The sequence below is a fragment of the Zalophus californianus genome, chromosome 2, assembly GCF_009762305.2.
Source record: "Zalophus californianus isolate mZalCal1 chromosome 2, mZalCal1.pri.v2, whole genome shotgun sequence".
NCBI classification, from domain to species: Eukaryota; Metazoa; Chordata; class Mammalia; order Carnivora; family Otariidae; genus Zalophus; species Zalophus californianus.
In genome coordinates this window covers 172,525,293-172,669,471 of record NC_045596.1, presented here as the reverse complement: position 1 = coordinate 172,669,471, position 144,179 = coordinate 172,525,293, and the positions used below count along the sequence as shown (strand labels likewise).

Below are 144,179 nucleotides of genomic sequence, written 5' to 3'. Positions count from 1 at the left end.
TGTCACCCAGGCACAAATAACCATCATTTCTTGTTTGGAACATTGCAATATTCTGCTAACAGGGACTCTGCTTTCATGCTTGCCTCCTGATAGTCTACTTGCAATAAAAGTATCCAGAGTATTCTTAGAAGGTAAGTCAGGTCATGGCACTCCTCTGCCAAAACCCATGATGATGACTCGTATTTCTTTGGAGTAAAAGCCATAATCCTTGCAAAGGCAAAGTGCACCCTGATCTGTCCTCTCTGACTGCATCCCCCACTTCTTTCCTCCTCTTCCTCATTCTGCTCCAGCCATTCTAACTTCCTTGTTCCTCCAACATGCCAGGCTTCTGGCTTTTGCTTTAACTCTGAATGCTCTTCCTCCAGTTCCTTCTTAGCTAATTTCCTCTCCTCCTTCATGGCTTTGTGCATAGCTCACCTTCTCATTGAGGCCTATGCTAATCACATGATACAAGCTGCTGCCCCTTAGGCAACACTCTTCATCCTATGCTACTTGCTTCTCCATAGTCCTTATCACATTCTAACCAACGTTGTACTTTATACTTATTATGCTTCTTAGTTATTGTTGATCTCTCTCAGCTAGAATGTAAGCTCCATGAGAGCAGGCATCTTTGCCTTTTTCTTTCCCACTGATGAATTCCAAAAGTCAAGAGCAGTACTTGCACATAGCAGACACTCAGTGAGTATTTAGTGAATGAATGAATGGAGATAAATGCACTTAGTGACATAACCAATAAACCTTGTAATCACATCATTACATGGGTCATATGATCTTGGAATGCTGTCTATAACCAATCAGTGATAGTTCTTGTCCAAAATATAACTAAACATAATGAAGCCCAGTGACCTGAGGGAGTCTGGCAGGAAATTCTGTTTGCTACTACCAGTCTGTATTAGGAAATGTCCAATCCAGCCCATCTGGTTGCCTCCAGACTGCAATTCAGAATGCAAATCTTAGAAACAACAAAGATGTGTAGAAGCAAATAATCAGTATGTTAAGAAAAGGCAGTTAGGGGGCACCTGGGTGGCTCAGTCGGCTAAGCATCTGCCTTTGGCTCAGGTCATGATCCCAGGGTCCTGGGATCAAGCCCTGCATCGGGCTCCCTGCTCAGCGGGGAGTCTACTTCTCCCTCTCTCTCTCTGCCTGCCGCTCCCCCTGCTAGTTCTCTCCCTCTCCCTCTCTCTGTCTGATAAATAAATAAAATCTTTTTAAAATAAGGCAGTTAATTGTCTTAAGTAAATAGAAGCTATGAGACAACAAGTCAGTAATGGATTCAGACAGAGGCAGAGGGAAGTCATGAACCAAGAATGGTAGTCTGGGAGTTGTGTCTTACACTGGAATCACTGTGATATCCTAAAGAACTTTCCAGTTCCCCATGAAACCTGATGTTGACATTGGTGGGACTCTTTGCTTACTTCTCCATCCTTATAATAAGTCCCCATCAACTCAGGCAACCTGAGTGTGTCTTTGTTTCTTACAGCCTAGAATTGCTAATTAGTACACAAAAGCAGCAAGTCCTTGTTAGCTTCCTTATACCCTCCTAGCTCCGTATAAAATTCTGAAGCAACTCTCAACACCAAGAGGTAGGGTAATGGGGTAAATGAATGTGAGCTTTGGAGCCGGCCTGGCTGGGTCTGAATCCCAGCTCTGCTACTGCCCACTTGTAGGAGCTTTGAGAACTTAATCCATCTATTCCTTATTTTCTTTATTTCTAAAAATGGAACTATGTTAGTATGTACCTTTAAATTAGTTGTGAGGATTAAAATTAGAACTCACATGTAACATGCTTAGAACAGACAAACTGTAGGAGACTCAATCATAAGAAACAAACTGAAGGTTGCTACAGGGGGGGAGGATGGGGTAACTGGATGATGGACATTAAGGAGGGCACGTGATGTAATGAGCACTGGGTGTTATATAAGACTGATGAATCACTGACCTCTACATCTGAAACTAATAATACACTATATATTAATTAATTGAATTTAAATTAAAACAAGAAAAAGAAATAGGCTATCAAGCAAGAAAAAACGTGGCAAAGTCTTAAATGCATATTGTTAAGTGAAAGAGGTCAATTTGAAAAGACACCATACCATTTGATGCTAACTATATGGTATTCTGGAAAAGCCAAATTGACAGAGACCATAAAATGATCAGTCATTGTCAGGATTTGGGGGATCAGAAGAATGAATGGGTGGGGCACAAGGAATTTTCAGGGCAGTGAAACTGTTCTATAAGATACTGTAATAGACAATGCATGACATTATACTTTTATTAAGACCTGTAGAATTGAATAACATGACGAGTAGCCCTAATGTAAACTATGGACTTTAGTTAGTAATTATGTATCAATATTGGTTCATTAATTATAACAAATGTACTACACAGATGCATGATATTAATAAGGGAATGGGGGTGGTAGATGAGAACTGTCTGTACTTTCTGCTCAATTTTTCTGTAAACCTAAAACTGATCTAAAAATAAAGTTTGGTTATTAAAATTTTTAAAAAAGAACAGTATCTGGAACATGCTTCTTGCCAATAAGTGTTAGTTACTATTATTATCTAGGGTAGGACTATCCAATAGAAACATAATGGGAGGACACCTGGGTGGCTCAGTCGGTTAAGTGTCTGCCTTTTGCTCAGGTCATGATCCCAGGGTCCTGGGATCGAGTCCCACATCGGGCTCCTTGCTCAGCAGGGAACCTGCTGCTCCCTCTCTCTCCCTCTGCTTGTGCTCTCTCTGTCAAATAAATAAAATCTTAAAAAAAAAAAAAGAAACATAATGGGAGCTGTGTATATAATTTAAAATTTTTAGTAGCCATATTTAAAAACAGTAAATGAGGGGCGCCTGGGTGGCTCAGTCATTAAGCATCTGCCTTCGGCTCAGGTCATGACCCCAGGGGCCTGGGATCGAGCCCCACATCCGGCTCCCTGCTCAGCGGGAAGCTGGCTTCTCCCTCTCCCACTCCCCCTGCTTTTGTTCCCTCTCTCACTATCTCTCTCTCTGTCAAATAAATAAATAAAATCTTTAAAAAAAATAAAATAAAAAATAAAAAAATAAAAACAGTAAATGGGAATGGGCAATTTTAATAATATATTTACCCCAATTTCTAAAATATTTCAACATATAACCAATATAAAAATTATTAAACAAGAGATTTTATATTCTTGGTTTTGTACCAAGTCATCAAAATCCAATGAGTATTTTATAATTATAGTACATATCAATCCAGGCTAGACATGGTAGTAAATACTCAAGAGCCACTAGTGGCTATAACAGAGGAAACTTATGGGGAAATGCCTCTTTTCTGGCTTTCTAGAACCTAGATCTTCATTACAATGACTTCTTAAAATGCTTGCTGTTTTCTTTAAAACTATAGTAGGGATGCATGGGTGGCTCAGTCGGTTAAGGGACCAACTCTTGATTTAGGCTCAGGTCATAATCTCAGGGTCGTGAGATGGAGCCCCTCGTTGGGCTCAGCACTCAGTGGGGAGTCTGCTTTTCCCTCTCCCTCTGCTCTTCCCCCACGCATTCTCTCTCTTTCTGTTTCTCTCTCTCAAATAAATAAATGAATAAAAATCTTTAAAAACCAAACCAATCAACCAACCAAGGTAAAGGCCCCAAGATTCAGCACCCCCCCCCATGCAGTGTCAAACCAGAAAATTGATTGAGAACTTGAGTTTATAAAATCCTATACCTAATCTCTCCAAGTGGACCAAGTTAACCCATCCTTTCCCTAAGACATGATCCATTCTTCTTGCAGTGGGCACATTGATGCTGGCATTCTGCCATCATTCATTCTCCTCAAACATTTCCTTCCATTCATTTGATTCATGTTCTAATTCATATATTGATTTGTACTTTCAGGTTCTTTCTCTTGCTTTTCTCATCATCATCATTTTCTGGAAATGAGACATGGAGTCAGATGACAGCAAGGTAGGGGAGAGGTCAGGCAGGAGAGCTAAAGGAATGGTTTTCTACGATACCCAAGTTGGGAGTTAGGTGAAACATTGGCATTGTGAGTTGATGTGTGGAGTGGCAATGAGTGAAAAGAGGGATGTAAAACTCTTCCACTTCTGTCCCTCTTCACTGCCACTCCTTCATCTGGTCCCCACCCCTCTATGCTGCACTACAGCAACAGCCTCCTGCGTAGAATGTATGAAACAACAGGGCTAACTTTCTACCTCTTCATTTAGCTCGGTATCTCTAGTAACTAGAATTATACTGACACATAGTAAGCACTTGCCAAATATTTAGGGAAGGAAGGAAGGAAGGAAGGGTAGGAGAGGGGAGGGAGAGAGGGAAAAAAAGGAAAGGAAGAGGGATGTTTCCTCCTTGGTTTTCCTTTAATCCATTCTCCATTTCTTTTTTGGAAATGCTCACACACAATACTGCAGCCCACAAGACCACGCCTGATCTTGCCCCCTGTTCATATTGTCTGCCTTGTTGACTCACTCTTCCCCCCTCACTACATTCTAACCAAAGTGCCTCTTTGTAATTCCTTGGACTAGCTGAGATTATCACTGCTTTGGAGCTATTGTTTTGCCATTTTCTCTGTCTGGAATGCTCTTTAATGGCATCGCCTTACCCTCAAAGTTGCATGTTAAATATTACTGATTAAAATAGGCTTCCTTTGATCCCTACCCCATTGTTCCTTATGTTAGATGTCCTCGTTTTATAATTACATATTTATGCATTTGCTTACCTACTTATTAGTCTACATGCCTCATTCCCATGCCCACCCAGTAGTGAGCTCCATGAAGGGCAGGCACCATGCCTATTTCATTCACGTCTCTACATCCAACCCCCAGTAGGGTGCCTGGTACATATTAAATGTCAACTCATAAATATATGACATAGTTCCTTGACATACAAATTGCTTCTCTGGACTAAGTTACTTCATCATTTCCTTTAACTTTTAACCTGAACCGTTATGAAAATGGGAGATGTTTGCTAAAGAGATGGCACCTGGATGTCCTATTTGCCTAGGAAAAGCACCGTTGTTGGAATACCTCCGGCAAGAGTGATGGTTCAGCAAGGCATAGTCTGACTCTGGTGTGATGTTTCACTAGCTGTGGAGAAAATTTCCAGTGGCATGATTCACACCCCAAAACAGGGCACCTTGAAGACCAAAGTGGCATTGTTTTGAAAGAATCCTATTTTTAAAGATAACAGGGAATCTTCTTAAACAAGAAACCACCAAATCTGAGAAAAAGGCACCACATAGATATTCTGACAAGATTGGGCACATTCAGGGTGGTACAGCTGTAGACCACATGAGTATTCTAACCAGGAAGTAATGAAGATAAGGGATATTATCACCTTTTTGTTCAGTTACTAAATATTTGTCCCTTAGGAACATAACAACAATGACAACAATAGCAATAACTCACTTTTCATGAGGATTTACAATATTCCAGTCACTCTGCTAAATCCTTTATGTGCATAATCTCATTTAACAGTCATAACAACCTTATAGAATTGGGATTATAATTATATCCACTTTACACACAAAGAAAAATGATGCATAGATTGGTTTGATATCTTGCCCATGAATACCTTGAAGTTGCAAGACTACTATTTGAATACAAGTCTGACAATTCCAGTGTTGATGGCTCTGTGCCTTTAGTCAAGCATCGTGAAGTCTGTAATGACAGATGGAAGATGGCAGCTAGTATTCTTACAGATGGTGAGAAAGCCCCCTTCAACCATAAGACTCATGCTGATCTTGAGAGCAGTGATATAACTACTTGGGTGGTACATAATGGATGTTGAGAGCATGTGGTGGTCCTTCCCTAGAATGAGAAAGATTTTCTACCAGAAAGCAACTGAATTTGGAGGAGCAGGAGCATGAGAGGATAAAGAAGCACAGTTAAACAGCTCACAGAGGGACCTCTGATCAAAAGGTCTAAGCTGTTGTTTCTAGCAGATCTCAGTCTAGCAATTCTGACCCATGTTCTCCTACTCAAACTCTAACAGCCTTGCTCAGAATGCCCTCTTTCTGTCAAGCTGTCTCTCTTTTCCCAACCTGGTGATACTCTTATAAAGGACCTACTGGACAGTTGAAATGTTACCAAAGAAGATCAGAAATCAGTTGTACTACAGTAAAGCATCAGAGAGTCCTTAAAATTGTCCAAGTATGGAAGCAAGAGACTAACTTCTGGCCTGAATTATTCTTTCAAACTCATTTTTCTCTACTTTATAACATGATTATGATGATGATGATGATGAAAGTAATAATTTCTCATTGTGTATAATTAAATAAAACAGAATAATAAAATTGAAAATGTTCTCCCCTCCTATACACACAACTCTGCTCCTCAGAAGTACCATGTTAACAGTTTGAGGAATATCTCTTTAAAACCATCATTTCTGTCCATTATACCCATGAGACAGTAGATTTAATTCTTCTTTTTTCAAGTGGAGGAATAGAGTCCTCAGAAAGGAACCCAATTCTCTAAAGGGTTCTCAGTATAGCTGAGAGGGAGGAAGACTCCACATCTAATTCCAGGTTACCCTTACTGGCTGTGTGGGTGTGTGTAATACATATACACATTTAACATCTAACTCTGGGCTAGACTATGACATGGAGACCATAGGGCCAAGCTGCCTTCTAGTAGATGTGGGGAGGACATATATCTCACACAGCTGAAATATTCGGTACTGGACACTGGCTACATAGAGCTGCTTATTAAGGCAAGGGATTTGTATATAAGCCACAATAGGAGTTCTTAAGAAACAACATCGCTTTAAATGGTGTGTGTCATAGAGGAAAGTGTGCTAGAATAGGTCTCTGACTACCACAGTGTTCAGTAAATAGGCAGAGCTATAAACTGGGGCATCCAAGGATAAGAGAGAGAGAAATCTAGATGTGTGGGCACATGATTAACCCTGGAGAAGACTGTCTGAAGATAGAAAGGTCCATTCTCTCTGGCAGAAGGCGGTGACCCAATCCTGGGAGAACAGCAATACTAGATCTGCTGTTGAGAGGGGCTTGAGCACCAGAACTGAGACTCAGTGGGTCTATGTCTCAAAAGCACATCAAAAGCCCAGTTTGTGAGCTTGGAGCACAAGGTCAGGGGCAACCCAGGAGCAACTTGGAAATTCACCTCCCAATGTGGGCATAAGGATCATAAGTTTCACCTATTTTAAGGTCAGAATTAGTCCTAGAGACAGGCATGGGGCTGTTTGGGGGTCCTGTGCCCACAGCACAGGAAAGGAGCATTGTGGGGCTGGAAGCCAGACTGCGCTAAATACCTCAAAGTTCCAAGGTTATGTAATTAAGCATCTTAGATCTTCTAAAGATGTTTACTGGTTAAAAATTATGTATAGAAACTAAGTATTGAGGATACATCAATAATGTATCAAGGTTAATTTGAATGGATGTGGCAGGGAAGGCAAGAACTAAGAAGAGAAAACATCTTTATTCAGGATGCTAAAAATAACAGGTTTGTGTGCCATGTTGAACATTCCTGTTGAATACAGCCAAGTAATTATATATCCCAAATCTAGCTTACATTTACCATACCAATATAGTAAGACTAAAAAAGATAAAGAAGTTAAGCCTCTGTTTAGCACACCCTTCCTTAAGAAAAATACTTTGTTACTTTTAAATCACTACAAATGGAATACGTTCAAAAAGTAAATGTCCCAGCAAAATGCAGAGCACTTCTCATTACTTTGATATCATTGCTTTGGAAAAGTTCTTTTTTATCGTGGCATTTCCCCTTTTTCTGCCTCCGCTCTTCAGGCAAATGATCAGTTCTCTTCATTGTCTACGGAGAAGGACATGACAGACAGAAAGCACAAATGGCCTGAGAGGCTGTGTTCTGTGTTCCCAAGGCCCCAAGCCCTTGAGGAATTTGGATTTGCTTATAGACAAGACCCCAATGTCCACTCCCACTCTAGATAAGGAAAAGATTTCCCCAAAGCTAAGGAGAGGATAAAGAGGTGGGGGGGGAGAGAAAGAGGTGAAGAAAGAGAGACGGTAAGACCCAAGAAATCAGTGTGCTCTTGGGAGAAGAACATGCACATGCTCCCCAGCCAAGGCCTAGGGAGGTGAACAGATCACAGAAAGAGAGAGAATGGCTACACGGTGCTGGGTCTAGGGGGTAACAGATTCACAAAGACTCCTGGATATCCAGCACAGCCCAGAAGCAGCAAAAGAGCTACCAGAGCCGTAGGATCATGGAGACCAAAGATGTCCCAGAAGCCACCTGCACAAATCAGTGGTTTAGGACCAGTTGGGCTCCTGCCAGTCCATATCTCAGTACTACAGGAGGTGCCCTGACCCTTGATAAAACCCTGAAGGAGTGGGAAATCCTCCAAATTTACTAAGATTACATTTCTACCATCCCAGCCTTCTGCATTCCAGGCTCTGCATGGAGCCAAGATGGATTAACAGGGATCAAGTTTACCCTCCTACCTGAAACCACTCCCTGCACCCCAAAAAACAAGACACATTATATGAAACATGGTTTTTAAGACACTGAACATCAGATAATGAAGGACAGTGATCTCTGAGAATCTCTAAGAAGTGGAAAACAGAAAAGATGATCCCTCTGGTTATCCCAGCTTGCTGCCTTGAGAAAGTTTCCAGGCTGCAGTGCCAGGAGGGAGACCCAGGAAGAGCCCAGCAGACTCCCCGAATTGAAGAGACTAAGGCAGCTAGAGTTTGTCAGTGTAGAATATTACATCCAGCAAAAACTATCCTTCAAAAATGAAGGTGAAATAAAGATTTTCTCAGACCTAGAAAAGCTGAAAAAATGTATCACCAAAGGAAAATGATACCAACTGGACATGTGGATCAACACAAAGGAATGAGGAGCACAGGAAACAGAAAGACCATGAATAAACATATGAGTCCTTTTCCTTCTTAATTAATCTCTTTAAAATACAATTGCCTCTTCAAGTGAAATAATAGCCATGTATTTGGGACTTTATAGCATTTATATAAGTAAAATGCAACAATAGCATAAAGGGTGGGAAGAGAGAAATAAAATTCTTCTATTCTATGTGAAGTGGTGGTAAAATATCACTTGAACACAGACTGTGTTAAGGTGAATACTATAAACCTTAGAGAAGTGACTATTAAGGCAAAACCAAGGGTTATAGCTAGTAAGGCAACAAAGGAGACAAATGGAATTATAAGAATTCCTCCTGAGCTCCACCCAGAGATCTCTGTTTTGGTCACATCTCTGTCTCTGGCTAGTGGCAGGAACCCAATCAGCTTTTCTCTGAATCCCAGTTTCCGGCTCTGTAAAGTGAGGGGTTTGGCCTAGAGTCTATTCTCCACACTAGAGGTTCTACAAGTCTCCACTGAGCCCTAACACTCTAGAGCCTCTGATCTCTCTGCCAGAACATCACCTGAGATCTTCAAGATGAATGCTTGTTGGAGGCATGAGAGAAGCTAAGAGAAACCCCCATTGGAACTTCCCTCTGAAAGGAAGATTGGACTGGGAGCCAAGAGACATGGACTCAGGTCTTCTCTTTTGCTGACCAGTCTAATAAGGACAGCCTCTAGATTTCAGTACTCCGATCTGTGAAGTCAGGTGACTGATGCATCCTTGGGTCTTTGTCCCTTCCAACATTTCCATTTCTGATTCTAAGTAGCATCCTCAGTTTTTCCCAGGTCCTCGAGTCAGTAGCCAGTGGGGATAAATTAAAATCTGTCTCATGAATTCTGATCACAGTTTTGAAATTATATTATCCTGTAGGTGATTGTGGTTAAAGACATTTTGGCCAAGTCCCACTTGTAAATGGAGCCAACTAGCTCCTTGGCATGGAGAAAAATGAAGTTACCAAAGCAATGCTTCCTTCTTTACATCACTATGACGACTCACAAACAATGCTGAGTATTGAGGGACGTCTTCAAAACCCAGCTCTCCTGCTTAATTACTCTGCATGATATATGTGTATAATTAATGCCTTCTCTGTACCTGAGTGGATTAAAAATAGGAAGGAAAGAGGGAGGTTTTATCCCAAAACCATAAGTCTGTGACCACTTGAGAAACACTAATGTGGATCTGTTCACCATATTCAAGACTTGATCTGAGTTCTATCTCTGACAAATAGAAACATAGAATTTGTGAGTTTGATGGTCCCTAAGAAATCACAAATGTATTGCTGACATGTAAAGAAGAAATCACAATATTCAGCAGTGTTTGGGTTACCATGGAAGACTGGCCATATGACCAATCATAAGATGCCTGTTATGGATTGAATTGTGTCCCCCCCAAAAGATGTTGATATCCTAACCCTCAGTACCTGCGAGTGTGACTTTACTTGGAAATAAGGTTTTTGCATAGGATCAAGTTAAGACAGAATCATTAGGGTGGGCCCTAATCCAATATAATTGATGTCCTTATTTTGTTTTACTTTTTTAAAGATATTTTATTTATTTATTTGAGAGAGAGAGTGAGCAAGCAGGGGGAGGAGGCAAGGGACAAGGACAAACAGACCCGGTGCCAGGCACAGAGCCTAATGCGGGGCTCGGTCCCAGGACCCCAAGATCATGACCTGAGTTGAAGCCAGGAGTCAGACACTTAACTGACTGAGCCACCCCAGTGCCCCAACGTCCTTATTTTTTTTAAAAAAAATGGAGGTCATGTAGACACAGACATACACACAGGGACACCATGTGAAGATGACAGCAGAGATGGGGGTCATGGGTCTATAAGCCAAAGAACATGAAAGATTGCCAGAAAAGCTGCTAGAAACTAAGAGAAATGCATGGAACAGGTTTCCCCATGTTCCGTGAAGGAACCAACACCGCCAACCCTTTGATTTTGGACTTCTAGCTGCATTTATTGTGAAACAATGAATTTCTGTGTTTAAGCTACTCAGTGTCTGGTACTTTGTTGCAGCAGTCCTGGCAGACTAATGCAATACCCAAATGTTTTGAGAAAGTGGTAATAAGAGACATAGAACAAAATCTGGAAGAACAACAACAAAATCTGAAGCAAGAAACAAGAAGCAAGAAAGCACTAGGGAGAAGAAAAACAATAAAGATGTGAAAAAGAATAAACAAATAATGAATAAAAGCAAGCCTCCCATATTTCTTTCTTTCTTACAATAACCCCTTTCCAACAATAGATTCTCCTAACGGGAAATGCAAGTGTGTGGGTATTTGCTTCTGTGTACCTTTTGGCAACAGCAAAAATGGTAAGGCCAGTCTCAGTCTAATACTTAAAGTGTATATCGTTCTTTTTTTCTTTTTAAGATTTTATTTATTCACTTGAGAGAGAGAGAGCATGAGAAGGGCGGAGGGACAGAAGGAGAGGGAGAAGCAGACACCCGCTGAGCAGGGAGCCCGATGTGGCTAAATCCTGGGACTCTGGAATCATGACCTGAGCCGAAGGCAGGTGCTTAACCAACTGAGCCACCCAGGCGCCCCATGTGTACAGGGTTCTTATTAGGGATAAGTAGAAAAATGGTGAATGAAGAGATGGGAATGAAAAAGAAAGGGAGAAAAAGCAGATGGCAGAAGAGGGAAAACATTTAAATTAAAACTTGACAAAATCAAGAAGACAAGAGAAAGCACACCCCAGATCTGGAAGCACATGCTGGTGAGAACTTCGGGAAAGGATCTGAGGCACTTTTAAAAGAGGGCAGATGGAGGGTGGGAAAGGAGGCAGGAGTCAACTTCTCAAAATGTAAATTCCTAAAGGCTTTGAACATGTGTTTATAGAGAGAAATACTCACACTCACATACACGCAGAGCCGCCTCTTGCACATGTCACGGAGCAATACATATTTGCCTGCAATCTAAGTAAATTGCTCAAACAGGAGACCCTGAAAAAGGCACAGAGAACAAAAAAAAGGATCGGTGTCCATTAACAGAGACATTCTTGTATTTTTAATCATTTAAGATGTCTGAGATTTAATTAATTTTTTATTTGAATTCTTGGTAAATACAATGCAAATGCCAGCATTTCTCTCACCCGCAAAGGTGAATACTCTAGTATATTCTGGGAAAGGTGGACTGGTTTCATTTCTTCTCTAAGCTAGTTCCACCCTGCAGCTGCTTTTCCAGAGCTCTCTGCTCTTTCACGGGTCTCCATGACCAAACGACTGTTTACCTCCGCTCGTCCTCAGCTCTGCTCACTGACAGGAGCTCCTGGTGGGCCGCCTCCTCATGTGCACTGGCCAGTGATGACTGTGAGCAGGCTCTACTTCTTACAGCCTCCTCTTCCCACTCCCCAGAATTCCACCTCAGGCCTCAAGGCTGTTGAGATTTTACTAAACTGAAGGTAACTGAAAAGGATTACAGCAGCCCCCCCTCACCCCATCCTCATTGGTTTTGCTTTCCCCCATTTCAGTCATCCTCAGTCAACCGGAGTCCAAGCAGATGACTCTCCTTCCGACAGATGGTCAGAAGGTCAACCGTAGCCTCAAGCCTGTCATTCACCTCACTTCATCTCATTGCATAGGCATTTTTGTCAGCTCACCTCATCCCAAGAACAAGGGTGAGTGCAGGACAATAAGATGTTCTGAAGGAGACCACATTCACGTAATTTATTACAGTATATTGTTGTAATTGTTCTAAGATTATTCATCTCTTACTGTGCCTGGTTCATAGATGAAATTTTGTCCTATGTATGTATAGGAAAAAACAGTATATTTGGTACTAACCACATTTTCAGGTATCCACAGGGGGTCTTGGAACATATTCCCCATGAATAAGGGGGAACTACCATACTATACCAAAAGGAAGATATTTTTAAACTGTGTACTTTAGAGAAAGAGCTTAAAAAAAAAAAGATAAGCATTTGACATGCAGTCTCCTTGAAGACACAACTCAATTCCTAGCCTTGCAACCCTGTCCATAAATGCACTCTCTTCTCACCGTCTCCTTTTTTCAAAACACAACAGTTAAAATCTCCTACAACAACCGTAGTAAAAAACAATATCATTAAGCAGAGAGGTGCCAATCCCCTTTATTCTCCTGTGCCTCTCAGACTGCACAGAATTTAAGAAAGACAAAAGAAATGATGCCTAGTCAGTGATATATTTAGCATGCAAGAAATCAGAACTCAAGCCAAACCCAATTCACTGTTTATTTTCAGAATTTACTTTATCATAATACAGAATGCCCTAATATAGGGTTTGGTTAGTTTTGTTACTCAACAATATAATTAGATATTTGAGCTCTTTCCCTCTCTCTGCTCTGTTGAACAAAGCATTAGATTGATCTTAGGGCTCATACCCTCAGAGTCAGCAACTGTGACAGCAATATATCCTTGTTCATACCCAATGGGACAGGGACCCTGGCTTTTCTTTGCAGAAACCTCAAACAAGTCTATTCTCCATCTTGCCTTATCTGTTACTATATCCTCAGCATTGAAGCATGAAGACCTCCTGCATGCCAGTTGAAAGTTGTTTGCATATTACCATTTTCCAGACAAACTACCATTTTTCTCCATGTTCTTTTATTTATTTTTATGGTTTTAAAAGATTTTATTCATTAATTTGGGAGAGAGAGACAGCACAAGAGGGGGTGAGGGGTAGTGGGAGAGGGAGAAACAGACTCCCTGCTCAGCAGGGAGCCCATCACCAGGCTCCATCCCAGGACCCCAGGATCATGACCTGAACCAAAAGCAGATGCTTAACCGACTGAGCCACCCAGGAGCCCCTCCATGTTCCTTTAGACATCTTTTTTAACACTGATAAGTTTTAGAAATCAATAACAGAGGGCACATCTTATGCATAGAGCATTTTTAGCCACATTTCAGAGATATCTGGCATGTAATAGAAACTCAATAGATATTTATTGAATAAATGAAGAATAAATAAATCATATTGGCCCAAATTGTCTTGAAACCTGAATTAATCACTGGTAAGGGTGAGGGAATGCCATCATTAGTTTCTCATCCAAAGGCAAGCAACAATAATATTAACTACAATCTCATTATAGAGAAATCTGCCCTTTGAGAGCCCAACCTTAGCTACTCAAAGACCCAAGCAAAAACTTTGAAATTAAATTGTTTTTATTTTCAGTTATGTTTACATTTCTTACAAGGTCAGAGTTTGGGAGAGTGTACTCTCCTGCAATTTCTGAACATGGAAAGGAGACTGTAGGAGGATCCCTATTACTGTTATACACACAATCTCCAAAAGGCAGGGTGGGAGGCAAGGTGTGACCATCCAGGAAAAATTGGTTCAGTCAGGCCTCAGATGTCTAACTTGGTGTTTTGGACATATTCTTGTTGTGAGTAGAATTGTGCTCACTCCCCCCAAAGACATGTTTTTGTCCTAACTTCCAGAACCTGTGAATGTGACCTTATTTGGAAGTAGGATCATTATGGGTATAATCTGGTTAAGAAGAGCTCATATTGGATTAAGGTGGGCCCTGACCCAATGACAGGTATCCTTATAAGAAGTGGGAAATTTGGACACTGAGGCAGAAGACACACAAGAGAATGCCCTGTGACAACAGAGGCAGAGATTGAGTGAGGCATCTACAAGCCCAAGAATGCCAAGGATTGGGGACAACCTCGCTGGCTTCAAAGAAGGAAAGAAGGATTTTCCCCTACAGCCTTCAGAGAACATGAGCCTGATCTTCTCTACCACCTGCTTTTCTCTATCTTTAGCCTTTAGCTGTGATGGGTTAGTCCTACTAAGGGGTTTTTATATTCCAAATAAAGTTTCTCAAAATCTCTCCTGGCACCAAAGACCACCAAAACTAAGAAAGTTTATAAGAGTCTGGAGAACTCATTTTCCACCCAGAATGTTTGCTCCTCCACAGCTGAAAAACTTTATGTTTCATTTTAGAGTTTGTTCTGTCCAGTTTGTGGCATTAGCTGGAGCCATACTGTATATCAAATTCTCAGAAAGCTCTTTTCACCCTTCCCCTTCATATTCCTGAAGTTTCATAAAAATACTATTCAAACAGAGGGTTTTAGAGGAGAGGGGGTTGGGGGGATGGTTTAGCCCGGTGATGGGTATTAAGGAGGGCACGTACTGCCTGGAGCACTGGGTGTTCTATGAAAACAATGGATCGTGGATCACTACATAAAAAACTAATGATGTAATGTATGGTGATTAATGTAACATAATAAAAAAATTTTTAAATAAATTAAAAAAATACTAGCCTAGAAATCATCATCTAACTCAACCTCCACCCAACAAAGCATTCACAATCTCCCATGTCAGGGTCATCTGTGCTTCCAGCAGCCAGGTAGTGAGACGTGTGGACCATTCCATATCTTCAGTATCTCACTATTTCTGCTGCTGCTACCTCATTCATTCATTCATTCATTTGTTTGTTCATCCATTTAATTCTTATCTGCTGAACACCTAATCTGTCAGGCACAATTGTAGGCACTGAGAATACAGCAGGAGAAAATGGACAATGAATGTCCTTGTGAGTGTAATTTTTAATAGAGGGAGATCATAAATAAGTGAATAAAGCATGTCAGGTGTGATAAAGACTACAGAGGAAAATTAAGTAGAGATAAGGGATAGAGAAAGGGGTCAGGTGGGAGTGCAATTTAAAAGGGTAGTCAGGGAAAACCAACCCCTGGTTATTATAGCAAGATGCAACTAACAAGGAGTACTTGGTTGCACAAACTGTTGGTTGCTCTGAAACGTGGTAGGTTTTTCCTTTTGATTTTCTAGAAAGTGTCAACCCCCACTACCCAAGATCCACACCTTTTCTCTCATCTCTCTGGGACAGCTTCTGTTCCAACCTTAGCCCTTCCCCAGTCATAATCTTCCCTTTTCTTTGGGGCTAATGGTTACAAGCATTCTGGTGGCTCTGCCCCAGCTATACTCTCTGTGGATACGATGCCCAGACCTCCTACACCCTATTCCAGGTGGGCTCTGACCACCACAGAATAAAATGGGCCCATCATCTCTGACATTCTCTATTCTGTGTACTTCATATCTGATGGGGAAAACACAGTTGTGCCCACTCTTCTCATACAGCATTGCTGACTCCTACAGAACCTAAAGTCAGTAAGATTGCTAAGAAATTTTTATGTCTTCAGCCCCAGCTCTTTCCACTCTGTGGAGTCTCCTCCCTCTTGATTTCATTACCTTTGGGGAAAATTTAACAAGTTAGAGCAGTAGCTGTGACAGTCAGGACTCACAGCATGTAATGACCTCTAGGTATCCTCTTTTGCTCCCTCTAATTCTGCCTACTTTATCCCACAGATTTGATTAACACCATCCCAATCTGCATAGCTTTAAAGTGCTGAGTTATCATCTGCCTATTTTTCCCCCTCTAATGTTTAAAAAGAAATCAATTGACGGCAGCTTCTGTTTCTGTCCTTTGCTTCCCTTGCCAGAGGTGAATCCCACTGTTTCAGAGCAAGAGCACGCTGTGTGCCTGCCCTGCAGCCTCTCCAACTGAGGGTGGAATCACAGAGAAAACTCATTCTTTTTTCACTGGCCTGCCCCCTCTTGTGAAAATTACACCATGTGGTATGGAGGTTAAATCCAATCCCAGGGTGTTCTTTTTTATTCTTTACCTTCCAAAATCAACAGGGACAAACCATCAAAAGAGGCACAAAGATACAAAATCCACCAAATGCTGGCTGTGGAATCCTGGATTAGTTACTCAACTGCTCTGTAAAATGAAGTTAGTGATAGTAACTAAGTCCAAGGCACATAGTAAGCATTAAATCAGTTCATACGTGGAAAGCATTGAAAAAGTAGCTGGCACCCAGTGAACGCCATTTAAGTGTTAGCTTCCATTAAATACATAAATTCATCATTCACTCCCAATTACCCGGAGGCAGATTATCTGCTCTGTTTCCCCGTGGAGAAACAGTGTGATATAACAGGTTCTGGAATCAGACAGGCAAGGAAGAGTATCTGAGTTCAGCTGCATGACCATGACAACATTATTTATCCTAGGTAAGCCTCAACTTTCTCATTGCTCCACAGAGTTACTGTGGGATCCAGGTGAGTTAAGTGTTCATAGCTGTTCCATAAAATGCCTATTGGATTTACAGCTTTTCCTGCACGAAAAGCAATGTGCATTCTTGGTTGGAAAAGACTGTTCTTTGAACAAGAGAATTTCATCATCCTAATGCCACAAAGAAACCTTAGCTCCTGACTTGCCTTTTCCAACAAGGGGCTGTTTCCCTTGTCCTGGCTATCCAGGTTTCACTGTAACCTAAACATGAAGGTCCCAGGGCCACAACCTTCCCTCACAGCCCTGTGAGCTTTCCAAGGCTCCATACTTTGATACCTACCTTCAGCCTGGTCAATGCCCTTTGTCAACAGCCCACCTCATTATTCAGAAACCTCTTCCAAATCTGGCAGCGGGAAGCATGGTGTTTCCCAGGCAAATGACTCAGTCACTGAAATAAGTTGCTGAGTAGCCCACGTGACCAGCATGTACAGAATTCTTTGACTGCCTTAGGAAAAAATAGCATTAAATATGTACAACATCATACTGCTGATGGCATCAGATTTCCTCTAGGTAACTTGATGATAATCTATAACCATACACACAAAATGACAGAGCTAGGAGTACCTTTGACAGCACTTCTTCCACATGCCTTATTTAGGACACAAATAAACTTAGAAGTGAGGTGACTTCTTCATGGTCACAAGGGTAAGGAATGGCAGTCAGATCTAGAATTCTGGTCCCAAATTTTGGTCTATCATTCTTTCCACTGCATCACACAACCTCTTATTTCTGCTGAACTTTAGGATTAAATATCTACACAACAGTGATGCAGATATTTTTCTCATTTCATGATTTCAGTTTTTTATGGTCCACTAAAAGAAAAGAATGTTTACAGAGAGAACCTCTGTGTCTAAAACCAAGGGCAAAATGCTTCAAATGGCTAACCGAGAAGCTAGTCTTGCCCAAGAAAAGCTTTCACTATACTGTCCTCTTTGACTCACTCAAAATGAATATGTGCTCTTGTTCATCTAATTTGCCAACTAGATATCATCAGTCACCTTGAAGCAGGTCATTTCCTGCTGATAAACAGCCCTTGACAAGGCTGTAAGCAGTCAGTTTTTACCACCTGATCATTAATCCCTAGAAATGCCCTAGATCCAAATTCCTAATTGCTTAAACAAATGATGTCCATGGGTAATGAAACATCCCAGCAAATCTCCAACACTTGCTGATAGCAAAAGCAGTTCTCTGTGCCACTTACTGCCACACTTCTCCCCTGAATCCCAGGAATGCCAAATGAAAAGCCAAGAGAACCATGATGGCTGCAAAGGGGAGGTCTGAAGGTAAGGGAAGAGTGTTGTCATTCCCTCCCCAGAGGTCATTCTGAGAGCGGGTGAGGCTATGAGTTATGGGATATAAGAGAGGGAGGTCTGCTGGGGGGAATACTTCAGTGTTAGGTGAAGTCTCAGTCTTGATTAAACAAGTATCTCTATTGCTCTAAACAGAGGGATCCTTAAACAGGATTGGGGAGAACCCAGTTCTTAGAGAAATGGTCTCATAATGGTCATGTCATGCCCACACCTGCATTTAGGTCCGCTGTGCTGCCTTTAGGTTTCTGTGTTGGCTACGTTGTTTGCCTGCCTGGCCCTTTGGTTTATCTAGTGGCTGTAATCCCTGTTCCCTCACTCCTACCTCCATGGCCATCATGCACACAGTTACCTCAGGAGCATCCCATCTACACTGTGTGACTCTAGCTCCAGGGTGATTCTAACCATGACCCCTGACCTGAGGTAAGCCAATCAGAGCCCCGTCCAGCATTTTTGGACTTAAGGCCAGAGCTTAAAGCTGGTACCCTTCCATTGCTCACCGCATAGGCTTTAAAGTTAAGTCCTCCATGACTATATTTCCACCTTGTGTTCAGGAGGAATGGAGGCAGATATCTTGAAGAAAGAGAAAAATGAGAAAGAAAGAAGCTGGAAAGTACAAATGAAAAGACAGAGATGTTTGTGATGAGTTTTATTTTTTGTTCCAGTTGTTCCTGGAGCCCATCTGCAATTCTGACCTTGGATTCCATGAGATCTCTGGCATTTGAAGAATAAGTTCCTTTTTCACATTAAACTAATTAGGAACCTATCGCTGCAACAACCCTCCCCAAATCCTAACAAATATATTCCTTTCCTTTGACACTGCCTATAAAGCCATAAGGTAGATCACTTAAGTCCAGGACATCTCTTATTTTTTCTTTAAAGTAATATATATATTATAGTTAGATAGAGATGAGGTTCCTAATTTTCATGCAACTTTGGCTTTTCCTGATACTGTCTAATTATGTGGATGGAGGTGGATTACTATCTTTGCTGCCAAATGTCAAGAACACGTCAATCTACCCGGAAGCAGAGCCAGTGGCTAATAAGGCAGTGATGCTCAGAGGGCAGCCTTGTTCATCTTATATCTCCTGTGACCAAGCTACTATTTATTGGGGGAAATGGGTCATTATGGGGATCAGAGAGGTTCTTGAGAATTTGCTTTGCTACTCCTATGAAGCTGGTGGCAATGGTGGGGTGAGGAGAGTTTCCTAAGATTCTCTTTACAAGACTAGTTTCCATCTTTTCTGCCTTGGAAAGTGAGGAAAAACCATGGCTATGAAGGGGAAGTGTCTCCTCTCTGGGGTTACATCTATGGTCAGCAAGTGAAAATAATATTGAATGGTTGAGCGGATTTTATTTTTTTTTTAAGATTTTATTTATTTATTTTACAGAGAGAGTGTGCACGCACAAGCAGGGGGAGCAGCAGGGAGAGGGAGAGGGAGAAGCAGGCTTCCTGCTGAGCAGGGAGCCCGACGTGGGGCTCCATCACAGGACCCTGGGATCATGACCTGAGCTGAAGGCAGACACTTAACTGACTGAGCCACCCAGGTGTCCCTCGAGCAGATTTTAAAAACCATCTTATTGGAGCAAATATGTGTAGCAGGTGTTCAATGTCTTCTCCCGCCTCCCATCATGCTGCTCTAGCATCCACAGTCCCAGACTAGAGTTCGTAGGTAGAACCTTCATTTTCCCCAACAGGCCCCCAATGCTTGCAGCCTCACCTCTCCATTCTTTTTTTTTTTTTTTAATTTTTAAATTTTTTCTAGAGAGGGAGACAGAGGGGAGGGGGGAGGGGCAGAGTGAGAGGGAGAGAGCCAAGCAGGCTCCACACCCAGCATGGAGCCCAAACTGGGGCTCAGTCTCACAACCCTGAGATCATGACCTAGGCTGAAACCAAGTTGCACACTTAACCGACTGAGCCACTCACGTGCCCCTCATCTCCCCTTTCTTGATCCTCACTTCAGTCGCCTTCCTTTATTCATGATCTTACTCTCTGTTGATTTCCCAGTGGTTACATTACTCCTTTTGTGCAATATATTTGTGAACAAATGTCTGATGAATAAAATGCTAATCCCAAAGAAATGCCTCTAATGGTGGAATTCCAGGCAAAGTGTCAGAAGAGTTGGGGAGTTGGATCTTTTGATGATCTGAGCATAAGTTACTCATTTACCTATGTTTGGGAGCAGCCCATATGTCTCTATGTCTTAGTTTCCATGTACGAATTCCATAGTGCAATAAAGTACTTAGGCTTGCTTTATTTCATGCTGTTTTGTATTCATTGAAGATCTTTCCCTCTGAAGTTTAAAATACTCCATAGCATACTGACCTTTTAAAAAAGAGAGGTTTAAATAAATCAGAATCTTAGGTACTCTCAAGACCTCAGGCTAGAACCCGACATGTATATAAACCCTATCATGTCTAACACATTACCTTGCACAAAATGAAGAAGAGCAAGAGGGAGGCAAGATTTTATACATACATACATATATACATACATATTTACATTTGTGTATAAATGTATAATTATAAAAAATACATAAATTATATCATATATGCACACACATATATAAAATATTCTCAATTCTGACCTCCCTGATCCTGACACCAATTGAGGAATTTTCAGACTTATAGGCAGGCCCCTGAGGCATATATCATCTTTAAGAGCTGCAGAAGGTAAAGCCACACCTAGACTTGAGTTGGTAACCAGTATTTGACACTGAGTTCCCACATGATTTATTCAACAGAATTAGTAAGGAACTACCATGTGCCAGACACTGTGATAGACTCTACAGTTTCCCCATGCTCAAGACTTTGTGTTTTCCCACCCACTGTCTAGAAAGACTTTATTAGGAAATGCTTGGGGAACCTAAAAACAGGAACTATGCCATATATATATGTCATACATAGGGTGTCATTAAACTTTTATTTATTGGTGGATTGACTGATTTTTAATTACTAACACATATGGAAGAGAGGCATTTGATGTACGTTTTTTGTCTAGTGGTAGGATTATATCCCTCCTTACACAGCAACTTCAATATCTTCACTTCTCAAAATGTTTGAAGGAGAAAATATCACCCAAAGTTGAAGTAGATCAGAATAAGATCATGATCGATGATAATTAGATAATTTGCAAATGATTTCCTAATAGCCTAAGAGAGTTCATTTGCCTTTCAGTACTTGGCATGCTACATTTTAATTTTTCAAAAATTTTTTGGGTTGACCCAGTCTAAATTCTTCTGATACATTAGGTTTTATAATGGATTTTTCCAAATTAAATACTATGTGCAATGGTTTATCTTCCAGTTATCTATTGCTACAAATAAACTGCCCCAAAATGTAGTGGTTTAAAAACAGTTAGTATCTTTCATAGTTCTGGGTTAATTGGACAAAGCTAGGCAATTCTCACTTGGGATTTATCGTATCAAATGGGTATATAGCCGTCTGAGACTTGACTGGGCTAAAGACCAATATGGCTCACTCATGTGGCTGTCCACAATAGCCAAACTATGGAAAGAGCCCACATGGCCATTTACAGATGAATTGATAAAGAAGATGTGGTGTATATCTATCTATCTATCTATATATCTATATCTATATCTATATCTATACATATAATGGAATACTACTCAGCCATCAAAAAATGAAATCTTGCCATTTGCAATGACATGGATGGAACTAGAGGGTATTATGCTAAGCAAAATAAGTTAATCATCATATGATCTCACTCATATGTGGAATTTAAGAAACAAAACAGAGGATCATAGGGGAAGAGAGGAAAAAATAAAACAAGATGAAATCAGAGGGGGAGACAAACCATAAGAGACTCTTAATCATAAGAAACAAACTGAAGTTTGCTGGAGGGGAGGGGAGTGGGAGGATGGGGTAACTGGGTGCTGGACATTAAGGAGGTCACGTATGTAATGAGCACTGGGTATTATATAAGACTGATGAATCACTGACCTCTACCTCTGAAACTAATAATACATTATATGTTAATTAATTGAATTTAAATTTAAAATTTTTTTAAATTTAAAAAACAACATTCAGGAGTGCCTGGGTGGCTCAGTTAAAAAAAAAAAAAAAGACATCGTTGAGAGAATTCTTTAACACAGCGGTGAGGCTGAAGCATCCCCCTGCATCTCAGAGTCCAAGACACACTGCGTTAGAAGGGTAAGAAAAGCTGCTACAGGTTGACCACGTTGTCCCTCCCCCAGGCCAGTGTAGCACCATGGAAAGGTCTCTCCTAAGCCTCTGATTCCTCCAGTGGGAAAAGAGAACCCAAGAGGGACAACCAGCACCACCCCCAGCATTGTGGGTCACTTTGTGGAAGCCCCTACAAATCTCTTACACCATTGGTATTGCAGAGGAATCTGTAGGGTTTGACCATTGGGAATCTGATTGTGACAGGAAGCAGGGAGGTGCTTGCAACAGCTAGCACATGGATCTTGGTAGACCAAATTCCTACCGGCAACACCCAAGTGGTAATCTCATTGATAAGGAACCGTCAAGAGATGACAATAAAAAAATAAAAAATGTTGAAATATCACCTCACCACAATGAGCTACTACTTTATACCTTCACCAAAAAGAGATAACAAATGCTGGCATGGATAAGGAGGGAAAAAAATGCTCTACACTGTTTGTGGGATTATGAATTGGTATAGCCACTATGAAAAACAGTATGGAAGATCCTCAAAAAATAAAAATAGAACTACCAAATGATCCAGCACTCCCACTTCTAGGAATATATCCAAAGGTAACAAAAACACTAACATGAAAAGACATCTGCACCCCCATGTTCATAGCAGCATTATTTATGACAGCCAAGGTATGAAAACAACCTATCAATGGATGGGTGAATAAAGAAGTTGTGGTGTATATATATACAATGGAATATTATTTGGCCATTAAAAAAAAACAAGGAAATCCTACCATTTGTGACAACATGGATGGATCTTGAAGGCATTATGCTAAGTGAAATAGTCAGATAGAGAAAGACAAATATTGTGTGATCTCACTTATTTGTGGACTCTAAAAAACAAAATATGGCAAAACAAACTCAGAGGAAAAAAGATCAGACTTGTGGTTACCAGAAGCAGGAGGTGGGGGAGGGGAAATTGGAAGAAGGTGGTCAAAAAGTCCAACCTCCAGTTATAAGATAAATATTTTTTTTAAGATTTTATTTATTTGACAGACAGAGACACAGCGAGAGAGGGAACACAAGCAGGGGGAGTGGGAGAGGGAGAAGCAGGCTTCCCGCTGAGCAGGGAGCCGGATGTGGGGCTCGATTCCAGGACCCTGGGATCATGACCTGAGCTGAAGGCAGACGCTTAATGACTGAGCCACCCAGACGCCCCAACCTCCAGTTATAAGATATATAAGCACTAGAGATGTAATGTACAACATGTTGACTACATCGTGTTGGATGCAACAGCTAACACTGCTATAAGATATATAAGGAAATAGGTATGAGAGTAAATCCTAATAGTTCTCATCACAAGGAGAAAAATTTTTTTCCTTGATTCTTTTCTTCTTCCTTTTCTTTTTTATTGTATCTATATGAGAAGATGGATGTTAGCTGAACCTATGTGGTGATGATTTCACAATATATATAAATTAAACCATCATGCTTTACACCTTAAACTTATACAGTGATGTATGTCCATATTTCTCAATAAAACTGGAAAAAAAAAGAAATGTATGTTTGGTCTTTGACCTGTTTTTGGCACAGAAATCCTTAGAATTTCCTGATGAAAGGGATAAAGTTGTCTTTTATTACACTCATGACGTGACTTTTGGACCATACCTAAAGATGGGAGCTGGTTGTCACTGTAGTCAACCATGTGATTAGAAGGTTGGAACTTTTAAGTCCTACCCCCTGACCTCTGGGGAGGGGAGAGGAACTAGAGGTAGAATCAATCACCAATAGCCAATGATTTGATCAATCATGCCTGTGCAATAAAGCCTCCATAAAAAAACCAAAGGACAGGTTTCACAGAGCTCCAAGGTTGGTTAATGAGTAGAGCTGCTGGGGGGAGTGGCAGGACCCGTGGAGGGCATGGAACCCCATGTTCCTTCCCCATACCTTGCCCTATGCATCTCTTCCATCTGGCTGTTCCTGAGTTACATCCTTTTTTTTTTTTTTAAGATTTTCTTTATTTATTTGACAAAGGGAGAGAGAGGGAGAGCACAAGTAGGCAGAGAGGCAAGCAGAGGGTGAGGGAGAAGCAGGCTTCCCACAGAGCAAGGAGCCCCATGTGGGGCTCGATCCCAGGACCCTGGGATCATGACCTGAGCCGAAGGCAGACACCCAACGACTGAGCCACCCAGGCGCCCCGTGAGTTATATCCTTTTATAATAAACCGGTAACCTAGTAAGTAAAACGCTTCTCTGGGTTCCTTGAACCACTCTAGCAAATTTACCAAACCTAAGGAGGAGGTTTGGGACCCCCAGTCTACAGCCAATCAGTCTGAAGCACAGATGACAACCTGGACTTGTGATTGGCATCTGAAAAAAGGGGGTAGTCTCATAGGACTGATGCTGCGGGTTCTTGATGCTCTGTCTCCAGGCAAATAGTGTCAGAATTGAGTTGAATTATAAGACACCCAGCTGGTGTCCAAGAATTGCTTGGTAGTGTGTGGAAAACTCCCCCACTACAACCACCGCATTGGAACTGGACCCAGAACCCCCTTTACCTTAGAACACATTAGGAGCCCCTTCTGAATGCTCACTTAAGTACACGTATCACAGCAATTGCTGCTATATTTTACTAAGATTACTTGTTTAACTATGTGTCTCCTTGAACCAGCTGCTGCTGAGAGCACCTGTCCTGCTCAGAGCTGCATCCCCAGTACCCAGCAGTGTACTTCACATGGTGGACCCTCAATATTCAGCCAATCATGGAGGTTGATTGTGACTACAGCAAACTTTGCTAGAGGTATCCTTTGGCTTCAAGAGTCAGGAGCAAATCCTTGGTCTTTGTCTCCCTCTTTTATTTTTCCCCCCTTTAACTTTTTCCCAAATGTACAAGAGCATCTATTTTCATGATAATGACACCATCAGGACTTGTCCAGAGCTATTTTTTTTTTTTTTTCTGCTGCAGCTCCTATGGGCTTGTGATTATCAGGCATGAGACAGAGTCAGGGTGGGGTCATAAGCTGCTCCTGAGAAGGAATCTACCATGATGCACCAGCCAGGAGCTTAATAGGGAGCATGATCCACAATTTGCTGAGTATAGCTCTACAAGGAGCCCTGAGCTGGGCTTGTGACATTCCATTTCTCAGAGGATTTCAGCTGCTGCTGCTGCTACAGGGAAGGATTGATGACTCTGATAAGAGATTTGAACACAGTCCTCTTAAAAACAGAAGGGCTGGAGTCGTCGGGCTAATTGGGATTGCAGGCATGTGTCTGTGCATGTCATACATAATAATGTGTGTAGAGTATCCACATAGTATAGAAGGGTAGAATATTTGAGGATAAAGCAAAACCAAAAAGACAAAGGCAACAGGCAATCTAATCCACTTAATGGGTCAAGGAGCTCGGAGCTGAGCCGCAAGTGCATCATTTGATAACGGTAATGAAAAAGACAGCAATCTATATCTACAAATAGCATTAAGGCAGATTTGGTTTAGAGGCCAAACGAAGTTGATGTGAAATTTACGAGACTGGCTGTCTCTCAGATATGCTTGATGATGGGGGTGCATTCAGTTCCTTCTTTTCTCCTTTGGAGTTCACTGTGACTTAGGTCTTATTTCCAAGGTGCGTTTGCCTGATATGTGAAGTTTTGTTTTGTTTAAATGACAGTTAAGCATTTTGCCACCCAATCTTATCTTAATGCTGAGGATTCCAATTTTACAAGTGGGTGAGGCCTATTTAGTGGCCCTTTGAGCATTTCATTTCCTGTCCAGCCTCCGTGGGCTTCCTGCTCGCAAGGGAGTCCACGCGCATGCGCGCGCGCGCACACACACACACACACACACACACACACACACACACACACAGTAAGAAGTTGTGGCGGCTTGAGATGGAATTTGCAGTAAGGCATGTGTCTGAATCATGACTTAGCAGCTGGTCCTAGAAAATGCCTGAAATGTGTGTCCTGATGATTTGGACAGTATGCTTTGTGTCTGCAATTCCCATTACAATATTCCTGTGCAAAATGCTGTTGGAAACTGCTTCATTGTCAACCAAAGTTCTAGTACATGCTCTACAGTAATCACAGTACATCGCATTGCAAAATATGCAGGATGGATTAAATTTTTTCCTCCTTATAATGCCTCAGTCAATATCAGGTAGCATTCACAAAGGGTAATGAAGTCTGCTTTCAACACAGCAATGTTCCTACAATTATGTGCTGATTGACCTTCCCTTTGTGCTGTGCCTGCAAAGAAAGGGAACGCTGATATATTGTACAGAGCAGAACACGTGCAAGTCAGATGCCTTGAAGTAAGCAAAGAGCTTATCCCTGCAACATGTGATGTGAGGTTTCACTGCAGACTTACTCCTACTTCAAGGGTCAAGCCGCCCAAATCAGATGTCTGGGGATGGATTTGGGGAAAACAGTTTTTTTAAAGTCACCCCGGGACTTAAGTCTTCACTTGTTTTGTAAGAAATGTTATAATAAGTGAAGTCACTTTATTGACTTATTCTACAAATCTAACCTAAGCATACGCGTCCTTGTGAAAGAAGTATGAATTCGACATAAGATGCTACAGCATAGAAAAGTGTTCGTCCCTCTTTAGTGTTTCGTAGTCGCTTTTGCACACCTCTGTGCTTTGGTTAGGGTAGTAACCCCTGTAACAAGGAGACTCCAGAATATGTAATCACTCAAGTACAAATAGACATGTATGTTTTGCTCACCTAGCAGCCCAGGACCATTTCAAGTGATCAGGGTTGGTGATGACAAGGAGGAATGTTCTGCCCTACACCATCACTCAGAGAACTAGCCTGATGGAGGCTTTGTCAAAGACAGATGATGTCCACAGTCTCCCTGGACCTCTCCATCCCAGTCAGATGGAAGGCGAAAGCAGCATGGAAAAACCCATGTGAAATGTTGCATGGGCTATGGCCACATTGATTCTGTGCATGCATTCCTCTAGCTAGAAATCAGCCACACCTAGCTGCAAGGGAGGCTGGGAGATGTCACCTAACTGGGTGCCCCAGAAGAAGAGGACATGGATTATGTGAGCAGCTAGCTGTCTCTGCCACACTCCTCTCCTCCCTGCTCTTTTAGTAGTGGACTTTCCAGTTTCACAGGGTCTGTTGCAGTGTTCTAAAAGGATATGCTTTCAGGATGCAAGGATTACTATCTATGGGATTCTCTCAAGTGTCCAAACACAACTCACTGCCTAAATTCAAGAGAGAGATTCCCAAAATCCTACTGTACATCTATCTGATTGTCAAATAAGCACCTCCAATTTGACATGCATGAAACCAAATTTATCTTATCTCTGTAAAATAGTATCTATTGCTAAGGTTGTGGTAAGGATTAAATGACTCCATATCTGTAAGCCACTCAGAAAAGTGCTGGTACATAGTGGAAACTTAGTAAGTGTTGATTATTATTATTTTCCCTCCCTCCTTCCACCCCCACAAATCTGTTTCCCATCCCATGATTCACAGCAGGGTCACCTACATTAACAGGCCAAGCTGGACATCACACGTCACTGCTCCTTCTCACACAGCTCTTACCACCTTCCAGTCATGTTCAGATAACTCCAGGCTGCTTGCTGCCTGATCTTCCTCCGCCTTGTCACACTCTTGTCTCAGACACTCATTGCTTCTGAATGGAACTATTGCAAATCCTGCTAAATGCCCCTGCTTTCCCTGGTCTAGTCGTCTTCTGATATTGCCAGAGTCATATCATTAAAGCATTCTAAAATATGTTATCAAGCACTTCAGTGGCTTTTATTTGTCTGCAAGTATAAAGTCTATAATCCTTAAAGCTGAAAAGAAGAGTGGCACCTGGGTGGCTCAGTTGGTTAAGCGTCGGACTCTTGATTTCAGCTCAGGTCATGATCTCAGGGTCATGAGATTGAGCCCCACCTCGAGCTCCATGCTCAGTATGGAGTCTGCCTGTCCTCTCCCTTTGCTCCTCCCTTGGCTCATGTGCACACACTCTCTCTCTCTCTCAAATAAATAAATAAAATCTTTAAAAAATAATAATGTAGGGATGCCTGGGTGGCTCAGTCATTAAGCGTCTGCCTTTGGCTCAGGTCATGATCCCAGGGTCCTGGGATCGAGTCCTGCATCAGGCTCCTTGCTTGCCGGGGAGCCTGCTTCTCCCTCTACCTGTTCTGCCTGCCACTCCCCCTGTTTGTGCTCTCTCTCTCTCTCTCTGACAAAAAAAAATAAAATAAAATCTTTAAAATAATAACAATAATAATTTATAAAATAAAATAAATCTTTAAAAAAGCTGAAAAGGAGGGTCGAGCCATATTAGGAAGGCCTTGAACTGGGATAACCCAGTTCCCACACTGGGGAACTCTTTTTCTCTGTCCCAGCCATCATCAACTACTCACACACTTCATATTGTGTCTCCTTGGTTCTGGTCCTTGTATCTAGAAAGCCCACACTTTGTCCTTCCCTCAAATTTCTCATCTCCAACTCAAACATCACCTCATCAGAGTAACAGTCCTCCTCCAACCAGAGTTCATCTGGTCTGCCTCCATTTCCCCCTAGCATCTTATCTGAACCTCTCTCACCTATCAATTATGATTTGTGCTAAAGTTAATGGAGTCCATCTCCTCTGGTTGACGATGAGTCCCTGAATGTTCCCAAGCAAAGTTAGCCTCACCGCCATGATGTTTCAACTTAATTTTTAAAAGTTTCTCAGCTTCCTGGGGTATAAATACGAAACTGCTTAATTTTTACTCCAGTAACTACCTTCAACTATGCTACCTTGATTCCTTCTTCCACACTGGGCAGTAGCTCCTTTAACAACACGAAACAGATTCGGTGACTTTTTAGTACCTGCTAGATACCAGAAAATCTCTTGATTTGGATCTAAAACCCCTGCTTCTTCTTTCTGTAGCCTGATGTTCCTTTAGTGTTGAGAGAAGGAAGGGGGGCTAGTGGAGGCAGAATCTCCTTGCATGGTAAGGGACTCTCCCCAGACTCACTCTGGTTCAATCTAGTTCTACCCAGTGCTGGTGGCTTCTAAGTCAGTGCTATGGTGGCATTCTTAGAAAAAGATTGGTTTTAACCCAGCACCCTCCATAACTGAGGACTTCTCCCAGAAGGTGTCACCATCTCCACACTCTTCAGGTACAACAGTGTATTGTTTGGCACAGTGGCTCACTAGACCAGCCCACAGTGCTGCTTCTCAGTTAAACCTGGTACTCTTCCCATAGAGCCACCAGGACTCTGATGTCCTCTGGACATTGGAGTCCCCTCCTATACCCTCTAAGGCCTATGAAGAACCAGGATGAAACACAGCTTGTCCCATCTTTTTCCAAAACACCTGATACTATGATCTGTTCAAGCCTGTTAGAGTAGCCCATTCCAGTAGGCCTTTCATCCTCAGAAATCTCTAGATCTGAACCCTCTTGGTTTAAGTATGTCCACAAACCTCAGGGCACAGTGAGATTCTGGGACTGAAAAGGACAATATAGGCCCTGCCCTAGGACTTCAGCAAATTCCTCCAATAACCCTTAAGACATGCACTGTATACAGGAGCATCAGGGTGCTTCCAGAAAGTTGATGGTTCAGCATACCCCCATCCAAGGAATGAGATGCCAACCTCCAGGTCTTGAAGTTACTCCCAGTCTTTACAAGAAATTCTCTAAGAATCCCACTCTATTGGCTTTAGGGATGGAAGGCAATAGTCTCTCACTTGGAACACTGCACTGTTTACTCAGCCAAGACTTCTCTACTTTCTTGTCCCCTTCTCCTGACAGAGGTAGGTGGAGATAGGGCCAGCATAGCTCTGGCCACTCCAAATAAGCCCCAGGGAGGCAGTGCTGGCCTCTTTAAGTCAAGAGTTTCTTTGGAACGTGCTGCATGTAGGGCCTTTGTCCAAATTTGGGCCTTGGCTACAATTCTGGGGCCGAAAAAAAAAACCATTTTGACACACTATTAAGTGCCTTATACATATATATACACACTTCTGTTGGCCTTATCACTGTTTTATAATACATTTTTCTAAATGTACATCTCCCTGCAGGCACTGGAAAGTCTATAAAAGACTGAATCTTCATTTTGTTTCACCATTTCTCAGCACAGCGCTGAACACTTTGTGGGTGCACAATGAATGTCCAATACATTATTTCCTAATCCCTCCAAAAATTAAAGTCCCAGGACCATGAGATGCCAACCTCGTTTGGGGGATTTTGTTGTTTTTCAGAAGATAAAACTCAGGTCCAGAGAGATGAGATTACTTATCTCAGGGTACACGTCTAGTAGGGATTCCATTTCACATACAAATTCACACACTTAATGGTGCAGCAGAAGCAGAAGTAAGCCAAGCATTATTTGATGACTGGCCTTTGGAGAAAAGAAAGAGGGTAATGAAAAACACTGTCCAAATTCCAAAAGTTAGTTTTTGCAGATGAAGCACATTTTTCATTCCTGGTCTGGTAGGGTTTGCCAGTGTGTGCCGTGACTAATTCCTATTGGCCCAGCCTAGACTTCCTGTTTTCAGGGCAGCATGACAGATTTGTTGGTATAATTTGGCTTTAATTCATTTCAAGCCAATCCTGGAAATCGAAGGCTCTGTCATGTCTTTATTGTAACATTAACTCCATTTTTCTCTCTTTGCTCCTTCTTTCCACTCAATAGGGCAATCTTTACTGCCTGCTGAAGGTGACAGCCAAAAGAATAAATCACTCTTCTCATTTACCCTTTTAATTCTTTTCTGGGAAAAGTAGCGGTTTTGTTTTCTTATCTCTCAAGTGGATCCGAAGCTGATAACCTCATTCAAGACAGCTTCAATGTTTCTTGGTGAATCAGAATTTCCAGGGCAGCCTGCCTGAGAAGGGCCGACTCCGCCAGTGCCATCTCATCAACTCAGAGTGAGTCAGAGCTGATACAAGATTTCCTCTGAGTCCCTAGCTGTGTCCGCACTCAACTCCCTCTATGAAAGCGTGAAGTGGTTGGAATCTGAGAAATTATCCAGGGAGTTTTTTCCTCTGCATTGTCTGTAAGCACAACAAAGCAGCTCACTTATTCAGAAATCTCAGAATACAGTACAAAGGGAGAGAGGTGCAAAGAAGCTGCCCGCTGCTATGGCCGTTGTCTTCCACACGTGGGTGGTTCCTTAGGGGAACTCTGGACAGTTTGCCATGGGAGGGTTCTCTGAGCACAGATCCTTTGGAGGGAGCAATTCATGAGTCAACAGCCCTCAGCAGAGGTACCTGTCTGTCTTGTTCACCTTCAGGCGCTGGGTAAGGCCTGATCTAAAAATCTGCCCCCCACCCTTCCTTGGCAAAGAAATAGAAGCCACAACCTTTTGCCTCTGGTGAGTCCTTTGCCCAAACATGGGCCAGTTGCCATGGCCAGGGAGACTAGAGCACTGGTTGGCCATCCTGTATTGTGTACCCACACCCAAATCTGTCAAGAGAAAGAAAAAGCCACCTGGTCAATGGTAGAGGGGGCATCCATGGAGACATGGGGAGCAAGGGGGGGTGGGTACTCCTCTGAGGAAGGGGTGCTGTGCAAGCATCTATATACCAATACAAACTCTTTTACACTTTTTTATTTCTATTACTAAGATAATTTTGATATTTTGCCTAACATTTAGGTATTTTGTGTCATGCCTACTGGACACAATATTAAAATATATTAGACTTTTCTGAAGACCATTAGGCTGTGCACACAATACCTAGCAATTGCACACACTGACATCCATCTATGCTTTTCCAGTGATGTACCACACCTCAAATTTGTGTCAAGTATCCTGTTTTGGGGCGCCTGGGTGGCTCAGTCGTTAAGCGTCTGCCTTCGGCTCAGGTCGTGATCCCATGGTCCTGGGATCGAACCCCGCATCGGGCTCTCTGCTCTGCGGGAAGCCTGCTTCTCCCTCTCCCACTCCCCCTGCTTGTGTTCCTGCTCTCGCTGTGTCTCTCTCTGTCAAATAAATAAATAAATCTTAAAAAAAAAAAAAGATCCTGTTTTTCCCAGTCAATTCCTTTCCTTTCTCATCTCCAAGAATCACATGGGAAAAAATTAAGAAATAAATATTTCAGAATGGAAAAGTCGGGGAAAATGTGTTGCTATCGATCAGTCATGCTTATCTATGGGAAAATTTGAAACACAGGACATTTAGAGGCCATACGAGTAATTTTTGGAAGTAGGTTTTCAGAAAGCAAAGCAACAGTAGAACTTTCTTAGACAACACCTAATTCTCAGGAGGTCTATTAAAAGAGAGGCGGTTATCTTTATGTCGAATTGGGAAAGCTAGGAATCTTTTCTTAATACTTCTCCTTGTTCTCATTCTGCTACTGGACCCATGACCATGATGTCTATAACGCAACTCCTTGACACTGCAAAGGGGACACGAGGCTGATTGTCCCTTTCATCACGTCATGTGACTTGGAGTCCCCAGTGCTACAAGACAACCCCTCTCATTTTCATTTCACTCCTAAGTAAATGTGGGAAGCCAAGAATTATGAGTGTTCATAATGAGGTGTTCTTGTAAGATTTAATGTTTCTAGTCTGCCATTAATATAACACTAGGCCTTTGGTATTTCTTATAAATGGGTCTTTACTCTTCAAAGAACATTTCTGTTGCTTTCTGTCCAAAGATTCACTTAAGCAAAAGCATAACCTAAGGGAGTATAAAAGAATAACAATCCTTTCTACCTTATAAATCGCCTCACCAGCAAATACTTAACACTACAGGGAAGAGATGAGAAGACCCTGGGGTTTAGTGATGACAGACAGCTCTAAGCCTAGAGAGAAGGGCATTGCTTTCAGGACGGTGAGGATGGAAAGGGACACGGAGCTACAATTCCATTATGGCTGCTTCATTCCAAGCTCTCTCCAACACAGGGGACTGACAAGGATAAATATAAAAATCTCCATCCCTCAGAGAAAAATCACAAACCTGTAGGGAAGACAGACACATGCGTTAGCTAAAAGGGTGTCTCATGCATTGAAGGTGTCTAATACATGCTCGTTGGCCTGATGATTTACCTACAAGATTCAAGTTCTCACACGGCACATCATATTCTGGCTTTACCACTAACAAGCTGTGTGGTGTTGCACAGGGTACTTAACATCTCTGTGCTACCGTGAACTACTTGACTTGGTGCCTGACAAATAAATGCAGTTGTAGTTAATATTTTTTTAAGATTTTATTTATTCACTCGAGAGGAGCGAGAGAGAGAGAGAGAGCACAAGTGAGGAGGGGCAGAGGGACAGAGAGAAGCAGACCCTCCGCTGAGCACAGAGCCCGGTGCGGGACTTCATCCCAAGACCCTGAGATCATTACCTGAGCTGAAGGCAGATGCTTAACTGACTGAGCCACCCAGGCGCCCCTCTAGTTAATATTATTGCTGTTGCCTATTCTCTGTCTGTCTCCCACCATGCTCCCTCTTCCTCCCTTCCTTAAAACTGTGCTCTGTTCATTCCAAACCAGGGACTGCTTTCCCAGACACGTTGTGATATTGCACGTCTCTCAGTCTGTGACTTTCATTCTCTCTTGTCCATCCAGAGTGGACTTCCCAGACCAATTTTAAACCCTTTTGGAGGAGGCACTGTGGTTTTTCACATTTATAATTCCAGCAGCTAGCATACTTCCCAGAACAGTTTAGACACTTCACAAATATTTGTTCAATTGAATTAGCTATGTATTAAACTAAATAGTGTGAATAACACTGTACACATTAACATAGGGAGAGTGAGGAATTCTTTGTAGGGAATGAATCGTGGAAGGTTTCCCATAGGAACAGACAGTTTAACTTGAAAGCTTTGAAGGATGAATTCATCAGAGGATCAAGGTTTAGAGTGTTTAAGTGTTGTAGTTGGCTTAAGCAAAATAAGATCGTGGGCCCAAACACAAGACGTTGCGTAGAGTGAGCACTCTGGAAGCAGGGAGTTCAATGAAGGAAAGAATGGAGACACACATTTATTCTCTAAGCAACAATTTTGTTGTCACACTAAGAGAAAGAACAGCTTGGATTGTTTGGCTTCATTTTAGCTTCTCCCCTAATATTATTTTTGTCAACTCGTGAGTAATGACAAAGGAAGGGCCCTTAGCCACTTCTCAGACTCTCATAGATAGAGAGGCCAAAAAATAACAACTCTCACTACCATTAAGTCCCCCATTTCCCAAGTCTTCTTTGTTCTTTATTTTCCAAAGGTGATGGTGACCTTTTCTTCATTCTCTTCTACTTCATCTTCAGGTCTGATCTTGTGTAGAAGTGAACCTTAGCAACCTGGTGTTCCAGAAGAAGGAAATTTCGCCCAGAATCACAACTTTGTCAAATATGCGCTAGATGGGTCAGCTATTTTCTGCCTGTCAGTGGACCACAAAATAACCCACCAAAAGGCAGATGCAGCAAAAGACTGAAACCAAAGCAAAGGACCACACTTCCCATTCAGTCTGCCTCTAGAAGTATAGCTAGGGTTGGGCCCGAAGACCAAAGACCTGAAAACAGTGAGGAACAGGCCAGAAACAAAAGGTCAGCTAGTACAAAGACCTGTGGCAAGAAGTGCTTGGTATATTTGGGGAGCAGGATAAGAAGGGTAGGGGAGGAGGCGGGAGCGGTAGGAAATGGTGAAAGCAGAGCAATCAAGGACTGGTGGGGCAGACCACACAGGGTGTTCGAGGCTACTGCAGAGGGGAATATGTCTGCCTTGTTTGGATACCCCCCTCCCTCACAGAGAAGAATCTGCCAGAGAAAAGAGGCCTCTGAAAAAGAGTCATCACAAATATGATAAGCATATGAAATGACAATGCAAGTATGAGAGGATCATATAATGAAGGACTTTAATGCCTCTAAGGGGGGTAGAATAGACTTCCTAAGTTCTTTAAAGAAAGTATCAGTCTGGCAATAGATGAGTTGGGTAGAACAATCCAGGGAGATGACACAGAATGGGCCAAGGCCCGAAATTATGAGGAAGTGAAGTACGTCTGAGGCAAAAAGGCCAGTGGAGCCACACATTGAATCTAACGAGGGAAGAGGGACTGAAAAGGACGCTGGCAAAGCAAGTCAGGACTGGATCCGAGAAGCTCTTATAAAATATGGCAGGGACTCTGGTCTGTGCTCTAGGAGCCAGAGGAAGCCACCAAAAGCAGTGGAGCGCTACAATCCGATGGGAGCTTTAAGGTCACGCTGGGAGGTAAGTTAGTATGCCTGAGACACAGAGTATGAAAGAGAGGTGGAAAGAGATAACATGGAGATGTTAGCTGGGTCAGGTTATGTGGGAAAAGACCCAGAAAAATTCTTTCCAGATGAGAAAAGAAAAAGGTTAGGCAGCCCAACATGCACTAAGGCAAATACCAGACATTGGGAAGTGTCCCTCTCGTTCCCACTAACTTCATTCTCTTGACCAATGAGGCTGCAAGTTATTTTTCCATTTTGTTCTTAGCCTCACGTGGTAACTCTCAATATATGGGCCACCTACACTGGTGCTTCCCTACTCCCCTGATTGTGCAAAGGGATCCCCTGGTGACCTTATTACAATGCAGATTCTTATTCAGTAGGTTTGGGACAGGCCTGAGAGTCTGCACTTCTAACATGCTCCCAGGTAATGCCTGTGATGCTGGTTCATGAACCACACTTTGAATAGCTAGGCTGTATATAGTCCTAGAGCTAAACAGAAGGTATTTTAGGCCTTCTGAACATATACATAGCGTCAGAGTTAAAAATACACAGCAAGCCCACAAAGAGAACTAGCAGATTATGCCTCTGTGACTGTGCTGCCTGTTTTCAGAGACCTTGGATGTGACTTATCGTTCCATAAAGAGATTTTAGGAGATATTCAGTGTGTAACTTAACTGGAAGCAATTGACCAACACTCCTTTAGGAAGCGCAGACCTGGAGCCCTTCAGACTGTGACCCTACACCACAGTGACACCTGCTGGTAAGGTGGTGGATTACAACGGAGGCTTTGAGAATATTTGAGTCCAGAGAGCAAACATCTTCACACTTAAAACTTTGCCTAAAGTGCATCTTCTGGTTGTGAAAGGAACTTCCAAAATAAAGGGTCTGAAGTTCCTTGAAAAGAATCAGGGTCTATACAGTTGTATGAGGATAAATGTTTAACAACTGGCTCTCCGGGTTAAAAAAATTATTTATTTATTTATTTATTTATATTGCTAAAAATATATATGAGATGTGCAGCACATGATTTATAAATAATAATACAACTTGCAATACATTTTATTTTGAATTCTATATATAAGTTGATTCTCACAGAATCTTTTTGCTTGTTTTTACCACACTCTTGTATCGGCTGCTAACCTATAATTGCAATCCAAACGTGTTTTGACAGAAACAGCCCATGAAAACATGCTTGTCGAGTATGCAATTTAGCAAAAAGCCATTCATGTCATTGATGGCATGAATGTAGTTCTGGCGAGAACATCAGTTGATATTTTTGTTTATATTAATGAATAAAATAGTGAGACACCACATAAACATATGTTAGCACTGCACTCACTTGTCAATGACACGAGGATCACTTCTCGGGGGATGACTGTTTTGAAGATTGGAAGATATTTCTTCAATTTTGGGACAATTTATAAGGTAACAGCTACAGACATGAGTTTAATCTGCATTAGTAACATTTCTCCATCATTTTCTTAAGTATACACGGTCAACAAAACAACAAATCCCACACTGATTTGTGGCATTTTCCGACTTCCATGTTCTAATGCTCCCACCATGACCAGTTTCAAACTACCAGTGTAATATCACTGCCCGTGACGTCGGGAACACACAGTAGCATGCCATTCTATAGAATTTCTGCCTACAGGCAAAATAGATGTAAATAATCTCATGAGTATAGGTAATAGAAAAGTGCAGTAAACGAAGTAAGAAGTGACAAATTCTGAGTGTTTTTGAAATTTGTTTTTAAATAAATTATTTATTGTAAGTTAACACAATTTAATTTTTAATAGTGACTGGGTTTTTTTTTTTTTGTGACCCAGCTCACAAAATTCCTAAAAATTTAACCATTTGCTCCCATGTGCCAATCAGCACCAGCTCTAGCACACCACTGGGTCTGTGGGATGGACAGTCCCCAGAAAGGGACTCTGGGACGATACTCTAGGAATTTAGACCTAAGGAAGTTCTATGCAAGCTCTTGACCATGTCAACAAAAACTGGCAGATGGAATCATGCAATCATAACAGAACATAGCTGAACAACTCCTGATGTGAGAAAAGAACTAAACAAGTTGTCCTACTCAACAGTGGACCTTAGCAGGGACACCGAAGGAAAAAAGGCAGGGGCTGAAGCAATGATAGTGTTGCCAAAGGGGAAAGGAGAGAGGAGAAGACAAACTCCTAGTAGGGCTGCTCTCTCCAGAACCTTTGATGCCAGCAGTTAGGCCCCTGTTTGACAATAAGGTAACTAGAATGTTAGAAGTTCAGCAAAAATATTCAGCCCCCAAAGCATGTTTACCAGCAGTGAGAGAGAAAGAGAACAGGAAAAAGTTAACCCTTAAACTCCACTCCTAACCAAACAAAACAAAACAAAACAAAGAAACAAACAACAAAAAAAGTGCTTTTCCTATGGAAAGCTTTGGGGAAAACCTAAGTTTTCTCCAAAGGCAGAGTAGAATGATGGAGCCTCTGCTTTTTTTTGATGTGAGCAATGAGTCCTAATGTATTTACTCCCCACCTAAAGGGAAGAATAACTATGTTTGCTTACTTAGGGTTTAGTCATTTTTAAATCAGAAAATTTACCTGAAAATCAACAGGACAGGCCGGGAAGGGATTTTAGAGATAATCTAGTCCAGTCTTCATATTTCACAAGTAGCTATATAAACTGAGACTTCTGTATCCAGGAAGATGGAGTAGAAGTACTTTTCCTTCCTCCTTCTGAAAAGTACAACTAAAAACCCTTCTCATTATTTTTTTTAAAGATTTTATTTATTTATTTGACAGAGAGAGAGCACAAGCAGGGGGAGCATCAGAGGGAGAGGGAAAAGCAGGCCTCTTGCTGAGCAGGGAGCCCGATGCGGGGCTCCATCCCAGGACCCTGGGATCTTGACCTGAGCCGAAGGCAGACGCCTAAGGACTGAGCCACCCAGGTGCCCTAAAACCCTTCTCATTATTAAAAGAAAAACAAAAACAAAAAACGGTAAAAGACTTTGAAGAAGTTAAAGTGTGAAGCTCTCTTAAAAAAAAAAGACTTTGAAAAATGGAGAGGAGGTGGATCTGTTAGGGAACCTGGTACCCAAGGAATGACACAATGGAGAGTTCCCTGCGCTATCTTTTTTTTTTTCCTAATGTACACAGATTTAGAGCTGAAGAAACAGGCAACTAGAAAATATCAAAGGACCAGAAAAGGGATAGCCTAGCAAGACAGAATACTGTTAGACAATAACACTTCTACTCGTCAAAAACCAGAGACTAAAGTCAGAAATGAAAGAGGGGATATTATTAACAATTTTACAAAAATAAAAGGAGTAAAAGAGAGTACTATGAACAATTATATACCAACAAAGTGGGTAACCTAGATAAAATGGATGAATTCCCAGAAACATACATGAATGTAAACATACATGAATCATGAAGAAATAGAAAATCTGAACAGACCCAAGGTTTAGTTTGCTAGAGCTGCCATAACAAAATACCATAGACCAAGTATTTTCTCACAGTGTAGGTCTCACACGTGCTCTTTCCTTTTGTGCACACATGTATGTGGTGCCTCTGTATGTCTCCTAATCTCTTATTATAAAGACAACAGTCACATTGCACACTGACAACCCCATTTTAACTTAATTACATTAAAGGTCCTATCTCCAAATACAGTCACATTCTCAGGTATTGGGTGTTAGGGCTTCAATATATGACTTTTGCAGGGACACAATTCAGCCCATAGTAGTTTATAACTAATAAGAAGATTGAATTAATAATCAAAAACCTCTCAAGAAGAAAAGAAAAGCCCTAGACCAGAGGGCTTCATTGGTAAATTCTACCAAATATTTAAAGAAAAGTTAATACCAATTCTCAAACTCTTCCATAAATTGAAGAGGAGGGAACACTTCCAGATTCATTCTATAAAGCTAGCCTTACTCTGATACCAAGCCAGACAAAGATACAAGAAAAGAAAACTAAAGGCCAGTATCTCTAATGAATATTGATGTAAAAATCCATAACAAAATACTAGCAAACAGAATGCAACAGCACATTGAAAGGATTTTATACTGTGACCAAAGGTGATTTTTTCCTGGAACACAAAGATGGCTTAACATATGAATATCAATCAAAATAATATACTACATTACCAAAAATATGGAGAGAAAAAAAATCTCAACTGTTGCAGAAAAAGCATTTGACAAAATTCAGTATCCTTTCATTATTAAAAACAACAATACCCAACAAGTTAGAAATAGAAGGCAATCATCTCAACATAATAAAAACCACATATGAAAAACCCAGAGCTAACATCAAACTCAATGGTGAGGCGCTGAAAGCTTTTTCTCTAAGATCAGAAACAAGACAAGGGTGCCCACTTTTGCCACTTCTATTCAGCATAACATTGGAAATTCTAGTTGGTCTTTTTTAGAGCAATAGGCAAGAAAAAGAAACAAAAGTATCCAAATTGGAAAGGAAGAGGTAAAATTATCTCTGTCAAAGATAACATGACCTTATTGTAGAGAACCCTAAATATTTCACAAATAGAAAAACTGTTAGAATTCAGTAATAAACAAATCTAAGGTCACAATATACAAAATCAACATGCAAAAATCAGTTCTATTTATAAACACTAGTAATGGACAATTTAAGAAGGAAACTAAGAAAACAACTCCATTTATAATAATGTGGTACTTAGTAAAAACTTAATAAAGGAGATGAAATTATGCACTTATGCACTGAAAGCCACAAAATACTGCTGAAAGAAAGTAAAAACACAAATAAATAGAAATATATCCCCTGTTCATGGCTTGGAAGACTTGATAATAGGAAAATGTCGGTACTACCCAAAGCAAGCTACAGATTCTATACAATCCCTAGAAAAAAATACTTATAGAAATCCAAGTTATATTTTTCACATAAATAGGAAAATCCATCCTATAATTCATATGGAATCTCAAAGGACCCAAATAGCCAAAACAATCTTGAAAAAAGAAGAACAAAGTTGGAGTTCTCATATAAATTTATCATATATCTGATAAGGAATTAGTGTCCAGAATTTATTTTAACAAGTCCAACAACTTAACAATTAAAAACAAACAATCGGGGCACCTGGGTGGCTCAGTCGGTTAAGCGTCTGCCTTCGGCTCAGGTCATGATCCCAGGGTCCTGGGATCAAGCCCTGCATCATGCTCCCTGCTCGGCAGGAAGCCTGTTTCTCCCTCTCCCACTGCCCCTGCTTGTGTTCCCTCTCTCGCTGTGTCTCTCTCTCTGAAAAATAAATAAATAAAATCTTTAAAAAAAAAAAAGGCAACTCAATCTTAAAATTGGTAAAGGACTTAAATAGATATTTCTTCAAAGAAGATGTATAGATGACAGATAAGCACATGAGAAGATGCTGAACACTACTGATCATTAGGGAAATGCAAATCAAAACCACAATGAGATATAACTCCATATCATTAGGATGGCTATTCTCAAAAACAAACAACTGGCAGTTGAGGATGTGGAGAAATTGGGATCCTTGAGCATTGCTGATAGGAATGCAAAATGGTACAGCTATTATGGAAAACAGTACGATGGTTCCTCAAAAAATTAAATATAAAATTACCATACGATCCAGCAATTTCACTTCTGGGTATATATACAACAACCATTCTGTAGCCCATAGATCAAGAAGTAATTTCAACTTTCAAGTCTCATTATTTAAGAAATACTTATTGTAAGACTGTAGCTGCCACACATAGTGATTCTTGTGATGAATCTGAACAACATAAACCGAATATGTTCTGGAAAGGGTTCATCATTCTAGATGTCAATTAAGAACTCGTGATTCATGGGAAGAGCTCAAAATATCAACATTAACAGGAGTTTGGAAGAAGTTGTTTTCAACCCTCATGGATGACTTGGAGGAATTCAAGACTTCTGTAGAGGAAGTAACTGCAGATGTGGTCAAAACAGCAAGGGAACTAGAATTAGAAGTGGAACCTGAAGATGGGACTGAATTGCTGCCATCTCGTGATAAAACTTTGATGAATGAGGAGTTGCATCTATTTTTAAGATTTTATTTATTTATTGAGAGAGAGAGAGCACAAGCAGGGGGAAGGGTAGGAGGGGAGGGACAAGCACACTCCCTCTTGAACAGGGAGCCTGAGGTGGGGCTCAATCCCAAGACCTGAGATTATGACCTGAGCTGAAGTCAGACACTTAGCCAACTGAGCCACCCAGATGCCCTGAGGAGTTGCATCTTAAAGATGAGCAAAGAAGTGGTTTCTTGAGATGGAATGTGTTCTTGGTGAACATGATGTGAAGATTATTGAAATGATAACAAAGAATTTAGAATATTACATAAATCTAGTTGATAAAGCTGTGACAGAGTTTGAGAGGATTGCCTCTAATTTTGTAAGTTCTACTTTGGGTAAAATGCTATCAAACAATATCACATGCTACAGAGAAATTATTTATGAAAGAAAGTCAATCGATGCCGCACACTTCATTGTTGTCTTATTTTAAGAAATTACCATGGCCACTCCATCCTTCAGCAGTCTGATTAGTCCAGCAGCCATCAGCATTCAGGAAAGACCCTCCACCAGCAAAAAGATTATGACTCACTGAAAGCTCAGATGATGGTTAGCATTTTTTAGCAATAAAACATTTTTTAATTAAGGTATATGTATATTGTTTTTTTAGACATAATGCTCTTGTACACCTAATAGACTACAGTATAGTGTAAACATAACTTTCATATGCACTGGGACACCAAAAGTTTCATTTGATTCACTTTATTTCAATACTCACTTTATTACAATAGTCTGGAACCAAACTCACAGTGTCTCTGAGGTTTGCTTGTACAATAGACAAGATATGGAAACAACCTAAATGTCCACTGATAGATGAATGGTAGAAATGAGAGAAGATATGTGAGATATATATATTGATATGTATATATATATATATTATTCAGCCATAAAAAATGAAATCTTGCCATTTGTGACAACATGGATGGACCTAGAAGGTATTCTACTAAGTAAAATAAGTCAGACAGAAGTCAGAGAATGAAAACTACTATATGATTTCACTTATACCAGTGCTCTAAAAAGACAAAATGAGGGGCACCTGGTTGGCTCAGTAGCTAGAACATGTGACTCTTGATCTCCTGGTTGTTAAGTTTGAGCCCCATGTTGGCTGTAGAGATTACTTAAAAATAACAAAAAACTCTTTTAAAAAACAAACAAAAACAAAATGAACCAACAAAACAAAACAGAATCAGACTCACAAACACAAAGAATAAACTGGTGGTTGCCAGAGGGGAGGGATGGGGGATAGTCAAATAGGTGAAGGGATTAAGAGACACAAACTTCCAGTTATAAAATAAATAAGTCACAAGGATATAAACACTTATAACACTATAAGCATAAGGAATCTATGTTGTAATAACTTTGCATTGTGACTGTTGGTGGCTACACTTATCATGGTGATTGTTTTGTAATGTATATAAATATCAAATCACTGTATTATACATCTGAAACTAATATATTATATATTATAATATATAATATTGTATGTCAACTATGCTTCAATTTTAAAAAATTGTTTTTTAATGTTAAATGTTTTTCAAATAAATAAATTAAAAATAAAGTCATAAAATGATAAATTCAAAATCAAAAACTTTTGCTTTGCAAAAGCTCCTGTTAAAAAGATGACGACACATGCTACAGAGTAAGAGAAAATGTTGGCAAACTACTTATCCAACAAAGGACTAGTATCCAGAATATGTAAAGCACTGTCAAACTCTACAGTAAAAAATCTAATTAGAATATTGGCTAAAGACATGAAAAGACATTTCATAGAAAATACACAGAAGGCAAAAAAGACCATGAAAAGATCTTCACCATTATTAGCCATTACAGAAATGCAAATTAAAACCACCATGAGATGTCACTACACACCTATCAGGATGGTTAAAATGTGTGAGAACACTAAATGCTGGTGAAGATGCAGAAAAAAACTGGATGACTTACACGTATTTGGTCGGAATGGAACACACACTCTGAAAAATTCTTGGAAAATGAAACATGCAACTACCACATGACCCAACAATTGCACTTCTGGGCACTTATCCCAGAGAAACGAAAACTTATTTTCATGCAAAAGCGATATCAAATTTAATTTTAAAATATTTAATTGACTTCTCAAAAGTTACACAGAAGTGTAAAGCCAGACACAAGACCATATCTCTGTCCATTCCTTTGTCTTGTCATTACATCTCTGTTCATTATATCTGGAATGGGATTTAAGTTTTGTCTTCATCTGATGGACAGTGGCTGCTTGAAATTCTGTGTTGAGAAGGATTTTAAGGCCTTGGAATTCCAACGTCAGCAGGAATAGTTTTCACAATTAATCAGAGGTGTGTGCCATCAACATAACCAGCAAGAATGGCAATACACAAGCTTAATATTTGCCAATCCTAAATTGAAATGTGCTGCCTCACCAACCATAGAACACTAAAACCAAAAGAGGTATTAGCAATTTCCAAGTATACAACCCTTTTATTTTAATGAGGAAATTGCAGAAGTAAAATAAGAGAGATCCAGACCCCAAGTTTATTATTGGACCTCTCCATTTTTCCAAGCCATCCTTGCTCTCAGAAGTAATTGACTAGATATTCCAAGTGCATGAGTTTTCTCTTTGTGGAAGGAATTTTCCTTGTGCAGTTACTGCTCATAGTTTTTTGATGTGGGAGTTGTCCCAGGAAAAATGGGAGATTATTCTAGAAGAGAAAATGTCCAACTCCAAAATTTAGAGCAGAATCCCTTTCTTGTCCATCATCTTCATGGTCAGGCTAAAGTTTTCGGAGAGTATCTGGCCTTATTTCTAGAAGTACACATGTTCTGCGCTCATATTGCAGGAGGTGGTCGAGAAACATAAAAATGGGGTGTTAGGACCTCTAGGACCTTTTGCTTATGCAAATCAGCACCTCATTGTGCTGGGAAATCACAGGAGTCTCTTCAGGCTTCCAGAAATAACAGGTTCCATTGTCCCTGTTAGTTCCTTTGCCCTGTTAATGTCAGAAATCAGTAAAAATGAACAAAGGGAGTCAGATTAAAAGATCCAGTATACTGTTATGTTTTAAAAGAGGGAAAGAAGACAGCTGCTTAAATCCTTGCCCCTGAGAACAAGCTATGCCAGAAATTTGAACTCATTACTGGCTGCTTTGGTTCCGGGCCTTCAGACCTTACAGAACCTCTGTGTGAAGCCTCGTGTAACTTCCCCGAGTAACCGCATATCGATGGTTAATGAATATATAAGGATTTGAGGATCAGGCTGGGGTGAGCAGGCCTGATATTTGATCTTTTCAGTGAAACTCATGATAACAGCTCACTGTGTGCCTTCTGAAAGCTTTCTGTGGGCCTTGCTGCAGCCAACCTCCCACCTTATCAGCAGGCCCCCAAAGCTTCAAATTACAGCAGCTAATTGGATGAAAGTGGAAATGCATCCTTCTAATGGAGTGAGAGATTAATGCCCTGATCCTTTTCCTTCACTTGCAGAAGGAAAACAAAAACACAGATGAAGGTTGTGATGCAGAAAAGCAGATTAGCTCTGCTTCAGAGCCACAAGAGTGGATGTTCCAGCTAAAACCTAAGGAGCTTTAGAGAGCATAGACGCACATCAAAAGGACAGAAAACAACCTGAGATAGCAGTTACCAAATTATCCCAGAGACAATCTGCAAATTCCCTGCTCAGTCAAAGTTAGCAATTTACCTTACAGCTTACTTTCATACATGGATGAGTTACTTTGTACCTAAAGATAATGTCATTGATGGCCTTATTTTATGACATTTTGATAATTGTGACAGCCCTCAATGGGTCCCAGGAATAGAGCTGAATAGTAAAAACTATCAAAATATAGATTGAATGTGAAATTGCCCAATGCAATTGGGACTCACGAGTTAGCCAACAGGGTCTATTTTTCACGAGTATTTTGTTGCTCCAGTAGATTTCTTATGGACTGATACAGTTTGTATTAGAAACACATTTGCAGTTGGTTCAGGAAAGAAGACTCTTCTGATAGCAACCTATTTTATCTAAAGAGATGCAATTAAAAATGGTTATGGGGTAATTCCATCTTTTTATTAAATTACCCTGAAGAAGGGGGCAATGCTACCATAGGGTGATTGGGACACTAAAATTCAAAGAAGCTTAAGTGTGAGATAAATTGGATTTACATCATTTAAAAGATAGGTCTGAGATCAAGGTTCTGGGTGATTTTCTTCTGGCAATTAATCACCATATGTGGTGTATTTTAATAGGTTTTTATATTCCATTTTCGAGGGATGAAATTTGTGAGTGCCTGGAGGAGGTGTCATCATGATGGCAGAGGGAACAGTGGGGAATGAAAAGAGGAAAGATGATAGTAATTAGCAATCACAGAATTTGGTATTTATGACATCTTTAAAAAATAATAGCCCACCCCTCAGTGCGGGAAAAGGAAAAAAGAAAACTCTGTGAGAGGCACTCACATTGCTTACTTGTGAGCTACATTTCCTTTCTGATATACTTACCTGACTGTTTTGACTAAACTTCTAGATCAACAGACAACCATCATGGTCTATCATCTGAGGGTTTGGTTTACACTGTCAGCCAAGAAACCCATCTCTGTGAAGCACCAGTTCAAAGCAGAACCTTTGATTACACACTCCAAGAACGACCAACATGGAATAGACATAATCTTCAGATGACATGAAAGATCTACCAATTCCATGACCAAGAAACACTGCTTGTTCATTTTATTTTATCAGCTAAAGGACATCTTAGTATGTTTTTTGGAATAATTCTGTTCTTTTAAAAAAAAGTATATTGAGGAATGGTCATGAACTTTGATCTAAATCTGGACTCTGCCACTTACTTGCTATGCAAATTAGTATAAGTTACTTGACAGTCCATATCCGTTTTCCCTTCTGCAAAAATCAGAATGACAATATTTTCACTTTACAAAGTTGTTTTGAGACTCGAATCACATCATAGCCATATGTAAAAATGTTAAGAACATAGTAGATGTGTATTGAGCTATAGAGAATGCAGAGAAAGAACATAAAGCCCTAAGACAAGATAATCTAGTAGGTGAAATAAAATTTGGGAATTAGCTTGAGGTATCATGTAGTCACACATCATATAAACATAGAGAATATTAGACAGCCCACATGAATGTTATAATTAAAGCAAGCAAAGAGCCATCATGAGGTAGTTTAGTCAGAGAAAATTTCCAAGAGATTCTAGCCCCAACAAGGGAGCATGATTTCTCCATAAAGATCTGAAATTACAGTGCACTTATAGGCATTTCAAAGGCATATATAATCTCCGAAGGACTTCTTGAATATTTTACCCAACTTTCTGACACTTAACAACACAACCTGTTCTTCAGCAAATGTTTATCAAAAGCTAGCTGATTTCCAGGTGTTCCTTCTCCTGGGTCTGTCACCTTCTGCACAGAAAAAACAAGAGAACCTGTCCAGGCTCTTACACTCCCGGAGGAAAACAAGCCGCCCTACCTTGATCTCTGCAATCAGCCCTCTGAATGAACACTTAGCTTCCTCTTTCAAACATGCTAAAGAAAAAAATGTATATTGTTTGGTTGCATTTTCTGATTGTTTCTTTTCTTCTCTCTTAATGTACCTTAAGTTCTTCAGATATTGCTTGATCTTATATAACCATATGTCTACCATCAGCAGTAAGACTTGGCAAATTAATTATCCAAATGAATTATCCAGACTTGGCTTTAATTTCTATTTTAAAATAGAATGCATTAAACTAGAGGTATCAGCATGTGAAAATATTGCCTATGCTTGTTGCTAATTTTAAATGGAAATATTTCAAATTCAAACATAGTTAGATATTCAAACACATTTTCATTTACTCATGAGCAGATATTTGTTAAGGCAGAATGTGCTATTTAACATAAAATCATTACCTTCATAATAGAAATACAGGCAGGATTCAAGTTCATCATAATATTCATTCAGCCATTGATTTTGCCAGGCACTAGAGGAAAAAACACTACCTGATCTCCAAGAAACTCAGCCTGTAAGAGGCAAACATGTAAACAGATCATAAAAATTACAATAAGTCCTTTTATAGACATTGCAGGAGAGGTTTTTCCCATCTCAATTTTCTCCTCATGATGTCAGAAGCATACCAGACTAGGGTAAAAGAAGGTAACACAAGACAGACAATATTTTAGCAAGACAATCTACAGAACATGCCTATGGAATTCCAGATGTTACATAGGCCAGAACATTGGGAATGCCTCTTTTCTTCCACCTTGGGTAGCATCCAGCAGAGGACTTGACACAGCGCTCAAGGATGTACACCAGCAGAGAGGAAGCAGGACCCTGAGTGGGGAACAGAAGGCAATGAACATACCAAGTCCCAGACCAGTGAAAGAAACTGGAGAAAAACCTAATGAAATGTGGAGAAGAGTCACTCACTAAGCTACAACTCCTCATTAAAACTCTCCCAGAACTAGAATGTAGAACTTGAACCAAAAGTCAAAGACTATCAAAAGTATTCTTTCTCAGGGCACCTGGGTTGCTCAGTTGGTTAAGTCCGACTCTTGGTTTCAGCTCAAGTCATGGTCTCCCAGTGGGAAGGTAGATCTAGCCCCATGTTGAGCTCTTTGTTCAGCACGGAGTCTGCTCCCCCTCTCCCTTTCCCTTTGCCCCTCCCCCCACTCATGCTATCTCTCTCTCTGGAATAAATAAATCAATCCTTAAAAAAAAAAAAAAAAACCAGTGTTCTTCTTCATTCCCTTTTGGTGTGTGTACATGCACAAATGAATGTTCACATGAGCTCAACCTATCAACCTGTTAAGATGACTTCGGGGGATGGGCTGTACTGTTCCCTCCTTCTCCACATTGGAGTGTAATCTTGGTGCTTGTAAAGGAGAAATATACACAATGTGTAATGAAAGAGAAGAGAGTAACTAATAGCCTTTGAAAGTATTAAAGAAGGCTTCACTGAGGGAATAATTTGAGCCGAGTCTTGAAGGATAAATAGGAATTCATCAACTGATATTCCAGGCAGAGGAAATAAAACAGTGTCTACAAAGATGTTTGGTATGAAGAAAACATGGAGTGTTCAGGCGACATATAATTAGTTTGGTTTAGCAGAGCACAGGGCATGGTAATGGGGTGGGGGGAGTAAAAGGTGAGCCTGGAAAGTCAGTACCAGAGTCTTTTTTTTTAATTTAATTTAATTTTATTATGTTATGTTAGTCACCATACAGTACATCATTAGTTTTTGATGTAGTGTTCCATGATTTATTGTTTTTGTATAACACCCACTGCTCCATGCATATACCAGAATCTTTATCCCAAATGGGATGAGTGGCTATTAAAGGATATTAAGTTAGGGAGTATCTGATTTACAAGAGAAAGATTTTATTGAGAGAAAGGCCCTGAAGTGAGTGGAATATAAAGTTCACACCATATAACCTTTCTCTCTGTTGGTGAAAGGTTATGGAAAGGTCATCTGAGCTGGGTGGTAGAAGGGTGCAGGGCATGACCTTAGAGAGATCCATGAGGCTTCTGAACTTGGTGGGACTAGACTGTGGTTGGTGAGGTCTTCACCGGAAACAGTGACAGAAGGAAAGGATAGATGTGAATACATTAAGGGAGTAGATTATTTAAGTGGGATGGGTTAAATCAGAAAGAGAAGCCAAGGAAGGAACATCGCTGACTCTCAGATGTACAATTTTGGTGATTAGACAAATTTATGGGGAAAAATCTTGATTTCCATTTTGTAAAGGTCAAGGGCCCTGTAATGCATCTAAGTCACATTTCCCAGTGGGAGCTGAACATGCATATTTGATCATGATTAGAAGCACAGATTTAAGGAGGAAAAAAAAAAGTCTGGTGTCAAAAGCAGATTAGTGATGTGGTAGGGCCAAGAATGGGGGAGGACTGAATGCAAAGGAGAACTAGGGATTTATTAAGGTGGTATGAATGTTCTGTATCTTGATTGTGGTGGTGGATACTCAGCTACATATATATTGAAAATAACTCATTGAACTTGAAATGGGTGCACTGTATTTTATATAATTATAATGTAGTATAAAATCTTTTTAATGTTTTGAGCCATAAGTATATTCACGATGGTTGTAAATGTGAAGTGGACAGGATAGATGAAAGAGGCTGTAGAGTGAGATTTGAAGAGGGCTGAGGGGAGCACCTGGGTGGCTCAGCCGGTTAAGCGTCTGCCTTCAGCTCAGGTCATGATCCCAGGGTCCCGGGATCGAGCCCCGCATCGGGCTCCCTGCTCAGCACGGAGTTGGCTTCTCCCCTCTCCCTCTGCTGCTCTCTCTCCCTCCCTCTATGTCAAATAAATAAATAAAATCTTCAAAAAAAATTTAAAAAATGAAGAGGGCCAAGGCTAGAATTGTATATAACGAGGATGAGAGGAAAACTAGCAAAATTGTTAGCCAGTGTTACAGTTTAGCCATGAATCAGACTAGTATCATTTAAAGGCTCTTTGGAGGTTTATATGTCATGCAGTACTACTTCACTTTACATATGAAGGAACTGGAGTTCATATTGAGGTGAAATGCTTCGCTCAAGGTCACAAAGGTAGTTCATAGCAAAGGCAAAGCTAGACACAGCCAGGAGTCCCGAGCCAGGGATGGCTCTGTCCTGGAATACTCGATTATAAAAGGAGGAACTTCTACAGTTGTTAAAGGTCGCCCTACAGCACAAAAGAAGCCCCCTTGGTGTCCCATTCAAGTCGGTCCCTGTTTTTCTTTCCCTTAGTTACTGCTTTCCGTGTTTCACACCCATCAAAGAGCCACCTGACCCTACAAGCTTGTAAAAGCCTTAAAAAAGAAGACAAAAACGCTTTCTGAGGAAGGAGAGAGGTGTTCCTGGCCGCCACTGCCTGAGATTTTGTTAGTAGAAAGGGAGAAGTTTAGATGTGGCTGCACGCCACTATGACTAAAAGAGAGGAGGCATTTTTGATCACACAGCTATACACTTACAGAGCGGGGGAGGGGGGGTTTTGCTTTGTTTTCCTGGAATGGCCCATCTCAGCACATTGCACTAGCATTTTCTGGCAAGTCAAATAAATGAACCTGTCACATGCCAGTGAAAATTAAGAAAGAGGAGTGTGGAGAAGGTACTTCACAATTTATCAAGTCAAGCACCACCTTTCCACTTTTATTTTCTTTTACTTCAAGATAAAATGAACTCACATAAGTGTACTTCCATGTATAATAAAAAAAAAAAGAGATGGAAAGTTGACTTCATTGGTGAATATCAAACAGATGGAACCAGAAGCATCTAGGGGAAAAGAAATAGAGACAAATATGGTTGTCATGGTTTCTTTGAGATGCAGTAAACAAAGGGACCCAAATGGACAATGAAATCCCCCATTGGGAAAAACCACATGTCACTCTTTTCTTTCTTAGATAATTGCCAAGCTCATTTTGAATGTCTGGAGTCAGTGGGAGATGAGAGAAGAGCAAAGCTGTCACTCACCCCTGGCTATTCTCAAATTATATTTGCCCTGAGACCGTCCAATCCTTCCATATCCCAGACACCAAACAATTAATGACTACCTCAGATTAATCAATGATCCCACTGGGCAGTGCCCTGAAGAAACGCGTGACACATGTAAACATGGGGGAAGTTGCCCACAGCCTGACACTGAGTTCTCTGCTTAATTGGGAAGCAGCACGCACACATGAGGAGAACAGCATTTTAAAAGATTTGTAAATCCTGGTGGACGCATTCAGGTTCGAAGTCTCTAGAGTCACTCTCTAGTCATCTCCACATTCATCTAAATCCAGCTCCACTGTATTCTAGGTGATATGTGAGTCATACAATAGCTCAGTATATCTGCAATGTCCAATGTTCCCCCATAATCTGTGGGGTGTTGGGAAAGGAGGGATTGGGGGTGGGGAGGGCTCCATTCACAACAGCTTTTTTTTTTTTTTAAGATTTGATTTATTTGAGAGAGAGAGAGACAGCACAGCCAGGGGGAGGAGCAGAGGGGGAAGGAGAAGCAGACGCTCTGCTGAGCAGGGAGCCCAACGGGGGACTTGATCCCAGGACCCTGGATCATGACCTGAGCCCCTAACACAGATGCTTAACAAACTGAGCCACCCAGGCGCCCCTTCACAGCAGCTTTTCTGAGTCCCATCAAAGCCCAGAGCAGTGAAGACCGTCCCTCTATGATGGCAAACAGGCAACTGTCAGAAACATTCAAACGTTTGGCTGAACTCACATATTTTGTCTGGAGGTTCAGACTGAGTTGACACAAGGTCTTTTCCAAGGTCATTTCAGAGGCTGCCAACGCTGAGATCAGACTGTTTGCACCCTGAGCTCCACACCAGCCCCCCTCCCATTCCTGCCAAAACAGATTCTTTCTATTCCACACAGATTGGGAGTTGTTTTCTCCTTGTTTTCCATGCCCTTCACGGATGACCCTTCGTTTGCTAAGGGATTGTGTGACGTGAGGGGAGGTCCGGCATAGAGCTGAGGAATGTTGCTGTGTAGATGAAGACCGTAGGCACCTGAGCCAGCTGCAGACGGAGGGAGGAAGGGTGGCTTCACCTTGGCTGGGCTACATGTCCTCACAAGCCAAGAAAGTCACCGAGCAATTTTTAGGTTGTTGAAATGTATCTCTCTCATGAGTCTGTCCCCAAAGCCCAAAGCTTGCAACATCTTGTTTCCTGTTTTGGGATTTCCTGAAACTAAAACTGAGATATTGGCCTCTGTCAAGAAACACACAGCAAGTCTTTTCTCTAGAACTAGGGCCGTGCGCATCAGCCTCGCCAGACAGCCTGGCCTCGCCAGCCTAACACTGTTTCACATCTCCTTGCAAAGTGCATTTGTCACTTCGTGGCCCATACCCCTCTGTCCCTTATCACTGCCAATCTCTCTCACATTTTGAAAATGTAAAAGCCTCTTATTACAAAGTTTATCTGGGGGTGTGGCTTCTTCAAAAGACAGGGCAGTATATGAATACGGGGGAGCTACATTATCCTCTTAGCTGCAAAAAACAGAGGACATTTTGGATAAGTATCAAACCAGAAAGAATCCCAGACTTGATGAGCGGTACCTTCATGTCTTAGATCTGGGCCTTGGAGGAAGAAGGGGGGTTAACAGATAGGACACAGAAAATTATGTGTCACATAATTTGTGTGTGACACATTATGCTCCTTTCTTTGAGCATGTGACACATTATGCTCCTTTCTTTGAACATTAAAACTGTTTGTCCATAACTGTGATCATGGTTTGCTGTAGTGTCATTTTCAAAAGCCCCAACATTATTTTCATCTGAGTTTCTGTTGTTTGCACGAATACATCATTATCACTTCACAGTCCTTTGTGGGCTTCAGTCTATCAGCTCTCACAATGTGGAAGCAGAAGGATTTGTGTGTACAGAAGTACAGAGCATCCTGCAAAGGAGTCGGGTGAGATGCCACCAAATCTAGGCCTTCCCAGAGGTGGGAGTGTCTTTTAAGGTGAACACATGGGCTTTCCCAAGTGTTTAATACACTCAAACCAAACTATTTATAATTCCAAAGTCACATGAAAGTTTCTGAAGAAGACATAGATTGACTTGTGGGGCACCTGGGTGGCTCAGTTGGTTAAGCGACCAATTCTTGATTTCAGCTCAGGTCCTGATCTCAGGGTCATGGAATCAAGCCCCGCGTAGGGCTTGGGCTCCGTGTTCAGTGGGGAGTCTGCTTGAGATTCTCTCTCCCTCTCCCTCTGACCCTCCCTGCTGCATGCACGCACACACTGTCTCTCTCCCAAATAAATAAATAAATCTTTAAAAAAAGAGAGAGAGATGGACTTGTAAATGTGGACACAGACTCCCTTTCACTAATAAAGAATTTCATATTTATTTTAATGTCTATCAGGGTAGAACTGGATGTTTCCATACCAGTGGGAAAGACATTTTATTTTTTTCCAGTGTACTGCAAAGAATCTCAACAACCTATCCATCCGATGAGAGATCCCATCAGAGAAAATGGAATATGGCAGAAAGAACATGAGTAAACACAACAATCTGGGGTTTGAAATTTGGTTCTGTCATTTATCAGTTATATGGCATTGGATAAGCTATGTATATAATGATATGTCCCGCTTCACTCACTTAGGTAATAAAATAAAATCACATATATTTTAAATGTGAGCTTCCATCTTTCCTATCTCAAAAAGGGTTTTATCTCCCTTTCTAATTATCCTAATAAATCTAAGAACTTTAAGGACCTATTAGCCCAAGGAGTTGTTGTTATTTACAATTGTCTTAAAGAGAAAAAACTGGAAAAATTAATTTGTACACTGTAAGATTTCCATTCTCTTCCCCATGACTGCTTTTGCTACCATATATATTTTTCTCTTTAAATAGCTTGTTAGCTTTCTTCCCCCTCCTCCACTTCCTTTCTTCATTCTCTCAATCTCAGATATTCATCACACACACACACACACACACACACACACACACACACACACACACCTCACTACAAAACACTAACCATCTTCCAGACCTGGTTGTCAGGACTGAGCACTGATCCAGATTCCCTTTTCTCATATAGTGAATCTCTACTTGGGGAGGGAGGTGTTGGTGTCTACTCTGGTAGGGGCCTTAGTTAGGGTCTCTTCAGTGCATCAGAGATGTTCTAATGATGTTGAACTTCAAGAGAAGGGGTCCGTGAATCTAATCATGAGAAAGCAATCAGATAAATCCAGATTATGGAATATTCTACAAGACAGATGGTCCTGACTCTTCAAAAACGTCAGCGTCACAAAAGACCAAAAGCAAAGCAAAACAAAACAGGGTAAAACAAGACAACTCTTCTAAATTAAAAGAGATTAAAGATATAGAAGAAAGAGGGCATGTGAGGGGCGCCTGGGTGGCTCAGTCGTTAAGCGTCTGCCTTCGGCTCAGGTCATGATCCCAGGGTCCTGGGATCGAGCCCCGCATCGGGCTCCCTGCTCGGCGGGAAGCCTGCTTCTCCCTCTCCCACTCCCCCTGCTTGTGTTCCTGCTTTCACTATCTCTCTCTGTCAAATAAATAAATAAAATCTTTAAAAAAAGATATATAAGAAATAAAGGCAATATGTGATTCTCAATTGGATCTTGGATTGAACAGAAAAAAGAAACAGCTGTAATAACTCATCATTTGTGCAGTTGGGAAAGAGTGAATATGGACTATGTATTAAATAATATTGTATCAGTGTTTGATATCTTGGATTTGATTCTGTGATTGTGGTTATTTAGAATGTCCTTCATAGAAGATGGGAGGGGAAACGTTTGCAACTTACTTTCTTTTTTTTAATTTATTTTAATTCCAGTATAGTTAACATACAGTGTAATAATAGTTTCAGGTATACAAAATGGTGATTCAATAATTCCATACATCAGCCGGTGCTCATCACAGGTGCATTCCTTAATCCCCAACACCTATTTTACCATCTCACCCCCCCCACCTCCCCTCTGGTAACCATCAGTTTGTTCTCAGTAGTTAAGAGTCTGTTTCTTGGCTTCTCTCTCTCTCTCTTTCCCCCTTTGCTCCTTTGAAATGAGTGGAATCATATGGTATTTGTCTTTCTCTAACTGATTTATTTCACTTAGAATTATACTCTCTAGCTCCATCCATTCATTGCAAATGGCAAGATTTCATTTTTTTATAGCTGAATAATATTCCATTGTGTGTGTACATCTACATATATCCTGCATTTTCTTTATCTGTCCATCTATCGATACACACTTGGGCTACCTCCATAGTTTGGTTGTTGTAAATAATGCTGCTATGAACATTGTTGTGCATGTATCCCTTTGAATTAGTGTTTTTGTATTTTGGGGGTAATTACCCTGTAGCTCGATCACTGGATCATAGGGTAGTTCTCTTTTTAATTTTTTGACAAACCTCCATACTATTTTCCAGAGTGGCTACACCAGTTTGCATTCCCACCAATAGTGCAAGAGGGTTCCCCTTTCTCCACATCCTCACCAACACTTGTTTCTTGTGTTGTTGATTTTAGCCATTCTGACAGGTGTGAGTTCATATCTCATTGTAGTTTTGATTTGCATTCCCTTGATGATGAGTGATGTTGAGCATCTTTTCATGGGTCTGTTGGACATCTGGATGTCTTCTTTGGAGAAATGTCTGTTCATGTCTTCTGCCCATTTTTTAATTGGATTATGTATTTTTGGGGTATTGAGTTTTACAAGTTCTTTGTATACTTTGGATACTAACCCTTTATCAGATATATCACTTGCAAATATCTCCTCCCATTCTGTAGGTTGCCTTTTAGTTTTGTTTCTTTTGCTATGCAGAAGCTTTTTATTTTGATGTAGTGCCAATAGTTTACTTTTGCTTTTGTTTCCTTTGCCTCAGGAGACTTATCTAGAAATATATTGCTATGCTTGATGTCAGAGACCTTACTGCCTGTGCTCTCTTCTAGGGTTTCTATTGTTTTAAGGTTTCATGTTTAGGTCTTTAATTCATTTTGAATTTATTTTTGTGTATGGTGTAAGAAAGTAGTCCAGTTTTATACTTGTGCATGTAGCTGACTAGTTTTCCCAACACCATTTCCTGAAGAGACTATCTTTTTCCCATTGGATATTCTTTCCTGCTTTGTCAAAGATTAATGGGCCATATATTTGTGGGTTTATTTCCAGGTTTCTATTTTGTTCCATTGATTTATGTGTCTATTTTTGTGCCAGCACCATACTGTTTTGATTACTACAACTTTGTAATATAACTCGACGTCTGGAATTATGATGCCTATGGCTTTGCTTCTCTTCTTCAAAACTGCTTTGGCTATTCAGGGTCTTTTGTAGTTCCATATAAATTTTAGGATTCTTAGTTCTACTTCTATGAAAAATGCTGTTGGTATTTTGATAGGGATTGCATTAAATCTGTAGATTGCTTTGGGTAGTATAGACACTTTAATAATATTTGTTCTTCCAATCCACGAGCATGGAATTTCTTTCCATTTTTTTGTGCCATCTTTAATTTCTTTCATCAGTGTTGTATAGTTTTCAGAGTACAGGTATTTCACCTTTTTGGATTACAAGCTGCATTCCTAGGTATCTTATTTTTGGTGAAATTGTAAATGGGATTGTTTCCCTTTTTTTTTTTCCTACTTTCTACTTAGGATTATACTCTTTCTACTGCTTCATTATTAGTATATAAGAATGCAACAGATTTCTTTTTTTTCAAGATTTTATTTTTATTTATTTATTTGACAGAGAGAGACACAGCAAGAGAGGGAACACAAGCAGGGGGAGTGGGAGAGGGAGAAGCAGGCTTCCTGCTGAGCAGGGAGCCCAATGTGGGGCTCGATCCCAGGACCCTGGGATCATGACCTGAGCCGAAGGCTGATGCTTAGCGACTGAGCCACCCAGGTGTCCCAGAACGCAACAGATTTCTACACATTGGTTTTGTATCCTGTGACTACTGAATTCATTTATCAATTCTAGTAGTTATTTTGGTGGAGACTTCAAGGTTTTCATGGCATCTGCAAATAGTGAAATTTTCCTTCTTCCTTACCAGTTTGGATAACTTCTATTTCACAAGTTTCTTTCTAATTGATAAATAAATAAATAAATAAAAGAAAAGGAGGTAAAGCAAATGTGGCAAAATATATGAACTGGTGAATCTAATTGAAGAAATGTCAAGTGTTAATTATATTATCCTTACCACTCTTCTACAGTTCTAAAATTTTGTCAAAATAAGATGTGTGGGAAAACAAGTTCTGTAAGATGAGGAGGGAGAGTCCCCAAATCTCAGTGATTTTCGAGAGTCCACAGCACCTATTCTACTCAAATTTCCACTTCTTCCTATAATTGTTTTTTTATTTTTCCATAACTAAGGTATTTGAAAGTGCTACCTTTTCCAAGCACAAAAAACTCCTTCCTTCCTCCAGAACAAAAGAGACCCAATTGCCTTAACCTTGCTGCATATAAACCAATTGATCAAAAGGTTCTTGCTGGAGCAGAGATCTTCTCTACCCAGGAGACACAGAGATCTCTACCACTCAAGAAGCTATTGGCAAAGCTTAAATAATGGCTTCTGTCAATTTAAACATGTTGAAAATGTCACCCCACCCTGGTTAAACAGAGTTTTATTGTATTTTATATTATAAAAGCAGGAGAGAAAACGATCTATCTCAAATGGTTATTGTAACAACTAAGTGCCATTACACAGGACAGTATCCAGGAGTGCCTATCCTTAAAAAATACTAGTAACCAATGGATAAAGTAGATATGGTGTATATATATGCATATATATATGCATATATATACACATACTATTCCATTGTATAAATATATATACAATGGAATATTATGCAGCCATCAAAAAAGAAATCTTGCCATTTGCAACAACATGGATGGAAGTAGACGATATTATGCTAAGAAAATAAGTCAATCAGAGAAAGACAATTATCGTATGATCTCACTGATGTGTGGAATTTGAGAAACAAGGCAGAGGATCATAGGGTAAGAGAGAGAAAAATGAAACAAGAAGAAACCAGAGAGGGAGATAAACCATAAGAGACTCTTAATCTCAGGAAACAAACTGAGGGTTGCTGGAGTACAGGGGGGTGGGAGGGATGGGGTGGCTGGGGGATGGATGTTGGGGAGGGTATGTGCTATGGTGAGCGCTGTGAATTGTGTAAGACTGACGAATCACAGACCTATACCCCTGAAACAAATAATACATTATATGTTAATTAAAATTAAAAAAAATATTAGTAACATTTTCCTCATCCGAGCACCCCATGCTCAAAGACTGTTTTGGAACAGACTGATGCTCAAATGCCCTGTTGCCACCTGCATTCCCTATGACAAGGATGACCACACAACCCAGTTTAGGTCGATTGTCCTGGTTTAATTAATAGCTCCCCCTTTCACTCTCAAAAGTGTTGCAGTTTGGACAATAAATCATAAGGCCATCAACCTATTGTCAGTCTTTCCAGGAAACATATGCAGCATATGTTGCTGAAAGGCACAGGGAGCAGCATCATCTTTCTGAATAAAGATGACCAAAATGTATTTTCAATGGCATCCCTAGGGCTACAGCAAAAATCAACAAACAAATATGGAGAGGACATCACAGGTTTCCTTTTCATTGTTCCTGCTCCATCACCTCCAGGCAGACTTCACACTGAGGCTGGGATCTTAGACCATGAAAACAGGAAATAGAAGAGATCTGTGATTATACTTCACTCCTTAAAGATGCTCATCGAAGTGACTTGCATTCTCTCAGACTAGCAGATAATATTATTTCAGTGGTGAAATGAGTCTTCTTATTAATGGTGTGTGAACAATACACAGGATGACTGAATACAGCTTGTAAGATGAAACTTTTCCAGGCGCTGTGAGTAAGTTAATGCTGACTGGCCCCAGCCCCTGGACTTAACGTGAACAGATGCAGTTGAGACAGAGCAGAGCGGCTTGCCCAGTGGGCCCGCCATCTTTATTGCCAATCCCCAGTCACAGTTCTTATTCTTGCCAGAAATCACCCAATGTTGACAGAAGAAATGCCTCCTCTTCTGAGGAACAAGAATTAAAACAATGGAGTAAAGAATGAAAAGAATAGAGAAAGGATTTACTTCTAGACTTGCCAACTAATTTTAAATTTGAACTCATAGTACTTTTAACACATCTTGTCAATATAGCATGTTTAATACACTCTATCGATAGAACCCATTTATATTCCATCTCATGTTTCAACTGTGGTGGTAGGGAGTCAGGAGGTAAATTCCATCCCATGGGGCTCTTATAAAATAAAGAAATAAAGCTTCCAGGCTGTGGTTTAAATTCTGCTAATGCATTTCCATTCTCATTCCCCTCCTAGAATCAGAATGTCAATGGTAGCAGGGATTTTGTCAGTTCCACTCACTGCTGGATCCCATGGCTCAGGATAATTCCTGGCACATAGTAAGTGCTCAATAAAAATGTATTAAGTACATTAATAAATTCCAGGCAGCCTGACATTCTGAGTCACCCAAATAATGATCATTTTGATATATTTTTAAAATACTTTTCTTGTTCCTTAATCCATTTTTTCCTGTTTCCCAATTTAAAAACAAAGGCTTCTTTTCCCTCAGTGAAAGTTCTCATTGCCTTTTATCTTACCCCAATTTTCAAGGAGGTAATCAGTAATTTTTAAAAATCTCCCAATGGAAGTTCCATTTTCACTAATGGGGGTCTTCAACTAAAAAAATTTTTTTTAATTTTTAAAAAAATTGTTCTCTCTCTGGTATTTGATACCCTCTTTTCCTTTCTTAGAATTATAAAAACAAACTAATAAACTAGAAACACTCTTACACATAATCATCTCTGTTTTCATTCAATGTCAAGAGCAGCATTTGTTAATATCACCACCAATTGCATCAGGACAGTTTCTGATGCTTAAAGTGGTGGAAATTAGTTTTCCAAAACCCTACCTTTCACTTGAAAGCTGAAATGTAATCATGGGCAACAACTTCTGTTACTTTTCTTAAAGTGACAGGCTCACTTTGTTTTCATGAGGATGACTGACAAAAACCCAAGTCTGGATATCTGTAGTTTGCTAGATGCTCTTTTGAGTAAAAATGGTATTACATTGAAAAGCTGCTAGATCAGCTCACAGCTCAAAAATCACACAAGTGCTTTTCCTTGTGATTCCTACTGGGCTTTGGTATATAGAAGTGACATGTATACTCCCCATTTTGTCACACAGAATATTAAAAATACATGGACTCAAAGATCAAGGTTTAATAAAATTAGTCATTTTTATTGCTTCATCAAGGACATTTTTAAATAAAACTAGCATTTTTTTTTTCCTGTGTGACCCACTAGATGAGTGCCCATAGTCATGTTTACTCTATAAGAAGCAAGTTATGTTAGGCTGATTCCAAAGGCTCCTGCAAAAAGATATTGCCCCTGCCTCAAAACCCTTAATATCACCCCCTACCTACTCTGATGGTCTTTAAGTTTCTTTGATTACCTATTCAATCAGGGTTTTTTTTTAATTAAGGAGTTTGTGATAGTAAAATTCCAAGTATCCATAATGGCTTATTTGGGCTGGCTGTATAACCTTCTCTGGGTGAGCCAGGTTGGATGACGTGGCCATGGTTTGCATGAGAAATAAAATAGGGAATAAAAGTTTGACCTAATGCTCAAAACACCCTTGGAGGCATTAATCAGTGTGCAACTCATTCATTTCAGAAGTTTCAGAGAGCTCAACAGCTCATGTCAGTGGATCTAGGGGGACCCAAAGGAGCAAGGATAGATATTTGGGAAGAAGCCTCAGGAAGGTGAAAGGAGGTTTCTGTGGATCATGACTGGTCACACCCCTTAGGGATACAGCTACAGCTTGGCTGTTAAGCCCAATGAGTTGAGAAGATAAAAATCACGAAGGGTCACTCCTCCTCCCCACACCTCTGCCTCGTGCCCTTCTCCTTAATAATACCTACCACCAGGGTCACTAATTTAATGGGTTAAGCCCCCATATTGATGGACCATATTTCATTAACCAGAGAGGTTACTGTGACTTGAAAGTGGGCTCCCATGTGTTGCACTCATATTCTTGCATCAGTAAATATGAAGAGCAAAATGGGGCTTGTCTCCCAGGAGAAGTCCTGAGCAGGCTTGTCCTCTTTTCTTCTTTTTTGATTTTCAGTGAATAAGTAAACTTATTACTTACAAGGGGCAGGACCTCCAGACCTGGTCACCTCTCTCCCTCTCTCATGGTCTGGGCACACTGAACAGGCTCCTCCCAAGATTGAGAATTGCAAAATTGAAAGGCTTTTGCCAGAGATCACTACACTGGATTTAGTTGGGTTTGCACAGCTAGTATAAAAAGGTTGTGTGATTCCCATTATGCTGTTAGGGACTCTGTGCAAAACTCCATCAGAAATCCCATGGAGGGGAGAGATAGTACAATTTGAGCATTCCTCAGTCCCTGGCTTTAATACCATCCTGATATCACAAAGCCCTACCCAGAACCCTTCATACTTCTCTCCCATGTCTGATTCACACCGGCTAAGGTGCCCAGCACAATGCCTACCTTATAACAAAACAATAGGTATCAGATAACTAAATGGAGTACCATCGCTGATATCATTAGCCATTACACAATTCTGTGCAAATCTCAATCAAGGTCATCACAAACAAAGGGTGATGACCACAGAGATCTGTAACAGCTACAGCTAGCATTTATAGAGCGAAGTATGAATACTGGCTTATTTACACTTCACAACCTCACAGAGAGGTTGGACATATAATAAGCTCTTCTTAGTGAGCAAACTGAGGCTTAGAAGGGCCAAATAACTTGGCCAAGGTACTGTCTTTCTTTTTGTTTAAAGATTTATTTATTTATTTGAGAGAGAGAGAGCATGAGTGGGAGGGGCAGAGACAGAGGGAGAGGGAGAATCTCCAACAGACTCCCCGTTGAGAGCAGAGCCCAACACAAGGCTCTATCCCATGACCCTGAGATCATGAGCTGAGCTGAAATCAAGAGTCTGATGCTTAACTGACCGAGTCACCCAGGCACCCCCAAGATACCATCCTTAGACGGTATACTAGAGCGTTGGGGACTAAAACTAGGTCTTCTTACTAGAGTCATAGTTCATAATTCAATTTTCCAAGTTTTGTAAGCATTTTTATTTCTATAATCAGAAGAAATAAAGATATAGGTCGACATTAGAATTATGCAGCAAAGACAATTATCACCAATGACAACAAAAATGAAAACAAAGATATTCCCTAAAGAAGGGTAAGAAAGTGCTTTACAGAACATTCAGGATTGCAAAGTTATTTGAAACATAAACTAACCACCATTATTCTCAGCCTGTGAACTTTTACATTTTGTACTTTGAAAATTCCAAGAAAAACATATGTTATTTATGTAGAGTTGTACCCATGATGCTTCAGATAATATCATTCACTGAAAACTAACTCTCCATTGGAGTCCCCTAATGCCTTGTCATTTTAGCAGGAATTATGAGCTACACTAATGGTTTTTTTCTTTTAAATGCACAGTATAACACTGGACATTTCAAGTTCAGGTCTGTGCTGTGCTCAGATTCATACGGTGTTCTATAGATATTAGGTTTGTTCTCCTATGTGTAATCTACAACATTTGACTCAAAGCAAGGACGTTCATTTTTGCTTATGTCTTCCACTTCTCAGTAGTGCATACAACACTGCATTCAATCTGTGACTAATAATGACAATAATCTCAACTGATACTCTAGTTACTGGACTGTAGCTCTTAATAGCAACAAAGAAGCCAGTCCACGATCAGGTTCTGGAATTTTATAATTGCTACGTGATCAATGGTCAAAGTTACCTCATTTTCAGGTGAAGATCTGAAGACTATTGACTAGCATTAGTGAGCCCTTTCTTCAACATTTCTGAAAAGGTTTCTATCCACCTTGTCATATCACTTAGAAAATCAGTCTCTGAGCACAATCCAAGCAAAACGCACTGACGCCCTAAACAGAATGTTGCATCGTACCAAGTCCTTCACAGCCATGAGCCATTCCTCACAGCAGCCCAGTGAGAGAGGACTCCCTCTTAATCATAGTTCACAAATGGAGACAGTGAGGTAAAGAGAAAGGTATGGTCTGATGGGATCAACAGATACAATGTCACTGAGGGGACTTACATGGAACTCAAAACCGCACAGGTCTCCATTTGCAGATAAGAATCCTGCTACAGTGGGGCCATGCCTAACTCCATGACAGAAATTATCACAGACGAGGGTACCATCTTATTAATACAAATCCTATTACAGAAGACTCGTGCTAAACAAAAAAAATATATATATCAATAATTAAAGTCTCAAATCTACAGGTACTCAAAGAGTCCCAAAGAACTTTTAATTTATTTTCTCCGAAACACACCTCATTTTCAATCCTACAGAATTCCCTCTCCTCCATCCTCTTCCCCTACAAGATGTTTATGCCCCATTAAACAATCAATTATTTCATTTCTCTAAATTTGTTCAGGGCTACATACTTCAGAAAAGTTTAGGCAGAATTTTGTCTATGGAGTCTTGATGAAGAACCAAGATAGAACAAAACTACATGCAATATTGAGGCTTAAAACATACGTGCAGCATATGAGCACTGGGTATTTTTTTTACATGTTAATGTTTTTTTAATAATTTTTTATTGTTATGTTAATCACCATACATTACATCATTAGTTTTTGATGTAGTGTTCCATGATTCATTGTTTGCGCATAACACCCAGTGCTCCACGCAGAACGTGCCCTCTTTAATACCCATCACCAGGCTAACCCATCCCCCCACCCCTCTCCCCTCTAGAACCCTCAGTTTGTTTTTCAGACTCCATCGTCTCTAATGGTTCGTCTCCCCCTCCGACTTACTCCCCTTCATTCTTCCCCTCCTGCTATCTTCTTCTTCTTTTTTTTTCTTAACATATATTGCATTATTTGTTTCAGAAGTACAGATCCGTGATTCAACAGTCTTGTACAATTCACAGTGCTCACCATAGCACATACCCTCCCCAATGTCTATCACCCAGCCACCCCATCCCTCCCACCCCCCACCACTCCAGCAACCCTCAATTTGTTTCCTGAGATTAAGAATTCCTCTTATCAGTGAGGTCATATGATACATGTCTTTCTCTGATTGACATATTTCACTCAGCATAACACCCTCCAGTTCCATCCACATCGTTGCAAATGGCAAGATCTCATTCCTTTTGATGGCTGCATAATATTCCATTGTGTATATATACCACATCTTCTTTATCCATTCATCTGTCGATGGACATCTTGGCTCTTTCCACAGTTTGGCTATTGTGGACATGAGCACTGGGTATTTGTTTAAGGCATTTGCAGAGAACTAAATATCTCTCAGATAATACCTCACCAAATGCACACATCACATCCTGGGCTTTTTACTAAGAGTACGACCACAAAACTCATTTAATATACAATTTAAAATCTGGTCTGTAACAAACACTCCCCCTTTCCAATGCTTTCGCTTTGGATATCATCAGGAAAAAAATGGCAGAGATAACCTACTTTCTATCCCTAATACCACCCAAGAAGTATGCTTCTTCCTCCAAAGAGCTTTCTTCCCTTGAAAACCATGCAGTGGCTCTAAATGACTTGCTACTGCCTGAGTAAAAAGTTCTACAAAATTAAACTTCTTAATTTTGATAAATAAAGAACATTACTCAGAGAAGAACTTCAATGACCAGCCCAATCGCTTCTTTGTAGGTGCAAAAACTAAGGCCCAGGGAGGTTAAGAGAGTTGTACCAAATCATATGCAGTTAATGGCAGTGCTGGGATTGAGAAAAATGCAGTCATTGAACCTTCTCCCACCCAGCAATGTGACCTTTCTTGTTCCTGAGTGAATGTACTGGTTTCAGTCCTCATTCCCCCTGCACAGCCAGGGAGAGCGCTCCTCATGGAAGAGATTGCGCATGGCTGGTACATGAAGGCACTGGCCTGGGGGAAAGGGGTAGCTGGCACCATGGGAGCTGTCCTAAGTTTCATCCACACGCCACATCGGGGACATGAGAATCAGGGACTCTTCCGGTCCTCGGGAGCTGACGTCTTTCCACAATAAAAAGCACCAAAGCCAGGATACGTCCGCTAGCAACAGGCTTTAGGATCCTCTAAAAGCCTCCCCACCCCCACATGGGAAGAAAACGCAAGCCAATGTTGTCTCCTTGTCTTTTACAGAGCTCCAGTGGATGCTCCCGACAGGACAGCCGAAACTTCTCTGTGACAGGATCAGAAATGACAGGGAATGCTCACCCACCAGAATGGGCTGCCCACTATTACAGGCTGTACATCATCCTACACAACACAACCAGAGTTCCTGGGGGCCATTCACTTCCACTCTCACATTGATTGGACGGTACAGGGTGTCCGGCCTGGATCACAGGATTATTACTCTGTTCTGCAGGATAAGGGACCATGGGGAACATCTCACTGTTCAAAACACACAAGGAGGAGGCTCATCTTCATAAGACATTCTACTTCGGTGGGGGGAAAGGGGGGGAGGAGGCAGGGCAAGATGAAAAGAAGAAAGACAGGTAGTAAGAGTAAGAAGGCAGACAGGCATACGTTCTTCTGACTTGAAGAGAAAAAGCGGATAAAATTCACACAGCTTTTATTACTCACTTACATCCCTGGAAACCAACAGATGGAATCTCTCATTGCCAAGTTCTAATGCATTTCACGTTCATGCTCAGCATCAGGACACTGGGCTTGCCAAATACTAATAAACTGCAGACAGTGAGGTGAGTATCAAGAATCCACAGCTCCGCCCTCTGCCTCGCTTGCAGGGAGGGAAGCACTCACTCCACATTAGCCGAATTTCCACAAAAGGGGGCAGGTACATGGGTCCAGACATGTAAATGGAAGGTGACCATAAGAAATACTTACTTTTTTAGTATAAAAAATAGAGAGGTGACCCCTAAGGGCAATTCACATCCATTATCTGAGAGGGCTCATTATGAGTACTGCAGCAAGTACTTCTTATCCTAAAGGAGGGTCAACAAAGTAGCTATGATATTCATGTATTTAGGCAACCTAGAAAATAAACCTCAGGAGAGCTCTAGTCTATATCATTCTGACACTTGTAGAAATTAGTCCTTGAATACCAGGGCCCAAAACTCTTGAGCTGAAAAATTTTTATTCCTATCAACCAGCCACCTTAGTGCCTGGGCTTCTTTCTTGGATTGCTCAAAGCTTGGTATCCACATGTCCCGCAAAGAGCTCCAACGTGGAGCCAGAGATGAGAAAGCAAACACCGCAGGCTCCGGGCAACTCAGGTGTGTCACGTCAGCCTTCCACCTTTTGGGTGGTAAACCCTGTGTTGAGAGAAAGGAAAAAAGAATTAAATATATAAGAAAGCACAAGTCCTGGGTTCCTGTCTCAAAATAACAGAACCCAACATATACTTTTCCTTTTAAAGCAAATATCTTCACTCCATAGTGACACAAACAGTCGCCTGCTAAACGTTTTTACCAAATTCCAGAACACAGGAAAGAAGGAAGAGATTCTACAATCTCCATGAAAGGAGACGTCTAATTCTGAGGATTGGCAGTTAGGATGGTTTTAGATCTCTTGACATTAACACTGGAAGTTAAAAAGCAATGGTAAGACTGATGAATGTGAACATTAGTGGGGAAAACTTTAAGGAGAAAAAGCATACTTGCATAGCCTCAAAATACCTCGCCTCAAATATTTATTCGTTAGACATAGGTCCACAAATTGTTTGATAATTCTGCTCTCAAGGAGGTGGAGCTTAATTCCTCTCCCTTTGAGCATGGCCTGGACTTAGTGACTCACTTAATAGAAAGGGAAAACTAGTAAACTCACAGAGAAAATCTAGCAAATACCACCTTAACCAAATGATCAAAGTTAACATCATCAGTAATAAGTCACATTGATATGATGTGTCCCCTGATACGGTGTGAAGAGAAGGGCCCTTTCACCCTGCAGTCATATTCCCCCAAATCCATAACCTACATTTTAACATGAGAAGACATCAGACAAATCCATGGAGGGATAGTCTACAAAAATATTGCTCTTCCAAAGTATCAAAGTTCTTAAAAATAAGGAAACTGAATAGCTGATCACAGTTTGGAGGAGACTAGGGAGACATGAGAGCTAATTTCAATTTGGTATCCTGGATTTGATCCTGGAACAAAAGATAACAAAGGATTTTAGTAGAAAAACTGGTGAAATATGACTAAAGTGTGCAGGTCAGTTAAGAGCAGTGGGTCAACATTAATTTCTTAAGTTTTGACAAATGTACCATGGTGATGTACAATGTTAACAATAGGGAAGGCCAGGTGCGGGGTGAACAGGAACTCTGTACTATCTTTGTAACTCTTCTGTCAATCTAAAATCATTCCAAAATTAAAAGTCTTTTAGAAGGCGATGCAAAATGCCTCCAAATTCTAGGAAAAATGGATAGTTTACACTCAGCTAAACTATTGCTTAAATGTTAGAGTAGAATGAAGATATTTCAGGCATCCTCATGTATCCCTTCTCAGGAAGCTGTACGAGGGTAGGCTCAAACAAAAGAGCAGAACTAAGGAAAAGGGAGACAAGCATGCAAGAGATGTGTCAGAAAAAGATAAGAAAGGATAATCCCCACGTGCTGGGGAGGGGAGTGCTCAGGCTGGTGCTCCACGCGAGGTGGCGAGGGCAGCCAGCATGCTGGGGAGGCTCAGAAGGCTCTGTGAGCGATTTCTTCAACAAGATGAATGAATTGGATGTCTGGTAGATCTGAACATCTTCAAAGGAGAGTTAAACAATCAACAAGGATTGACTGAGTGATACGTACATATAAAAATAATCAAACAAGAAGGCAAATGAGAGGGAAACAAAAAGCTGTCCAGGCGAGGGAAACAAATCACAGTACACTACATGGTTCATCTCAGAATAGCAGGTGCACAATCATGATCACATAAACACTGAACATCAAAAAAAAAAAAAAAAATGAGTGTATAAGCATGTTATTTAGAAACAATGAATAAATACCAAAATAATTAGCTGAATGTGGTGGTAAGAGATTGCCACTGGGGAGGGGGAAAGGGGAAAATAAAAGACTGCTCTTTTTTAAACTAACTTTGCAGAATTATTTAATAGTTTAAGTTTGTGCATATATATCTTCTAAAAAATTTAACTCGAAGATAATAGGGCTTATAATGTGTTAGATTTGTAATAATTAGAATCTTTACCCATCAGGAATTTAGAAAGCAGAGGAGAAAAATCAATTTGGAAATACAATAATTTGGGTACCTACCTACGGTTGGATCAACATATTCTCTCTTTGTTAAACCTCCCATTAGAAGCATATTAGAAGATATTAAGGTGTAGCCTGAAAAAGAGATGACTAGAATGCATATAAAGCTTTCTTCAAGCATCTGAAGGGACTCTAAGTAGAAGAATGAATTAACGTCCCTCTTGGAAGAGGGACAAGGATACAGTTGCTCAAATCCTCCCTGCTCTTAGGGACCACTGACAAATGATCATGGAGTTTGGCTTCCAAGGGCCTGGAACTAGAGCACAGTTTCTTTACCAAGACAACACTGAGTGCAGAACACAAATCCAAATAGCAAACCACTAAGAAATGCTAAGACTAAAAATCTGGGAATTCTAAACAATAATATAAAATAATACAAAAAAATTTTTTTTCAAAAAACCGGAAGTAGGCTCAAACTGGGGTTACTTTAGCCAGAGTTCATGGCTAGGTAGAAATTGTATTTAGAGCAAGAGTAGAACAGAATCAGGTAAGGAGAACCCAAAGTGATTACCATGAAACAACTTTTGAGAAGCCATTGCTCACATTTATTGACCAATAGGTACAGATGCAAGCCTATAACCCACTGAACTAAAGAGTCAGAAGCTGGTAGCTAAGAATGGACTAGAGAAGGGAAAGTGTTCAAAACAAAGAACAATATAAATGTCAAAACTAACAGAAGATAAAATGGGCTGCCTTAAAAAATAATGAAATTGCCAACACTGGAAATGTTCCAAGATCATTAGCAGATGACTTGTTCATGATACTTGAATCACCAGTCAGCTGGTAGCCATTCTGACCACATACTGTTGGACGGCCTTCCCAACCCTGACCTTGCATAACTGTTTATATGAGAAAGCCAGTAATAATACTCTGTTTCCTTGCCTGCCCACTCCAGAGTCCATTCAACAGTGTACGACAAAGTTACATCTGAGGTGATATCACAAAGAAAAGAATCTTATGAAATGGACACTTAACTCTAGTGTTCTTGTACAAATATTTCATAGTACGACCTGAAGGAAGTGTGTTTGATGAAATAGTTATGACATTTTAGAAGTAAGTAAATTTCAGCATCCCAAATGGACTTTCCAGCTGCGGTTCTGGGCAGAAAAACAAGCTGTTTCTAAAGTATGATTAACAAATATTTTGCTTCCAAAGAGGACATGGCTCCTATTTTAACAATAAGGACAAAGTCAAATAAACTATAAATTCATAAATTTCCTTGAGCCCATCAGGGAACTGAAATCACACAGCAACCAAGTAAACTGAATTCCATAGTGACAAGACCCTCTAAAGAAAGATGGATACATGATCTGTTTAACCTTTGACAGAACACAGGAGAAAGAGGTGGTCATCATACAAATAGGTAGTAAGAAGTCAGTTAAATTTTTAACAAATTCTTAAAGGTGAAGTATGGGCTACTATGCTGGTTTGGAATCCCTAGGAGCCCCAGAACACAAAAGAAGAGTTCAAACCCACTCTAAAGCTCTTTCCCAAGGACCTCCATCAGTTGCCCAGAAGAAAGATTAGGAGCAGAACAGAAAACTGAAAATATTTTAAACTGAATTAACATTAATGTAGTAATCTAAATTTGTAGGAGGTAGCTCAAGCAGTGATTAGAGGGAATTTTATAGCATTAAATACGTATATTATAAAAGTATAAAGGCTTAAAATCAATGACCCAGTGTCTACCTTAAATTTGAAAAGAGCAAATTAAGCCCAAATTAAGAATAATTAAAATAATAAAGAACAGAAATCATTAAGATATAAAGCAAAATAAAAAATGATGAAATCAAAAGCTAATTATTTGAATAGATCAATGAAATGGATAAATTTCTATTTAGATTAATCATAAAAAAGACACAAATTAATATCAGACATGATGGAGGTGACATATAGACACTACAGACATTAAAAGAATAAAGGAATACTAATAATGGTATGCCAGTCAATTTCACAGCTTGAATAAAATGAAAAAAATATTCCTTCGAAGACACAATCTACCAAAGTTCACTCAAAAAGAAATGAGTAAGGGGAGCCTGGGTGGCTCAGTCATTAAGCGTCTGCCTTTGGCTCAGGTCACGATCCCAGGTCCTGGGATTGAGCCCTCCATCGGGCTCCCTGCTCAGTGGGAAGCCTGCTTCTCCCTCTCCCATTCCCCCTGCTCTCTTGCTGTGTCTCTGTCAAATAAATAAATAAACAAATTCTTTTTTTAAAAAAAGAAATGAATAAGAGGAACAGCTTTCTATCTATTAAAAACAATTCAATTTATACTTAAAAACTTTCCCACGAAACAAAACAAAACAAAACAAAGAACTACGGATTGATGACTGACTGGTAAATCTAACAAAATATGTAAGGAAAAAATAATACTAATTCTACACAAACTCTTTCAGAACACACAAGAAAAGGAGTTCCTGGGTGGCTCAGTCGTTAAGCGTCTGCCTTTGGCTCAGGTCATGATCTCAGGGTTCTGGGATGGAGCCCCACATCAGGCTCCTTGCTCTGCAGGAAGCCTGCTTCTCCCTCTCCCACTCCCCCGGCTTGTGTTCCCTGTCTCACTGTGTCTCTGTCAAATAAATAAATAAAATCTTAAAAAAAAAAAAAAGAAAAAGAAAACACAAGAAAAGGGAATGTGAGACCAGCATTACCATGTAAGAAAACTAGCCAAGGCATTAGGAGAAAAAGATGGAACTGTATACCTCATGAATGTAGACGCAAAAATTCCTAGCAAAAATTTTAGCAATTCAATTCCAACAATAAATAAGAAGGATAATACATTATAACCAAGTGAAGTTTATCTCAGGAAAGCAAGTCCGTTTAACCTTCAAAAATCATCACTATAACTCACCATTAAATAAACTAAAAAAGAAAAACCATATGATCGTCTCAATGGATAGAGAAAATCATTTGACAAATTCCACATCACTCATGATAAAAATCCTCATAAAAGTAAGAACAGAAGGAAATTTTCTCAATTTGATAAAGGGCATCAACCAAAATCCTACAGTTAACATCATAAACAATAATGAAAAACAATATTTTCTCTCTATGACAGGGAACAAGACGAAGACATATGGTCCCAACAGTACTATTCAAAATTGTAATGAAGGTCTTAGTGCAGTAAGGGGAAAAAAAGAGAAGACATTAAAGGCAAATAGATTGGAAGTCCGGGTAAAATCATCTTTTTTTTTGTAAATGATATGATCATTTATGTAAAAGAAATCCTAAGAAATCTATAAAAAAGATACTGAATTAATCAGTGTAATTAACAAGGTTGTAGTCCATGAAGTCAACATATAAAATCAATTTTACTTCTATGTACTAGCAGCAAATAATCAGAAAATAGAGGTTTTTAAAAATAGCATTTGCTATAGTATCAAAAAATGTGAACTACTTAGGGATAAATTTGACCAAAGGGTTATAAAAAAAAAAAAAAAAACCTGTACACAACAAACTACAAAGTAATGTCTAGAAAAATTAAAGAAGACCTAAATAAATGGACAGATCTATCATTCTTATGGATTAAATGTCTCAATATTGTCAGTTCTCCACCAAATTAATACATACACTCAACGCAATCCCAATGAAAATGCTATTAAGCATTCTCATATAAATTGGCAAACTCACTCTAAAATTTATATGGAAAAGCAAAAGACTTAAAATGGTGAAAATAATTTTGAAAAAGAACCAAGTTGACACTATCTCATTTCAAGACTTATTATGAAGCTACAGTACTTAAATATAGGCATATTTACCACTCTAGAAATTAACCCATAGATAAGGCCAATTGAGTTTTGAAAAAAAGCCAAGGTAATTCAATCATGAAAAAATAATCTTTCCAACAAATGGTGCCAATACTATTGGATATCCAAATAAACAAACCTCAACTCTGACACCATGCTGCATTACAAAAATTAACTGTAAGTTGGCTATAGACCTAAGTGTCTTGCTGGACAAAATTTCTAGAATAAAATAGAAGCATATCTTAGTGACCCTGGGTTACACAAAGATTTTTAAACAGGACACAAAAAACACAAATGATAAAAGAAAAAAATGATGAGCTGGACTTCATCAAAATTAAAAACTATACACTTCAAAAGAGACTGTTAAGAAAATGGAAAACAAAGTGCCTGGGTGGTTTAGTTGGTTAAGTATCTGCCTTCAGCTCAGGTCATGATCCCAGGGTCCTGGGATCGAGTCCCATGTCAGGCTCCCTGCTCAGAGGGAGCCTACTTCTTCCTCTCCCTCTGCCGTTCCCCCTGCTTGTGCTCTCTCTCTCTCAAATAAATAAATAAAATCTAAAAAAAGAAAATGGAAAAACAATCCCAAAACTGGAAGAAAACATTTGTTGTATAAAGGATTCTTACAACTCAAGATTAACAACTCAATTTTTTTTTAAATGAGCAAAGATTTGAAGAGACATATCCCCAGAGAAGACATTGATGACAAATAAGTCATTAAAAGATACTCAAAATCATTAGTTACTAGAGAAACACAAATTAACTCACAGTGAGATACCAGTATGCTCCCACCCTAATGGTAAAAACTAAAAGACTGACCACACCAACTGTTAATGAATGGAAATCTCATACAATGCTGGTGGGAAGGTAAGATAGAGCAACTCTGGAAAACAGTTTGATAATTCCTCAAAATGTGAAACATACATCTACTATATGACCTAGCCATTTCGTTCATAGGCATTTACAGAAGAGGTATGAAAGCCTAGGTCCATACAAAGACTTGTACATAAGTGTCATAGCAGCTTTATTTGTAACAGCCAGAACCTGGAAATAACTCAGATGTCCATCAACAGGTGAATGGATAAGGACATTTTGGTATGTGCAAACTACAACAATAAAGAGAAACTACTGATACACACAATGTTGTGGATGAATGTCAACATTATCATATGGAGTGAGAGAAGCCAGGCACAAAAGAGAATCATTACATGATTCCATTTATTAGAATTCTAGAAAACTGACTTAGCTTCTTTGTCAAAAGTGACAAAAAGCAGATGTGGGCTTGCCTAAGGAAGGGTTCAGAGAGATGGATTAAAAAAGGACGTGGGGAAACTCTTAAGGAGGACAGAAATGTTCGTTATCTTGATTGTGGTGATGGTTTCACAGGTATATGTCACAATTAATCAACCATACACTTTAAATATGTGCAGCTTATTATACATCAATTATACATCAAAGCTAATTTTTTAAAAGTTTATCCCAATTCTGTGAAGTTATATCTGTGATGATTCCACATTATATCTCCTATGATAGCCTTTTTGAGGACAGGATCATTCATCAGTAAATATTCTTTAACTGACTAAATTAATTCATTCAATATTGAAAGACTTTCCCCTACATAAATAAAGTATACAACACAGAGTACAGGCCTACTTGGATTCAATAGGTGCAGTGGACAGCCTGTAGATGGCCCCCAGGATTCCTGCCTCCTGGTATTCATGCCCTTATGCATGGTATCTGTCACTAGCTTCCAAGCCATAAAATACTGCAAAGGTGAGAGAATGTATGTGATTATGTATACATGATCACATACACACCCATTGTAGCACTCTCACTCCCTTGCTGGCTTTGAGGAAGCAAGCAGCCAGGGTGGCAAAGCCAATATACCAAGGAACTGTGAATGGCCTCTAAAGGCCAAGGGCAGCCTCCAGCCTCCAGCCAGCAAGAAACTGAAGCCCTCAGTCCTACAGCCTCAAGAAACTGAATCTGCCAACAAGCATGTGAGTTTAGAAACAGACCCGTCCCCAGTTGAGCCTCCAGATGAACACCCAGCCCTGACTGATACATTGATACCAGGCTTCCACGAGACCCACCTAAGCCATGAACTAACCCACAGAGACTGTGAGATAACAAATGTGGGTTGTTTTAAGCCACTAAGTTTGTGACAATATTGTTTACACAGCAGTAGATAATTCACTGGGTCTGTGTGGAGGGAGAGCAGGGGAGGAGCAGAGTAGCAAAAGGGGAAATGCATTCAATATTCTTATCTTATCTTATCTTATCTTATCTTATTTTCTACATCCAAGTACAATGATTAAATTATTATCAACCACAAGATAAAAAAATAATCGGAGTTAGAGGAAATCAAATTATTTCTTTTAGCTCTACTTTGGCTGAAAGAGAAAAAGTGAAGAAACATATAAGTAGCTTACTTTAAGGCATGCCATATGTAAGTTGTAACACAGCTTGTAAAACAAATGAATAAATGCAAGTGAAAAGGACTGGTCAAAAACCCTTTAATTTGCTTCCACCGTATATTTTGTTCTGCTTTTCAATAATGAGCACATTAGCATTTAAGAATTGTAGCACAATCATTGAAATGCAAGCAAAGCCTTTTAATCATCTTCACTCACCACCCCTCTGGGAGGAATAAGAGCTTGCCAGAGGACAACCTACTCTGTCTACTTCTCTTCAAAGACTCCAAAGAGAAGGACATTCAATTACACCACCTTCAGCACCTTCAGGCACTCTGAAACACCATAGTTAGCTGTCTCTGTTGGAAATGCAGGAATATATGTATTCTCCTATGATTTTTAAAAGCTAGCTACCGGTGTTGTTGTACAATCTTTTCCAGCCCCCAGCAATCATTCCAATAGGGCGTCCGTGCGGTGCAGAGGCAGTTAGGGTTTGTGTAGTTCTCTGGTTTTCTGTGACTATCCCCAAGCCTGGCAAGGATCGTGATAAGTAGCCCGGGCAAATCATCACCGTCAGAAGTTCTGTTTTCTGCTTTGGTAGATTTTCAGAAGAAATAATTGGGATACCATGGGCAATTAATGTGGTCTCTACTTTCTCTCATGTTTTTTGCAGTGTGTGGATTTTGGTTTTTGCTGTAATGTGGCCTTATAAATTAGGTTAAAAAGGAAGTCACTGGAAATCAGGATGTCTGAGAAAAATGATATAATATTTAGTGTTCGTGCTGCTGACCAAGACACTTGGCTTAAAATAAATGATTTTATGAGTAAAAATTTGTTATATAAAACCAGATAAAATAATTTAAATTTTTATAATAAAATGAGGGAAATGATCTTGTAAACATTTTTAACTTGTCCAAACATACACATATTTAGAATATGAAAGCCTTATACAGTATACATACAATACACAAAAATAATTCCACATACTGTATAGGCTTATGTCTGACCTGAAATTAATATGCTAGCCAAAATCAACATTTCAGTATTTAGCAAAAATTATTTGTCTTCAGAGAATTTAGATAAATGTTATGTGTATATGGAAGTCAGGCAAGGGAATGATGGGTGATGGCCAAGTAGTATATGTGGGCAATCTCATTTTTTTTTTTAATTTCAAAAGTAATTGAAACTAATCTTCCTTTTTCTTTCAGTAAATTACCTTTTAACAAATTTAGTCATATACAAAGTGGGGCCATTCCTGGTAAAAATAAGTAAAGGAAGCAAATAACCAAATGTTAAGAGCATCAAGAAATTTGAAGGCATTACTAAGAAATTTATTTTTATTTTTTCTTAAGCAGGCTCCAACGCAGGGTTTGAACTCATGACCCTGAGATCAAGATCTGAATGGAGATCAAGAGTCAGACGCTTAACCAACTGAGCCACCCAGAGACCCAGAAATTTCTTTAGAATACTTTACGAAAAAGAAATCTTTTAAGGATTACCCATCATTATTTGAACATTTTCTCTATATTAATAAGCATGTGTGTGCCAGAAAGATAAAGAGCAGGGATGAGAGAGAGAGAGATGTTAATTGATTGCATTCATGAAATGAAAATAAGTTTCTCTTTTTTTTTAGATTTTATTTATTTATTTGACAGAGAGAAAGAACAAGCAAGGGGAATAGCAGAGGGAAAGAAGCAGGCTCCCCACTGAGCAGGGAGCCAGATGCAGGGCTCGATCCTGGGACCCTGGGTTCATGACCTGAGCCGAAGGCAGATGCTTAACTGACTGAGCCACCAGGCCCCCTGAAAATAAGTTTCAAAGAAGCACCTATGAGGCAAGCTTGTAAGGGTCTGGTAGAAAACAGAGCAGTGATGGAAAAGTTAAAGGACTGACCATGTGGATGAGATTCAGAACTCCCAAATTTTTAATTTTTTTGGCTTTCTTCCCTCTTCTGCAGCCTGCTTCTATCACTGCCCAGCAAGCACCTGCAGCACGGTGTCCTCCAGAAGAAACAATAAAGGGAAGGTTAAGGCCTTCAGGAAGAACATGACTCATAAAATTCATGACAGTCCTCCAAGGAAAGTAATGGAATATTCATCTCCCTGCAGTGCCTGGCTTCTCTAATGGGACTGAAGACTTGTGTGAAGAGGCTGTGACAAAGGATGCAAAATGGCAGAGACCATCAGGATGGCCCTCCTAGCGCCTCTCTGCCAAACCTCCATTTGCTCACCTTTTCCAGAAGCCGGATATTATCCCACACCTTGCTGCACACCATACACTCAAATGCATCGATGTAGTTGTCCTGGTGGACATCTTGCACTCCCCATTTCCGTTCCCTGAGTGCTGTAAGAAGTCGCGGATTAGAGACCTCACCCTTCAGCTTCCATTCTATGTAGGCCTCGTATAGTCTGTCATCATGATCCAGTTGTCTGATGTAACTTGCTAGTTCTCTAGGGTGAGCAAATTCTGATACGAGAATAGCACTTCTATTACTCGGGAGCCAGTCTGCAATGCTGGGGGATCCATAATACACAGGGACCACCCCCAGTTTCAGAGGTCTCCAGAACTTCTCAGTGATGTAGTCGTCACACACTGCGTTCTCAAAGGCAAGAATAAACTTATACTGTGCGATGATCCTATAAAAGCCATCGGCATCCATAGAGGCTGGATTTTTCAGCTGCTGAGGGAGATCTTTGTTTCGTAAACACTCACCATAGGAATCGACCTCAATGTAAGTCATCAGCTCTCGAACATAGCTGTCCCTGTCTGACGGCGGGTCACAGTCTGACTGGACGTACACCAGTGGAGCAAGTCTTCTTCGAAGGTTGTTTTTGGACCTCAAAGGGACCAGGTATCGGCGTGACTTCAGGACTTCTACACCCTCCAAGTACTGGGTGGTCAGGGGCAAGTGGGAATGCCGGCTGAACGTGGCAGTGTAGTTGAACAAGGTGATGACTGGCTTGTGGAAGAGCTTATAATTGTTTTTTGGAGACTCTTCGTGAAAAAGGGCCCAGTCATGATGGGCTTTCCGAGGCAGAGGTAAGCTATCTATATTAAAGTCAGTGCCTAGAAGAAGAAAAGAAAATATTAGTACGTGCAAGAGAATTTTAGTGTCCAACTTGGAGTCTACCTGGTAAGATTATAATACAGAGAAGTCTGAAGCTACAAAGAAGCATGTCACAGTGTTGGCAAAGTGCCTGGCAGTCAATCGTGACTCATTCACCCTAGAAACTGCTCAGGGAGAGGAGCACCAAGGAGAGGGACCCTCTTTCTGATTTTATGTTAAGAGAAATGGGAGTAGTGTCTAGCCTGGTTCTAAAGGGAGAATTTATTCCACTGCCTCTGGCAATTGGTTTTTCTTCCCAGAGTGTTGTCTAAGAGAGGGCAGGTGAAATAAAGAGATATGGGGGCCTGGGTGGCGCAGTCGTTAAGCATCTGCCTTCGGCTCAGGTCATGATCCCGGGGTCCTGGGATCAAGCCCCACATGGGGCTCCCTGCTTGGCGGGAAGCCTGCTTCTCCCCCTGCTTGTGTTCCTGCTCTCATTATCTCTCTCTGTCAAATAAATAAATAAATAAAATCTTTAAAAAAGAAAGAAAGCAATAGACAATTCTTATAAAAAAGAAAAGAGCGAGAGAAAAAAAGCCAAAAAGGGGAAAGCAACCAGCCTGGCAGAATGGTGCACTGAAAAAAAAGTGAAATCATGCAGAAGTTGCCAGAATAAATATGCAGGATAGATTTTTTTTTCATCCAAAATGATCGATTTCAACAAAGTGCAGTGAATCAATCACAGTCAAAATGGTAGACAAGAAGCTTTTAAAGACAAAACGGCTGATAATAGCACTATGCTACAGACCACTGCAGGATGGACATGAATTAACCAGCACATCAAGAAATAAAGAAGGCATAACAAGATTATAATTATGAGTGATTCTAGCTTCCACAGGATTAATTGAGAAACCCTTGAAACATGATCATGTGCAGACAGAAGTGATGGATGTGGTGAACAGATGTTTCCTGACAGCGTGGATGGAGACTCAATCAGGAAGACGTCATTTCTATAACCGAGAAACAATTAAGACAATACCGCAATATGTAACACCAAATTTCTAAAGTGTTTCTGACACTGAAGATTCTGTGGCCCCTGATTTGAGTTTTTAAATATAAGGAAATGGCCAAAAAAAAAAAAAAATCCATCTGCCACCCTTCACTGGGGGGAGAAAAAGGCCCAAATAAATGCTTCCAATGGAATAAAACATATTCTCTGGTAGAATTCATAACAATTAATTATTTCATGCTCATGCACACTCTCTCAAATAAATATATACTCTTTGGTGCCAACAGTACATCAATGAGAAATCAATTAATCAAGAAAGGCTTTTAAACAATTAAAGACTGAATAAAATTATGTTGGAGGACATATACTGAGCACAGAGAAGTTGCTGAACAAAGTATGACTGTCTTGATACCAGGCTTTTATTCTCAATGATCAGGAATGGAAGACTAACATATAAAAGTGGTTATGTATTCATTTACTTAGCATTTGCTCTATTTGCCCTTTAGCATCAAAAAGAATGCTCATCTACACACCTGCTATGTAATGGCATATAGAGTTAAGTGGTCAGAAAGGTTAACAGACAAACGTGAAGACATGAAAGAGAAGCGAATTTGAGGAGAAAAGCAATTTATTGCATGAAGTGGTTGCTGGTCAACTGGTCAAGGATGGGAACAGGAACCCACCCACTTGAGTTAGAATGGAAAGTTTCCACTGAAGGCAGAACAAAAATCCAGGTCGTTTGCCTGGGATAGGAAGAACTAGAGTCCAATCCACAGGAGTCAGACGAGGGATCAAGATGTAAGATTAAGATTGGAGGGGTATGCGGACGCCTTGGTGGCTCAGTCAGTTAAGCTTGTGCCTTCGGCTCAGGTCATGATCCCAGGGTCCTGGGATCGAATCCCACAACGGACTCCTTGCTCAGCGGGGAGACTGTTTCTCCCTCTACCTGCCACTCCCCCTGCTTGTCTCTCGCTCTCTGTCTCTCTCTGACAAATAAATAAAATCTTTAAAAAAAAATCGGAGGGGTATGATTAAAACAAAAGTGGGTCTAGAATTGGGGGGGGGCAGGCACAGGTGTCTTGAGGGAGTGACTCAGACCCCAGGGGCTGTCCGCTGTTGCTATATGGCACATGCATGATTCTTTCTTTGCCTCACCCTGGGTGTGCCACAGCAAAGACCCAAAATGCAGAGCAGGGAAGCAGCAAGACACAACGCCTGCCTCCTGTGCTTTGGAGAATGGAGAGGGCCTGGGTTTCATCTCTGCTCATCCACATCAGTAAAGTGTAACAGGCACTAAAAATGGCTATGTGTAGACCTTTCTGTGGCCAGTTTCTAGGTCCGCTCAGATTGTATTGATAATATGAATAGGACTTGAAACTGGTACCAATTATGAGCCATGAGCCCTTCATTCATTATAACTAGGAGATGAGAGCTTACCAGCTCATTATACCTTCAGCCAAGTTGCTACTGGAACCTCAATGTTGGAAGGAAGGGAAGAAGATCGCAGGGTCCCTTCCATATGCAATCTATGGTAGTAAAAGAAGCCTGCAGAATCTAAGCAAGAAACATTTATTTATATTCATGCTCTAAAAAAAAAAACACAGCTAACTGAACATGATAAAAATATATGTAAAAATAATATAAATAAATAAAATCTTTGTTTAAAAAGGTGGGGGAAAAGAACACAGCTTTTTTTTATTTTTTTTTATTTTTTAAAGATTTTATTTATTTATTTGAGAGAGAATTAGAGAGAGAGAAAGCACATGAGGGGGGGAAGGGTCAGAGGGAGAAGCAGACTCCCTGCTGAGTAGGGAGCCCGATGCGGGACTCGATCCTGGGACTCCAGGATCATGACCTGAGCCGAAGGCAGTCGCTTAACCAACTGAGCCACCCAGGCGCCCCCACAGCTTTTTTTTAAATGAGTGTGAGGTTCTAGTACATCCATCTGAATTCTGTTTAGTTTGTAGGAGTGGGGTCATCTTTAAAAGTGGGGGAATGCCTCTTTAACAGAGAAGCAAATTATGCCATTTGCAACGACATGGATGGAACTGGAGGGTATTATGCTGAGCGAAATGTCAATCAGAGAAAGACATGTATCATATGACCTCACTGATATGAGGAATTCTTAATCTCAGGAAACAAACTGAGGGTTGCTGGAGTGGTGGGGGGTGGGAGGGATGGGGTGGCTGGGTGATAGACATTGGGGAGGATACGTGCTATGGTGAGCGCTGTGAATTGTGCAAGACTGTTGAATCACAGATCTGTACCTCTGAAACAAACAATACATTATATGTTAAAATAAAGAAGAAGAAGATAACAGGAAGGGAAGAATGAAGGGGGGGGAAATTGGAACGGGAGATGAACCATGAGAGACTATGGACCCTGAGAAACAAACTGAGGGTTCTAGAGGGGAGCAGGGATGGGGGATGGGTTAGCCTGGTGATGGGTATTAAAGAGGGCACGTACTGCATGGAGCACTGGGTGTTATATGCAAACAATGAATCATGGAACACTACATCAAAAGCTAATGATGTAATGTATGATGATTAACATAACATAATAGAAAAATAATAATAAAAAAAACAGAGAGGCAAGTTAAGAAGACCTAACTTTCCAGAAACATTTCCCATTATTTGTTACCTTAAAAAGTATTTCCTAGCTACTTCCCTACGATACATACATAATACACACAGACATATAGATACACCCCAAATCACATTAAAATAGGTTTTTTTAATCAGATTCTTCCAAACTAAAATTTTCTGGGAAAGATTTAAAAAATATGGGCGCCTGGGTGGCTCAGTCGGTGAAGCGTCTGCCTTCGGCTCAGGTCATGATCCTGGGGTCCTGGGATCGAGTCCCGCATCGGGCTCCTTGCTCTGCGGGGAGCCTGCTTCTCACTCTCCTCCCCACTTGTGCTCTCTCCCACTATCTCTGTCTCTCTCTCTCAAATAAATAAAATCTAAAAAGAAAAATTAAAAAAATAAATAAATAATAAAAAATATGGCATTTTGCCCAGTGAGCTCCTCCCCTAAACCTACAGCTTCAGATTGTTAACACTTGAGAATACTGAAATGAGAACCATAACAGACTTAAAATACAGTTGACCTTTGCATAACACAGACCTGAATGTCATGGGTCCACTCACATGTGGATTTTTTTCAATAAATACAGTATACAGTACTGTAAATGTATTTTTGTTTGTTTTTCTTAATAACATTGTCTTTTTTCTAGCTTACCTTATTGTAAGAATATAGTATATAATACATATAATATACAAACTATGTGTCAACCAACGGTTTATATTATCAGCAAGGCTTCCAGTGAACAGTAGGCTATTAGTAGTTAAGTTTTGGGAGTCCAAAGTTAGACCCAGGTTTTTGACTGTGTCGGGGGGTTGGCGCCCCTAACCCCAGCATTGTTCAAGGTTTCACACTGTTCTTCACTGAAGAGATCATGGTCTAGAATATGAGTGACGATACTGAACAATGTCTATATGTGTGACTCAGGAGACAACTGAGTTATTTTGCTCTCTCCAACTCTAGGGCACTGCCCACTGTAACAAGAGTTGGAACACGGAAAGAAATAAAACTCAATTACACCACGGTGATCCATAAAAAATGTGACTAACTTGCAGGTGATTAGCTCACTAGTTGCCCACAGTCATCTTCACTCCCTCTCGTATTTAACAACTTTGGATTCAAACTTTCATTTCTCTGGGTGATTTTGTGTTTACTGAATATTGACAAATTTATTTGTTCCCTTAAATAACAGCTGACACATAGATCTTAAGCACTAAAGTGCACTGTAAAGGGAATTGCAACTTGGAATACAAATGGAATAAAGTTAATGCCAGCAAATGAAGCCAGATTGCTAACTACGGAGCTGTAATTTGAAGTGGCAGACAAGCAGAAGAGCGACAGTACTTTATGATATGTTTATGGACTCCTTTTCTTCTGCATGGGCATAGGTTCTTTTTTTATTATTCCCACCCAGACTGGTGAAAACAGAGGGCAACATGTATTAGTAACCCCACTTTACTAACAAAGTTGGAGTCATTTATCTAGAACTCAAAACCCCTGGTGGGGACTAGAGTTTTCAGACCAGCTAACGCTAAAGAGCCAGAAAGATCACTGGCCCCCGCTACAATGCTGATTCTTTTGAATGACTTGCTCCTGGCACTCCCAGGCACACCCACCAAAATATTACCAAGCTTAAACCCAGCCCACTCGGGAAGACACATGCCTTCATCAGGAAAACAAAAATGCCCCCTACCCCAAAATGTCCTCCGGAGGTAATCCCTGTTTTTAAAAAGAATTCTGCCCTAAAACTGTGCACCCCATAAAGAGTACCCCAATAGAGGAAACTAAAACTTTGGGGAGAAAACAATTTAGACCATATATTAATATCCATTATTTGCATGGTTCATGGCTATTTTAAAAGCCCATTTCACATGAATTTTCTCGACCTACCCACACAACCCCATCAGGTCTCTTATTTTCTCTAAGGTTCTGAGGGTTAGCTAAAGATGAGAAGGAATGGTGCTGGCCCATGGGAAAGACCCCGATCACCACAGGTGAAATTCTAACCAAAGGCCATCTAGGCGCCCGCCATAGACAAGACTCTGCTGGTTGCCTGGTTCCAGCCAAGTCGGGGGACAGGGAGCAGGCCACTGGACTCCAAACACACTCATACTAACTTCTAGACTGGTATTCTCCCTTCTTCGCCCACCATCTCTCTTCATGAGTCCTTCTGCCTGCCCTTAATCAATTTTGCATCATGGAGCCTTCTCTCAATTATACCTGTTCAATTAAGTACCTGTTCATTCTGCCCCCCTGGGCCTGGAACTTTCTCAAGTTCCTTTACTGGGCCTGTGCTCTAGGCCAGTCGGTAACTCTGTAGCCCCTTCCTGGCAGTGAAGGGCCTGAGGCAAGAATACAGAGTCCCGAGGACCATATGCCTCAACACTCAACGGCTATAAATCAATCTAACAAGTGTTGAGTGTTTTATCCTTCCACCTTATTCGTGGATTTTTTTTAAAAAACGTGCAAAGCCACAGTTCACACCAAATGTGGAGAACACATATTCAAAATCTACGTGGTTTTCTGCCCTAAGGCATGATTCTTGGGGCCTGGCACAGGGTGGAAGGAGAAGGGAGATGTTCTCCTTCGTTTGCTGACAGCCTCACCTCACCCCCCAAACCTTCCCTTCCACTCACTCAGCACCAGCCCAGGTGAGACACCATTTTCTCTTCTTCTTCCACTCCTGGCCTGTCCCGGGTCTTGCCCCTCCCTGTCCCCACTGTCCAGGGGCCTCCTAAAGCTCCTGAGTTCCTCAGCTGAGAGTGCCCACCATCCCTGCCGGCATCAGCCTTTAGAGTCTTACAAAGGAACCTGCGGCTAGAAGGCCAAGCTCAAATTGAGAACTCTCCGGTTCCTGAGTTCCCACCTAGAGTGCAGGGGTGCCTGCACCCCTTTCCCTTCCACCCTCGGCTCTGAGCCACACCGTGAGGGACCCTGTGACACAGACTTGGATGCCTCAACCCGCAAGTCCAAATTCTGTGCTGACAAAAACTCCCTCTCTGACCAAATTTAATCAGGCTCCTCTGAGACCTCCTCTCGCCACGCCTCACCATGGCCGGCCACCCCGCCCTCAGCCTGCAGAGCCCAGATTCGGCAAAGAATCCTGCCATGTTGGTTTGCTGATAATCCCCTGCCTGTACCTGATATCTGACCAAGTTCTTCATCCCCTCACACCTGATGTCCAAGTCCTTGGCCTGCCTCTAGCATGAATCCTAAAGCCAGTTTAGCAAACAGCTTTCTGCCCCTACTATCCTCTTAGTAACCTCCCATCCACTGACGGCCCCATGCGGCTGGTTGGCTAGACATCCTCGGCTGTCTTTGCTACATTCAGAGTTGAGCTCAGTTCTAGACTGAAATCTCTCTCCTCTACTACAGTAGCTCGAATAAAATCTCTCTTAACAAGTATCCACTGTAAAACTTCTCTTTTACATTCTACACCTTTGCAGTCACCCCCTGGTCAACCTTGAAGCCCAGGGGTGCATACTAGCAGCTTGGGAGGATAAACCAGAGAAGTGGCCGATGCGGGCTCTGGAAGTGGCCTCCGCTTTGTCCTTTGGGGCAGGGAATTCTGGGGTCTTGGTACTGGGAGTGTGATGTCTAAGGGGGAGGCATGGGCTCTGTGGCTACAAGGGCGCATCGGACCTTAGTCCATGAACTCCTCGCCCTGAATGAAGGGGCACAGCTGGACAAAGCCTGAGTGGATCCCTCCTGGCCGAGTCCAAAAGCCCCATTGCCCAAATTTAAGTTGCCAATCATCCTTCCCAAGTACGGTTGCTTGGAGGTTAGAATTCATGCTCTGGCATAACAGGAACAAGGACACAAATTCAGATTTAAAACCTCTGAACAATGACATCCAATGTGGTGGGCAGGAGAAGGGGCAGGAGGGATGATTACTTCTTCCTTTTAGCATATTTCCCCAAAATGCTTCCTTTTCAGTGATTTATTCTAAAATATGTCAACATGACTGTTGTTCCATTCCCACTCAGGTTTTAACCAAACCTAGTTACTGATAGATCCTAAATTTATACTCTATCCAGATTGTTCCCCTGAGCTTCAACCAGATATCTAAGAGCATGCTAGAAATATCGACTTGGATAACCCAGAGAAAATCACCAATTACCATGCCCTGACTAAACTAGCCACCTTCCCCTAAAGCCCGATCCTTTTTGTGTCTTCTTTTTCTCCACTGACATTACCACCAAGGTTGGTTTGAGCCTCTTAGAGAAAGCTAGGTGCTCTACCTTTTGAATATAACCCTTTCTTTGCTTTTTCCCTTTTAAAATACATGTCAGGTGCACAGAATTGGGTTAACTATAATCTTTGGTACACGGAACACTTACTCCAATGAGCCAAGTATAAACTTACAGAAATTTTCGTTGCTACAACACACAACTCCAGAATGTATAAAGAAGCTGCCACCCAAAGCACATGGCCCAGAGATCTGAGCAATCCCTAAAACTTTTGCATGCTAGACCAACACTATATGTGATCAGACAAAGTTGCTTTTTACGAGCATTTTTTTCCTGGAGTGACTTGAAACATACCAATTACAAATTCCTATGAGAACAAAACATCATGCACGTGGAAGATTTTACTCTTTTTTATAAAATTTTTTAAACAATTTCCACCAAAATAGATCCATGAGTTGATGCTTTATATAAATCTATCATGAAAGCAGAGAATTTAAAGATTTTATTTGTTTATTTTTAGAGAAAGAGAGTGCGCTCAAGTTGGGGGGGAATGGGGGGGGCAGAGGGAGAGGGAGAGAGAGAATCCCAAGAAGACTCCCCACCGAACACAGAGTCCAAGGTGGGGCTTGACCTCACAACCCTGAGATCACGACCTGAGCTGAAATCAAGAGTCAGACATTTAACCAGCCGAGCCACCCAGGCACCCCCCGAAAGCAGAGAATTTAAGGCAGAGACCCTCTCTCGGGTGGAGACTAGTTTCTTCCAGATATGCTAAATGTCCCCTAATGGACCACACATTCCTTTGGGAATTGAAATGCTAGGCTTAGTATTACAATGGTTTTTGCCCAAGTTTACAGTACTCTCAGCTACAGCGGGGTTCACAGAAAGCACAGAGGGACCTGAGCTCTTTTTTCTAAAAGGAGGTCATGTTAGTTACTGGCTTGTTAGTTTCTCAGCTCCATTCCTACCTCTGTGTGTTTCGCTCTGCACTGAAGGGGGCGGACACCCTGCAAACTTCATTTCTCAGGATCCATCCCTTGCTGACTGGCTTGCATTTAGGTCCTGCCAATGGAGCACTGTAGGGGGACTGGGAAGTAGAAGGGCAAGAAGGAGCCTCTTCCTAAAGGCTTCTCCTGTGGCACAGAGAGCAGTTAAGGACCTGGGAATGTGACTGCATCAAGTTGCAGTGGAGACGCCAGGCATGTAGACTTTGGGGACAGCCACGGTGGCAGTGGCAATGACCTGGGAGTGCCAGCTCACGGGTTCCTGCTCACCTCCAACAGCGGGTCCTTGGACACCACTGTCCCACACTCTGGGTAAAACAATCTCCCCCGGTGCTTCTCCAGCCCAAGGGTGGTAGCGGTCTCCCATTATTCATTCTGCATAACTTGCCCTCCCTTCCTTTGCTCCACTAGCCCTTCAAAGCCTTCGCAACCAATCCCCATAATAAATTCCCATTGTCTGAAACACCTAGAGCAATTTCTTTTTCCCTATCAAACACTGATTAATACAGAAGTCCATTTCAAAACCTTGAGACTCCATCCGATGGCAATTTATTATTCCAGGTTCTGTTGCAGGTTTTTTCTTGCTCCCTTAACTCCTGCTTTTCCTAAAAATACTACGTTTCTTCACAGTTCTCACCCCCTTGTTATCACCATCCCAGCCTTCCAGTTCCCCCTCTCCGTTTATTTCTCTCTCAGTCCATCTGGTGAGAATGGGGAAGGAGAAAAAAAATGCAAGCCTCCCGTTTAAGAAGGGAAAATACAAAATCAGAAAATGAGGCTCCCTTGACAAGAGGAACCATCAAATTATTTGAAACCAAAAGCACGTGGCTCCTTCAGGTACTGTGTTGTAAATGCCTTCTCCGAGCTGCTAACTAAAACATACAGAATACTGATGACCCACATAGCTTACAAGGAAGGGTGAGGGAGAAAGCCAAGACCTCCAGTAAAACTCCATTTGACCAAATTCCACCTTTTGTCACAAACTCCAAATCCTCTCCACTGTGTTTCTTGACCTTCAATGTAACAAAGAGATGAAGACTTTCTTGTCGCTGCAGATCTAACTACAGAGCCTTTTACCCATCGGAAATGAAAATTTCTGTGGCTAAAAGATGTTAAAGCTCAAGAAACAATGGGTATATTGGCTAGCAACGGCTCATAAATCACATGTATTGCTAATTGCCGCAGCCGCGGCCAAACTCACGGTGGCCTCAACGAGTGTGTTCTCATTTCCTGCCTCGGATTAAATCATTTGCTTCATGAAGCTCAAAGGACTTCCAGTGCTTGAGATAACTCTACAATTGCTAGCTCCCTGCTACTTTTGTCTGCAATAAGCTTAACAGCAAATTAAGGTACTTCTGACAGCGTCTACACCTAAACACAAAAGGGAATTCCATTTCTTCCATGGTAATAATTAGAACAAGTGAGAAGAGGAAGAAGGAACCAGAGCAGGAGTGACAGTCAGCAGAGCAGCCTAAGGCACTGCCCTCCCCGCCCCCACCCCCGGGAGACAGGAGCTGCGGTGTCACCCAGGGCTTGTTGACAAAGCCACTTCAGAGAGTTCTCTGCTGAAGCCCTCACTTGAGAATTCCATGGCAAGGCTACATAACCCTGGATTAGGGTTCGTGATCTCTCTCAAGGCATGTGAAGAATTTATTCTTCGTTATTAAAAGCCACATTAGGGCGTCTCTGGGTCTCGCATTCTGATTCGATTGTAGCCAACATACCTGGAGACAGGAGACACAACCACTGACTCAGAGAAGCGGGGCCACTCCTAAAAAGCAAGGTTTTACTGAGTTCTGCTATTTGGAAAGCATTAAACTGGGAACTCTGTGGCTTCAAAGATGAACAAAATAAGCTCCAGGGATCTTATGATTATGAATGTAAATGTTAAGCCATTAGCTGAAATTCAAAGTAGAATAACAGTAATGCAAATAGCCCTAGCAGGAGAAAGAATGGAATAATTATTTCTGACTGGTTAGAATTTGGGGCTGAACTGCTTATAGGTACATAAAAAAAAAAGCAATTAAAAAAATAAATAAAACTCAATTATTAACTCAAGGCAAACAAGTAATCAGTGACCTAGCTGGTTCATCTATGAATATCATTTGCATAGTCATAAAAATGTAGAGTGAATACTGATCCATCCAATACAATAATATAAGTGGACGGCGGGGATACGAGATCGCTGAGTGAGCGAGTGGAAGAGGGTAAAAGAATAAACCCTCATCTTCCAAGACAGAGTCCGTAGATAATGCCTAATACTGAAAAACCATTAAATAGTCCTGCCACCATGTTATTTCGAGATCTGGGGGTAACAACCAAAAAAGTCATCAGATATATACAAGTCTTGAGTGGTTGGTCACCTGAAGAGCTAACTCCTTACTCCTCAAACTGGAGTATGGAGTCTTTATCAAAGACTAAAATAAGGTAAACAGAAGATTGTATAGGAGAAATGTCTCCCTCTCCCATGTACCAGAAACCCAGGTCCCTTTCCTCCATTAACAGTTTCTTGCATGTTCTGCATTTTTAAAAAAAATGCATAGATGGAAGGAAGGAAGGAAGGAAGGAAGGAAGGAAGATACCACATTTAACTACATCTAGGAAAAATAAATTATAAGATGTACCATTATTTTTTGTGTCACGAAGAAAAGTATTTCCAATTAAACTATGATCTAGTGCTTTCTTAGAATTTTTATTTATACTAATTAAAAGAGCTCTTTTAGATTTGCTTATAGATTTTTGTCATTTCTCACTCTTGTGGATACTCAGAAAAATATGTCAAATTGGTTTAACTATCTAAAATATCTTCAGATTCAGAGTCCAAGTCTTTGAATCTTTTTTTTTAAAGATTTTATTTATTTATTTGACAGAGAAAGACACAGCGAGAGAGGGAACACAAGCAGGGGGAGTGGGAGAGGGAGAAGCAGGCTTCCCGCTGAGCCAGGAGCCCGATGCAGGGCTCGATCCCAGCACCCTGGGATCATGACCTGAGCCGAAGGCAGACGCTTAACGACTGCACCACCCAGGTGCCCCTCTTTGAATCATTTTTGAATCTTTGACATCTGTGGTTTTCAACACAGTGTTTCGCTCCGAGTCATTAATGTTGTTAGCCATACAGCGTTGCTTCAAAGTATGCAGCACCTTCATCTCTGGGATTTTCTTCCAAACCACTGACCCCATTCCTAAGTTTTGATGCCAATGCTTTCTTGGCATTACCAGAAGGTGTCAAAGAAAGTTTTCAGACAGGGATGCCTGAGTGGCTCAGTCAGTTAAGTGTCCAACTCTTGATTTTGGCTCAGGTCATGATCTCAGGGTAATGAGATTGAGCCCCGGGTCGAGCTCCATGCTCAGCAGGGCATCTGCTCTAGATTCTCTCTCTCCCTCTGCCTCTCTCCCTCCTCCTGCTTGAGCTCTCTCTCTAAGATAAATAAGTAACATCTTAAAAAAAAAAAAAATTAGAGACACCTGGGTGGCTCAGTTGGTTAAGGGTCTGACTCTTGATTTCGGTTCAGGTCATGATTTCAGGGTTGTGAGATCAAGCCCCGTGTCGGGCTCCATGCCCAGCATGGAGCCTGCTTGAGATTCTCTCTCCCCTTCTCCCTCTGCCCCTCCTCTCTCTTTCCCTCTCTAAATAAATAAATAAATAAATAAATAAGGAAGAAAGTTTTCAGACATTAACTTGACCTACATTCTTTCCTCAAATGGGCCCAGTTCGTCACCACATGGCCAGTCACAACCATATCCCTCCTGTTGCTGACGGTGATTGAAGGGAGGCTATCAACTACAAAATACATGGTGATTGTGGAGTTGCTAAAATTTGAACAGGAAAAATACTTTTTAAAACTAAGTAGATTTTTTTTTTTTTTACATAAATGGAAACACTCTATATACACTGCATGAACCTGGCAGGATCCATGAAACTACCATGGAGCTATTTCCATGTCAGTGAATGCAGAGTTGCCCAATTCTTTGTAATGATCACATAGCATTATTCCATTTAATGTATGTACGTAGTAATTTCAGTATTCTCCCCACTGTTCCACTTTGTGGGACAAAAGCTGAACCCTGAAAAGTGGGTCATGAAATAACTGTTTTCATAAGTTGGGTGCATTGCATCCTAAGGCACTTGATATTGCTGACATCTTCACTAGCAACTAAGACTTCAGTGCACACCATCCTTGAGTCTGTCCTTAGGCTCTCTACAGGAGGGACATTCGGCAGAAATCAATTCTCAATTCAGCAATCAATCTCCAAGTTAATTACATCCTCTGAAAGCAAAGATCAAGACAACTGAGTGCTTTTTCCAAAGCAAGTCTATCCTTCTGGTGGATATGGGACTGCCAAATCATTGTATTTCACTTAGCCTTTGGGCTACATTTGACCTTAGTGAGAGGCTAGGACCTAGAGAAATAAACTCTCCTTATTCTCAAAGCTTCCAGTGTCCCACTCCATTTAATCATCTTGGAGTCTCTCTCTCCCCAAGAGAGAAACAGTGCAGAAGAAAGCACTGCCCTCCAAAGTTCATCATGCCTAACATACTCCCAGCATGACTTTCTAATGTACATGTCTCATCACAGAAGCAACAAGAAAACAACAACAAATTTGGTCAAGAATTTTAGGTCCACATTAGGAGCCCTTAGTGATACGATGTATAAATGATATTTTATAGGCCCAGGTTTAATACTATAAACAAGTAAGATCCACCTATCTCTCTTATGGCAGTCAAAAAAAGTAAAACAGCAAAGGACATAAACATTTTCCTATAACTTTTACTTTATTTAAATTTTTTCATCAAACTTCTAGTAAACATATGCTCGATACAAGAAATTCTACCGTGCTAAAAAACATAAATAAAAGAATGAGCAGAGAGGTGCCTGGGTGGCTCAGTTGATTAAACATCTGCCTTCGGCTTGGGGCATGGATGGAACCCCACATCGGGCTCCCTGCTCAGCGGACAGTCTGCTTCTCCCTCTCCCTCTGCTCCTCCCCCTGCTTGTGCTCTCTCTCACTCTCGCTCTCCTTGTCAAATAAATAAAATCTTTTAAAAAAAGAAAAGAAAAGAAAAGAACAAGCAGAGAGTAGAGGGGAGTTGGAAGAGGAGTAGAAACATCACCCATATTCCCAAAGAAAAGCAATATTTAACATCGGGGTGTTTGAGTTTATTAATGTGTATAAGTGTGTCAGTGCATGAAAGATTCAAATAAGAACACACTTATTACAACACTTGAGTCCGATCACTACTGATGTCTAGAAAAAAGAAATTTATAGTGATATTAATTTATGCTCTATTACTCATACTCAAAGAAAGATGAAATTTGTCCCCAAACACTCTATCCTGTAGAAACTATGGCTTGAAGAACAGAACGGGCCCCAAAATCAGAAATGAAAACTCCCTCGGAAACTCTAACCCTAACAAGGGAAGCCTTGCCTCATGGCTCAGTGATCCCTGCCATCCCAAGCTGCAGTGCCTGTAAGCAGGCTGCCAGTAAGCGAGTAGGTGCACAGAACAGAAGCACGAGACGTGGACTGGCTCAGAGAGAGATACCATCATCCAGAGCCTGGGGGTTGTTGGATGTGCTCAGGTAGGTGAAGTCACAGAGCTTTCAGCTGCCACCGCCATCAGATGACTGTGTGGGAAAATGAGAGAAGGATGTCTTCCGTGACACGATGGACTGCTGAACAAAACAGGCCTACCTGCCCTAGATTTCCAGCTCACTGAATAAATTAATGTCTTGATTGCAAAGCCACTTTTGGTCGGGTTTTTGATACTTACAGTCTAATGCAGTTGAATGGCATTGGCATTAGTCTGTGACCTGACAGTTGGGAAGTCTGTATGGTGGTATATTTAGAAGCAGTGAGTTTGATGAGATGTTTCCTGCTCTTTTCCTAAAACAGGCTATATTGCTATGGCCAATAGACTTCTAGGAGGTAAAGACAATTGAAAGAAGAGCTTTCCAAGCTGCCCACGTCCTCATATCCATTGTTCCCTATTCAGTTATCTTGTGGCTTTGGGTCTGGACCTGAACTCCAGTATTCACTGTACTCAACTGCAATTAGGTGTGCCCCTGTCTAGCCCCCCACCAGACAGGGAAAACTTTCCAGACCCATGCCTTGTTAATCTTTGCCTGCAGAACCTAACATAATGCTCGGGACGTGGTACGTACTCAAAGATATTTGGAAAATAAACAAATGCATTTTCAGATCTTATTTTGCAGAAGGCAGGCTTTAGCTTCCTTTGGCAGTAAGAGTTAAAGAAAGAGCAAGAATTAAAAGTAGAAACTGGTGCTAACAGCAAGTATGTACCAAAGGGATGGAGCTCAAAGGTGGAAACCTTGAGAACTCTAAAAAAGTCTTAGAATTAAATCAAAGCATCGAAAGCCCTTCATACAAGTGTCATCTGCAAACTTTTTCAGTCCTAACACAAGATAGAAAGTTCAGTTCACATTCCTAGCTGTTTGATTTCATGACTTGATCTCCACCCAATGAGGCCAATAGGTTTCTGTAACCAAAAAGGGGCATATTAAGTTAGGGAGAAGCGGGTGAAATGAATTGATGAGAAAAGCCCTACATCGTCTTAGTAACACTCTCCTGCCTCATTTACTCTGACAAGTGTAGCAGTTTTATTTTAGTTACTTATGATAATACCTCATGGTGGACTAGTTAGTGGTATTCCCACCTCATAAAAAAAGAATGTGAAGTCTTAGCAACACTTTGGCATCCAGTCATTAATTCTTTGCAAAAAAAAAAAAAATTTTTTTTCTTGACAGAGTCAATGATTTGAGAAGAAATTAGTGAGTTATAAAAATGGAAAAAGGGATATTAAGGAACTGCTAAAGAACTAGACTCTTAACCTGAGCTTTGGTGTAGAAGACCTTGTAGGCAGAGGTAATGTCTTGACCATTCCATGAGGACCACATTTCCATCAGTGTTTGTGATACGGAAATCTCTTAGCAGTCAGTAATGGAAAAACATTAAAACTCATTCTAAACCTGAACTCATGTGAAGTCCATGAAATTATAACTAGCTGATAAATCAATAACCAAGTGGCAAGTTTTTCTGAGAAGTTTTATACAAGTCAAATGTATAAGTAAGCCATAAATAAGATTTTATTAAAAGCAGAGCAAATTCCCAATTTGCTGTTTGAGCTTGCAAAATTCAATTATCCGTTTCTGTTTTGTTTCAAATTTTCCACATGTAAAAAGAATTCAAACTTTGAGGAGCAATGGTGCAGCATTTTTGAGGCCAATTTGGCAGTATGTACCAAAATTTTAATTTACTTTATCCATTGACACAGCAACTCCATTCTCAGATATTTGGAGAAATAATAACACATATGAGCAGAGACATACAAGTAAGTTCACAGTAACATGACAAAAAAAAAACAGCAATAAGGTAAATAACCATGGACAGGGGGATGATTAAATTAATTTAGGTACCTTTATAACACTGAATAAACGTAGCTTAAAAAGTAATGAAGTAAACTGATATATTCTAACCTGATAAAAAATTTAAACATATGTTTAATGGAAAAACCAGTATATATCTATTACATGATTCAGTGTAAGGTAAAAAAAAAAAAAAACAGACAAAACTACAGACTGAATTCGATTATACATTAAAATTCTAGAAGGATAGCCATTAGTCTGACTGGGACAGGGATTGAGAAAGTAAAGGTGAAATTTCATTTTTCTCTTCTTTATTGTTTTAGTGATATATTCAGGCATTACTTGTGTAATTTTTACATATTTTTTAAAGATTTATTTATTTACTTACCTACTTATTTATTTATTTGAGAGAGAGAGCACAGTGGGGGGCAGAACAAGAGGGAAAAGCAGGCTCCCCGCTGAGCAGGGAGCCCGATGCGGGACTCCATCCCAGGACCCTGGGATCATGACCTGAGTTGAAGGCAGATGCCCAACCCACTGAGCCCCCAGGCGCCCCTACTTGTGTAATTTTTAAAGATCAAAAAATTAACGGAGAAAACAAGACACCTTTCTGAAAAGAAGCATTAAAAAAAATCTCACAAACTTTGTATGATATATAAAAGCTCACAAATGTCCTCACAAACTGCCGTAACATCCCTAGTACCGCTTAGAAAATATTGCCCTTGGAATCCTGCATGCTTTTAAGAGTATCATATTTCAGAATTTATGTGGGAAATCATATGGCAGTTAACTGCCAGGCATTTCATCCACCCCAAAAAGAAAACTGGCAGATTATAATTTACTCAAACATCAACAGGTGAATATGTTTTGTTAACATCCAGCTAATGAATTATTTCGGATGTAAATGACACATTAGCACACATCCTCAGAGGAGCAATGCCTTGCAATTTGGTTGAAAAACTGGGTGGATTTTTAAAATTAAACACACCAAAATAATCAAGCTGGAGTCCATCGAACCAAGCACCTTGACACAATAATAATTACTAGCTAATCTTGGTGCTTTCAAATACATACTTTGTAATCTTGATTACATTTAAACTTTTAAATGTCAGAACTCTAAATAGTATTCTGGAAAGTAGAATAGTAATAAAACACAATATATCCTGAATAAATTAGGTAACCAAAATATTAAAAAAAAAATCCAGCCACCCCCACAGCTGGACTGCTTCCAAAGGGACTCTCCCCAAGTTGGGCTCCTTGTCACTGACAGCTTCAAGGTAAAGAAACATAAAATGTCCATTTTTCTGTCCCTTTCTCCATTGTTTAGAAGCTCATACCCCTGATGCTTTAGAGTACCTACCAGAGGGGGCTAGGGTGACCAAACTGTCCCAATTTGCCTGGGACCTGTCTGGTTTTACCACTGAAAATCCTGTATTCGAGAAACTCCCTGAGCCCAGGGCAATGTAGGACAGTTGGCAACCCACCTCCCCAGGGCCACACTCCTATGGAAACAATCCCCAAGCCCTCCGTCGGCTCCACCTGGGCAGAAGAGGTATGGGTTATGCTAAACCATGTCTTATTCCTTGTCATGTACATTAGGGGGTCAAAAATCGGAGTTTCGTCTCTTCTTGATTGGAAAATAGAGAAATCTCAAAAATATGCTGTGCGACAGAAGGCAGACAAAAGAGAGTGCTTGTTGTACAATTCGATATATAAAGCCACTAAACCAGCAAACCTAAACTATGGTGACAGAAATCAGATCAGTGGTTTCCTGGGGAGGCAGGGAGTGGGGAGTAAGGGGAGGCTGATGAACAGGGACACGAGGGAAACTTCTAGAGTGAGTAAATGCTCTATATCTGGATTCCTACACTTGTCCAAACTCACCAACTGCTGACTTAAAATGTGCACACTTATGATATGTAAACTTCACCTTTCAGGAGTTGATTTTAAAAATAAGAGCGAGGATTGCCTGGGTGGCTCAATTGGTTAAGTGCCCAACAGACCCTTGGTTTCAGCTCAGGTCATGATCTCATGATACTGAGATCCGGTCCTGAGACCCAGCCCGGAGTAGAGCTTCCGTGCTCAGAAGGGAGTCAGCTTGGGATTCTCTCTCCCTCTCCCTCTGCCCCTCCTGCTTGTGCTCGCTTGTTCTTTCTCTCAAATAAATAAATCTTTAAAAAATAAATTAAATTAAGTGGCGCCTGGGTGGCTCAGTTGTTAAGCGTCTGCCTTCGGCTCAGGTCATGGTCCCAGGGTCCTGGGATTGAGTCCCACATCGGGCTCCCTGCTCCTCGGGAAGCCTGCTTCTCCCTCTCCCACTCCCCACTGCTTGTGTTCCCTCTCTCACTGTGTCTCTCTCTGTCAAGTAAATAAATAAAATCTTTTAAAAAAATAAAATAAATTAAATTAAATTAAAAAATAGGGACACCTGGGTGGCTCAGACGGTTGAGGGCCTGCCTTCGGCTCAGGTTATGATCCCAGTGCCCTGGGATCGAGTCCCGTGTGGGGCTCCTTGCTCAGTGCGGAGCCTGTTTCTCCCTCTACCTGCTCTGTCTGTGCTTTCTCTCTCTCTGACAAATGGATAAATAAAATCTTAAAAAAATAATAAAATTAAATGAAATGAAAAAATAATAAGAGTGAGGTCTTCCATCACCCAAACGATTCAGGACAGATTGGAGCAATATGTTTTAAGGATGCTGTTGGAGGGATTTCTGGGGCGTGGGGCAGATTGAAGAGCCGTGGTCACTTTCAGCTCTACGCCTGGAGGATTCTAAGGGCGCAGTGCATTACTCTGCTCCGTCATATAAAATACATTCAAAATTCACTCGGAATGTGTGCAGTCATCCAACACAGGAAATTGTACAGATTCCTTCTCTGGAAATATCAAAAGAAAAGCATAGCTAATGTTCTGACATTTTACGATGTCTTATCCTTGTTACAACTATCAACTCATCAAACGACTAGAGGACCAGAAGCACGGTGGGTAGAAAGGGAGGCGGTGCAGATTTCAGTGCCTCTAAATAATGCAACAGAGCAGCCCAATATAAACAGCTTCTAGGGCAGAGATAATCCCAGCAGTGGGAACCTAATCTAACAAAAACGTGTGAAGTGGCTTTGGTTCAGGAAGGTAGTCTCCGTTCTGACCTTGGTGCCTTACTCACTCACTTCAAGGAAATGTCTGAGAGCTGGCTAGCTACTAGGGAATAGAGGCACACATTTCAGGGACAAAAGTACCTGGGAGGGGACCAAATGTCCCAAAGAGATGTCCTTCAACATGCCCTACTACATGCCCTACATGAAGTGACCCTACTACAGGGAAATAGTCCTTGAATATTTGATTGTTAGAGTGTTATCTGCCCTGATCCAAGGAAACTATCACTTTTCAGTTTCCCGCCTCTCCTGTGATTCTAACGCTGCAAATAGTTGGCATCCCAAGCAGGAAATGATAGAATCTGCTCTGTTGCTAAGCCGGTCTGAGACAGGCTATAGCACCTGCAGGAGAGGGGGGTGCTGCCTCCTAGTGGTGACTGTGAGAGCAAGAGTGGCCCAGTCTTTAAAAGGCCTGCGGGGGACGGGGCGCCTGGGTGGCTGAGTCGGTTAGGCATCTGCCTTCGGTTCAGGTCGTGAGCCCCCGGTCTTGGGATCGAGTCCTACGCCAGGCTCCGTGCTCAGCGGGTAGCCTGCTTCTCCCTCTGCCTGCCGCTCCCCCTGCTTGTGTGCTGACTCTCTCTCTCACAAATAAATAAAATCTTTAAATAAATAAAAGGCCTGCAGGGAAGTGTCCATGAACTTAGCACTGGAAATTTCTCAAGTGAAAATCCAGAGTCTCCCACGGGGTACATATTTGGCAAAGACTGAGACTCATGAGCCTTTGGGTGTATGCATGCCTGTACGTTTTCACTTGCCAAATGTCGGCTGGTTCCGGTTAGCCCAGTAAAGCAGCCCCTGCTCGTCACCAATAGAGCCAAACATCTTCCCAGAATTATTTCCCGATTGGGAAATGGAAAGTTATTGGGTTGACTCTCCCATCTGATGGTATGTAATGAGGTCCAGTACATAGCTGAGGTCCTGGCCCAGTGAAGCACCAGAGCCAATTCCTTCTTCTGCGACTCGAAAGCTGAGCTGGCACACGGAGGCCCACGATGCAGCGCCATCTGCCCAAACCAGATCCTTCAGGCCGACCGACTCTTACTGATGACCACCCCGAACAGCCATTGCACGCTGGCTTCCTACCATACAGCCAAGCTCCCTGTCTAATAACGAGCAGGGGCTAGCCGCTGGGTATTCTGGTCCCAGCCATTCGGATGCCAAGGCTTGAAAGTAAATCCTCCCACAGTAACTTGGAGCTAGTGCTCAGGAAAAATAATGGCACCACAGAGATATCCTGGAGCTTGCATGAAAGGAATTAGAGGATTAGAATTGGTGAATGACGTAATGAGAAAAATAGCACATCCACGGATCCAAGGTACATAAGAAAATTAAGATAGAATAACACAGAATCAGGATGAAGGAGCGAGACAGGGAAATGCTGAAGTAGTTTTAATCTACAGCACAGCTGGAAGGGGGCCAAAATGAACCTTGAAGTAATATTTTTATTTTCTATTAATCTGTTCCTTAGTAGATACGCTGAAGAGGATGGGCTGGTTTCAACTTTACTGAATGGCTCTCTCTCTCTCAAAATGAAAAACTGCATAGAACCATTAGTTAATAAGAAAAAGAGTCTTTAAAGAAAAAATCTTCATTTTGGATTGAAAACAATACGCCACATGAAGAGAGAGTCATCTGGAACACCATCTTGGGCCGGGCTCTAAATACAGCACGTGTGAATTTCACTGGGTAGCCGCAGAGAGCTCTGAATCTCAAAATCAGGGTTTCATTATACTTCCCAGGACTTTCAACATCTGAGCTCAGAAGAGGCATTTGACAATCCCTGGGTTCTCATTCACTGGCTGGACAACAAAAAGTCAAAACTTGCGCATACCCTACCGGCAACACAACCCATTTTGACGGAGGTTAACAGATGCGCATTGACTAAATAACAATGCAGGGGATTGAAAGCCTATCCTTCCTTAATGTACATTTTCAAGATCTTTCCTCTAAAGAAGTGGGATGGTAAAATCCTCACCAGGAGTGGACCTTACAACCTTTGAGATCAAGATTACCAAGTCACTTTTTTGAATAAGGTCTCAAAATGTCTTTGGAGACCTTAAATTACAGGGCCAAAGGAAACAAAATTGAAGCACCGGGTATAAATGGTAAGCCGGTATGAAAATTTACAAAGGCGTCAAAAACGGACCTTCAGCAACGAGAAGGTCCGTTTACAATGAGAGTTTGAGTCAGTCAATTCCCTCCAACTACAGAGCCATGCCCAGCAAGGCTGAAAATCCTGGGCCTGATTCACAGGCATTGGCCTGGATACGGCAGCAGAGCCCGTCAAGCTAACCACCAGAAAATACTCTCTCTTCTCTCATATCACACATCACATCTCTATTTTGCCATCTTAGGAGAGCCTGGGCACAAAGGCATTGGGGTGAAGGGTCCATGCACAGGGAATGGAGAAGCATGAAACAAGAAACAATTCACTTCCTAGGTATACAAAACCATGATAGCTTTGTTTATTCTATGTATGCATTCGTTTATTCATTTATATTTACTTTTAAAGATTTTATGTATTTATTTGACAGAGAAAGAGACACAGCGAGAGAGGGAACACAAGCAGGGCGAGTGGGAGAGGGAGAAGCAGGCTTCCCGCGGAGCAGGGAGCCCGATGTGGAGCTCGATCCCAGGACCTTGGGATCATGACCTGAGCCGAAGGCAGACGCTTAACGACTGAGCCACCCAGGCGCCCCTATTCATTTATATTTATTTTGGAAAAAAAAAAAGTGCCGGCACTCGTATCTTGGAAAACCATCAAATATCTCTCTTCTTCACCACCATCCTGTCCTCTGCTCACTCGGGCAAATGTACTAATTGCATCAGATAAGGCAGGGAGAATTGCAGTGAGCAATGCCCCAACGATGCAGAGAAAGGCATCACGATGCTCTGCCAGGAGAGTGCATCAACGGAAAGCGGGTTCTTACACATGTAATCAATGGAATCCATCTCATACATGGAATCAATCAATCAAATACATGCCATCAAGGTATATATACCATAAGTAGATCGCACCCTCTAAAAGGAGCTAAATAGAATAACTTGATACATTCAGTATCTTTCCTTCAAAGGGCATAAGCTCTGTAGCTATCAATCAAAATCGAATAAAACAAGTCTTCCTTAGTTTAGCTGTATCCTCCCTTCTTTATTCCCATACAACACCTTACCTTATTTCTTTCTCTGTTTACTTAAAAAAAAAAAGAAATTCCCCCAAAGTTGACTGGGACACTGACAGAGTCTCACCTTGACCAGACTCTAATCCTGCTCCACTGAGCTCTTTTGAAACCAGGCCCTGACCTCTGAGCATCATGGGTTTGTCCGTGCTGCCCAGTTTTAGCAAGAATACCTCCACCGGGATCCTCCAGATAGATCACCTTTGATGTCTTGGGTTCTTCATCCTTCACCATCCCCCAGGTGGTGTGATCACCCCAGCCGGCCCTCAGCAAGAATCCTGTTTGGTAGGCTGAGCCAGAAGCCCCCTCACCCTGCTCTTTCATGTTGGGAATTTTCCTGCCATGGATATCCCACCTGCTCCCCGGCTGTGAATTCCCACTTGCTCAGGCTGTATCTGGAGTTGAGTCTAATCTCTCTCACCGCGAGACCCCATTGCCATGGTCCCCACACCTTGAATAAAGTGTGTCCGCCCTTGAATCAAGTCTTCCTTGCCACGTTTAGCAAAAGTGTCATGAATAATATTTCCTCTCTTTTTAAGATTGATTTATTTATTTAGAGAGAGAGTGGGGGGCGGGCAGAGGGAGAGAGAGAGAGAGATAATCTAAAGCAGACTCCACACCCAGCACGGAGCCCAATATGGGGCTCAATCTCATGACCCTGCGATCATGACCTGAGCCGAAATCAAGAGTCGGACGCTTAACCAACTGAGCCACCCAGGCGCCCCGAATAATCTTTTCTTTAGCAACACCTCAACTCTCAGGCAGGATAAGCAAAATGGAGCTCAGGGCCTGGCTCACTATGGTAAGCACTCTCTGACCTGGCTAAACACAAGTTCACCTCTTTCTTCCCCATCCTCAAATCCCACTACAATGACCAGAAACAAACAAACGAACAAAAGATACAAACCTATAAGGACAAAAAAATTGGGAGAAAAGGCTGAGTCAGGTGAGGGATTTAAATGTGGAGCAGGGAGACCCATGGAGGAAGGTGCTGGGGGCAGGGGGTTAGGAGGGAGCTTCCTGAGCCCACACTGCTCAAAACCCATGACTGGGGAGCCACAGGGATGTGGAAGGAGGGGTGAGAGACATAAAGACTGGGGTTACTGAAGAATCTAGTGACGGGGCAGCAGAAGTCCAGCTTCTCTCTCTGGCACACGTAGCCTGGGACCAACACATCCCCAGCCAGGCCACTGCAGACTCATTCTGCCCATATTGTTGAAACGAGAGTGTTCACACTTGCGCACATCAGGCATGATAGAGGGCAGACTGGCATTCAGAGCTATAAAGAGGAGGATTTGAGGAAAACGGGGAGTGGCAAGGTAAAGCCCCAGGACCTATCTCTACCAGGTCCCAGAATGGGGACAGCCAGGTTTATGTTACTCAAACACTTCCCTTCAGAACCTGAGCAGCTCCCGAGAAATGGCCCACGTTTACTGCATTAATAGTAGTTATGTTACATTAGTACACCCATAAGACAGAAACGGTAAAAGAAAAAAATAAAATTAAAAGCAATATAACAAAACTTCAAAGTTTTGTTAGAACATAATGGAATAGTTGGAACATAAAACAGAAATCTCCTGAAAGCAGAATAGAATGATAAGGTGATAGAAAAGAGAAAAAAAATTTTAAACATACAAAATCTAGGAGATCCAATGTCCACTTAATAGTAGTTTCAAAAATAGAGATGAGAGGGGTGCCTCGGTGGCTCAGTCTGTTAAGGGTCTGCCTTCGGCTCAGGTCATGATCTCAAGGACCTGGGATCGAGCTCCACCTCAGGTTCCCTGCTCAGCAGGGAGCCTGCTTCTCCCTCTCCCTCAGCCGTTCCCTCTCTCAAATAAATAAAATCGGAAGGAAGGGAGGAAGGAAGGAAGGAAGGAAGGAAAGAAGGAAAAGAAAGAGAGAGAGAGAGAGAGAGAAAGAAAGAAAGAAAGAAAGAAAGAAAGAAAGAAAGAAAGAAAGAAAGAAAGAAAGAAAGAAAGAAAGAAAGAAAGAAAGAAAGAAAAAGAAAGAAAGAAAGAAAGAAAATAGAGATCAGAGAAGATGACTTGACTAATAGTATGAGATACATTTTCAGAACTGAACGACACGAGCCTCCAGACAGAAAGGGTACTAAGTGCCTGTCCCATGAGAGAAAAAGACCCACACCAACTCAGGTCATCAAAATTTACAGAAAACTGGTTATTTGTAAAGGAATGGGGAAGCAAAATAATACCAGACACAAAGAGTAATAAGTTGATACAAAGATGAAGCCAATTCCAGAGGCCAATATTCTTCCATTTGTATTTATGGCAGCTTCCCCTCAAAAACGTAAGGCTGTATAGTCACTAACCCAAATCGGCAATCCGAGGTCCCTTAGTCAAACTGGCCTGTGTGCCTGGTCACAAGGTTCACTACCAAAAGAGCAGGAATCAGAACGACATCAGACTTCTAGAAGACAATGGAGCAAACCCTTCAAAATTCTGAGGGAAGATGTTAGGCCTCCAATTCCAAACCACCCTTGTCCCCACTTTATGAAACGTTTAGAAAATGGGCTGTAGACACTCTAGAGAGTAGATCAAGAAAGCTGAAAACAGACCTAGGAAATAGGGAATCCATCATAAAACAGGAAAAAATAATTCCTCAGGATATTTGAAGCCCCAGGATGAGAATATTCATATAGCAGGACTAATGAGAGCAACAAGTCCAGTTTATTTATTTATTTTTTCAGGATTTTATTTATTTATTTGACAGAGAGAGAAAGAGCATGAGCAGGGGGAGCGGCAGAGGGAGAGGGAGAAGCAAGCTCCCTGCTGAGCGGGGAGCCCAATGCGGGGCTCAATCCCAGGACCCTGCGATCATGACCCAAGGGGAAGGCAGACGCTCAACCGACTGAGCCACCCAGGCTCCCTGGACAAGTCCAGTTGAAAGCAGGAGAGGGCAGCAGAACAAATGTTCCCTGGGGGAGAAGTAAAACCAACAGATAACCTGACACATCAAACCACTTACTTAAACTTTATTTATCTACCAAAAATGCATTTTATATACCCAAACGTAAAAATGCAATATCCACACACAGCTATTGGCTACAGCTGCTGGAACACTGCTAAAACAAAGCTAAAGTTAATGGGAAGTAATTCATAAAAACTAGGCAATTTTTTAAAAATGATTATTAGCTCAAGTAAATCAAGTATCAGAAAAGGAAATGTAATCACTGGCCCCATGTGGAGCCCTATTTCATACTCATGATAAAGTAAACAATGCTGGGTGCCTGGGTGGCTCAGTCATTAAGCATCTGCCTTCGACTCAGGTCATGATCCCAGGGTCCTGGGATCGAGCCCCGCATCAGGCTCCCTGCTCAGCGGGGAGTCTGCTTCTCCCTCTCCCTCTGCCCCTGCTTTGTGTTCCCTCTCTCGCTATGTCTTTATCTGTCAAATAAATAAAATCGTTAAAAAATAAAAAAGTAAACAATGCTGGTAAGATGATATATGGTGTTTAAAAATTGTTTCAAATCATTAGGAGAAGGAGGAGGAATGTACAAATAATCAGACACAAAGGAGACAAGGCTGATGGTTGTGGAAGCTGGGTGAGAGTACCATGATGAAAACTTGAAATCATAACAATGACACAGTAAACGATGATTTCTTATGAAATAAAATTTTACTATGTTAGATAGATTCGGGGCTGGGGGGAGAGTAAATATGAGTGTCTGGGGTAATTCATTAAAAATAACCTCATAACTGTCTGTCTCCAGAAATACAAGTACATATTATCTATAATTCCAGGAAAGAAAGGTATAAATGACAGAGGAAGACGACTGTTTTATTTTTTTATTTTTATTTTTTTTAAATTTTTTTTAAGGATTTTTATTTATTTATTTGAGAGAGAGAACGAGAGACAGAGAGCATGAGAGGGAAGAGGGTCAGAGGGAGAAGCAGACTCCCTGCTGAGCAGGGAGCCCGATGTGGGACTCGATCCCGGGACTCCAGGATCATGACCTGAGCCGAAGGCAGTCGCTTAACCAACTGAGCCACCCAGGCGCCCCGACTGTTTTATTTTTAAATCCAAATTAAAAAAAAACTTTTAATACTACTTGATTTTTTAAGCCAAGTTTAACCAAGACTTTGATAAAAATTACATTCACAAAATTCTTCATTCTCTTAAGATTTTTTTGTTATGATGACAGAGGATTTCAGTGTCTTTTTCCCTCTGTTATGTAATGAAATGAACAGAATTAAGGAGTGATATTTGAAAGTTAAAAAAAAAAGCACAGCTGGAAATTTAAGAATTCAGTGGCCAGCTCCATTGTGAGATTTTTCCTGTATATACTGCCCTCTAGTGTCACCTCCTGGGAAAGCATTTTACATTTTGTAAACGAGACATTCACTGACCCCTTCAAATGCTACATTCTCTCTTCATCCCCGTTTTTCTAGCCTCTCCAGGTAGTCAGCCTCCCAGTTCGAGGTCCAAGAATTCAGACTTGGATTATTAGTGTTATAGTATGGCTTCATTATTCAAAATATTTTGATGGAAGGGCCTTGGAATCTGGTCATGACGAAAGGGGTAAATATGTTCTGAGTTCTAAACAACTGTTTAGGCAGTTGGGGAAAAGAACCCATTTGTGTGCCATCTCCATGATTCCCTGAGGGTTTTTTTTTAAGATTTTATTTATTTATTTGACAAAGAGAGACACAGGGAGAGGGAACACAAGCGGAGGGAGTAGGAGAGAGAGGAGCAGACTCCCGCCGAGCAGGGAGCCCGATGTGAGACCTGAGCCGAAGGCAGACGCTTAACGCCTAAGCCACCCAGGCGCCCCTCCCTGAGGGTTTTTGCCTGGAAATTGGACGCATAGATGCTCAAAAAACATTGAGTCTGGTGCGTGCCTGGCTTCAGAACACATTCTGCTGTTTGTGGGCCATCTGAAGGGATGAAGTAGGCACACAGAAAAGTGATCGTTGTTACTAACAACTGCTTGAACCAAATTATTTAACGAATATGGACAAGGCAACACAGATGATAGAATCTAGGATGAAAAGTCCACCTTAATGTCTTCCATCCCCTCCTGAAAGGAAAAAAAAAATCCACTTTTCACCACACTCTTTTCTTTGCAATGAGAAGAATGTATTTTCTTCCCGAGCATTATTTACTATTTGATAAAATCACACATTTCTCCCTGCCAAAATGTTGACGTACATTCAGTTCCACGATGCTTTTCCTCTGCTACTGGGTAACAGGGAGAGAGCCCTGTGGCTCCCCCCGACTTGGACAGTTCTCCCCCTCCACCATTACTCCTCGGCCCTGCGGCACACTTGCTTTTGCTAACCCCAAAAGAGACTGGCTTAGACGGGGGCATTCAAGTCACACTGGCTTCGATATCTACAATAGCGTAGCCTGTGTTCCATGGAGAAGTGCTCTCTTTGAAACTTCCACCCGAATTTTCCTTCTCTGGTAGTTATATTTCAGGTGAGAAATTGTTTAACCAGCTCTAAGGTCATTTTAATTGGGGCTCATGATGAGTGAGCAGGGATCCTATTTCCTCCATGAGCACTCCCTTCATTAACACTGTGACTAAGAAAACTTCACAGTTAGTTTGTATCCTTCAATATAAAATCAGGATGACAATTCTCACAATTTTCGATCCTTACAGACATGCCATAAAAAAACTTGCCCGTTTCAAATTCTGAGTCTTTGTCACCAATTAGAGATTATAAACTGCCAACAGAAGATGCAATATATTTTATATTAATGGTACATTTCATTTCCCAAGAGCCAACAAGTTCATAAACAGGGATAATAGTTTCTAGGGTAAGTTTTGAATCTAGCCAATATGGCACATAATCGGAAAGGGTATACTTCTCTTTAGAAACGGCAAACAAAACAAAACAAAAAAAAAACAGCCATTACCAAAATTTTTAAGAAGGCACCAGAGTGTCTGAGAAAGAACGCGGGTTTCTAAGCCAAGGGAGTTAGGGCTAAAAACTCAAGTTAGCCACATGAATATGACATGGAGCGTGTTGTTGTAGCCCTCTGAGCCACAGGACCCTCGTCTTTCCAATGAGGAAAATATTGGCCTGATAGGACTATTTTGTGCCTGAAACACAGAGAAAGGGTATTAAGGAAATGTTAGTTTCCTCCCCTTCTTCCCAGCACCCCACAGCCCCTCCTGCCCCAATCCCACACCCCATTCAAGGATAGAACTGTCACCACCTGCAGAGCCAGAAGCTTACAAAACAAAGCTGTGCCTGGAAGAAGAAACGGGCACCTCCCTTTCTTCCCTCCCAGCCTGCATCATTATGGTTTTCTGGTGTACTCAGGAAGGAATCTTTCCAACCCTAGCCAGGCCTGGGGAGAAGTGATAGGCCACGCTGAAGACTGCTGCCCACATCACATCAGAGACCCCTTTCCAGCCCCCTCCACCTAACTCCAACTTCCTCACTCTGGCTCCATTTTTCTTCTGCGAAATCTGTTCTTTTGCTTCTCAGTTTCCATTTGGACCTGTTTTCCTCCCTTTCCCCACTCCTGGTTAAACAGCCTGACAACGGATTTTCTAATCTCTCCTCTGGCGGCTCTCTGCTGCCCCCTGTCGTCACAAAATGGAGCAGGTCGCGCTCTGGCCAAAAAAAATCTTCCAAGTTTCGGGAACGCTCAGCGTTTATTGAGGGCCTACTGCACGCGGGGCACTGTGGTAGGTACTGGAGACACGGTGGTGAGCAAAATCAGAAAATGCCCTGCTCTCACGGAGCTGACAGTCCAGTGAAAAAGGCGGACATTAGTCAACTCCTCATAGAAGTAAAAGCAATGCGAGACTCAAACGTGTTATGAAATGCAGTGAGTGTCTGAAGTAAGGGACTTGACCTTGTCAGAGAGGTCAAGGACGACTTTCTCGAGGCTGTGACATGGCTGGGACTGAAGGATGGCTGGAATAAACAGAAGGAAGAAGGAGGAGGAACATTCCAGAAGGGAGGCAGCCTGTGTTCAGTAGGAGGGAGCATGGTAACACAAGGGACCACAGGCAATCAGTGTAGCCAGAGGGAGCAGAGAAGAGGCTGAGTGGAAGCAGCTGGATGAGCCAGAGGCCGCTGTGGGGGCCACATAAGTGGTTATGGCAGCTTGGAGTAAAATGTTAAGGTAGAGCCTGGGAGCGTGGAGAGATTAAAAAAAAAAAAATTAGAAAATATCTTCAGTATTCGGGAAATAAAACTAAAAGAATTTTATGATGAGTCGGATACCCATGGAGGGTAAGGAGGGGAGGAAGTCTCCAAGGGAGACCCAGTTTCCCGACCTGCATAAACAGATAGACACTGCAGCCGTTCTCTGAGTTTGGAGGTGACTTTGGGACCCATAAAATGGATACCAAGCAGACAGCAGGTTATTTAGATATCAATAGAAGGTCAGAAGAGAGGTCGGGAGTAAAGACGTAAGTGCGGGTGCTTTCCGGTTAGGGGCTGCAGCACCGGTCAAGGAGGAGACCCCCAAGGGTTGTTCTCAACTACCGAGAAGGACCCCCAGGGGGATTTCTGGAATTTTCCAGGGTGGGGAGATGAAGACAGGTGTCCCACAGTGATTTGGGAGTGCTACTGCCACTCACTGGGAGGGGACCCCAAAATGTGAGACTCCTTGAAAAGCACAGCACAGTTCACGGAGAAGAAACGTCCCATGTCCCACATGTCATGAAAGTGAAAACCCTGTTTGTAATTCTCTTCATCTTCTGTATAAACACCAAGGCTTGTATTTCCTGCCTCGTTTCAATTTACATTGAATTTTCCAGGCATATAAGAAGCATATAAATTAAGGGAAGAGTGGGCTGCTCCTCAGTATTTACCCAGAGCTACTCCCCATTTTAGAAAAATCACATCACTGCTCGTGGTAACTGAGCACCAGGTCAACACTCCTCTGTCGGTCTACACAGCAGATGCCACATATAGAATAACCACATTCACAATCACGGATTCCACACAGAGGCACAGCATGTACCGACTTCATCCAGCCTTCTGTATGACCAGGCACGCACACATATATTGAGATGCCCTCCAAACAGAAATGATTCTCCTGTATATTACAGATAGGGCAGTATATGTTTTTGTTTTAGATCACATGTTGTTATAAGAAGTAGGCATTTAGACTGATGGGATTGTAAACCCCTGGCCCAGGGACAGAATCTAGAGCGAGAATCAGAGAAGGCAGCAGATCCAGTTGGTGAATTCTAACATCTAATGGCCAGCCAGAGAAGGGCGTCCTCGCAAGAGCAGACAGAGGAGAAACCCAGAGGTGCTGAACTGGAGAAGCCAAGAGGAGAGGACATGTAGGGAAGGAAGTCCGCATTAATGATGTCCCGTGTTGCCGAGAAGTCAAACAGGACGAGGGCCAGAAAATGCCTTCATCTTATTTAGCAACATGAAGGATTTGGCAGCAAGGATGTCCCCGATAATTTAGTAAGGGCCATTTCAGGGGAGTGCGGGGGCCTGGAGCAGGGAGCTGAGAAGTGCGGGCGGGGCAGAGGGAGAACCTGGAGATGGCCATGACGTGGATCTGTCACAAAGGGGAAATGATAATAGGTGATGAGAAGGTGAGTAAGGGGGCTGTTTACTGTCTACATAGATTTGCTAACATGACCTTTGTCTCTCCAGGGGAAACTGATAACGTGGACCCTCCGCTCAGGGGAGTTCAGGTTGGTGGAGGTTGGCAAGAGAGAAAGGGAAGGTGGGGTCATGGGCAGCACAAGGATCTGGAGCCCGAGTTCAGATGGGCTCCCTTGCACCGGATGAAACATTTTAGAGAGCCCATAAAATTCACTTTTTCGGATTTTATGAAATTAAGTGCAACTCTGTGAGTTCTGAATTAATCCTTCATATTTTAACTTCCTCTAAGCAGATGAACAGGTCAGGGCGTGGCAGAGTGCCCTAACTCACCCTGTTGTCCAAGACAGAGGGAAGTCGTTTAAAAAACACTACAATAGAAATTTACCAATTCGTAAAGCTAATCAAGAATCTTAAAACTATGGCTTAAGATGGGGCGCCTGGGTGGCTCAGTCAGTTAAGCGTCCGACTCTTGATTTCGGCTCAGGTCATGATCTCAGGGTCATGACACTGAACCCCGCGTTGCGCTCTGCGCTGGCCCTGGAGCCTGCTTGAGATTCTCTTTCCCTCTCCCTCTGCCCCTCCCCCTGCTTGCTTGCTCTTTCTCTCTCAAAACAAAAAACAAAAAACAAAAAAACAAAAACAGTGGCTTAAGATTGGTGAAATTTATGAATGTCATACCTCAATTTAAAAGTTAAAAAAAATAGACTACCTATAAGCATTTCCCAATTATAAATATTACAATGGATCCCTGAAGATCACTTAAAGGGATTGCAGATGTAAGTTGAACTCCAAGTATTGCCTACTTCTGTGGCCAGGACTGAACGAGTAGGAAAACGTGACACAGTGAAATGAGGGGGCTCTGTCTATTCCATGTTGGTGCTAAATATTCTTAGAAAAGTTTTGACCACTATGAGGCTTACAGAGATCTTGTCTTAGCAGCTTCAAAGACCTTTGAAAACAAAGGCCCGCAAAGAAGCTGCAGAAAAACGTATTGTTCAGTGACTGGGTTGCAAAATTTGCTCACGTAAGTGCAATTCAGATGTGTCAGAGAGGAAAGGAAATGCATCTTCTGTGTGACTAACCCAATCCTGTAAGCCCCCATCCGCTGGGCATGAATACAAAACAACAGATCAAACACAATCTAATGCAAAACCTCCCAACAGTCGTGCTATTCATTCTCTCCAGGTAAACATGTCTGTCCGGTTTCTCAGCTTCTACCTCCCTCTCTACCTCTTTTCCACACCCTGTGTGGCATTGGAGAAGATGCTCTGGGATTGTGTGGTGTCCTCCCATTTCTCTGACCTCCGAGTTGACATCCTGCAGCTTCTGCCGCTGAAGCCAGCACCTGTGACATATGGTCTGGTCCCGGGGGGGGGTCCCATCAGGTCCTGGGGTGCTCCGCTGAAGGCTCAGCCCCACTGACTGCTCACAGGGGTATGCATCGTTTCTGGTACAATTGGGTCACTTTTAAGAGAGGCAGAGGGCAGGGGCGCCTGTGTGGCTCAGTCGGTTGAGTGTCTGCCTTCGGCTCAGGTCATGATCCCAGGGTATGGGATCGAGCCCCGGGTCGGGTTCTCCATTCGGCGGGGAGTCTGCTTGTCCCTCTGCCTCTGTGATCTCTTTCACTTTTGCTCTCTCTCAAAATAAATAAATAAAATCTTAAAAGAGAGTGAGAGAGGCAGAGAGCACTAACTGCAGAGGATGAGGATGATGGCACCACAGGGTTGTCCGGGGCAAAGCGTACAACCGCCCGTAGGTAAGTCTGTGTGCGCGCTCTGCCACAACACGGCCGGGTGCTTGCCTCTGGCCTTGGCCAATGGACATTCTGCACCTTCACGCTCCGCAGACTTGCAACACAAGAACACACAAGCTTTGGAGAATAAACCAGAAGCCCCTGCCTGGCCACACCAGGCTGACCACTTAACTATGCTGGACCCTACATTTTAGCTCAGGACCTTCCTGTCTTTGTGTTTTCCTCAACTTACTGAGGTATTTCTTTCTTTTTTTTTTTTTTTTTAAGATTTTACTCATTTATTTGACAGAGAGAGAGAGAAAGAGCACAAGCAGGTAGAGCAGCAGAGGGAGAGGGAGAAGCAGACTCCCCACTGAACAGAGAACCCGACGCAGGGCTCGATCCCAGGACCCTGGGATCATGACCTGAGCCGAAGGCAGGTGCCCAACTGACTGAGCCACCGAGGTGCCCCATATCAAGGTATTTCTAATGTCTCCACTTCAAAATGTGACCCGAAGGCAGGGTTTGGGGTTGGCATGGGCAAATACAAAATGTTGGTATCTACCTTCCTTTTCTTCTCCGTCTTTGTTCGTGCCCCACAACACCGAGGGCTAGAAAGCGCGAGGCTTTCTCCCCTTCCTTCTGCCATGGAGAAGCAAGGCTTGTGACCAAGCTGTCATGACTGGAAGCGGTACCTTCTCAAGAGGAGAAGTCTCTGAGCTGAGTACTCTAGTCTTAGTTTCCATTATGTTAAAGTGGGAACTAAAAACATGTAGAAAATCCCCACAAGACAGCAGTCTGACTTTAGAAAGGAAAGGAAATAACAGGAAATAAGAAAAGCTGAACATCAAGGTTACAAACGAGTGTCAAACTTTTCTTCTGTAACAGTCCAACCTTCCCCCAAAGGGGATGGAGGCCTTGGACCAGCAAGGAAGATAGTAACCTACTCAAAAGGAAAGAAAACTTCTTTACCCCAAACCATCTCTGTTAGTCTACTTTTATTTATTTTTATTTTTTATTTAATTTTTTTAAGTAGGCGCTATACTCAGTGTGGAGCCCAACCCGGGGCTTGAACTCACGACCGTGAGATCAAGATTTGAGCTGAGATCAAGAGTTGGATGTTTAGGGGCGCATGGGTGGCTCAGTTGGTTAAGCGACTGCCTTCAGCTCAGGTCATGATCCCGGAGTCCCGGGATCGAGTCCCACCTCAGGCTCCCTGCTCAGCAGAGTCTGCTTCTCCTTCTCACCCTCCTCCCTCTCATGCTCTCTGTCTCTCATTCTCTCTCTCAAATAAATAAATAAAATCTTTAAAAAAAAAAAGAGTCGGATGTTTAACTGGTTTAACTGACTGAGCACCTAGGCGCCCCACTCTACTTTGAAATCTGTTATAATCTTATTATCATTGCTCCTGAACTTTACATTAGCTCATGTGAATATAAACATGATAGCAATCCTAAACATGTATACACTTAACAAGAGACTGTCAAACTACATGAGGCAAAAATCAATAGAACTGCAAGGAGGAAACGGTGAATTCATTATTACAGCTGGAGACTTCAACACCCTTCTATTGGAAATGGACAGATTTGGCAGGTGGAAAATCAGCAGACACACTTGAACTAAACAACACCATCCACCAACTGAATAGAATTGACATTCTATGCTCTGCTGTATCCAACACCAGCAGAATACACACTCCTCTCAAGTTCACATGCAACATTCATCAAGATAGAGTATACACTGGCCATAAAACACACCTTAACAATTTAAAAAAAATCATACAGTGTCTACTCTCAGACCACATTGGAATGAAACTAGAAATCAAGAACAGAAAGTTAACGGGAAAATCTCCAAATATGTGCAGGTTAAACATCATACTTCTAGTAACACATCAGTCAAAGAAAAACCTCAAGAGTAATGTAAAAATTTTTTAACTACATGAAAATGAAAATGCAACTTACCAAAACTTGTGGGCTACAGAGAAAGCGGTGCTTAGAAGTAAATTTTTTAAAAGATTTTATTTATTTATTTGTTTGTTTATTTATTTGAGAGAGAGAGAGAGAGAGAGACAATGAGCATGAGCAGGGGAAGGGGCAGAGACAGAGGGAGAGGGACACGCAGACTCCCCACTGAGTGCAGAGCCCGACACAAAGCTCTATCCCAGGCCCCTGAGATCATGACCTGAGCTGAAACCAAGAATCGGATGCTTAACCATCTGAGCCCCTCAGGTGCCCCTTAGAGGTAAATTTATAGGATAGAATGCACATATTCGAAAAGAAGAAAGATCTAAAATCAATAACATAAGTCTCCACTTTAGGAAACTACAAAAAGAAAAGCAAATTAAATCCATAATAAGCAGAAGCAAAGAAATAATAAAGATTAGAGCAGAAATCAATGAACTTGAAAACAAGAGATCAACAGAGAAAAATCAATGGAACCAAAACTAGTTCTTTGAAAAGATCAGTAAAATCAATAAGCCTCTAGCTAGGCTAAGACAAATAGAGAGAGAATACACAAATTATTTATCAGAAATGAAAAAGGGGAACATCACCACAGATCCCATGGACATTAAAAGGATAATAAAGGAATATTATAAACATAATCATTATGCTAACTCTCAGTATTAATAACTCTCTGTCATTTCTTATTAAGCATTGACCATGCCCCGGCAACGTTTTGCACTTTACATGAATTATCTCGAAACTTCTCAAGCACTCTACAGAAATTGGAATTATCCTCATATTATAAATGAGAGAAGAAACGTAATAAGGTTCAGAAACCATGCTAATGTCACACACGTAACAAATCAGCTCTGCTCCAACTGACTGTCTGAACCCAGTTCTTTCCATTACACCACAGAGTTTCTCAAGCGATGTGGGGGTATATAGTTTGGTTATGGTGTGGCTCTCCCTGTCCAAAACAGGCCACCATTACTTCTGCAAAGAATGGAAATGTATACAATTAGACCTGCCTTTGTGCATGACGAGAGAAGCTCTTTCTGTCGGTCTGAGTATTTCGGAATAGTCTGGCTAATATAAAACGACCTTCAGCTTCTTTCTTCCAAGAAATAATGTAATATAAAATAGAGCATCATGGGTGTTACAAAGTGGATATACACTTTCTCTAACTCATGACAAAATGCACCAAGCAATTGAGGAGGAGGAGGGGACAACAACAAAAATCTGGGCTAGTAAATAAGGAAGAGGAGCAATGAGTATAGGCAACAAGCAGGAGAGACACTTGACCTTAATTAAAATGAAAAGAAATAACCCAGTTCATATTTAAGCTGAGCAAATCTTCCCCATGTGCCAAAACTCACCACCACCACCCCCTGCATCACCATCACTGTTACCAACCACCATTTCATTCACTGTAACGGACAAAATCTCCCACCTGTTTGAGCAGCATGGTGTCCTGCAGCCCAATGTCAATATGAAGACAGAGCACGGGCCGAGGGGGGCACAGTGACAGGATGGGCCAAAGCAGAAGTAAAGTGGTTGCCACGAATAGCAAAACTACTCATTTCACCGCTATGCTTTCAATTCCTCTCCATATACTGGTGACCCAAACCAGGGAATATTTGGAAAACTGAATCTAGAGGTTGAAAATAGGCCACCTGGGAAATGAGAGCGTGAGCATTTGCCTTCTTGTCAAACTGCGGGACGACTGAACTAGCAAGTTTCCAGACTGCTTGATGTCACGTATGAAAGTAAAAACTAGAGTTTAGTTGCCTTGAGAATAAAGAGAAGATGGGCCACCCTAGCCAATCAGGTATCAAGGTCTGGAAAACCAGGAGCTTTACAGTCACTGACCAAAGGGGAATCTACTGGGACTGTTTTAACATGTGCACTGCAGCAGACAGCGGGTTCAAGTAACCCTGAAGCTTCTCAGCCTCCAGAGCTGCACAGTTTTAAGACCGCATGTACAATTCCACCCCTAGGGAATGTGTATTCGGGGTCTGCGTGCTACTGAGTGGAGACAGTAGAGAAAGAATCTGTCTCATCCCTCCTGGATCCAAGCTTTTGCTCGGCATCAGCTAAGTCATAAGAATCTTATTCTAAGCAGAGGCCCCTGGTTCTGACACTTTCAGACATCACCAGATGCTATATTATTAGTCCAACAACGACCAAATGGTGCCCACGTGGCCGAAAGAATACCATAATTGCATAATGCCTGTGAAAGAATCATCCAAATTCACATGTCCAATTATGAACAGTTTTCCAATTTCGACATGAGACATTCTTGGAAACTGTCACAAGGCAGATGTCTTAAAGAGGATTTTATTTTCCCGAAGGCATAATGTTATAATTGGATATTCTGTTACCAAAGACCAAAGCATGAAATAAATCATAGGCATACATAAGCAACAACAGGATATAAAACCAAAGATACAACTATAAATTCTCATGATAGAATTTAGAGATTTTATATTAAGTCATAAAACATTAGTGGTGGAAGCCACCTAAGAGACCATCTCGGAGCTGTTCCCAATACCCCCACCCCCACCCCCAAGACTAGCTACATCGCTACTTCTTGGGAAGTTTGATAAAGAACACAGATTCCTGGACCTCATTTCCAGAGATTGTTGATTTGGTCTAGAACGAGAAACAAAATGCTGTATTTTTCTTTTAACTTTTCCAGGTGATTCAAAAGACTCGTGGGGGGGCGTGGGGTCGGGGAAGGGGTAGAGTGTGGAATGACCCATATAAAATGGATGTCTTTCTGCTAGATTTTCTGATTAAATGCCAAAGGCTTCATCAGTAAACAAGTGTCAATGTTTTTGAAAGTGAATTACAGGACTACGGGTTAAACATGGCTCTTTGCGTGCAACTAAAAAATATATAGTTACCAGGGCGCCTGGGTGGCTCAGTTGTGAAGCGTCTGCCTTTGGCTCGGGTCATGATCCCAGGGTCCTGGGATCGAGCCCCGCATCGGGCTCCCTGCTCCACGGAAAGACTGCTTCTCCCTCTCCCACTGCCCTTGCTTGTGTTCCCTCTCTTGCTGTCTCTCTGTCAAATAAACAAATAAAATCTTAAAAAATATACATATATACATATAGTTACCAGTGATCAGGATATCAAATTTAGATGTTTGTACTCATGAAAGTAAAATATGCACATGTCAAAAACCTTGAGGATTAAATATTTATGTGTCCGTGGAAGCAAAATATTTAGTGATCAATAATTTATGACATATTGTTTTTACCCATCAGGAAGGAAATGAATAGCTGCATTTATGCTGTTTATGGATCATGGTTGTGGAAAGTTGGTAACGTGTGGTAAGTTGAACTAAGTGTCTGAAAGGCCAAGGAGTTAAATGAAAAAGCACAGTTAATTTTTCTCTTTGGACACCTGCGTATATAAAAATAGATACCTCTAAGACATCAAGACATCCATTCTATCTCCAAAGCACATCTCAAATCTACCCATTTCTTTCTCCACTACCTCCCACCTTAATCCAGAGCACCATGATTTTCACTTCTGTAATGGAAACTGTGCCTCCCTTCCACCTTCACCGTCCAATCAATCCATTCTCCATGGAGAAGCCATCAGGCATCAGGGATCTTTTTAAAACATCAATCAGAAGAGAAGAAGACCGAAATCAGATCATAGCAATTCTGCTTAAAACCTTCTGATATTTTCCCATTGCACTCAGACTATATCTAGACCTTTAACTCTGTCTATTGGAGCCCTTTATCATAGGAGTGTGTCTGCCCCTCAGATCTCATCTCCTATGCTCCCCCTTCGCACCCCTGGTGCTTCTTTCTGACCATCAGACTCCTCCCATCAGACTCCTTCCCACTCTCCTATGCATCAGCTGCTCCCTTGACCTGAAATTAATTCCCTCCGCTTCGTACACAGGTTTGTCTCCTCCCATGTTTCAGTTCTCAGGCTCAAATGTTATGTCCTCATAGGCCTCCCTAGTACTCTGTCTAAAGCCAAAATGCTCATCCCTAGCTGGTAGCATCCTATTTACATATTTCGTAAGCTCCACAGGCAGAGCCTGCTGTGTTTAGCACTATAACCCCAGCACCCAGCAGAGGGCTATGCATAGAATAAAGGTTTCTTAAATGAGGCGCCTGGATGGCTCAGTCAGATAAGTGCCCTCAGCTCAAGTCATGATCCCAGGGTCCTGGAATGAAGCCCCACATTGGGCTCCTTGCTCAGCAGGGAATCTGCTTCTCTCTCTGCCCCACCTCCTGCTCGTGTTCTTTCACTCTTGCTCTCTCTCAAATAAAAATAAAGTCTTAAAAAATAATAATAAAAAAATAAATGTTTCTTGTATAAATGAATGAGGAGCAGACCCTGACACCAGCAGGGCATACATCCTGAGACATTCTCAAATTCTCCCAAACCACAGATATGGTAGCATACAATGTCCTCAAAACATGGAATCAGGTGGACTATTTCACACAGATCCAAACTGTAAATTAGTCCAATGCTCTACTCTTTGATCTACCTAGATAGCTATCTGCTGCCCAGTAACCATGGTTTCTTAAAACACTGCTTTGTCTTCACTTTCCTCATCAGCACTAGCAGTTTACTTCCTTCAGAGAGGTTCCTTTTTCACGAATACAGAAGTTTTTAATATTTCAAGAGATCTCTAGCATATGCAACAAGTATATGACACGAAGCCAGCTGAGAGATGGACGCTGGCGGTTCTTGTCCCTCAGGCATGGGACGCTCCCTAGCACCTCCTCTCTCAAAGGCCACGATGCTAAATCTACACCCTAGAACGCTCTAGATGGGGTGGACCAAAATGTGAGTGTAAAATCAGTGAAAACAAAGGGTCTGCCATACTCTCTTCAGTTTGTTTTTGTTTTGTTTTTTAATTTTTATCTTTTTTAAAGGTTTTATTTGTTTATTTGAGAGAAAGAATGAGAGAGAGAGAACATGAGAGGGAGGAGGGTCAGAGGGAGAAGCAGACTCCCTGCTGAGCAGGGAGCCCGATGCGGGACTCGATCCCAGGACTCCAGGATCATGACCTGAGCTGAAGGCAGTCGCTTAACCAACTGAGCCACCCAGGCGCCCCTGTTTTTTTAATTTTTAAGAGCAAAGAGCACACATCAACGAAAGCTGCATGGTTTTATCTGGGGTGCCTATGAGCACTGGTTGTCTGTTCTGCAGATGGGAGCTGCCAGCTTGTCTCGGAGGGTTTCCCAGTGTCAGAGAATCTGCCCAGAACTGGATCGGGGCCAACGCATCCGTCAGCCCAAATTGCTGAAGCTGCAGTCATGAGATCTGTCCACCGCATCCTCATGTCTGCCAGAAAAAAAGTGCTGGGCTCTGGCCCTATTTACTTCTGTGCTTCCTTCCAGATTTGTAAGGTTAGCCTGAGAAATGCTTTCAGATTTTCAGCCCTTTTGCTCTTACTTTAATCTCTATATAACCACACGCTACCAAAAGAACAGAGAGGGTTAAACAAGAAGAGGGAGGCTAGGTCAGAAACAAGGCCAAGAGGATTCCCTTCCTGCCTGAACAACCCTCAAAACTAAACATTATGAGGCTCACTAAAGCCTTTTTCCTTACATCAAACAAAATCTAGCAAAACTCAGTTGATTTATCCTTTTACATGGAGAGGTTGAAAATCAAGTAATATTAATATGTAATTTTTTCATGGAAGGAAATGAATACATTAGCTAGAAGAAATAGTAATGTCTTTACATAATTAACACTCTTCCCAAAGGCATCCCAATAAAGCAAAAAAGTCTAGGAATTGGATAATTTATTAACAACTGTTCTTACTGTCCTTGCACTTATCTCTCTCTTGAGACAAAATATCTTTGTTATTTAAATTTTTATTTATACCAAATTAAACCTGCATATAGCTTTAAAAGTGAGACAGGCCTTTTATCAGGCCATTAACACCAGAGAGTGGTATCCTGCCCCACACCCATACCCCCTTTCCACATGCCAGAAGTCACCACTCCGATTCTTTCAGGTGTTTCTTCTCTATTCACACTTCAGAAACACCCAAATAACATGCTTAACATGCTAGTTCTTGATTTTTCAGTTTTAGATAATACCTACTATCTTCCCGCTATGGAAGATGTAAATTGAACTCACCGAGATCACCCTTCCCCCACATATTTGTCTTCCCTCCTCTTCCATCTTTTTTCTTTTTTTATAAAGTTTTTATTCAAATTCCAGTTAGTTAACATATAGTGTTATGTCAGTTTCAGGTGTACAATATAGTGATTCAACACTTCATACACCACCTGGTGCTCATCACCACAAGTGTGCTCCTTCAACCCCATCACCTACTTAACCCATCCCCTCACTCACCTCCCTTCTGATTCCTCATCCATTTTTGATTACGTATATATCCATGCTTTCATTATTGCAGGTATAAATATTATTTACTGCTGAGCCAAACCAGTGTGTTATCATTACATTTTCTTTCTTAAAAATCTGTTTTTGGGGCACCTGCGTGGCTCAGTTGGTTAAGCAACTGCCTTCGGCTCAGGTCATGATCCTGGAGTCCCGGGATTGAGTCCCCAGTCGGGCTCCCTGCTCAGCGGGGCGTCTGCTTCTCCCTCTGACCCTCCCCCCTCTCATGCTCTCTCTCTCTATCTCATTCTCTCTCTCAAATAAATAAATAAAATCTTTTAAAAAAAAATCTGTTTTCTTTTGTTTCCAAATCTCCAGCCAACTCTTCCCACACCTTCCCAAAGCCTTGTAAAACGCCTCTTAAGCCAATCTGACAACATACGTGGCAGATTACAAGTCTTCAGCACAAGAGATTCTAAGTATGTCGGAGGTAGAGCCCATGGAGTTAGGGTTTTGTTTGTTTGTTCACCCATGACCTTAGGGTGAGCTGGATGTGAAAACCACTCATCTACAGCAAAATAAGTAAGGTCATAAACTCTCAAGTTTTAGAAATCTAAGTGGCAGAGAATTTGGGTTTGGTTCTCCATCGTTCCAGCATTACTTGAAGGAAACTTTGTAGAGATGCAAACAAATTTGACAGGAGTTGAAAGAATGACCCACACATTATATTACATGAACGATCAAAAACAAAAACAAAACTGTCACAACTCCCATTGAAAAAGCCCAAGTGTGAGTGGAGATTCTGGTTTGAAACTTTCACTTTCCAACCAACGACCTTGACACCTGAACACTGGGCATTAGTAGGACTGAATGTCTCTGTTCTCATGACTGCTATTCCCTTGCTGTTAACCCTGGCTGCTAGATCTGATCTAGTCAAGCTAAGAATCAATCATACCCGACTGACATGATAAAAGTTACAACACGGGCGCCTGGGTGGCTCAGTTGGTTAAGCGACTGCCTTCGGCTCAGGTCACGATCCTGGAGTCCCAGGATCGAGTCCCGCATCGGGCTCCCTGCTCAGCGGGGAGTCTGCTTCTCCCTCTGACCTTCTTCCCTCTCATGCTCTCTCTCTACCATTCTCTCTCTCTCTCTCAATAAATAAATAAAAATCTTTAAAAAAAAAAAAAGTTACAACACACCTGTCCCCCAAGTGACCATGCTGACTTGCTGCAGCGTAGGACCAGGCGTGTGGCATCTGTGCCATGTGTCCTGATCTGCAGGCAGCCAGAGGGACTGTTCTTCCTCCTGATTACAAAATTAGGAAGGAACATGGTACTAAGAAAATAGCTAAAACAGCCGAAAGTGATTGTTTCTAGGGACTAGAAACTGAGGACCGAGTCTGCTATTTCTTGGAAATAAGCCCTGTACCAAAAAGTTTCATTCAGCTGTGGACACGAAAAAAAACTGATAAAACATAATTTAAATAAAACAGCGTGTTAATCATAGGGTCTAATGAACACAGTCAAAAAAAGAATGCCAGGCACAGTGTGGATAAGTTATGTAATATCTCAAGACCCAGTGAAGATAAAAATACCAACGTTCTCTGGGGTGCCTGGGTGGCTCGGTTGGTTGAGCGGGACTCTTGGATTCGGCTCAACTCCTGATCTCATGAAATGTGAGACTGAGCCCCACCATCAGGCTCTGCCCTCGTGGGGTGTCTGCTTGAGAATTCTCTCCCCCTGCCCTTCCCCGTCTTCCTGTGAGCACATGCACACTCTCTCTCTCTAAAATAAATGGATAAATCTTTTTATTTTTTTAAGATTTTATTTATTTATTTGACAGAGAGAGACACAGCGAGAGAGGGAACACAAGCAGGGGGAGTGGGAGAGAGAGAAGCAGACTTCCCGCGGAGCAGGGAGCCCGATGTGGGACTCAATCCCAGGACCCTGGGATCATGACCTGAGCCGAAAGCAGACGCTTAACGACTGAGCCACCCAGGCAACACTAAATGGATAGATCTTAAACAAAACAAAACAAAACAAAAAACCAAAGTTCTCATTTCCTCCCCCATCTCTACATGAGGAGATTGGGCCAGTTTCACTAACTCATTCATTCAACAAGGCTCCCTGAAGCCTGCCGGGGGCCAGGCACTGTTCTAGGTCATGGGAAGACAGAAACAAACAAAACAAAGCTCCTGGTCTTCCCGTACTTACATTCCAATGTGGGGAGACAGCTGATAACTCACCCCAGACAAGTAAGCCAACTTCGGGGGTGATGGGTGCCATGAAGAGAAAATAAAGTGGTAGGAAGGGGAGCACTGCTTCAGAAAGAAGCGAGGAAAGAGGCCTCTCTGAGGAAGCACCACTCACAGACACCTGACTGGCGGGAAGGAACAAGCCAGGAGAGCGCATCCCAGGGAGAGAAAGAGCAAGTGATAGGTCCTGAGGCTGGCAAGGCTTCCCCGGTGTGTGAGGAGGGACTGCGAGCAGCTCAGGGTGGAGAGGAGAGAGCACGGTGAGCCTGAAGAATCCAGCAGGGCAGAGCCCGCGGTCTTAGAGGCCACAGCAAGGACCTGGAATTCTAACTAGAGGAGATGTCACTGAGGGTCTGAGCAGAGCCCTGCCACTGGGTTCAACCTCTATAAAGTACCACACAAATAGTCATGTAAGTCAAAATAAGACATCTATTTAAAATAAGAGGTTTGGGGCACCTGGGTGACTCAGTCAGTTAACCGTCTACCTTCGGCTCAGGTCATGATCCCAGGGTCCTGGGATCGAGTCCCACATTGGGCTCCCTGCTGAGCAGGGAGTGTGCTTCTCCCTCTGCCTCTGCCCCTCCCCCTGCTCTCTCTCTCTGACAAATAAATAAATAAAATCTTTTTTAAAAATTTAAAAATACAGTAAGAGGTTTGGGGCGCCTGAGTGCTCAGTTGGTTGAGCGCCCACCTCTTGGGTTTGGCTCAGATCATGATCTCAGGGTTGTGAGATCGAGCCCCACTACAGACTCTGTGCTCAGTGGGGAGTCTGCTTGAGATTGTCTCTCTCCCTCTCCCTCTGTGTCTCCCCCTGCTTGCGAATGTGCTCTCTCTCTCTCAAAATAAATAAATAAAATCTTTTTAAAAATAAATAAATAAAATAAGAGGTTTGATTACAGCAAAAATATATATATGTGGACAGATAAGCACATATACATATGTATACATATATTGTATAGAATATACAATCTCTCACCTAGTTATTATGAGCTTCTTTTCATGTTCCACTTCATTACTGCCCACACAGTCCAATTAAGTCCATCTCCTTCCCATCTCCCAAATAAGTCTTAATCTGGCAAGCTATTAAGAACAATTACCTACTAATTCAATGCACAGGGCCCAAGAGAAGATCAACCTCTGCAGACAAAAATTACTAAGAACTAGCATGTAATGGATGAGATCAGCAGAAATCTCTAGCCCTGAGCATGGTTCACGAATGTGTCACTCATGAAGTGGGTTATAGCCACATAAGGAAATCTATCAAGGCTGTTAGCACATCAACTGTGATATACTCATGTGAAACCAAACTTGTCTGTTTTCTGTGTTTCTCCGGGGCATGGCAAGGGGACTGGCAAACGGTGCCACTTTGCAGAAATCCCGTACAACTTCGTGTCCGAATAGAACTCATAGGACACATCCCGAGATACAAAGTAATTGTGAAAGAGAACATATCCTTGTCCCCACTCACCGAATTTATGCATGGAATGAAGGAGAACCTGTTTTAGGATTCGTGGATTCCATAACAAGGTCAAGAATACAGAAGAAGATGCGAGAGAAGAGCCTGTGGGGGACACTTATTGAAGTGTTTCTATGGCGAGCACTTGTGCCCTACTCTGAACCCCCTGCTTCCACAGGGCTGCCTGGAGAACTCTGAAATATGTCATATGTTCTTGCAACTTAGAGACAGAGGACTAGTGTCTACCTCACGCCTGAGGAGGCACCCAAGGACTGTGGACCAGGGATGGGCTCTCCTGACCTATCTCCCCAGGAAAATCTAGGGGATGTGACCTGCCCATGATCCCAAAGCTAGCCAAAGCAAGAGGTGGGTGATACTTCCCTTGACACATGTGGGGATCCAGTGTGCAGCCTTGGGTCCTCCTACAAGAGCCCTACAAGGAACAAAGAGACCTCAGCAGAAAGAAGCTGGATGTGTTCTGCAGGGTGCCAGGAGCTGGGAAGCCATCTGACTATGCAGAGTAGAGACACAGCTTCCTGAGAAAGGAAACTGTAAAAGTCCAACAGGCAAACTCCAAATGCCATGCAAATGCCCCAGAATAGAAAAAGTATACTTCATCCTTTGCCCGACCCACTCAAGGACACCGGCTCGAACCATCTGCCTGGTTCAGAAAATATGAAGCCACGCAGCCAAGTAAGAAATGTCCTATCTCCTTAATTCTCCTCCCTGTCCTCACTGCACCTCCACTAAGCTCCCAAAAGCAGCTGGTGATGGGGAGAGAGGGAGCAAGCAGAGGGTAGAGAGCAGAAAGAACACAAGTCCCTTCCCCAGGGCAGCAGGCTTGCAGCATGAAAAGAGCTCCAAGCTGGCGAACACAACAAATGTTACTTAGGCACATTGAGAGTCAGGATGGGATTCTACCTGGGAATGAACATGCCACTTACTAAGCTTGAAACTGCACTTGCAACGTAAAGTGACCATAAAGTCGTCCGTTGCTTCTGAGTGAGCACAAAGGCTGGAGATCTGCCAGATTTTCCAGTTAGGGGATGGTGAAAATTAGCCCCCTGAATAAGGCTTTAAAGGGCAGTGAGAAACACATGCATGTTGATCTCATTCCATAACTCATGCTTGGTCATTGTCAGGCTTTGAATGAATGAATGAATGAACGACAAACAAAAGAAATGTCTGAAGGGGAATGAGTAAACAAAAGAGTAAACCTGTGCACAAAACCCAGAACATGGAGAGATGGCTGGTAACAGAGTTCACTGATGAGCTAGCATTTTCAAAGGAGAAAGATGATGGATCTGTTGTGCAGGCTCATAGCCTCTGGTGTAGACAGTGTGGTAAAATACTAATAAACAGAGTATGAGTTCTAGAATCAGATATTCTGATTTGGGTACATGATCAGGCACTTTCCATCTGTGTGACCTTGGGCAAGTCACTTACATTCTCTAAGCCTGTTTCCCCATCTCTAAAATGGTAATAATACCCAGGCAACTACATAGTGTTATGATGATTTTAAATAAGAGAAAACGTGGAGAGTATCTCTTTGGTGCCTGGCAGAGTGGGCAATGATAATGGCAGTGAAATCCCAAAGTGTCCCTTGAAACAAACAAAGCGTCTACTGTGTTTGCTATCATTCACTCTAAATGTATTTCAATCCAACACTCTGGGAACTGGTAAGCTGTAGATGGCTTATAACAGAAACTCTTTCTCTTCCTCTGCTAAAGACCTTCTTTGTAACTCCGGTTCTTGAAGAAGTCTTCTGGAATGATACCACCCATTTCTGATGATTCCTTTACTCTATGTCTTCTCCGAGGTTGGAAATATAACTTGGACTATATTATCTCACACCTTGTCCATGAGGAGAAAGTTCTGGTTCCTGCCACCCACACAGGTAACCGAAGACAAGCCTTTTCATGCTGTGCTTTACTTCCTTCTTCATCAAAAAGAGGCAGAAGGCCCACCTATGAGGCTGTTTTGAGAAGGCAATAAGATCATGTTCAAGGAAGTGGTAGGGGGAACATGGAGCCTACCCTGAGGGTGGAGGTATTGGAGCTCCTAGCAAGCAGTCAGCAATCAGTCCCAGAGAGCTGGACTGGAGCTGTCCTTCGAGGAGGGCCAACCTGATGTCCTTCCTCTTCATAACCTCCACACTTCATCAAGGTGTGCTCATCCCACATTCCTAAGGGGGTAAAATATTTCAGAAGCCTCCTTTTCTTTATCTCCACGTGCCTCTGTTTACTAAAACCTCTACTGAGAAGCTCATCTAAAACATAAGCAGTTCCCTGCTCTAACTAAGCCCATTCTCGTCAAGCGTGACTCCAACCCCTCCTTCAGGAGAGACATCTGTCAGGAGAACTGTCTAAAAACCCGGAGTTGTGTTAGAAATCACTACAGTGACAGTATCGAAGACTCCCATAACCCTTGGACTTTGGGTTTAAAAAAAAAAAAAAACACTTTATTCACTTGTGACTGCTTTATTTTCATTTCAGAGAATTGTTAATGAAGCTGAAGATTTGCATTTCTCAAACGGCTCAAACCAGACACAGTATTCACAGTGTTCATATTAAGTAAATAACTCATATCTAGGAAGAAGAAAAAGAAAGTAGGCTACAAAGGAAACAAGCAAACTCAAAAATATTCTGGTTTACAATAGCTTCGAGGTTACATAATCCTCCAAGTCTCCATTTCACTAAATTAGGTCAGCTTTTGACACCAGCATCATTTTCCCTGACTTTTTTCAATCCTGCTGCAGCAGAGATCCAGGTGCCGTTGTGAGTGACCTACTTAACTAGAATTTGTGGGGCCCTCAGACAGAAACGTGTGGTGTCTTCATTCTATTTTGCTCAACAGACCTCCTTAATGAACTGAATCTCTAATTCAGCCGGCTAAAAACCACACATCTTAAGCAATTCCCAAATCCAAATATCCAGGTTTAATTATACTCATGAGTGTACATTCAAATGTGGCACAGGCAAAAGAGCGATGGATGAATCAGGTGTGAGGGCCTGTTGGCTCTCAGTTCCACTCTTTTGCTGACCCCAGTGCAATCGTGGCACATCCCTCACCTTCCAGAGCCTCAGTCTTGTCACCTTGGTGAAGAGAAGGTTAGACTCTTGCATCCTTTTTGGCTTGACTCTCTATGAAGATTTCCTGAGCACCTACCAAGGATAAGGCGCTAGATATAAGGGTAGAGGAGGTACAAAGATGAACTGACATTGCCCCATCTTCAAGAACTTTCCACTCCATGAAGGAAGAGAAGATCACACAGAACAAAACCAAATGCTTAGTTATCTTATTTATTCCTCAGGATTGGCATTGTGCCTGGCACACCATAGAGGCTGCATGTGATGGGAGAGAATCCGGAATGGTTCACAGGTGTTCTATCTGAGTTGGCTTTTAAAAGGCCATTCAACTCTCAGGGGCTCCCTGATACCATTCTCCAATGTGATTCAAAATCTTAAGCCAGCGTTCAAGGTTCTCCTCGTTCTGGTCCCAACATACCATTCAAGCTCCATCTCTCTTACCCAGAACTATGCTATAGCCTTGCTGTACCTCAGATATTACCCATAACTTTCTACTTCTTTGCTCACATTCATGCCATCCCTCATCCTGACATGTCCTCCAATCTCAACACAATCCAATTCCGTTATCCCTCAACATTTCGAATTTCTCCTGTTTTATGAAGGCAGTCTTAAGCCTTTCCTGACTCCTCCAATCATATGTTCTCTCTCCCTTCTTTGAAATTCCACAAGATCTATTGACACTCCTGTTATGGTACATTTGCCACTTAGAACTCCATTACTGCCAGGTAATGTCTTTGTCTCAAGATAATAATCTGTGACATTAGATGCTACGTTATTCATCCATGTTGCCAAACAAATGGTGGGTATTCAGTAGATTATTTGACAAGACAAATATAGAAAAGACAATCTAGGACTCAGAAACTGAATAAACAGTGGCAGTAAATTTGTACATTTGTGGCTTCTGCCTAAAATGGTGACTATTGCAGTTTGATTCTTGAACCTAGGGTTTAGTTGATAGGATCACAGCGGTTAGAAGTTTAGAAGACAGGCTGGATTCAGATTTCAGAGCCTTGAGTGCCAGGGTAATAAAAATGGCATAGGGCACCTGGGTGGCTCAGTCGGTTAAGCATCTGCCTTCAGCTCAGGTCATGATCCCAGGGTCCTGGGATCGAGTCCTGCATTGGGCTCCCTGCTCAGTGGGGAGGCCTACTTCTCCCTCTCCCTCTGCCTGCCGCTCTGCCTACTTGTGTTCTCTCTCTCTCTCTCTGTCAAATAAATAAATGAAATCTTTAAAAAAAATAAAATAAAAATGGCATATATTTAGTTCTCAATGAGTCACAGATGGTTTCAGGAGCTGGAGAGTAACAAAACCTGAGATAGGAAGATCAAGCCAGAAGCATTCCAGTTAACGCATCAGTCTCCTGGGAACTGGGATGGAGGTAAGTCCATCTCTGAAAGAAGAATCGAGTCTTGCTGTGCTGATAAAATTAAGTGCATGAACATATAGATCTGTGAGTCCTGGAAAAGTCACTAAGCTAAATACTGCTTTGTAGGCTTCCTGGCAACCCGGTATTTTAGTACCCACCTCAATAAAAGGAAAGAGACCCACACCAAAGCATCATTACTAAATTTCCAAACTGGTGAATAAGAGAATATTTGATATTTTTCCAGAGAAGGGAGGCGGGAACAGAATACAAAGGAGAGGGAATCAAAATAGCTTTGGATTGTCCAGCAATAACAGCAGAAGCTAGAAGACAGAGGGAAAATGTCTTTCAAATTCAGAAAGAAAAGCATTTCCCACCTAGAATTCTATGCTGAGCCAAACCATGAACGAAGGTAAGGGTAAAATGAATACATTTTCACACATACAAAGTCTCTGAAAACTTACCTTCAGAACACACTGAAACAAAAGTCTAAACCAAGAAAGAGAAAAATAAGGCATAGAAGAAACAGGAAGGGCGCCTGGGTGGCTCAGTCAGTTAAGCATCAGACTCTTGATTTCAGCTCAGGTCATGGTATCGGGGTCATGAGACTGAGCCCTGCATCGGGCTCCCCACTCAGTGGGAAGTCTGATTGGGATACTCTCTCTCCCCCCCCCAGCCTTTCCCCCCATGTTCTCTCTCTCTAATAAATAAATCTTTGAAGAAGAAGAGGAAGAAGAAGAAAAGAAAGAGGAAGAGGAAGGGGAGGAGGAGGAAGAGGAAGAGGAAGGGGAGGAGGAAGAGGAAGAAGCAGCGGGGAGCCAACGCAAGAGTAAGGCATAGGGAACCCCCAGAACAACAGGGAGCCAGGACAGCACCTGTGTACCCAGCAAAAAGGGCAAGCACTGGAGACTGGAGCAGGTCAGGAATCTCGGGGAGACGGGATGTGTTAACTTTCTGTCTTAGCTCTCTAACTTGCTCTTCCTCTTACATGATTTCCAAGGTCTAAAATGTTGGATGCTCAGAGCTCCGGGACATCCATTTCCACTGTTGTGTAGTGTCACACTGAATTTATATATATCACACTTCATTTGACCATTTTTCTCTGTTGGACATTTAGGTGATTTTTAAAACCTTACTTAGGACAAACAATGCAATAAGCAATCCATGTGCATGTGTGAGATTTCGTGAGGCTTCATACCTAGCAGTGGGATGATCTGGTATGAATTTATGTTGACTGGATATTGCCAGACCAATATCCAAAGTGGTCATATCATGGTGGCAGCCTTTCAAACAGAACTTTAAAAAAAAAAAAAGATTTTATTTATTTGAGAGAGAGAGTGAGCGAGAGAGAGAGAGCACGAGTGGGGAAAGGGGCAGAGGGAGAAGCAGACTCTCCACTGAGCAGGGAGACTGACTGGGGGCTCGATCCCGGAACTCTGGAATCATGACGGATGCCCAAATGACTGAGCCACCCAGGCGCCCCTAAACAAAACTTTTTAACATGTTATACATGCGCAGAGACCTCCAGTATTCCCAAATAACATGCTTAGATTTTACTTCTTGACTTTTCAGTTTTAGACAGTATATATGGATTCTTTCTACAGAAGATGAATATTCAACTCTCCCTCACCCCTGCCCACCCCACTCAATTTCTCACCCCCATAACCTTCCCCAAAAGTTGTATCATTTTAGATAGATTAGTAATCAGTGTTGACATCATTATGTCATCTCAGTGAGCCATGTCATATACTAAGATGACTTTTCCCCCATAGCCTGTTTGCCCTGGAGTAGCATCAGATTTCTCAAAGAAATGTCTCACTATTAAAATCAACGGCTATGGGGCGCCTGGGTGGCTCAGTCGTTAAGCGTCTGCCTTCAGCTCAGGTCATGATCCCAGGGTCCTGGATCGAGCCCCACATCGGGCTCCCAGCTCAGTAGGAAGCCTGCTTCTCCCTCTCCCACTCCCCCTGCTTGTGTTCCCTCTCTCGCGGTGTCTCTCTCTGTCAAATAAATAAATAAAAATCTTAAAAAAAATCAATAGCTACACTTGGCAAGGGGGTGCAGCAGGAATGTGATGGCTGCTTCTTGCCTACAGCAAGGGGAGACCAGACTCTCTTGGTGGTTTCAGGCAGAGACCCCAGCCCAATCTCTAAAGGAAGAGTGTGGAAGTCTCCCTCTCTGTCTCTCTCTTCACACACATACACACAAATACAGATACACATTCACACCACTCTAAAGCAGATTTGCTTTCATTGACTTCCTAACTGATCAACTTTGCCTATATTTGGTCGAGTCTGCTCATCTGTACCCTCTTGCCCCCTCCACTCATCCCCCAGGAGCTCTGTATTTCCTGCCACCCCTGGCAGCTTGCTAATTCCCCTCGCTGGGTTTGATTGCCCTCAATCCCAGCAGGACATACAATCAGCCTCAGGAAGTGATAAATACCAACTTACTCTCGATATTGTTCAGCCCGTGCTGAACAATATTTTTATTTTTATTTTTTAACAATATTTTTATTTTTATTGCTGATTAATCTGACTAATGAAATAAAGAACACTGTGTTAGCTAATGTCCAATTAAACATTTGTTAAGGTCATCAAAATCTCCTGGCTTATTATCGCAGGTGACATTCTGAATTGATGTCAGCAATAGAATCAATACCCAATTCCCTAAATACCAAATTCAGTAAGTACAGTGTCCAATTGTGAAAGGATGAGAGGAAATATCCCTTCTCTTCCAGAATTACCAAGGGCCAGCCAACCCACCTTTATGTTGGTGAAGCCTGTTTATTTCTTGTATCTGCTAAATGCTCAGGCCTCTCACAGAACAAATGCAAAGGAAATCAGGCATGTCCCATATGTCCAAGGGGAGCTCCACCTTCTCTTCCCTGAAGGTAAGCAGTAAGTCAGCTTTGGAGTAGGATGTCAGCAAGCCATGGGAGACAGGCAAATGCCCTACTTACCATAGAAGAGGAATGCTTTGGTCATGGGATGATGTAGGAAGGTCCGGTTGATGGTGAAGAAACACGCATCTGCCCCGCACTGGCCGAGTCTTCCAGTCTCCCCAGTCAGTGGGGACCACCAGAGCATGATGGGGTAGCTATCAGTTTCCAGCTGGGTTTTCCTATCCAAGGTCAGTGCTTCTTTTCCAGGGAGTGGATAGAGATGCGCAGGCTCCTCTTCCATCTTTGCCTGTCCATCTCGCAAATTGGAACTTTTAAACTTCTTCCTTTCAAATTTTCCCAGTTCAACCACTACCTGAAAGAGAAGACAAGTATTACAGAGTCAGATGGTTTCATTGCCTCTTGCACGTCTCCCGTTCATCTTGATGATGAAGCCTTGTTTTAGTTTTCTATTGCAGCTAGAACAAATCACCACAAACTCAGCAACTGAAAACAACGCATTTATTGGGGTGCTTGGGTGGCTCACTTGGTTGAGCATCCAACTCTTGATTTCCACTCAGATCATGATCTCAGGATCCTGATCTCAGGGTCTTGGGATTGAGCCCTGCATCGGGCCCCACACTCAGTGAGGAGTCTGCTTGAGATTCTCTCTCCTTCTGCCCCTCCCCCCGTTGTCTCTCTAAAATGTAAATAAATTAAAAAAAAAAAAAAAGAAGAAGAAGAAAAAAGTAACCAACACATTTATTACTGCATAGTTCTGGAGGTGAGAAGTCTGACCTGAGTCTCACTAGGCTAAAAGCAAGGCGTCAGCAGGGTTACATTCTTCTCTGGAAGCTCTAGAGAATCCATTTTCTTCCTTTCCTATCTTTTAGAGACACCCACCGCTTGGCTCGCCACCCTTTCTCCATCATCAAAGCCAGCAATGTTGCCTCTCTCTGATGCTTATTCTGTTGTCACATCTCTGTCTGACCACAGCCACAGAAGAGTCTTATCTTCTAAGGACTCATGTCATGACACTGGGCTCACACTGATAATTCTGGAAAATCTCCACATCTCGAAGTGTCTCACCTTAATCCCATCTGCAAGGGCCCTTCTGCCACGTGAATTTACATACCCACAAGTTCCAAAGATTAGGGTGCTGACAAAATATCTATCAACAAGCATGCTTAATTCTACTAAACACATGCCAGCTACATTTCTGCATTTCAGCAGCATATAGAGTATCTGGAAATAGTTCTGTCTCTTTATGAAACCCGTGAGAGTCAGGGCTATTATCTGGCTCTTACTCGAGACTGCATTCTAGGGAGAATTCGTTATAAGTCACCAACTGGTTTCTTTTTATTACAGTTAAAAGAGTCATAACACAAGTCTTCCATTTCTAATAATTTCTACTGCGGCATCAAGTGAAGTCTACCATGAGTACTGGGCTCCCTTCCATGTAAAGCCACGTTTCTTTCTTTCTTCTAGGATGCACTGGGTCACTGGATAGCTAGGCCATCAGTAATAGGAGTCTAGAGGGCAGGGCGGGCAGAGCGGACACAGATGGACAGTGGTTCCCCACAAGTGATAGAAGCTCAGAAATGACATGCATACCAAAAACATGACAATGTCTTCTGACATCAAAAGAAAAATTCTTAGGGATGCCTGCATGGTTTAGTCAGTTAAGCGTCTGCCTTGGGCTCAGGTCATGATCCCAGGGTCCTGGAATCGAGTCCCGTGTCGGGCTCCCTGCTCAGCGGGGAGCCTGCTTCTCCCTCTCCCTCTGCTCCTCCCCCCTGCTCGTTCTCTCTCCAGCTCTCTCAAATAAATTTTAAAAAATCTTAGAAAAAAAAGAAAGCTCTTAGCTTCGACACAGCCATTCCTCATAACTGAAAAAAGTGCCAAAGTAATTGGTAAGATCAAAGCTCTGGTAACTTCCCACAGAGAGTAGAGAACTCCAGCCCCTCCCGCACAAGCCTGGACACCCACAAGTCAGACGAAGAGGGAGTCAAGTATTTCTTCCAACCAGAATCCTGATCTGGCAGCAGAAGGTGGCAGAAGTCCAGCGCCAGCCTGTTTGCCAAAGTGCTTTTATATGCGTTATCTCATTCAATCCTGATCAAGAGGAAAAAGCCCAGAGAATAATACCTCTGTTTCCATCAGCCCCACACCTGAACTGCTCACATCCACAAATAATCTTTAGAAGTCTTTTGAATTTCCAAATGGACAGCTGGTGCTTGAATGGGTCCAAACTATATCTGAATTCATATCCATACTTTTTCTATTGTTGTGTCATTTTTACTTTAATTTGACATCAGTAATGAACTTCAGAATCACCGACAAAATGAAATAGATGGGAAGACTAAAAAATGCTGCAGTTCAAACACCCACATTCAGGGACGCCTGGGTGGCTCAGTCGGTTAAGCCTCCACCTTTGGCTCAGGTCATGATCCCAGGATCCTGAAATCAAGTCCCACATCGGGCTCCCTGCTCAGGGGGAAGTCTGCTTCTCCCTCTCCCTCTGCCTGCTTGTCTACCTACTTGTGATCTCTCTCTGTGTGTCAAATAAATAAAGAAAATCTTTAAAAAAAAAAAAAAGAATGACAAATGTATTAATGCGGATTCTTGTGTTCCACAGAATGGATGAGCTTATTCTTAGAATACACATGGCTTCTTCAAGAATGCCATCTTTCAGAAGTCATTGTGATAGGGGGCTTTGAGAAATCCATCTACATTTGACCCAGTAAGACAGACTGAGCTCTACTTTCTCTTCTTCTAGAACCAGGAACCTACAAGAGTCACAAATTGACCCCCTACTCACTGATTTTGTCTCTACCTGACACACCCACTCACTAAACCTCAGTTTTATCTATTGACAAAAAAAGTATTTCCCCTGCCTTAGACAGAAAACCCCCCGATCCTGAGAGATTAAGCAAAAAGTAAAGTACTTGGAGAGAACAGGGGTGGGTTGAGGGCGGGAAGGTTGGAATGGCTCAGCAATCGACACTACGCAACCCAAATTCTTGCTACCTGGAGTGTGACAAGCAGAAAGACGGAGGCTGTGATGCATAGGCAAGATGCCAAAAGCTTCCTCCTCTGAATCCACACCATGCTGCCCGGCCCTGGGTGACTGACAGAGGGCTAGCCTGGTTACCAGGTGTTCTCGAGTCGGCCCACAGCCCAAAACAACTTCACGTGGAGGAACCATCTGGGTGCAAATTTCTTCCACTGTCATTCCTGCTGGGACTTGGTCTCCATGAAGGACTGAGATCCCAGGTTCTGCAGGGGCCTGGCTTGGCATCGAGCGGGAACAGTATACAGTCTTCTTAACCTATCAACAGAGCAGCTGGAGATTCTTCAAACCAGAAGGCATCAAAAAATTCTGTAACAAATGAATAATTTTTTAGCCATAGTGCAGAAGATTTAATAAATGTAGTCTTTCAGGGTTATCACATAGAAACCTCACACTTTAAAACTAAAAGGAACCTTTGAGATCTGAGATACCTCACTCCTAGATAAGGAAACCAAAATCAGAGAGGTAAAGTGACTTGGTCAAGGTCACACAGCCTATTAGAGAACTGTGACAGGTCTACAATTAGGTCCTGAGTCTAAAATTCTGTTTCCACTTAATTTTCTCTGCCATCAGAAGATTGAATTCCACAAGTCACGTACACGTAGTCATTTTCTTCTACTTAGGTTTCAAAGGGGTAGAAAAGTGGAATAGAAATTACCATGATTGGGGCACCTGGGTGGCTCGGTTGGTTAAGCTTCTGACTCTTGGTTTCGGCTCAGGTCACGATCTCAGGGTTGTGAGACCAAGCTCTGTGTTGGGCTCCACACTGAGCGCAGAGTGTACATCCCCCGTGCGTGTTCTCTCCCTCTCTCTAAAAAAAAAAAATTCCCAAAATTATCCACCCACTCCTGTAAAATTTAAGGAGCAAATAAATAAAAGTTCAGGTTTGGTTTGAAAATAGATCATGATCAACTGACCCAAACTTTCTCTAAGGAAAACAACTTCCACCACAACATAAGGAATTCTGATTATTGATATATTTGTTCAGTCTTTTACGGCAAGTGTAACAAAGCAGTGGGTTGTGTGAACAATACGATTCTCTGGAATTTCTGAAATAAGATTTCCATCTGTCTGAAATGTATGATCTTTTCAAAAAGTTTTAAAAATGAACTAGAGTTCTAGGGGCGCCTGGGTGGCTCAGTTGGTTAAGCGACTGCCTTCGGCTCAGGTCATGATCCTGGAGTCCCGGGATCGAGTCCCACATCGGGCTCCCTGCTCAGCAGGGAGTCTACTTCTCCCTCTGACCCTCTTCCCTCTCATGTTCTCTATCTCTCATTCTCTCTCTCTCAAATAAATAAATAAAATCTTTAAAAAGAAAAAAAGAAAAGAAAAAAATGAACTAGAGTTCCAAAGAATGCCTTTTATTCCCAGGGCTCTGTGCAGTCAAAAGTCTCGGTCAAATGACCCTGTGGAGTTTCAGAACAGAGCAAGGATCAACATTCCTGAAGCTGCTTTATAGTACCCCAAACATCTGGCTCTAAGCTCTGATTGTACATCTCCCAGATACCGCATTAAAGGTATAATTAGAAATATAAAAATGACGTAGAATTCTGGTTAAAAACATTAGCCTTAAAGGTGTACTCCCCTCCCATGCATCTTCCTTGATTTACTTTAAGTCCAGGGTAAGTCTTTCAGCAACAAAATGACTCTTGGTTTCAGAAATCACCAACTGTGTTTTTCCTCTTTTCCCCATGGAACTCCTGCAATCCACAGTAACTAAGAGAACAGCTCTAGAGTCAGCCCCCCAGGATTCAAATCTCAGCTCCCCAGCTGGTTTAACCTAGCCTCTCAATATCTCGATTTCCAAAATATAGATAATAAGGGTACCTAATCAGAAAGTTATTGAGAAGTATATGAGATGAGATTACTAAAACACTTACTCAGAGTGTGGTACATAACTGTCCAATAACTATTTGCTATCTTATTTTTAAATATTCATTATAATTTTTATTATACTTTTAAGTGTAAAATGAAGCTGAATTCATATAAAGTATGTTGCCGCCCCATCCACTGGAACTTCAAAAGGAGAAACACTCATTTTGCCAAAGTAAAGGAGATCACTAATATTTGTCAAGTGACCTATTGTAAGCGAGGCCCTTCCTAAGTGTTCAGCATGCATGAGATCATTCAATCCTCCCACAACTCTATGAAGGAAAAATTGCTGTCCTCATTTTTAAGGATGAGAAAACCCAATTTGAAAAAAGTAAATTAACTTACCCAACACTACAACTTCATAAGTACTACAACCAGAAACTAGTTAGACTCTGAGGTTCATGCATTCTTTTATATTTTTTAACACTAAGACTATAAAATTCCCACCCAATAATACTAACACAGATTATTTGCCTTCATCAGAGAAAAAAAAAACCTGTATAGAATCACTCTCGGTCAGCTGGTATACCAGAGAAAAAAGTAACAAAAATCTGTAAGAACCTGAAAATTGTCTTCCCTTCTACTCAGTTGATGCTAGTAGCTATGAACTACCTAACATGTGGAGCTAGCACTTAGGGTTTCAATCCTGGCTCTGTCATTTACACATAATATAAATTTGGACAAGTTACTAAATCTTTCTAAGCTTCAGTTTCATCACAATAAAGAATAAACGTTCGCTGTCATTATTTCTTTCCCTTGCATTACAAGAAGATGATCCAATTTCTGTTTTATATGCAAAGGCTATTTATTTTAGCTAGAATTAATGTAACCCAGATTAGATAATGAATTATTACCACCTTAAGTGGGTATAAAACTCTATCATCTTCAGAAGATTTTCACATCTATCACTCCCCTCAATCTTACTGATAACCACTTTGTAAAGTAAGCAAGGTAGGTTTTATTCTCAGTTCCCACAAATAAGGAAACTGAGCCTCAGCGAGTTTAAGTGATTTGCCCAAGATCATAGTTTCTATAGGTTGAAGTGGGTCTAGAAATCAGGTCACCTGTCTTCAGGCTCATGGGAAAGGAAAGAGATGGAGAAAATAGTGACCATTTGTTAGGAGTCAAAGAGGGTCAGTAATAAAGGAAAACAAAAGATAGGATGAGAATGGGAAGATATAGTTCGGGGTATTTTTACAGCTACCACAATGCTGTCCTAGGGTCTGTCCTAGGTAGGGCCTTTTTAAGTCTTGACATGGCTGTATGAACTATGACAGAGGGATTTAAGGTTACAAATTCCCTTTCATCCAAAGAATTTCAATTTAGCTTATACCCACAAAGCCAGAGGTATAGTGAGGTCTCAGGGACTGAGCTGTGGTTAAATGCCCACCACTATTCTAAAGAACAGAGCCAGTTAGTGTAGATGGTACTACAATTTATAGCATGCAGCTATCAACCAGACCTTGGGGCACATCAATCTAATATGTGGTATCAATTACACCCAGGAGCTTGTCATCCAGTCACCAGTGCCCCCACTGGTGGGACAGATGAACTTGCTGAGAGCATGGCGAAAGTCAGTAAGCGCCATGCAATGGAGCTCCAGGAGGAAAGCTCCCTTCTGTTTCATCACTGCCCACAGGGTGAATCTCAGAGTCCACCAAGAGGGTGTCCCAGAACACTCCATTCCTGGATTGAAGCAATGTGTGCTTGTTCAGACAACCATGGTAGGTAACATCTGAAACGGACACTTGCTAACCCTCTTGACCCTAGAGCTGAGCTTCTGAAATGCATTTTTTGGCTTGTGTGCACTGCCTGGGGCTGGCCATCTGCTGCCCAGAGCGGGGTCCGAAGCTGAGCGTGACTAGCTCACATTCCTGCAAGCACTAGTCCATCAAAACCAGCAATACCTTCACCCTAAAATAATTTCAAATTTCTCCACTTTGTTTTGAATTAAAATGGACGGAGGAGGGATCTTAGAGCAAATTAGCAGTCTGAGGATGCCAGCTTCAAATTTCAACCTCACAGTGCCAGTCCAAGGTATAGGTTAAGGGTCTCAGAAATGGGACTTAGAAGATGATTTCTGCCCTGCATCTCTGAGTATAAAATGAGAAGGTAACCCTGGGAGACGCATGGGGTTTTCTGACCCTGACACTTTATGTGTGTGTCTCTCTCTCTCCCTTCCTGTCCCCATGCAAGGAAAAAAGGTGAGGCAGAGGCTGGGAACTCTGGGAAGGCTCTTTTGATCGTCTCTCCTCTAGTCATTGGTGGGTCAACTGAGTTAATAAGCGACTGTCTAAACAGAGCTTAAGGTTAGACCAGGGAGAGTCTTTAAAAGGAATGTATCTAATTACCAAGCTTAAATTATACCCACTAAGGTGTAATTTCTCAAGTAGGTTTGACTCTCCGAAAGTATGTTTTCATTTTATAACCTATAAATCCTCACAATATCCCTTAAACAGGACTGTCCTAAGAAAAACAGATGATGGCAGGCTGGTGAGAAGATCTAAGGGCCTTTGGACGACTCTCCAGGAGCTTTTCAACCACTGCCTTCAACTACTTGTCCTCATCAACACTCTTCTTTCATTCCTATTTGGTTTCTCTAAAAGCCTGACAACTGGTGTTCCTACCAGTCTGACCCCTTGCACTCTCCACTTCGCTATAGAGTTGTTTCTGGGATGTAAACTGGATCTCTGTCCTCTGATTACGATCCATCAATGGTTTCCCACAGATTTCAAGATTAAGATCAAATGCATTAGCTCCGAAAACAAGACTCCCTCTACCCCGCCCTACTTCTCCAGCTTCTGCCACACATAGCCTTTGTTCCAACTATTCCTGGAGTGTAGCTTCCTGTTCTGTGCTCTAGACCCTACCTAACACATCCACACCTCCTTCACTAGCCCAGCCGTTCTCCTAGACTCTCCGGGCCGCCTGCTTTGGCCAGCCTTACCCCTCCCAATGCCAAGTTGGGAGATCTAGGTCCATATCATTGTGCTTGTTTCTATCACAGCAGTAGAAAGGATGCAGGAAGCTGGCAGATTTCAGGAAACTTTCTAAAGTTGCTTTATTGGATGCATATAAAACACTTGCCAAACATTAAAAAGTTGACATACTCTTTAATTTGCACTTCCTTAGTGCCTGTGCCTGTTCTTGCGCACATGGCGAACATGCCATGGTGGTTCATTTCCACTTTCATCCAATTTTCTTTATTGACATTTATTGGTGTTCATTTTCCTCACTCTTTTTAAAAAGACTTCATATTTTGCTAAGCATTTATTTTTACTAGAGTGCTTAGGGTTGCAGATTTCTATCTGGGAAGGTGATCCTCTTCCACCAAGCACACATTTCAGGTAAGACAGATAAATAAAGAGAGATGAAGGGATACTGGCAGTCACGTGAGGCCAGGCTGGTGGTTAATGGTGGGGAGCAGGTGGAGGATTTGCAGCCTGAGACCTTCACATCTCTATTGTAGAACTGAAGGTGATGTCATTCTTAACACTTAAATTCTGGACATGCAGAAGCATTCAAATTATGTAGTATTAATATAACTTCATTTAGTGGTGCTACTTAATGAAGAAACTAACTTAAAACATTTCCAGACCAAAAAAGCAAAAAACAGAAAAGATTGATATGAAGCCTCAAATAGAAGTGTTCAAAGGGAATAGGTTTTTTTAAGTAAAGGTGAGGGCACAAAATTGTGAAGATTCTGTATTACACCAAGAACTTGGCTTCCAAAGAGCAAGACTTTCTCAATCTTTCTCCTTGGAAGGTCTTCTTAGTAACTGTTCTTTCCCCAAGAAGAGTTTATTGGTTACGATGTAACAATCTTCCTACCCGGAAAAAGATGTGAATTGAAATCCCTCATCTGCTTTGGTCATTTATGTAATCATGAGTGAGGCACTGGTTAAATAACACCAACACAGTGTGGCTAACACTTCACATGCCCAAAGACAAAGGGCTGGACCAGGGGATCTCCTGGGGTTTCATCCCAAAATGAAGCTCTCCGATCCCACAAATAGTGTCCAGGAGCAAAAACTCTCCACGGAAGAAAGACCAATCAAGTAAAGAGATAGTCATTAAGACAGTCTGAGTCATCATAAACCAAGAGTCCTGTAAATATAAAGAAATATTTCTATATAACAAGTTTAGGGTTACTTTATCTTCATTCTCCTTTTTAGTAATTCAGCATTAACTTTTGAAAACTCAAAATTTTATTCTCAAAGAAATAAATACCTTAAAAACACTGTAAATAAAGACAGACATATATATTTTTTAATGTTTAACAACCCATGTTCAGAAACACTATAATGTTTATCGGGAAATGCTGGTAATTGAATTAGGTATTGCATTCCCACCGAAATCAACACTTTATATTCCACATTTAGAAAGCATTTAAACATGGGTTGGAAATGTCGCATCTGAGCAATACTTACACATCTGTGAATAACATTATTGTTTGTCCAAACTATGCTCTTGTTCTTTATTTTCAAAATTTAACCCTAGTTTTAATTTTTTTAATGTACTGTTTGTAGGATAAACAGTTCTTTTAAGTGAAGAATAAAAGATGAGCCATAATAACAGTGACAGTTAATGCTGTGTATTTAATTCACTGTTACACACTGCCATCTAGCAGGAAGCCCGCAAAGGAAGTTACTACAGCAGTATCAAAGATGGAGCTGACCTTAATGAACCTCTGACGCTAGGACAGTGCTTGTGGCTTGCAGACAGCAGGAGGAAGTTGTGAAATTGAGGTGAGGGTGCTTCTTGATTGGTGGGTCTGCCACTTTAGTGTGCAAATACCTGGGTTGCTTATTCGACGCGGATAGCTGGGACCCACCTGAAAGCCCCCTCCCTTTGAGAGACCGCAGGGTGGACCAGAAACGATGCCCTAGTTGTAGTGTGACATCGCGAGCAAGCCCAAGATTGGTCACGAGCTTCTGGGTTGTCTCATGTGGAGGGAAGGAAGGGCATACAAGGAGAATGAGGTCCTGAAGACCAACTTGCCATACACCCAGCCAGAGCGCAAGCACTCCGCAAATGAAATGAACCAGCCAAGTCACCGCACGCATTTTAGGGAGATGTGGCAGCGAGTAGGAGGGCAGTCTGTTGGGAGCTGTGATGTTAAGGAAAACAGTCCTTTTGCGTGACATTTGCTACATATTCAAGAATCATTAAAAGATGCCCAGAAAATGAAAATCACATCGATGTTATTTCTACATCTTACACAAAATGAGGGCGCTAATCGGGTGAAAAATACCAAGAAATGTATTGCATATGGATAATGAAAGCCTGCCAGTCTTGGGGCTCCCTCCAGGGCATTTTCTCCATGAAATACGCAATGCCCGCTATAGCTGGGCAGTCAGAATCCCTACCACTTCTGCACACAATTCCAGCAACAAGTGATTCTCAGAGAAGATGTGGGGAAGAAGGATGCAATTCTCAACACAACGTGGCGGAGTGAGCCTCTGGAACTGGAGGGGCTGGGAAGATCGTGGCAAAGGGGAGGGACGTGAAATCCCCCCAGTTGCCTTCCCCCGGCTCCTGCGGGGGCTCCGGCGTGTCACCGGCCTCCCACCTGTGCTTTTCCGGCCCCTGCTAGTTTTACATTTCAGGCGGTGTCTCTGGAAAGCGCTGCCCAAGGTTTCCCAAAACAGACTTGGCTTCTTTTTCCGCGCACTACTCCGTCTTTCTCTGACACACACTCCCTTCTGGGCACAAAGAGGAGGTGTCCTGCGGCTGCGAATCCAGCGGGCGGCTTCCCAGCTTCCGTGCGCACCAGGAAGTCTCCTTTGATTTGTGGGCAGCAAGACCCTGTCCCCTCCAAGTATCACTCCAGCCTGAAAAGACCCAGTGCCTGCCACTCACCTTGTCTTGGAGTAGGAGGCTCGCTCCACTGCCGAGAGCCCCGCGGTTTTCCACTTTCAGTTTGCGCCCTGCCCGAGCTGGGGCGAAGACTCGGAAAGGAGGTTTGGGAAAGGGGGGATAACTCTCCGCGCGCCCAGGCCCAGCGATCCTTGATCCAGGTTTTCGCCGGTGCCGGGCTTAGAATCCAGTCCACAGGGGTTACCGGGAGCATCTGCTCCTCCCCTCACACGCGAGCCTACACAGTTCTTGAAAGTTCCTGGGAAGCTCCTGAAATTCTCTTAAGTAAGTCGTGGAACACTTTCTGCATCTCAAACTCTGCTAGGACTGAAGCAAATTCAGTCACCTATTCAGGAAAACTGAGAACATGGTAAGCAGAGCAGAGACCTGGGTACTTTTCATCAGGTACCGTGTTTGGTAGACTGAGCAGGATGATCATTTGCCAGTAAAATGAAACTTCAGGCTACTGAATTCCAAATTCGGAGAACCCAAGTAGAATTATTTAGCTCTAGCCTGCAGGAAGGTGATAACACGTAGGGAGGTAATTCAAGACCTTGGTAGGGCCAGAGCTAGGTTGAGGCAAGTGAGGCATCCAAGGCTCAAAATATGAGGAGACACTGACTGAGCCATGCAAATGCTGGGCACACTTGCAGGAACCTGAGTCATCGCTGCCCTAGGCCTGCCTCACTGTAGTCCTGGCCCCGAGAGAGTTCCAGTGCCAAGCACCTCAATTAACTTCTCTGTAAAAACCAGTTGATGATAATAATGGTATCAACTTCAAGGAACACCAAACACAAAGGAAAATATTGATAAATTGGATATCATTGAAAGTAAATCCTGTTCGTCAAAGACACTATTGCTAGAAGGGAAAACAATCCAGAGTAGAAAATATTTGCAATAGATTTATTTCAGAAAGAATTCATATCCAGAATATAGCCAAGAATGCCTACAATGTGATAAGAAAGAATTGAAAAAGCATCCTAATAAAAATCTCCTCTGGGAAGGAAGGGACCAAAGACTTACACAGTACTTAATCAAAGAAGAATCTGGCCAGTAAGTATGTGAAAAGATGCTTAACTTCTTCAGTCATCAGAGAAATGCAGATTAACACAACAGTTATATACTACTACACATCCACCCACCCCAAAATTCATGTGGAACCACAAAAGACCTGGAGTAGCCAAAGCAATCTTGAGAAGAACAAAACTGGAGGTATCACAATCCCAGATTTCAAGATATAAGGCCTATATTAATCAAATCAGTATGGTACTAGCATAAAAATAGCCACAGAGGTCAATGGAACAGGATAGAGAGCCCAGAAATAAGCCCCACTCCTATATGGTCAATTAATTTATGACAAATGAGGCAAGAATACAACATGGGGCAAAGACAGTTGTTTCAATAATAGTGTTGGGTAAACTGGACAGCTACATACAAAACAATGAAGCTGGACCGCTTTCTTACATCATACACAAAAATAAATTTGAAATGGAGTAAAGACCAAAATATGAGGTCCAAAACCATAAAACTCCTGAAAGAAAAGATAAGCAGCAATCTCTTGGACATTGCCCTTAGCAACATATTTATGGAGATGCCTCCCAAGGCAAGGGAAACAAAAGCAGAAAATAAAGGATTGGGACTATATCAAAATAAAAAGCTTTGCATAGCAAAGAAAACCATCAACAAAACAAAAAGGCAACCTAGTGAATGCAAAAGATATTTGCAAATGATATATCTAGTAAGGGGTTAATATCTAAAATATATGAAGAACTTATGCAACTCAAAACCAAAAAACCAAACAATCCAATTAAAAAATGGGCAGAGGACCCAAATAGACAGTTTTCCAAAGAAGACATCCAAGATGGACAATATGAAAAAAAATGTTGGAAACATGAAAAAAGGTTCAACATCACTAATCACTGGGGAAATAAAAATCAAAACCACAATGAGATATCACCTCACACCAGTCAGAAAGGCCAGAATCAGACAAAAAATAACAAGTGTTGGTTAGGATCTGGAGGAAAATAGACCCTCTGTGCACTGCTGGTGGGAAGGCAAGCTGGTGGAGCCACTATGGAAAACAGTATGGAGGTTCGTCAAAAAATTAAAAAATAGAACTGCCATATGATCCAATAATTCCACTTCTTGGTATTTATCTGAAGAAAATGAGAAACTAACTAAATTATATATATATTTATAATATATATAATAAATATATATCTATATCTATATCTATATATATACAGTTGACTCTTGAACAATGTGGGAGTTAGGGGCATGCCAACCCCATACATATTTGGTATATGTATTATATACTGTATTCTTACCATAAACTAAGCTAGAAAAAAAATGTTAAAAATCCCAAGGAAAAGAAAATACATTTACAGTACTGCACTTTATTTATTGAAAAAAAAATTCACATATAAGTGGATCCATACAATTCAAACCCATGTTTTTGAATGGTTAATGGTATGCACTCCCCGCATTCATTGCAGCATTTACAATACCCAAAGATATGGTAAGAACCTAAATGTCTATCAACTGATGAGTTGGGTAAGAAATGTAGTATATACATACAATGTATATATATACAAAATGTATATACATACATATATACATATATCACTTCCTCTACTTAAATAATTTGGGGAGTGTGGTGTGGTACACGTGGTATTATCTTTTGATTTCTTCCACATTATTATTTCTTAAGCTTCATCTTTTGATTTATTTTTTAAGTAATCTCTACACCCAAGGGAGGACTGAACTCACTACCTGGAGATCAGGAGTCGCAGACTCTGCTATTGAGCCAGCCAGGTATCCCTCTTCCATATTATTTTTAAACTCGATTTTAACATAAAAGGGCATTGTATGTGTGATGACTGTCCTCTAAGTCTTTAAACCAGGAAAGGCAAGTAGATGAGTGAGAACAATCAAAACTGTTTCTTATGAAGCAATGTAAACTATGCATTTAACATACCACCAGCCATCATATATCCCCCCTTTTTCAAATGGGACTGTTTGCTAAAGGGTAACTTGCCTAAAGATACTTAGTAAATAGCAGTTTGTTTTTATAACCTAAATTTGGCTCCAAAAACCACTGCCAAATCAATGGTTTCCAAGAGGTCGTTTTGTTTAAGATTTACTTATTTTTAGAGGGAGATTGACAGCGGAAGGGAGGGACAGAGGGAGAGGGAAAGAGAGACTCCTCAAGCCACATCCCCGCTGAGCAAGGAGTCCGGGAAGGGACTGGATTCCAGGACTCCGAGATCATGACTTGAGTCGAATCCATCAATTAAGCCTCGGCTTAACTGACTGAACCACCCAGGCACCCCTTTAACAGGGTGGTTCCAATTCATAGTTTTCACCTGTATGCAGCACACACATTACTTACGATATAATTACTTTATAATGTGATATGCAAAGTGCGTGCCCATCCTTATTCTGAGATTATGCCTTTTTTTGCTCTTTTGGTATTAATCTGGCCTTTCTTGAGAAAAACGGTATGAGCTACTAAACGTTTTCTTTTTCCTGTCAAAAATAAAAAGAGGGGGACAAACTTAATCCTCCAATTTTTTTTTTTTTGCTTTTAATATTACCCAATCCATAAATTTCAAAGGTCAAGACCCAGCGTCACACCAAACAACAGTGCGTGCAAGGTTAAGCGAGAGGGAAGTGAGTGCGGGAGCGGGAGCGCGGGTCTCAGGTGAAGAGGGACCGAGTTCGAGCTCCACAGCCCCGGCGACGGCGGAGTAAAAGTAATGCAGCTCCGACGGCTAGGCGCTAGGGGCCGG

At 41.7% G+C, this 144,179-nt stretch overlaps 1 protein-coding gene across 3 annotated transcripts; it reads right to left on the bottom strand.

Annotated features, from left to right (window-relative positions):
- Nucleotides 1–64,217: 64,217 nt before the first annotated feature.
- On the bottom strand, nt 64,218–140,457 carry FUT10 (fucosyltransferase 10). 3 transcript variants are annotated; one of them, XM_027600736.2, is made up of 5 exons: nt 140,392–140,457; nt 132,739–132,966; nt 129,666–129,960; nt 76,672–77,507; nt 64,218–66,341 (listed from the first exon to the last, which is right to left on the bottom strand). In XM_027600736.2, exons 2-5 carry the CDS (start codon nt 132,883–132,885, stop codon nt 66,117–66,119), a joined length of 1,503 nt encoding a protein of 500 aa, XP_027456537.1. In that variant the 5' UTR covers nt 132,886–132,966; nt 140,392–140,457; the 3' UTR covers nt 64,218–66,116. The 3 variants fall into 3 exon arrangements, with proteins under 3 accessions (XP_027456537.1, XP_027456536.1, XP_027456538.1); XM_027600735.2 differs by lacking the exon at nt 140,392–140,457 and adding an exon at nt 133,316–133,375; XM_027600737.2 differs by lacking the exon at nt 140,392–140,457 and having other exon boundaries at nt 132,615–132,966.
- Nucleotides 140,458–144,179: the final 3,722 nt, after the last annotated feature.

Coding starts and splice junctions, on each gene's coding strand:
- FUT10 (XM_027600736.2), bottom strand. CDS start 132,885: ATGCCAAGCCAGGCCCCTGCAGAACCTGGGATCTCAGTCCTTCATGGA. Junction 129,961..132,738: donor GGCCGACTCGAGAACACCTG/GTAACCAGGCTA, acceptor CTTCTCTTTCAG/GTAGTGGTTGAACTGGGAAA. Junction 66,342..76,671: donor ATATCCGGCTTCTGGAAAAG/GTGAGCAAATGG, acceptor CTCTCAACACAG/GGTTTACCACCCAAAAGGTG.